The sequence below is a fragment of the Macaca fascicularis genome, chromosome 6, assembly GCF_037993035.2.
Source record: "Macaca fascicularis isolate 582-1 chromosome 6, T2T-MFA8v1.1".
NCBI lineage: Eukaryota > Metazoa > Chordata > Mammalia > Primates > Cercopithecidae > Macaca > Macaca fascicularis.
In genome coordinates, this window is record NC_088380.1 from 151543 (window position 1) to 295721 (window position 144179).

Here is a 144179-nt window from a genome sequence, read left to right on the forward strand (position 1 = left end):
TTGTTTGTTACAACCTATTTGAAATTTGGCAGGTTACTCTACCCTTCGCAACGATTTAGGAACAGTCACTTCATTGATGTGTGTGTTCCTGAAATCATAAACCGCTCTGTGAGGTGTGTCTCATCCCCAGACGAGAGAGGGAACCGAAACAACAATGACTCGGTCACTTAAGTGAGGTAGAACTAACATAGCAGCTGTCTAGCTTTCTGTATTGTAACTTTGTCAGCAGCTCAATGAGAAATCGGCACTCATCAGGAAATGTGTCCACTTTCTACTGTTCTTTATTCGTGCCGTATTAACTGCCTCGTGTTATTCCTCACGATGTAGCAAAATCCCTCCTAGAGTTGTGAATATAAACAGTTCATGACAAATGTAGTATCTTCTTTGTTAACACTGAAAACGATATGTAAGTTCATCTTTAGATATTGTTTGGAAGGATGAGAAGGAAGATGTTTAGGACAAAAGAATAGAGAGCTTTCAAGTAAACAGGGAAAATAAGGACTTTGTGCAAAATATTTCCAAATTTGAAATTTGAGAATACTAAATCTCACATCTAAGATCATAGGTAGTTTTTATTTTGGGGGGGGGGTGTTAAAATTAGTACTTGGTGTTCCATGCCTTTGGGAATTTCAGTCCTGATGGAGGATTGCAAGAATAATCTGATTTTTCAGAACAGAAGGACAGTCTGTCTCAAAGGTAAATTCCAGGTTCTACCATAGAGAAATAGAAATTGCTGTCAACTTTCTGTAAGGTTCTTCAGTTCTTTCCTCTTCTGTGGTTAAAAAACCATCTCTGGGTTTAGTCTCAGCCAAGTTCCTCTTATGAGTTTGCCTTACATTTCACACAGCTGTTGAGAGTCTTCATCATTCGTAGTTAACTTTTTAAAAGCAAAACCTTGTACTAGTTAGATCTGGGCACCTTGAAGGCAGGGGTTTGTTTTATATTTTTAATAAGCAGCAGGGTGATGGCAGGGCTAGGGCCCTTCATCCCATCATGCATTCCTCTGAGCTTTCAGAGCTCTCACTGCATGCTGAGTGGTGTTGGCTGTTTAGGGTTTAAATAGGAAGACGAGGCTCTGCGACTTGGGACGCTCTTACCACCTTCATAGAGAGCTTGGTGACAGTTTAGCATGACAGTTTGTGCCCGTGCTGTGTATACTTTGTTACAGCCTCACAAAAAGGGTATTGATTTAAACATGACTAATTTCTTCATGTTTATTTTTGCCTTTATTCCTAGTTACAGTCCTGATAATTTTTCTTCCTTTAAAATCTTGCTAATGGCTAGTGAATTAGTGATAAACTGTATTTACGTGTTCTCTAAATCTAGCGATTTAATTGGAGGTCATTCTTCTTGTACCATGTGTCAGTGCTATGTCAGGATGGCTCAGTTTTACATTGTCAAAGGATTAACTACAGCAGGATGCAGCCTTACTGGAAATTGCTCGTTTATGAAATACAGGCACTTTATTTTTTGTTATACTCGAGGTGTGTTCCAATGTAAACATTTTGAGCCGTGTTAGAAGGATATACAAGATTGTAATGAAGAAAGCAGCAACTTGATCAAGTACTAGCTAATGAATTTTATGTTTTAAGTATATGGACTGTGGACCTTGGCAATCAGTTCTCATCTTGACCTTTTATTGTTTTATTAGAATCTTGCTCTGTCACCCAGGCTGGAAGGGTGGAGCCCAGGAGTACGATCTCCATTCGCTGCATCCTCAACATCACAGGTTCAAGCGATTCTTATGCCTCAGCCTCCCTAGTAGCTGGGGTTACAGGGTGTGTGCCACCATGTCTGGATAAATTATTGTTAGTAGAGATGGGGTTTTGCCATGTTGGCCAGGCTGGTCTGCAACTCCTGACCTCAAGTGATCCACCCACCTCAGCTTCCCAAAGTGCTGGGATTACAGGTCTGAGCCACCATCGCTGGCCTGACCTTCTGTTCTAATATTGGTTATTCAGTCTCGATGATAGCACCCGGTTGTATTAACTTGGGGTAGAAAGCACAATTGCAATGAATCTGGTTGTGTATATATGTGCTGACTTAGCGTTCATGGCAGCACTGTGAGGTGGGCATTGTTCCTGAAGGAAGGCCGATGGGCAAGTCGGGGCTTAGATACGGGACTTGTGGGCACTCACTGCTGTCCCATGGCTGAGATCAGGCCTGTCTGTCGCCTGTACCCTGAACTCTGAACACACAAACGAGCAACTGTCAAGAGTCGGTGCTCGAGTGTGATGTGGCCTGTGGTGTTTGCCTCGCAGCGCTGCTTTGGCTCGGGGTAACAGGGCAACAGTTCCCTCCCTCGTGCGGCTGCCTGGGAGTCCCAGGAGAACCCACTGATACCGTTTATAAATGCCGGACATTGAGCGTTCTCCTTGGTACCAGCACATCTGGAATTGGACAGCTCGGTTAGATTCTCGGCCAGCAAACCTGTACAAGAGTGTGTGAACTCTGCGTTTGCTTCGCCCGGACAAAGGTGAATTCCCGGTCACTACTGGATGGCAACAGGTGTGGCCTCAGGAGCAGCACGGAGACAGGCACCCGGGTGCAGGAAGAGCATCTGCAAGAGGGGGTGGGGAAGGTGACAGACGCACGTGCGAGTTTAGCTGTTACCGTGGGTGGGGGGTGGTTGGGTAAGACCAGATTTTCTCATTGTTGCCCCTTTCTGAAAAGGACCCTGAATTGACTTCTCTGTGGCTCCTCGCGCCTCCTTGTCAGGTTGGAGGAGACTGCTCCCCTGGCTCAGGCCCTGCTTGCGGCATCACGGAAGCTGCTGTTGCTTGCCCTGCCCTCCCTGTGACGTCCTCTGTGCTGTTGTCCGGGAACAGTTCTACCGAGCAAGCTTGGACTCTGCTCCCTTCTGCTCTTGGATTTCGTGTCTGGAAGGCTTGTGTTCTTTCCTGATTTTTGATGATGCTGAGCTATGTTTTTGCAAGGATCACGCGTGCCTATAGCAGGGAGAATCCCCTTTGCAATTTTAACATCTTGACGCTCTCAAGCAGAGCTTGCTATCGAAGTTGACAGCCTCCTGTGTTTTTATTTTGGCAGAAACTGAATTTCAGTCCTAGGACAGCTTCAGCACACTTCATCCATCCTAGCTCTTCTCTCTCACTGCTCCCCTCGTGTGTGGCAGAAATCATATGCCCTGAAGTTTACCAGTCCCTTCATTTGAAAATCAGTTAATGTATGTGATCCTCATGAGAATTTTACTTTTTATAAAAGCAATCGCAAAGACTGGGTTTTGCGAAACCAGTGTTTTATGTGTATATTAATTGCACTCACAATAAGCTTTGTCTTCTAAATATTTCATGTTTCAGATTAGCCCTGGAATCATGCCCTGGAGTAGTTTTGCTTTTCCGCTTTTATTTTTCGCTAAGGTAAAGTTGAGAACATTGTGATATTAGATGTAGTGAGTCCTTTTAGTTTCTTCTATGTCTGTTTTCCTTTAAGCCAGAACCAGCAGACTGATACCAGTTTGTGAGCACCTGGCATCTCCCAGGCCTTTCCTGGGTCTTCCCTCCGCTGTCTTGTGGACAGAACAGTCATTGGTGGAAGATGAACTTGAGAATCTGTGTGTGGAATTAAGTAAATGTCATAGCTCTCTTCTGTGACAAACTGAATGACATTAAGCCCAGTAAATTGTAACAGCAGACTTTGCACATACAAAGCATTGAACACCAGGAAGGTAACCAGGCTGCGATGTTTCTGGTCCTGCACAAGACCTCCGGTATCACAGCGCATTTAACATACTGGCAGCATTGAGTGTTTGAAAATGTTGTGTACGTACCATGTCCGTGATTTTCGAGGGCCTGGATAAACACCTCTGGTTATCGCAATCTTTATCAATGGGAGCTTAAGGTTAGTACTGGGGCAGACTGTGTTTTAAAGAATTAAGGTGTCTCGAGTATGTTTCAGTTTTCCCATGAAGAAGAAACATGTCAGCTGTTCTTTCCTGGACTGTGGCTATCACAGTGCCCCACCACGGTCAGTCACATGTTTACTTCCCCTCCATTTAACCGGGCTGGGCTTGGGCCAGAGTACTTCGGTTGTCAAATGTCATATGAGGCTGAGGAACTGTCTTCTGCTTCATCATTAGCTTATGGAAACACTGTTTTCCAAAGCATACTCTCCTTTATCATTTGTGTTTATATAAAATAATGGAATGGTTATTTTAACTGTGCAGTTTCCTATGTTTGGTTATTTAATTGCGGAAAGATAATGGTTTTATTTTGCTAAAATCTGTGCTAGGAATTGTGCAAAATCTTTGTGAAATGCCCAGTTTACTAGCTTAAGTTATAGATCTTTGTATAGAAAAGAAAAAGCTTATTGCTACAAGGAGCATTGTCTTTATCGATGCAAAAAGCTTTAAACTTATTGGCCGTGTAGTAGGTAAAAATGCATCAGAATGTGACGAAAATTGAGAAAAGCATTGAAGTTTTAAAATCTGCTCTGCAGTTTTCTTCAACTCCCTTGCAAGATACTTAATTTGAATAAAAGACAGAATAAAGTGTTCCCACTGAGGAAAGTGGCAGGAGGACTGTTTAGAATGTGTTCTGAATCTGAGCAGTCCTGCCACACTCGTCTGTGATGTGGTGGTGTCCATGGTGTCACTTTTACAGAACTTTAAGAATGCCTCTGTGAATAAAATACATTTTATTCTTAGTATTTCTGTTTTGAGTTTTGAGGTGTGTAAAACATGTTAATGGTTTCTTTCCCTTACAGAATTTGCTTGTTCTTTTTTTTTTTAAATGCCTACAAGACTCTGAAGCACATTAATCGCTTAAAAAGGAAAGAAAAAAAAAAGGGCCAGGCGTGATGGCTCACGCCTGTAATCCCAGCGCTTTGGGAGGCCGAGGCGGGCGGATTGCTTGAGCCTCGGAACTCGAGACCCAGGGAACCAGCCTGGGCAACCTGGTGAAATCCCATCTCTACGGAAAACACACAAATTAGCTGGGCATGATGGCTGCACACCTGTAGTCCCGGCTACTCCAGAGGCTGAAGAGAATCGCTTGAGCCTGGGAGGCGGACCTTGCAGTGAGTGGAGATCACGCCCCTGCTGTCAAGCCTTGACAGAGTTGGGACCCTGTCTGAAAAACAGCAACGTTCATAACGTATGGGTGAACTGCCCGGCTGCTCTGTCTAGAGTAGAATAAATCTAATTATGTTTTTGCCTTTTATTAGCATTGAAATTTTCTTAATTATCCCTTTGTTTTCATTACATTGTAGCAATATATTGCCGCTTAGAGTCTGGAACAAGTAGGCTTCTCTGGATCAGGTTCTTACTGGATGGCTAAAACTTAGAATGATTTTTCCCTTCCTTGGATGTGACTTATAGAACTTTGCCTTTTGAGGTGATATGCTGCATTTGATAGCGGACACAGGAATGTCCGAAGAATTCACTTACAGGGCTAAAGTATACGTGTTTTGTAGTGTTTCCCTCCTAGAATGAAAACGGTACCTCTCATTTGTGGGTCGATGATGCTATTTGCTGAAAACTTTTAAAATTTTATTTATTTTATTTTATTTTTTTCAGACGGAGTCTTGCTCTGTCGCCGAGGCTGGAGTGCAGTGGTGTGATCTTAGCTCTCTGCAAACTCCGCCTCCTGGCTTCACGCCATTCTCCTGCCTCAGCCTCCTGAGTACGTGGGACTACAGGTGCCCGCCAGCACGCCTGGCTAATTTTTTGTATTTTTGGTAGAGACGGGGGTTTCATCGTGTTAGCCAGGATGGTCTCGATCGCCTGACCTTGTGATCTGCCTGCCTCCTCCTCCCAAAGTTCTGGGATTACAAGCATAAGCCGCCGCCCCCGGCCAAATACATGTTTGTTTACTGCCTCAGTCCTCCGTTGGGTAGCCCTGTTCTTCGTCGGATATTCAGGGAGCGGGGGCATCTTGAGTCTTGAAAGGTGTGCTCTGCGAGATGGGAATCTTCCGGCTGCTTATTTAGGGAATCCTGCCGGCTGTCATTTACTGGAGAGCGCAGTTTCCTGGCTGCCCTGGTCTTTGAGGGGAGGGAGACTGAGGGGTCATTTTCCCACCTGGACCAATGTGTTTATTAAACCTGGTTTGTGTATCATTTGGATCTTTTTATGAAGGAAAAGCTACATCTGTGACTTTCAGATGAGTGGAAGTCATGTTAAAAAAATATATATAAATATGAATATAAATATATATATATATATATATATATATATATATATATATATATATGCTACTATGGAGAAGTTTTGTCCTTGTGACCTGTGAATACAGTCACAGGAGAGCAGAATGTTCACGGTGTGGGTGCTTACAGTGTACATGCAGAGTCACATTCTTCACTAGTATTACGTTAAAAGGTGACAAATAAGAGAAAAATATTTTGCTCATTACAACGTCGGTAAGAAGCTGGCAGCACTCTTGTTTTTGGAGGGGTGTGAAGGGAATATTGAGAAAGTGTCATCAACATTAGACTCGCCCACTCTGCAAATCCTGTGCCAGCTGGAGTGAGGACCCCGTGATGGAAAGATGCACCCCTCTTCCCGGAAGGAGTTGAATCTTTGTAGCGCTCAGGACGCATGGTTCATCTCTATATAAAGGCAGAGTGTGAAACGCCGTGGAGGCTGAGAGAAGCGATGTGGTTAGCAAGTATGAGTGAGACGTTTGGGGCTTGTTAGCACCTGGCGTGTGTGCAGCAAGCTTTGCTATCTGCACATGTGTGATCCTTAGAACACTGGCGTCTGGAACCGTGGGGGCTGTCGAGGGCCCCAGCTCCCGGCGGGCTGAGGAGTTCCCTGTTACCACCAGGATAACCGTGATTTTGAAGGCTGTCACTCAATCCCAAGTCCTGGAAGGGGCTCCTTTCAGAGAGGAAAACACCCCTAGAGCCTCGGGCAGAATTCAGTGATTTTTCTTATAATGTTGCTTAGATTTCGCAAACATGAAACCAAGAACATATTTCAGAATGCTTATGGTTCTTCTGTAACCATGGAAACAAAGTAAGTTGCAGTCGATGGACAGTTTGCGGAAGCTGAACTGCCTACATCGTGAGCACGGCGCTCTCCCTACCGCCCTGGGCCTTGCTCCGGTTTGCTGGGGAGGCTTTGCAGGGCCTCTTGGCTGGGATACCTCTGTCATGTCCCATGTTGCTACCCCTGGTCACAGCCATACTGCTGGGCACCTGCGCCGTGAGGTCACTGAGTGGACACGGAGCCGCGGGGCAGCAGCTGGTCAGGAGGTGGCATCCACATGGTCCGAAACAGGTTTCTGTTCATTAAGAATGATCATTGCAATAGAAACAGAGTGAAAGAAAACTCTACTGACCTGAGAATGCGTCCGCTGAGTTGCATAGGGAAGTGCAGTGAGGAAGGTGAGGGCTGAAAGGAAATGAGGGAGGGAGAGGAAAGGAGAGAAGGGAAGCGAAAGGGGGAGGGCGGATGGGAGTGAAGAGGGAGATGGAGGAGGAAGAAGAGAGAGGGCGGTGGGCAGGAGCCTGGGAAATGTGTCCCAGAGCCGGTTCCTGACCGTCGTGGGTGCGTCAGAGCTGATCTTCCAGGAGAGGTGGCCTGGGAGGGTTGACCCTTAGGAAGTGAGGGCCAGGGGGAGCTGATTTTTTGGCCCTCAGCGGGGCTGTTGTTGACCTGAGATACAGTCGATAGTTTTCCTGAAGAGATCGTCTGCACAGCCACCATTTGCTGCCAGGTTGGAGACAGAAGTACTCCTCCCCATGGATTCTTTCTAGTTTGTGGATTTTTCCCAGTTTACCTGAGCAGCCTGTCAGTGGAAATGTCGGGGATTACTAACATGTCTCCATCCTACAGAGCAGTCGACCAGCTTCCGATCCTGTAGTTGTTGGGGGCACCATTCCGGTCCTGTCAGTGCCGGCCCAGCGTGGAAGCCGCAGCCCGAGGCGCTGGGAAACCTGCGGGGCTGTCACTGCCAGGATTCTGATGGGAATCGAGCGCTGGAAGAAAGATGTCCTTAGGGCAGAGCCTGGCGAGGAGGGGGTGCTGCTGTTGCAGCAGTACATGGAATTTCAAATGACAAATGAAACAAGCTTTTAATTATGACCAGAGCCCTATGCTCTGCGTTTCTTCAAATGGAAATGTTGTGCTGAAATGAATTTGCTGTTAATCGGTTGCCTCATGCAAGACGCAAGACGGAGGGCTGGGAGCAAAGTAGAACGTGGACTTATCTACAAAGCTTCCTCCTCCCAGACTATCATCAGTTGGATGGTGCTACACAGGAATATGTGAGAATTCGTGTGAGAAAGGTGATGGGTGCAGACCTGTGTGACCGGCAGGTGTGGGGGAGGTTTGAGAGAAGCTTTTGGCTGAAGTGATGTCAGATGCAGGTGCTGAAGTGTGATGTCTGTCTGGATGGAAGAGCACACACGCCTCTGGGCTGCGGGAAACAGATAAAGGAGGAGGTGGACAGACGTGAGTCGTGTCTTAGGAATGGTAGCAATTCAGGCAGACCCAGGATCAGGCTCCCACGGGGGAGGAGTGGATATCAGGACCCAGGGAGCGTGGGACGGGGGTCATGCCCAGGCCTCTGCGGGTCTTGCTCTTGTGTCAGCAGGGCCCTGTGCTTGCCCTCCTTAAAACTTTCCTGATCCATAAAACGGGCACGACAAAATCCACCTTGTGACACTGAAGCTTAAATGAGATGAGGTACATGGTGTCTTCCTTCCCTTCCTGACACATCCTAGACTCACAGCTATGGTAGCAGCGACAGGCTGGATGGAATGCTGGAGCCGCTTTGCGCCTGGTGAAGCCACATGGATTTGTGCAGTGCTGGCGACTGTCTCTGAAAGCCTTTGGTCATGGCAGTGGCAGCCTGGAGTGGCTCTTGGCATACTTGAGTCTGTGGAGTGCAAGGTTGACTGGAGCTCCGAGGCCATTGATACTATCCAGGGGTGAGCTGATGAGGCCCTAAAACATGGGGGGAAGGCCGAGAGGACTTGGCTGCCAGAAGCATTGTAGATTTCTGGCTTCGAGAACTTGCTGACTTATGGACATAGGAAGGTAAACCCAGATGGCTCCAAAATTGTAAGTCCAGAAGAAAGGTGAGAGGGTACAATTGCTGACTAGGTCATGGTTGCCCTGTCCCTTTGTTTCTGGCCATCGTTTCTCCTCCCTCCCCCTGCCTTTGTGGGCTGGAGGGCCTGAGCCTGCACAGCGGTCTATTTCATGATGACAATGGCCGATTATTACCCTGCAGTAAGAAGTCTCTCCATTTTATTTGGCAGCAGTAGTTAAATAAATTTAAGGAGTGATGGTGTAGTAGTATTTGTTTTGTTTGTGCTTTTTTTTTTTTTTTTTTTTTAGTGTCATTTAACTGAATGTTATTTCCAATTTCACTGATCACTTTGAGAGGCCAAAACATGCTTTGATTTGCTATTTTGTGTTTGAGCTAGTTTATTGCCTCACAGGAATGCCAAGTATTCTGTTGTCACACATCAGTAAGTATCTCAAATTGTGTTACTATAATACTTAGCTGAATTACCTCCCTTATTTTGGCTTTTAAAAATCTAAAATCTGTGTGAAACACAGGATGGTGCATCTCCATTGAGGGTTGTTGAGAAGTGTGACTTTTGCTGGCATGCTTGAGAATCAGTGACATTATTTTATAGAAACACTTTGTAACTGACAGCAAAGCTAGAAGCTCCTGTAAAGGGCAGAGTAGGCAACGTGTTATGCTTTGAGGGCCACAGAAGTCTCTGCATATATTTCTTTTGTGAAAACTTCAACGTGTAAAAATCCCTGGCCAAAGCTCGGTCGGGGATCATGGTTTGCAGACCCTTAACAGCAGCTTAGCTGAAAGCTGGTCTCCCATGCGGTGAGCAGGAGCCTACCTCATTGCTTCAGCCAGGAAGATGCTGCCCTGATGCTGGAATTTACTTCAAACAAACTTGAAAGCTCTGGCACCGCTGCTCATTTCCATACTGTTGCAGGCTATCTAAAATACGGAGGATGCCGTGGCGTTTTGATTTTGTTACTCCTCTTGAACGGCTCTGAGATGGCTCATCGCGAGTTAGACATTTGCAGAAATGATCAAGCAGAGCTGCAGTCATCTTGCAGATAAAGTGAAGTTTTTTCTGAAAACTCGTTACAGGCTTAAATTTCTGATCCCATTCCATCCACTGATCTTGTATGATTGGTTTCTTTTTGTACCCATTTGGGTCTATGAAGCGTCTCCCCACCGTGGTAGAAATTTAGCTCTGATTTTGTGCATGAGTCGGTATCCTCACTCCTCACTGCGAGGAGAAAGCGCTGCAGGTCCTGTGTGGTTTCCATCCCCTCCCTGCACGCGGATGGATTGGGAGGTATTTGTGGTGTGTGAACTTGTTACCCCCAGAGCCTTCTGCTTCATTTCCTGGACCGCTTTCCTCCCTCCTGCCTCCTGACTCACTCCCCTGGACCACACTTCTCCCTCCTGGTTCACTCCCTGGGCCGAACTCCACCCTCCTCCCTCCTGGTTCACTGCCCTGGGCCCCCACGCCTCCCTCCTTGTTCACTCCCCTGAGCCCCCACGCCTCCCTCATAGTTCACTCCCCAGGGCCCCCACTCCTCCCTCCTGGTTCACTCCCCTGGGTCCCCAATCCTCCCTCTTGGGGGCTTGGTAGTTTCTGCTGTGCTTGTACCAGCACGATAAGGCTGAGTGGCAGCTCCAGGGCGGTGGCTGCTCACGCAGCTGTGGCATGAGTGCAGAGAACTGCGGGGATGCAGCTGCCCTTGCTGTGATGCTTCGAGTGTCACAGTCGGTATGGGAAACTAGGTGGGATGTGGATGTCCCTGGAAGGGACAGGAGCCTCCCCTCAGCCTCTGTCAAACACTTCTCAGCCAGGCGTGGTGGCTCACGCCTGTAATCCCAGCACTTTGGGAGGCCGGGGCGGGCAGATCACCTGAGGTCAGGAGTTGGAGACCAGCTTGGCCAATGTGGTAATTTTTGACGCATTAAGGATTAAGGAAAATGACTCACCCTAGTTTACCTTGCTTTTTAATTGATGATTGGTGTACCCCAGTAGTCTGAACTTGTTAAGCAACCATTCTTACCGAAAGACTAATCTTTAAAAGTCTCTTCCTCTTGACACGTCTTTGGCTGCTGTAATCAAATGCAATGTAATCAGCACTGGTTAATGGCTTTCCTTGTTTGGCTAACAAATGCTCCTCAAAAACTTTGATTTCTTGTTATTTTCATTTATAATTATGTTTTAAGCCTTCTAAATTTTCTAGCTTTCCTGCGAGTTGGGAATAACTGTGATGGGGGCTTAGTTTGGGATGTTGACGTACACTCTATGCCCAGCTACTATGCCATTGTGTGAACACTGATTTCTCACTTTCTCATGAACACTGATTTCACCTAGTTTGGTAAATTCTATTAATTTTAAGGAAGGGGGTGGAATGCAACTGCTGTTAGGAGGCTTTTCTAAGGATCGAGGAAATGTTGCCATGATTATTACCATTACAGAAGGAACATAAAAATACGTGCTGCCTTCAGTCATGATGAATATGTAAGTCCGCATCTGTGACTGCAGAAAACGGCAGCCCCAAATCTTAAAATCGTGTGGATGCACCAAGCCCATCTGCAGGGCACTGTGGAGCAGCCTGCATTAGCCGAAGTTGGCCCACAAGCCCTGAGGGATGGTGTCTGAGTTATGATAAGGCTCTGACTTGGGATTAAACAGGCCTCCAAATAGTGTGATATTCTAAACAAAGACATGATACTGCCCAGGGAGCCCAGTGGGCACCTGTAGGCAGTGTAGGTGAGAAAAGGTTCCAAAGAAGATTCCTGCAGCTCAGCTAGGAGGATTCTGTAAGGCAGTAGACACATCAATGTTCACATAGGAGTGTTGAGCTATATTCATTCCTTTTAAGCAGCCAGGCTTGTGTGTGTTTTTAGGGGCACTCACATGGCGCCCTTTCCACCCTTACTGCTGGTTGTGCCTGTTTGATGTTGCGGACTTCTGTGTTAAGTGTGTCCACTCTCCAAATGTATCTCTGTCTCTAGAATATTTTAGAGTAGACCATTTATTGTTTAAACACTTGTTTTTAGTGAGGAAGAAATCTTTAAAACGGGCCATACAGACCCTGCTATAAATGTTGAACAATGGAATGTGTAATGTTTAACACGTAGTGTTTAAAGTAGAAGACAGTTTAATTTAGAAATCCTGTTGGAATGCCAACTTAAATTACGACCATCTGTACACATATGGAAAAGAATGAGAGTGAAGGTACAGAATTGGAATTTTGTCTATTTTGTAGAGATTCTGTAATGTATGAGGTACAAGTCTCACTTCATGATTTAAATGCATGAAGCTGAAATTAGAAAACTTGACAAAAACATGCCTTTGAATAGTGAGCCTTTATCCTCCTTGAAATAGTGATTCATTCACTAAAACGTCCACCTGCAACTTTGTCAAATATATTTGTTGCATTAGTCCTCAAGTGAGCTCAGTTTTCCAGACAGGCAGATTATTACTGTTTAAAGTTTGTCCTGATGATGTTGGTGAACAGGGAAAATCCTTTGACGTGGATCCTCTGTGTGTTACACTTCAGACGCGGCCTGCCCAACCCTCTGCCTGTAACTGGGAACCTTGACTGTCAGGATCATTGTAGAGAACCTTGAGGAAAGCAAAACAAGCCTCTGGAGTAGCAAAAGATGTAGCTGATTTCATGCAATAAAACTTACACATTTTTCTTTAAAATGCTTCCTTCGGAACGTCAGCTTGCTGACTATCTTAGAATCGCTGTAGTCCGCTGACAGCAGTCGTGGGAACAGGTGCATGGCCTGGCTGATGTAGGAGGGTCTCAGAGTGGAGCCACACTCCTGACACTGAAGGAGGGGCTGGAGCCATCACGCTCGTGACTCGTGCAGATGGCCTTGGCTGACCTCCGGAAGAGAAAACGTCAGTATCCAAGGAGGAAAAAGTCTATTAATTTCATGAGTGTTTGCCTTCGCAATGGCTAATACCCTGAGTTTGTGGCACCTGCTGTCTCTGGAATGAGGAGTCTTCCCTTCCTGGCAGACAAGCTCTAGATGGGAACAGGAGCTGTGGTTGCTGGATTGAAGAGGTTTCCTTCTTGGGGAGGTGGCCTTCGAGCCTGACATGAAGGAAGCTGTGACTGGCGGGAAAGGGCCTTGGAGACAGTGTATTTACCAGGAGGGTCGGTGACTGAGAACCATCCTGTTCCGAGTGTTGCCATTCTGGTTCTAGAGTAAACTTGGGGAGAAACAACAGCCAAAAGCCCCGAGGAATATTCTGTGATGTTGATCACGTTTGGTAGATTTGTTGCTGAGACTCTGAAATGAGAAGCCCGGGAGGTGCAGGTCTATCAGGCCGTGGGACGTGGGAGAGCTGCTGCTTCAGGGGTTGGAGTCCCCGTGCCAGAGGCTCAGTCCTGCAGAGACTTCTGCACAGTGGGCAACTGATGCCTCCGGTTGATTGTGAGTCCCCTCGATGAATACCCATGAAAGGTACCGTGTCAGCAAAGAGTCAAACTCTGTGAAGCATTTGGAGATTTATTCTGAGCCAAATGAGTTACCATGGCCCTTGATACTGCCCTCAGGAGATCCTAAGAACGTATTCCCAAGGTGGTCAGAGCCCAGCCTGGTTTTATAGCTTTTAGGGAGACATAAGACAATCAATCAAATAAATGTAAGATGTACATGGGTTTGGTCTGGAAAGGTGGGACAACTGGAAGCAGGGGTGTCCAGGTCATAGGTAGATTTGAAAATTTCCTGATTGACAGTTGGTTAAGAGAGTTGTCAGATAAGGGGTTGTGGAGACCAAGGCTTTGTCATGTGGAGGAAATCCTCCAGGTAGCTTCGGAGAGAATAGATTGTAAATGTTTCCCATCAGACTAAGCGTCTAAGTTCTGTCTAATTCCAGAAGGGAGGTGGGGTGATGAGGCAAGTCCGACCCCCCAGCGATCATGGCCTGGACTAGTTTTTCAGATTAGCTTTGGAATGCCCTTGTCAAAATCAGGGGCTGTTCTGATGGGCAAAGTGGCTTTGAATTCTAATGTTTTTAAAACCAGAAAGTGATTGTGTTTTTTTCTGTGGATGACAGCCAGTGTGGTAATTAATATTTTATTAGCAGATTAATTTGGAAGTCAATGTGTTTTCAAGTATGTTAATTATTAAGTCATCAACAAACAGAGAAGGGCTTACTTTGAAACCAGCCTGAGACTCAAGAGGCTCATCAAAGAAAACGATGGACTTGGGAGAACTGATTCACGTGTTTACTGCGCCAAGTTTCAGGCATTATGAGAAGTCTGTGCTGATACATTGTGACTTGAGAACTTAAATCTTGATGGACTCTTAAGAGTGAGGCTTTTTTTTTTCTTTTCTTTGTAAATGGTCAGTGTTTCTGTCTCCTGTGTTTTGTCTTCCAGCCGCTGAGCACTTTAGCTTTGTGTTCACGTGGCCTTGTTCTCCGAACCACCTGCTTTGTGGCTCCTCTGTCCTGCCCACCTTGATCGCGTCTTCCCTGCCCCGTGGGTTTTATCCCGAGGACTGTTCTCCGCTGTGGGGAGGGGAGGATCAGTGGACACTGGCTTTAATGACTCATTTTCTGTGTAGCTCCCAGTTTCTCAAAATCTTAATTGTCTTGGATTCCCTGTGAAACTGGGAGTCAGGCCTTGGGCGCAGTGCTGGGTGGCCTTGGGCGCAGTACTGGGGCAGGAGGGAGAGATGAGAACAGGAAGGATGGGTTTGTCAGGGGAAGGAACCCCTTGCCAAATTCCTGTGTCTGTTTTAGGTTAAAGATGAATGGCCGGGTGGTGGATGTCTCACCTGCTGTGGCTGGACCTCGCTGTGCTGAACCCTGAGCAGGGGCCCCAGCAGCTGCCTCCTGCCAGGCCGGGGCCACAGGGCTGGGCTTCTGCCTCTGGGAGGGCTCGTGCCAAGGTACAAGGGTCTGCACCGCTCGTGTGTGACCTGAGGGGCATGTGGGAAGCTTTTCTGTGCTCCTTACCTGGGAGAAGTTGAGCTCATCTGGGCTAGAGCCTCTGGGGAGGTAGGAAGGCAGAGGCCTGGAATTCCTGCTTTCCCCAGACAGCAAGAAAGCTCAGCGTTACACCTGCTCTGAGATGCCCTCAGCAGCCATATATAGTTGATTTTAACATGGCGGAAGGTGCCAATTAACCCGGCTCTGTGGAGAGCTTTGAGGAGTCCAGGCCCTGGACCCCGGGCTTTTTAATATGTTCCTTCCTGAACAAAAAAACAACAAAAGATCCCTGTGGCTGATGTCGACTGCGTGGGGTAGGACATGCCGAGCTTGGGTGGGGCTTGCCCCTGAGTTTCCTTGGTGCTCCTCCCAGCCCCCACGGACACCAGCCTCTCCAGGCCGAGGCTTGTCCTGTTTAGACCCTCGTTGGTAGGGTCTGTGGTCCTGGATCGAGGGCCCAAGCACTTCTTTCATATTATTATAAATGATTCACCAGAGATGCACGGCTGTGCCCAAACATCTCACGAGCATGAGATACAGCCAGTGTCGCCGCCGCAAGCTCATAATTCTAGTGGAAAGAGGAAATTTTACTTTTAATGTGCTCGTGTGACTCAGATGCAAATATTCAATTCCCATTAAACTTTCAAGACCTTGAGTTCCTCTGAGATTCCTTGGAAAGCCGTTCCTTGGCGCCACGACTAACTCTCCTGTGGAAGGAGGCTGGGGTGGTCCGCGGGGTCTGGGATCCTGCTGCGTTCTCCAGGATTCCTTAGGTTTCATCATTAGTCCCAGCTCTTCAGCAGATGGAGCTGATTGACTCTGACATTTCCATTATATTGTTCTTGTGTTGCCTCAGTTAACTTAGAATAACCAGTATTTACCAGAAATAATTGATGGCGAGATGGGAATTATTGGTGATTCCCTGACATAGGCAGCCTGTATAGATAAGCGTGTTACACGGTGTCTAATTTCTGAGATGTTGGTCCACACCTTCTCAGGAACACACTTTCAGGGGAAGATTCCTGTGCAGGAGAAGCTGCTTTTCCCCGAGACGCGGTGGCGGCTCCTGCACTGGCATGGCAGGGTGGCTGTGTGACTGGGCAGGGCTGGACATGCTCCTGTGCTGGGCGCCCACCTCCGCCCTACATCTGTGTCGAGGGTGCCTGCCTTTGTTCCCCCAGGTCGAACTCATAGAATTGTATACCTTCCTGACACATTCCTGCATAGAGATGATTAGATCTGGGGGCTGAATCTCAATCTGACATGCATGTAGGTAAATTATTGACGTGAATGACTTGGGTCCTCCACCTTCAGGGTCAGGAGGCACGAGGTGGGTTTGGAGACAGCTGCCTGGCCTCAGGAAGTTTCTCTCAGAGCCTGTTTCTTTCTCTAGCAAAGTAAATGATGCCTTCCTCACGGGGCTTAACACACGCTCAGTACTCAGATGCTGTCTGATCTTTGTTATAGTTAGTATTTGGGGAACAGCGTGGCTGGTAAGAAAATGTGTTATCTTTACAATTTATACAATGTCATACAAGGCAAGCGTGAAACCGGGACACTACCTTAATCTGAAGATGCTGGTGCTTAGTCTTCTCCTCAAGCATTTTGTTGTCATTCTGGTGTGTGTCAGCCAAATCATATGACGGTACCGCGTGCGTGATGCCAGCTCAGTTACCTTGGAATGGGGAACCTGAGGCTGCCAGGGAGCATCCCTCCTGCCTCCAGTCCTCCGGGGGTTTCTCTCTCTCTCCCTCCTTTCCTCTGTCCCTCCCTATCCCCCAATCCTCCTCACCACTCCTGTTCCCCTCCCTACCCTCCTCACTTACTCTACAACAGAGGTCCAGACTTTGACAAATCCCAGCTGGGCCTATTTATCGCTTGGCTGGGAAAGCAGAGGGAAAGGGGCCCAGTTACTACAAAAATAGAGAATTGAAATAGAATGTGAGCTACTTTTGCGTGTTGTTTTTTACTTTAATCTGAATATAAAAGGCAAGTGTCAAACAAAATCGGTGCTAACTGCGCCACTCAGCTCCGAGTCTGCTTTGTCGGGGCTCCGTGGGTTCCCACTCCCTGGCCTTCTCCATGAGCGTCTGGACACGCCGTGGCTGTGAAAGGAGCATTCAGTTATGGTCCTTTGAATGTTCCAGAGTCATGTTTAATAAAAATCTTCACGTTTACCCACAGCCAAGTCTTGATTTAATAACAGGTACTGCAGGTCTCTGGGTGGGGCTGAGCCTCTGTTTTAGAAGCAGCAGCACCATCTGAGGGGCAGGTCCGTATGGGCTGGCAGGCGGCCTGGTCCTTGGAGCACAGGGTGGACCTGACTCAGTCCTGGCAGTGGGGGGCCTTGCAGTTCTAGGATGTAGTGATGCAACCTGTGGCATAAATAAAAAGCCTCATGTGCCCCCATGAGAAGCTGGGGCTTCCCCCTCAGTACTGTGGTGTGCTGTGTTTGTGATCGTGCAGATGTAAAAGGGTGAGGGAGATGTCTAAAAACTAGGCTCCCAAAGACAGCCCTTCATGTCTGGTGCTTTCATGTGTATATGCACACGTGTTTGACGCGTGTACACCTTCACACGTTCACCTCTTTCATGCGTGTACACCTGTTCCTGTGTTCATACACCTGTTTCGCGCATGCGCCTGTTTCGCCTGTGTATGTGCCTGCGCGTTCACCCTGTATTGCGTCATACGTTGTATTTTACATATTGGGTATTTTCAGTTTGTATCGTGAGCTTGTAACGACGTCGTGAAGAAAAGAGGGGGCCCTGGCAGCCTTTGGCTCTGAGAAACGTGATGTCACGGGAACAGATGAGACAGCCCGGGTGAGGCCGGCAGAGGCCATCGTGGCCTTGGGAGTCCGTGCACATCCACTGTCTGTCGCTGTGTGACAAGTGACCCCAAAACCTAGGGGCTTAAGGCAACATACACGTACGACTGTACAGCTTTTTCAGGTTGGAAATTCAGGGCAGCCCTGCTGAGCGGCTCTGGCCCAGTCCCCCGGGTCACTGTGAAGATGCTGTCCAGGGCTGCAGCCATCTGTAGGCTCAGCTGGGCTGGAAGTTCTGCTCCAGGATGCTGTGCTGACGTGTCTGCGGGCAGAGGCCTGGTTGTCCATACCTGGCCACTCCCCGGGGCTGCCAAGTGCATTCCTGCCCAGGGCCGCTCCTTTCCCCAGAGACGTAGCAGTGCTGGTCTTTATGCCCAGCATCAAGGTGGCCGGGTCAGGAGCAAAGACTTGTTTCCCCTACTCGGCGGCTACTCCTGCAGGGCTGGGAGACAGTGGAGCTCGCGCAGGAAGGTGTTCGCTGAAGACCGTGCTCTGTGACTTGACGGGTGTTCCTCCCAGGAGAGTGAAATGGAGACTGGACGCCGGAAGCAGCATCCTGCGTGACCCCATGTGTAGTAGGGTCACAGCAGAGCTAAGTCCTTCCTTTACAGATACTTTTCAGAGTCTACCCGCCTTGAGATTCTCCGATTAACGTGTCTGAGGAGGGTCCCAGGAGTCTGCCACCTGCCAGGCCAAGGAGGTTCCCTGCATGTGGCTGTCCCCTGACACCTTGAGAAACGTGACTCGAGAGAATCACCGAAGTTTCCTAAATGAGTCACCTGCTTTCTCTTCTCTTTGCTTTCATGCCCCCCCAGGGTAGGTCAGTCCTGTCAGCCGCAGCGATACCTGCATGCTGGGGTTCCAAGGAGATTGGGGGTGTGTCGGGTCCCCCAGGGAGATTCGGTGACTGAGGATGCTGTCATAGCAGCCAACACGTCCTTATTGTTTTCACTTTTAATGAAGTTCAGTTACTAGGTTTTCTGAGGCACAATGATGTCCTTGTGAAAAATTGGTGATCAGGGAAGCAAGCAAGTGTGGGAAAATGATCCTGCCCTTAAATCTAAAAAACGATGAAACAGCAAAGAGCCCTGAAGAGCCCATGAACCTCCTCATGGGGCGGTGAGGAGACACCTCAGTAATGGCTTAAAAACAAAGTGATAATACTGAAGAAAAGGTAAACTAAATTTTGGGTCTCCTATGGGTAAAGAGATTGTGGTTTACATTTTGGAGGTATGCGTTTATATACTTATTTATTTTTCTTTGTTGGATTTAGAATTAGTTGAAATAATTGTGTTTTTTAAATTAAAAAAATTGGGGTATACGAAGTCTAATCCCTTTGTGACATTTCTGTACTGTGAGACTCCACATACAAAAGTGAAGCCCAGACTGTCTGTCTCTAATGAACCAGAGAGAGGTGGTCATCTCCTGCAGGCCGGTCTGGTCTCCAGGCATCTGGCCATCCTCCCAGTCTTGGGCACACCTGCATCACTGGTGCTTCCTGCCAGACTGTGACTCTGCCCAGGTTTCAGGAGCACCCGGAACTGTTTTCCTAGGGGCTCCTGCTTTGTCCTGGCTCCTGGAAGCACAGGCTTTTGACGAAGGACTCTCCCCACTGCCAGGTAAATTGGTGATTGCCCCATAGTCTGTATTTATCACATGGGGCACAGAGAGTCTGGGCGTGCTGTCCTGGCCCTGGAGCCAGCTCTAGGACTGCCCGGCGGCATTGCCTCCGCCCCTCATCTGGGAACAGGGCGGTGGGGAGGAGAAGGGAAGCAGGGTCTTGACCCTTCTGCGTCTCGAGAACACGGGGAACACATCGTCTCATTGCCTCACACCATTCACAGCCCAAGCTTGTGTGAAGTATTATTTTATAACCTCCCCTGACAATGATGTATTTTATATAAGCAGCACATAAAGTGGTAATTTAATACCCTATCGAGCAGGATTAAACAATAAGGAGCAGATATCACTGTAGAAAAGTTACTTTATCCGGGAAACATTTATCTACTGCAGGTGGATGTGAATCATGGCTTCCTCCTCGGTGGCTCCTGATGAGCCTGTGAAATTCTGTCCTGTTCACCACTGTTAGTTATAAGCTACACCTTTCCTTCTATGACGTTAGTTACAAGCTCTACCTTTCCTTCTATGATGTTTATTTCTTGCCTGTTCAGCACTGTTAGTTACAAGCTATACCTTTTCTTCTGTGATGTATATTTCTTGAAGGCATGGACTAAATCCTAATTCCACAGTATTCGATGCACATACTCAAGAGATACTTGTTTGAATGAATGGATTAATAGAAAATAGAAGTGGTGACTTCACTTTATTTCATTATGTCAAACTTTGTCTACACGGAAAATTATATGGTCCTTTGGAAAAACAGGGCCTCTGTGCAGGGTTGTTAGAGATTGTGAGAATGCCGCAAATGGCTCTGTGGCTCTAGGCTCACAAAGGGCTTGAGGGACTTGGTGGCGCACCTGTGTTGAAAACTGAGTTCTGCAAATCCATTCGAGTGACCTGCCAGCACACACAATCCTACTTCCCAGTTGATTTCTGCACAGAGGCTTCTCCTGAATGCCCCAGGTGAACGTGGGTTCAGCCAGCACTGCTGGGCTTCCACAGCAAGCCAGGGTGCTGCAGGGACGAGAGAGAAGAGGGGCAGGACCAGGATCTTCCTGGGCCCCAGTGCCCGTGTGGGGACGCTGCCTGGCCTGGCTTTTCTGGGGGAGGTCAGGGAAATGATGGCATGGAGGGACTGTTGGTATGAGTCGCTTGCTCAAACATAGATCCCAGGTCTGTGTGGGAGGCAAATAGAAATTTATGTGGGTATCATCAGTAACATAGCAAACATGGGCTTCTTCACTAGGGTGGCTGACCCTCTTGCTCATCTGCTGAGCAAAGGCCCGGCCCGGCCCGGCCTGGCCTGGCCTTCTACGCCTCCACAGTGAGCTTTTCTCAAGCTCTGTCCACTCCATGGAGATAGCCGGAGCCAGGGCAGATATGGGGTGTTTTCCACTTTTTATTTATTTTTTCTTTTTTGAGATGGAGTCTTGCTCTGTCGCCCAGGCTGGAGTGCAGTGGTGTGATCTCGGCTCAGTGCAAGCTCCACCTCCCAGGTTCACGCCATTCTCCTGCCTCAGTCTCTCGAGTAGCTGGGGCCACAGGTGTCCGCCAACACACCAGGCTAATTTTTTGCGTTTTTAGTAGAGTCAGGGCTTCACCGTGTTAGCCAGGATGGTCTCAATCTCCTGACCTCGTGATCCACCAGCCTCGGCCTCCCAAAGTGCTGGGATTACAGGCGTGAGCCACTGCACCCGGCCAGGTATTTGTCAGTTTTTGAAAGCTACATTTAAAGAATGAAATAGACCGAACAGAATTACTTCCTTTTGAATATTTAATACTCAGTCTACCAGAACACTTAAATATAGCTAATGTATTCAAATAATAAGAAAGAACTTTCCCTCTGTTCCAAAGAAAAAGTATAAACAACCTTTTACTTGTCAGGGATTTCACTATGTTTCTAAAAAGCCAGCAAGCACTTTTCCTGAAATAGACCCATCTCTTCCTCTGCATAGACGCTATGAACATTTTAGCTACATTTCTGCTGTATCTTAATGTGATAGATTGTAGAAAATTCCTTGCTACTGGAACTTCACGATGCTTTCCTTTGAAACATCAAATAGAAAGTATGGATAGTAAATCTCAGACTAGTTGCAATTATCAGTCTTGGTAGAGCTGCCACCCACAGCCTCTGTCAATTACAACAGAGTGTGTCTCCCCAGCAACCCGGATTAGATTGCGGACCAAGCCAGGCTCACCCAGGATTCAGTGCAACGTCTTTCAAAGCGGTAGTCACTGCCCCTGGAGGAGACTTGAGAAGTCCTCCCTTTGATGCCTGTGCAGGGCTGTTCTCAGATCACAGCAGCTGCAGCTGCAGCTGCAGCTGCAGCAGCATCTCAGAGGATGCCAGCAGGGGTGTCCTGGGTATTGACATCACGGTAGGGGCCTGCAGTGTCTGAATGAAATGGGCCGTGAAAGTGAGCACCCTAGAGGAGTCCACAGCCACGTTTCAAAGGTGCAGTGGCCCGAGGTGAACCCCAGAGCACTGAGGAGCCTGGAGTTGACCTGTCACGACTTCATTGAGAGAGCTGACGGAATTCCGTACCTGTGCGGGCAAAATATGGCTGTTTGCGCTTGGCCCCTTCTCAGTCCAGGGCCAGGGAGGTTGTCTGCACAGCTAGTGGGAGCTTAACTCTGTGCACACTCGGGGTTGGGTCCCACTCCTTTCTGTGATCCCAGGGAAGATAGACATGCCGAGCTCTCCTGGAAGAGGGCCCTGACGAGTGGAAGCTGAGCTTCAAGATGGTCGGCCTTGTGGTGTGCGTGGCGGGTTCGGAGTCGGTGTGTGCTGAGTGGGGGCCCGGCTGCTGCTGTCGCTATTGGGATCAGCAGACGCTGCGGGGGACGTGGCTCCCGTTGTACTTGGTGGTTTTCTCCTCACAGGAGTGGGTTTCCCTGCTGTGAAGGTGTCGGGGCTGTGACAGGCAGCCTGGCAGGAGGAAGACGCTCGTGGGGTTGTGCCCCGAAGCCCCCTTCCTCTTGAGGAGCATGAAGGGGGTTTGGGACCCTGCTTCCGGCTGCGCTCCCTTGCTAGGTTCTTGGCCTCGGGGGCCAGGAGAAGCTGAGTACAGGCCTGAAACCTGGACCCCTTCCACAGCCTCCGTGGCGTTTGTGGTGGTATGCGGGACGAGGCCCTTGGAACTCCAAGCCCTACGCTGGCATGCCCGCCCACTGGGGCATCTTGGGCACCTGCTGTGTGCTTGGCTCCGTGGTGGGGTGGGCGGTAGCAAGGGCTGTGGGGTAGAGTGGACACGGTACGCGGATGATGAGAAGCGTCAGGGAGGCAGTGAGAGCACAGCTGAGACCTGCAAGGAGGGGACTGGCTGTGGGTGTTGGGGCTCAGGGAGCTGCCTCTACCCAGAGCCACAGTGGCCAGTGAGGGCAGAGCAGGGGACCGAGGCCCAGGGAAGCCGTGTGTATGGTTCGCATCAGGTGTGCGGGTCTGCCGGGCTGTGCGGCCCTTCTCAGTCCTGGCTGGGCCTGGGGTCCCAGAGGGAACGGAGGGTCTTTGCATCTCCCTCCTCTTGCTTCCCTGCTGCTTCCTGGTCAAGGGATGCTTCTTTATTGCAACTCTGGCAGTTATTCTGCATATTAAGAGGAGTTTCACAAAATTGTAGGGGGGGAGGCGGACTAGGGATTCATTTTTTTTTTCTCCCCCTGATTTTACACGGAGCCTTCTACTACCCCTTAGTGTGGAGGCAGAGTGCAGATGCTCTACAGTTATCTATCCAGGAAGAGAAGAGCTGATGGGAAGTCACAGATCTGATCATTGCAATAGCACTGACATTTTTAAGTGGGAGAATGCTGATGTCTATAATAATCAGAGTAAAACTTCAGTAGCTTCAGCATAAAGATTCTGAGATGATCTTAGAGCCATTTCGTCCCTAGATCCTTCTGCAGTGTGGAGTGTGACATCTCTACCAGCCTCTGGTCAGTGGCCGCCTGTGGGTAACTGAATGCTTGAAGTGTAAATGAGAACTTCTAATTTTATTTAATTTTAGTCAAATTTAAATAGCTATATGGCCCGGGCACCGTGGCTCATTCGTGTATTCCCAGCAGTTTGGGAGGTCGAGGCGGGTGGATCATGTGAGGTCAGGTGTTCAAGACCAGCCTGGCCAACAAGGTGAAATCCCATCTGTACTTAAAAATACAAATAAAATAGTCTGGCGCGGTGACAGGCGCCTGTAATTCCAGCTACTCGGGAGGCCGAGGCAGAAGAATCACTTGAACTCGAGAGGCAGAGGTTGCAGCAAGCCGAGATCGAGCCACTGCACTCCAGCCTGGGTGACAGAGGGAGACTCTGTCTTAAGAAAAAAAAAGATTTTAAAAAACCCTACATGCCCCTAGTTGCCTCTGTAGGAGACGGCATGGTTCCAGAAGGTAGACTTTGTGTTGAGGACTCTGCAGCGTCAGGCTGGAGACAGTCTCCCTTCCTAGCAGCGTGGGCCCCTGGGCTGTTCTTCTACCAGAAGGGATGGTGGCGTCTCTGGGAGGTATCTGTAGACTCAGATCTGTGTGGATTAGTGGCTTGTGTTACTCACAGATACTTAATTTTATGGGTAAATGAATATCTGGACTGGCTGCAACTTCAGGGCGAGATTCGGGAGTAGGGAGTGAAAAGTGACGACGGAACCCTGGGCTTGTCCTGCTGCCCCCAGGACCCGGTCGGGGTGCCTTCTCGTCTGAAGTCCCAGCACGTGGTCAGGGTACCCCTTGCCTCTGAAGCCCCCAGGAAGTGATCGGGGCACCAATCCCCTCTGAAGCCCCAGCACCTGGTCGGGGCACCCCTCCCTTCTGAATCCCCCAGTACCTGGTCGGGGCGCCCCTCCCTTCTTAAGCCCCCAGACCCTCCTGGCCTGCGGTGCTGCTTCTCCAAATGCTGTCCTTGGCTGTTTTCCAGGAGTCACCTGCACCAGAGCAGGCTGCGTGTGTCATTTCTTGTCGGATCTGGGGTGTCAGTGAAGCTCATTTATCTTGTCTTCCTCCTCATGTGCCGTATCTCACCTGTTGTCTGTCTGAGTTTGTGTGAGTGCGTGTTGTGCGTTCTCAGGCTGTACTCGGTGCTTAGGTGACAAGAACGTCTTAGAGCAACGGACTGTCTGCTCCAAAGGACGCTGGGCATGAATCGAGACACAGTTTACTTGTGGGGTTTAAATTTCCTGGGTGTTGGAGGCAATTAAGGGGAAACAAGGTCTAAAAAAGCCCCTGCAGATGAGGAAGGCAATAATGAAAAAAATTACTCTATACACACTTAGCAGTTGATTTAATTTGTAGGTGAATTTTGCATTTCGGGCACTACTAAAGGTACTGTTTGTAGGGATTCCTTGATGAGCTTCTTGTTTTCTGTCTAGAAAGTAAAGTGGATCGGTTTTGCCTTTAATGCTGACTGACTAGAATCTACTTCCTTTTCCCCCCATTCACGTTAGGGTGGGGATTGGACTGGAAGAGCTGTAGGATCTCTTTATTTCTGATCTTAAATGAATTTTTTCTTCAATGCCCTGTTCTTTGGTTTGGGAAATGTGCTCAATTTGTACCGTGCTTTAAATGTACAGAAGGGTCGAAATTGCTACTTTTCTTTAAAGTTAGATATAACATCTTAAGTAAAATGTCATCTATAAATCAGGCACAGTCTGGGGCCTGGAGACCCCTCTTGTCGCTTCCTTCCAGCTGTGTCTTCTTCCCTGGCCACATTGCCCTGGCCACATCTCCTCCCCACACCACGCCGTGTCATCCGCCCACCACCTCACCTCTGGTCACAACACCTCCCTCCCGGCCACATCACCTGTGGCCTCACTGCCTGCCTCCCTCCTTCCTGGTGGCCTCCGTGGCTCCCACTGTCTGCCCTCCCGAGGGTCTGTTCAAGGCTCCTTCCCCGTTTTCCACTCCTGAGTGGGTCTCGGGGCCTAGATGTTTCACAGGATGCAAGTTTCTTCCCTTCCAGCCGTGGGTCTCTGAGCGACAACTCCAGAGAGGGCACTAAGCTCTCCTTACCTACCTGGGGGGCCCTGAGCCCTGACCACCGACCACCAGGGCTTTTCTGCAGTGTGTGGGGCAGACTCATGCATGAATTGGACTAAAAAGATGCTTCCAGGAATCCTTGTTTTAAGTGCACTGGAGCAGAGATGGGGAGAGGGGACCACCTGGTTTGCTCAGAATTTGGTCCTGATCACAGCCAATGAGGCAACATAAGCACCTCCTAAATGAAGCGTTCCACAGACTGATTTTACACATGACAGAAAGGCTTCACACAATGAGTGAGTTTGAGCTGCATTTGAAGGAAGAACAGGTCCCTGTAGGTGGAAATGAAAGGTAAGCGTGACCCAAGCCATCAGCAGCAGCGGGGGTGGGGTGGTGCAGACTCCCCATGGATGGTGGGCATGGCTGAAATGCAGGAGAGGGCAGGGGTGCGAAGGAACAGCAGGGCGGCAGTAAAATTCCCCTGCAGAGAGGGGACGTGACTGAGATATTATCACATGTATACAACTGAGAGATGATTTGAGGAGGATTTCTGGGAGCCTGTGGGAAGAGCACGTGGTCATCATCAGTTCTCGGGATCTCTTTTTATGAAGTGAAAATAGTCTTGCCTCTGCCTATCTTGTGAGCTGTTGTGACGATCAAATCGGATAATCTTCAGCGAGCCTTGTAAATGCTAAAGGTTATGACAGACTGTTCCAGCCCCCTTGTCTCTACCCTCCTTTCCTCCTGGGTAACGTGAACCCTGCTGGGTACCTCACTATCTGCCTGGTTTCCTCCTCCATAACGTGAGCCTTGAGTACTTGCTGGGTACCTCGCTGTGCACCTTCCTTAGTAACGTGAGCCCTGAGTATTTGCTGGGTACCTCGCTACCTGCCGTACAGCTGGCTGTAGAATTGTCAAACGCACTTGGCTGGCACATAAGCAGAAGTGCTCGCTGGGCCTTGGGAGGGCTTTGTGACATGTGGGTGCCTTCTGTTCCCTGTTAGGCTGGAGCTGCAGGAGCCCCCCTAGACCAGATAGAGGACCAAGGCTGTGGCCTCGGGGTGGGGGCTGGGGGAGCTCCCTGGGTTTATTGTGTGGGTGAGAGCAAACTTCAGTCCCGCTGTGGCATTGGGATTCAGGGTTCCTTCTGGAATGTTCTGAGTGAGAAACAGGAAGTGCGCACAGGTGCGTCTTCTGCGGATTTTATGGTTATCTCTTGGGAGAGCACTGGTGCCTCTGAACTATGAACCTGCAGAACCACTTGTTCCACTAACGGCCGCCTTTATATAAAGAATGACTTACAAAAGATGCCACTTCAGATGGAGGTATTTGCAGGTGTGGCCTGAAAAATGAACAAAATGACTTTCATCTCAAGGAAAGTACCTTACATTTTTCCCAATGATAGACATTTGAGCTTTCCAGTGAATATTAAAACATAAAAATCTTGTGTCCACCACTTTCTCATGTGATCAATGGTGATACTGATGTGGGGTTTTTTTTTTTTTTTTTTTTTTTTTTTTTTGGACATATAATGAAATGTGGAAGCTGCTCATAACTCTGAACCAGTATTTTCTAACCAATGTGTGATTACAAAATCGTGTGCTGGTAAAAGCCATTCAAGTGCAAGACGGACCAGTCGACTTAGAAGGAATTGGGGCAGAAAGGCCCGTCGACCAGAGCACAGACTCTGTGTTGCAGACAGCCTGTACGGAAGTGCCACTTGTTACATTTGGCAGCAGAGAATACCTAAAATGATCTGAAAACACAATGAAAATACTGCTTCCTAATTGTATATCAGTATGGGGTCGGACTTTCTTCATAAACTTCAGCCATGGCTCTGCAGCCCACTGAACGCAGATGCAGGCATGAGAATCCTGCTGTCTGAGGTGCAGAGATGTTAGGTGTTTTCACAGTAGCACAAACTGTTGCCACGCTGCTGCTTATTTTGGAAAATGGTTTCTTCTTTAAGACTGTGTTAAGATGTAATGACTTTATCCTTGTAAAAGAAACTAAATTATGTTCTTTTTTTTTTTTTTTTTTTTGAGACGGAGTCTTGCTCTGCCACGCAGGCCGGAGTGCGGTGGTGTGACCTCAGCTCACTTCAACCTCTGCCTCCTGAGTTCAAGCGATTCTCCTGCCTCAGCCTCCCTAGTAGCTGGTACTACAGGTGTTCAGCACCATGCCAGGCTAATTTTTGTATTTTAGTAGAGACGGTGTTTCACCATGTTGGCCAGGCTGGTCTCGAACTCCTGACCTCAAGTGATCCACCTGTCTCTGCCTCCCAAAGTGCTGGGATTACAGGCATGAGCAGCCACCACTCCCGGCCTGATGAGAAAACTTTTTTGTGCTCTTTAATAAAGTGCAAAGGGTTCCTGAGACCAAAAAGTTTGAAAACCACTGGCTTAAACCGACAAAATTGTCCTTGATTCTTCAGTGTATCTTCTAATCTGTTGATGGAGAGAGGACAGCAAGGGTTGCTTTACTTTTTTCCTTTCACAACTCAATGGTGCTGGGACAACTGGGGTATCCACATAGAAAAGGATGGACTGGACCCTTCCTCACCCTACATGCAAAGCTCAACATGGTTCCAATGTAAGGAGCTGACTGAGACCCATTCTGTCAGTCTGCTGGGTACCATAACGGACACCACAGACCGTGCGACTTAGACAATAGCATCTTATTTCCTTTTTTCTGGAGACTGGAAGCCTGGGATCAAGGTGAGGGCAGGGTTGGATTCTCTGGGGCCTCACCCCATGCTGTGTAGACAGCTTCTTCTCTGTGTCCTCACAGGTTTCTCTTACGTGTATGCAGCACTGAGGACTGTGTCTAAATTCTCTTAAAAGAACACCAGTCATACTGGATCAGGGCCTACTTTTAAGATCTTAGGGGACCTAAATTGCCAAGTTAAAGGCCCTGTATGTAAATACAGTGACATTTTGGGTTTCTGGGGTTGTGACTTTAACATGGAATCTTGGGGGAGGGGGACAGTTCAGCTCATAACACCTTTAGGGGAGAATCCTGGAGAAACTGTTAGGTTGGATTAGGCAATGTTTCCTTGGCTGAGACGTCTAGAGCTATAACAAGCAACTGAAGGGAAAAAGACGGTATCAAAATTAAAAATGTTCAATTCAGAGGATACTATTAAAGTAAAAAGACAACCCACAGAACAGGATACATTATCACGATAAGGACCTGATATCAAGAATATATTCAAAAACTCTTAATAAAAATCCAATTTAAAAATGGACAAAGGATTTGAATAGACATTCTCCAAAGAAAGACATACAAATGCCTTAAAAAGCACATGAGATGTTTAGCAGAATTCGTCATCTTAGAAATGGAAATCAAAACCACCGTGAAATAACACTTCACAACCACCGTGATGGGTGGGTAAAACCCCAGTATTGGACAGTGACATGTTGGTGAATTGGGGAAAACTGAAATCTTGATATATTGCTAGTGGGAGGGGAAGTAAAATGGTGCAGTTGATTTGGAAAAGTCTGACAGTTCCTCAGAAAAGCATGAAATCACCGTACGACCCAGCAATTTCACTCCTAGCCATATGCTCAAGAAAACTGAAAACATTTTTCCAAAAAGTATGTCATGCCTGAATCTTCACAGCAGCATTATTCATAGTAGTAGAAACAGTCCAGGTGTCTGTCAACCGGTCACTCACTGAGATTCCACTCACCTTAGACGTGAAAGATGTCAGCACCGAAGGTCACACCAAAGGTCATGCACTGTACGATTCTCCTCACAACAGGTGTCCAGAATGGGCAAATCCAGAGAAAAGGAAGTTGGCTGGTGATTGCCAGGGGCTGGTAGAAGGAAGGAGCCAGGTGCTGACTCTTAATGGGTTCAAGGTTTCTTTGGCCTGTGGTGAAAAAGTCCCGGAATTACATACTAGTGGTTGATGTGCAGCTTTTAGAATATGCTAAAAAGACTGAATTGTATTCTTTAATATTGGGGCTTTTGTGCTTTGTAAATTGCTTTTCAATTTAAAAAGGAATTCAAGAAGTTATTTGGTGTTGATATGATAGTATCCAAAACAAGTTACTATGTAACTCACGTCCCCAGAGTTAAACTTCATTTTCTGAGGATCTTGAAGTGTTTGAGGCTAGGAGACACAACGATCCTATACTGTATGTTACACCCCATCTTACTGATTTCTATCTCACATAACCATATTCAGGAAAAACCGACATGTAAATGTGAGCTGAATGCTATGCAGAGGCACATTCCTCTTACCCAGATGATCTTTAGTGGTACAGTAAGAGATGAGATCATAGCAACGTTAGTTTAGTTAGTTTTAATTTCCATGGCAACAGGAATTTGGCACATGGGATGAGTTAGATCTCCCTGCACAGCTCCTAACGGGGTTGCCCATTTCTGTGTGGTGTCTGTGTATATTCTCGCTGTGGAAATAAGTGATAGCACCTGCACAAACACTTGTCCGGAAGCGCACACGAAGCTGGTGAAGGCAGAGGACAGGCGAGAGGGAAGCATGGCTCAGCCCTGGCAAAGAAGACCGTTATTCCAAACGCAAAATATTCAGGAACACAATCCTTGGGAAGACTGGTGATGTCTTTAGACCTCACCACTATCGGGTTGTATCTGTGCAGCCAGTTACCAGAGCCGCAGAACGGCGTGTGTTGGTATTGGTGTCATCACTCAACGATTCTGACTTTTCCTGGTGCTGAGGATGACTGCATATGGCAGAAGCAAAGTGCTAATCTAGCACAGGTCATCATATCCAAGTTCTTTTCTATGAAGGCGGGCAGGGTTAGGAACCACCCCACCCCACCCCACCCCACTCCCCAATCCTATAAGAACTGGGATCTGATGATCTGTGCTGTCGAGAGAGGCAGGGTTAGAACACCTCATTCCTCAATCCCATTGTTGAAAATAATAGTTGGATTGGGAGGGTTTTTACTCCTAAGGTTGAAGCCGTGCATTTCTGGAGCCTGGGCTGTCAGTCATGGTGGCTGGGGAATGCTGGGGCTGCGGTTGTCTGGCTGCCGGTAGCCCTGCTGGTGGGTCCTCCCTCTTTGACACCGTTCATTTCTGAAGCTTGCTTTCCCCGGTGTTGGAAGTAGCAGCACTGGAGGAATGGCCGCCTTCCTACAGTGAAGCTCTGGCAGGAGAGGAGAAGATACGGAGCGTCTGTTCAAGGACGTGACGTTCTGGGCACTGCACCATGCGTTCTGCTTCTCAGCTGTGCCTCCTGGTTGATGTTACCATCACCTGGCATTTCCCAGGAGGTAACTCGCGAATGCCACACTGATGGAACAGTGCGGCTCGAGTCCAGGGCCGCTAGAGCACATCAACAAGGTCAGGCTGGACGCATGTGCTTGCTGACAGGAAAATGACAGGAAATGTCATGTCAGTTCAGGAAAATGACAGGAAATGTCATGTCAGTTCAGGAAAATGACAGGAAATGTCATGTCAGTTCAGGAAAATGACAGGAAATGTGTTTGCTGACAGAAAAATGACAGGAAGACGACAGGAAAGAGGCCCATGAGGAGAGGAACCAGTAGATTCAAGGCAGTTAACCGAAGGAGCGAGCCATCACAGGCTGGGAGGACACCCCAGCCACAGTGGATGTCAGCGGTGGTGGCTGGACTCGGGGTCCGTGAATGTTGCATGATCGAACGTGTTTGGTACATTCTCAGCTCCTGCCCAGGTGCCTCCCAAGCATCAGGTGTTGTGGCTCCCCACACCCTTCCCATCTGTGTGTAGCATGACCACCACCTTCCTACCGTGTGTTTGTCCTATCACGGCTGCTGTGCCTAACGGACGCTTTGCTTTCCAGCTACTTTCCTATAACCAAAGCCCTTGAACGACTTTGCGTTTCAGAGACGACAGGGTATTAGTTTTTCATGATTGCTCTGAGGATTGCCGAAAGCAAATGTAACTTACAGGATGGAAGATATTGGAGACAGTAATTATAGATGACTTTTCTCAGTTTTTTGATTGTGGTAAAGTTACACAGCACTCTATTTTTAAGTGTATGGTTTTGTGGCATTAAGTGTGTTCACACTGTCGTGCTGCGATCACCGCCATCCATCTCCAGAACTTTCTGGTCTCCCCACGCTTGAAACTCGGTCTACCAAACACTAGCTCTCCTCCCGCCCCAGCTCTGGTAAGCACTACAGGTTGCTTACAAAATAAGCTTTTTCAGTAAGAGAAGGGGCAAGGAAAAGAGCTCTAAAGACTGTCTTGAGATTTGAGGAAGTGTTTTAGGTTTTGTTGTGTGGTTCCCGGTGTAAAGGAACTATTGAAGACGTGGGAAGGCGAAGGTCTGTGATCTCAGGAAGTGCTGGGCTGGGCAGCTTTCCCACTGTGACGGGGGCACTTGCCCTCAAACCTGCCTGAGATAATCGCGTGAGGATGGTGCTGCATTGTGACAGCTCTGAACTTGGTCTCCTTGAACGTTGCCAGGTACATAAGCTTTGGCGGTTACCGTCTAGTGTCTGTGGGAGACCTAGAATTTGAACATTGTTGACTTTAGGACACACTCATTTTATAACACTCTACCTGTTCTCATCAATAGGAAATATGCTGTGTCCTTTTTTTTTTTTTTTTTTTGAGAGGGAGTCTCGCTCTGTCGCCCAGGCTGGGGTGCAGTGGCCGGATCTCAGCTCACTGCAAGCTCCGCCTCCTGGGTTTACGCCATTCTCCTGCCTCAGCCTCCCGAGTAGCTGGGACTACAGGCGCCCGCCACCTCGCCCGGTTAGGTTTTTTTGGGTTTTTTTTTTGTATTTTTTAGTAGAGATGGGGTTTCACCGTGTTAGCCAGGATGGTCTCGATCTCCTGACCTCGTGATCCGCCCGTCTTGGCCTCCCAAAGTGCTGGGATTACAGGCTTGAGCCACCGCGCCCGGCCTTTTTTTTTTTTTTTTTTTCCCCCTTAATATTCTGTGTTGCCGTAACAGTAGTTGCAGCGGACGCTACTTCTGGTTCATGGTCATCACCAAACACAAGCTTCAGGAAACCGTGTGAAAAATGAAGGGGAAAGTGCTGTTCTGCAAAGGGCTTTTTTGAACATCTTGTTTTTTTCTGGAATATCTGTTTTGGTGTAAAACGTTTTCATATTTAGGGGTTTGTAACGTGTTTTATACTGGTTAGCTTTGAAACCCCATGTTTTTGCATGCCATGGGGCTGCTTTATCCTGTTATTCTATGATATAGCAGGTTGGCAAAACTATTGGTTATTTCACTTTAAAAACCAAAGCAGCTTACAGATTGAGTGTGATTCTTGTAAGAATTTAATTGTAAAATTGATTTGTGTTCAACAAGCTTACTGGAATGGCTAGATCCGTGGACAAAAAGATAAGAACATGTCAAGTCTCTGGGCCAGGAAGGACTTCCAAATAATACAAGTGATACACATTAATTTCTTAACAAAAGATTAGATTTAGTACATAACTGTTTAAAACCTCCATATTTTCTATTATAGCCATTCCACAGTGCCCATGGGGGTGGGCTGCAGGACTGCCTATGGAATCCAAGGTCTTTGGGCGTTGAGGTCCCTGCAATAAAATGGCATCGTGTTTGCATATGACATATGCACATCCTCCTGCAGATAGTCATGTCAGGGTTGCTCGTAACAGCTATACCATGGACATTCCATGCGAGTAGTTGTTTAATGAATAATAAAGTCTGAATGCTTAGTACAAACACATTAAAAAATATGTTGATCTATGGTTGGTTGAATCCACAGGCCTGGTACCCCGGGAGAGAATACAAACTCTAGAAGCAAAACGAACAAAGCACTTGAGGTCAGCAGTGACGGGTGTGGGATCACACTGAATCTCATGTGCTTTGCTGTCTGTGTCACTGTGTCCCGTGTAAACGGGAATCATTTGTAGCTTAAGGTAAAATAGGTAACAGGAAACACTACAGAGTGGGCACGAAGGCGCGCCCCTCATTACCCCGTGTTACAGCCAAGCGTCTGCCTCCTAGGGAAGGATTTGTTCTGTGGGGAGACTAGATGTTGATGATTTCCGGATGTGTGAAGGGAAACTCCCTCCGAGAAGCGTGGCTTTGGCCGGAGCACATCAGACGAGAGTTACCGTGGCATGGAGTTTCCACAGTGGCCCTCAGGCCTGCTGCTTCTCTCCTCTCCCCACCCCTGGCCCTGACTCTTACCAAGGGAGGCAAGTTCAGCTCCAGCTGAGCCCCGCACAGGGCTGTGGGTCTCTAGGGCAGGTGCCCACCTTCGCCTGAACAGGCTGTGTCAGAGGAGGGTCTGGCTGTACTTGAGCTGTGAGAGATGCTCTCAGAGATCCAGCATCCTGAAAACCCAGGTGCTGAAGGTTCCTTCTCTTCCACCATCCTGCGGGGAAGGGGGTCTTATCCTGCTTCCCCTCAACCCAAGCTGACTTCTTGTCTGTTCTGTACACCTAGGTTTTCAGAACAGTTTTGTTAATCATCTAGCAGACAAACAACCATAAGGTGACAGCCTGGGAGGGTAGACGGCGCTGGAAGGTAGTTTCCTGAATAACAGCGTTCAGTTTCCTGTTTTGCCATCATTTGACCCAAGGCCCCAAGATAATTGAAATATTGTCAGCCAAACACCGATTTTTTAATCTGAGTTTTTTTTTTCTTTTTAAGTTATGGGTGCAAACTTATAACCAGGGACCTGACAAAAGAGAAGGATTTATTTGCAAAGTGAATGTCGGGGATGGTTGGCATTTGCCAACTCTGACTAGCAGGGACCCAGGCTGCTTCCGTTCTGCCGCCCGACTCCTGATCCTCCAGCTCCTGCCCCTGTTCCCACCAGCAGGAAGAGGAGCGGGAAGGTGCCTTTTCCCCTTTAAGGGGGTGAGGTGAGAGTTGCACCTGCCACTTAGCTAGTCCCTGGGGTGATTCTCCAGCATGGGTGGGAGTTGGGTTTGGAGGCCTGAGCCCCGTGAAGCTGGGGTTGCTGTTCCCTGAGCAGCAGGAAACTGGACTCTGGGAAGTGGGGTCAGAGGGTAGCATCCTCAGGAGGGGCCTCTCATCCCATTTGACATCTTCACTGCAAAAGGGGGTGTGGGCTTCATGGTCCATTGACAAATAGAACGTTACTTTTTTTTTTTTTGAAGCACATAGAACCCTAATTCCTTTGGCTTTTACTAAAGTGGCATTTTGTAATTCCACATGATTTCATTGATATACTCGCAGGAGAGAATGCTTCCTGTAAACCAGAAGGATCTCTGCGACAGTCCTCGATCCATAGAGAGTTCATTTTCCCAAGGTTATAGACACAGCCTTAGGAGGGGTTGAGGACACACTGCGGCAGCCTCAGGAGGTCCTGGACATGTGTCCAAGGTGTTTGGGGCACAACTTGGTCTTACACATTTTAGGGAGACGTGAGACATCAATACATGTGAGACGTACGTTGGTTCAGTCTAGGAAGGATGGACGGCTCGAAGCGGGGAGGGATTTCCAGGTCACAGGTAGATCAGACAAATGCATTTCTGGTGCATCTTTCCAGAGGAAGCAGTCAGATCCGCATTTATCTCCGTGTGCAGATGGTGACTTTGAGTTCTGTCCTCTGTCCATGAGGAATTTCCTTGTGGATCGGTTGTGAGGGAGGTACGTGGCTTTTCCCCCCACCCCCAGTAGCTGTCTCTGTTAGGAAGAGCATGGGAGGCAGGTTTGGTCTAAGCTCTTCCTCACCTTGACGTCCCTTTACCTTAGTGATTTTGGGGTCCTGAGATGTATTTTCAACTTCATGTTTCTGAATACACTGGCACTCTAAACAGTGTTGTAGGAGGCATCTAACTTACTTAGAAGAAGAAGAATATCTGGAAACACTTGAGCACCTTCGTCCTTGAGAGAACCAAGCCTTTGTTTAGTTTGCTTTGCCCTGAGGCTGTTACGCTGTCCCGGGCTGTGCGGCCTTAGAAAGCTGTGCCCCTGTGAGCTACTGCCTGTGGAATCTGGTGACTTTGAAGTTAATCCAGCAGCTACATATTTTGGAAAGCAGATTCCCTCTTAAAGTGTTGGTGATTATGATTCTAGCACTAGAATTTCAGTGTGTATTTTCCACCCTTCTTACTTTGTCTCCTCATACACTGAGATGCTGCTGCATTTGCTCTTAGGCTTCACGGAGGGAGGGTCAGTTCTGACTCTTTCTTAGATATTGACCTTGAACGGACAGAATCGAGATTCAGGAAAACTCTCGAGCTGTGAGAGTGTGCTGATATCTATGTAAGTGGGGTTCATGTGTCAAACTCAGGTTTAAGAAAAACCAATTCTAGGCTGGGCATAGTGGCTCACACCTGTCATCCCAGCACCTTGGGAGGCTGAGTTGGGCAGTTCACTTTTGAGCCCAGGAATTCCAGACCAGCCTGGGCAACATAGCAAGACCCTGACTCTACAAAAAATTAAATAGGACAGGTGATGTACACCTGTGGTCCCAGCTACTCGGGAAGCTAAGGCTGGAGGATGACCCAAGCCTGGCAGGTTGAGGCTGCAGTGAACCATGATAGCACCACTGTACTTATGGTGCACTGTGCCTGAGTGGCAGAAGAACAACCACCCCCCCACACACAAAATATCAATTAATGCAGTGGCCAGTTCTGCTGGGACCACCTGTTAAGACTACTCTGGGTCTCATGGTTTGAGAAGCGTCTGTCTGGGGTCGAGAGGGAGTAGCTTGAGGGCTTAGAAGCCAGTTCTTGTGGTTGAGCGTGATTGCGGGTGTGGAGTTGGGGGCAGGGCTCTCCACGGCATGAGTGGGTAAATGGATAGGCTTCCAGGACGAGCCCCTGTGACTTTGCCTGGTTTACATCCGTCCAATACAAATCCACAGGCTCTTACTCTAGAAGCTTCTGCAGGGCCTGATGGACTGGCCTGGGGACAGAGGGTGCCCTCAGAGCCTCATGGTGCCGTCTGGTTTAGGAAGAGCACTTAGTCACCTAGATCTAGGATTTATGGCACTACAAGGGGACTCCTCACACTCGGAGCAGCATCCATCTGCATTCTAGACTTGGTTCTAGGCAAAGTATTTTGGAGCCTGTTGGTACCCTGTGTTCTGTTTATGTGTAAAACAAGTTAGAGTTATAACTAGTTAAAACCTATTTTTAACATTTTGTCACAGAATATGGCAGTTGTGGTGGAGCCTGGCCAGAGACCCCCACACTCAGACGCTGTTGCTTGCTGGAGTTGCAGGCGTTGCCTGCATCGGCTGCCCCTCCCGGCGTGTCTGTGTTCTTGACACGGGCGCCCATCGAGGCTCGGCCTGTGAGAATCGTGCCACCGTTTGTCTCCGTGTTCCTCTGAGGTTCCGCAGACTTCACGGTCCCGTGGCAGAGCGTACGGTATCTGCTTGCATCCTGATTTCCCCAAACCCCAGGACAGACCAAGAGTTCCTTACACACAACTGCAGAGGGCCCCGTGGCGTGGATTTGCAGAGACACAGCCTTTCCCCAGCTTGGCCTTCGTCTCCAGAGTTGGCTTTAGGGTGATAGAAGCTTCCTTCAGACTGGGGGGCCTTGAAGCTTTGGTGCTAGGAATTCGGTGACCAGCACGGATGATACCCCGTTTCTCTGCATTTGTAGCAATAGTTGTTAACACGACCACGAGATGTACAGAGGAAGGAAAAAGGAGGTTTTATTTTCAGAGTAACACTCTGTGCTTTGGGAAATGTGGTCTTGGGGGAGCTGTAAGCACACGCCCCTCAGGAGGGGAGGAGGCCGCGGCATTACACGTTCCGGGGTTTGTTGGCTGTGTGTGTTCATCGGGCTCAAGGAATGTCTGAACGTTTACAGGGAAAGTGGGGTTTGTTCATCCGGTTCGTACAATGTCTGAACACTTACAGGGAAAGTCTAGCACACATGCAGTGAGTTAACCTGTAACATCCATGTTCGCCTTGGGGCAAGTGTAACATTTGAAATGAGGTGGACTGGGCGTGTCATGTACAAAGGTGAGCTGTTGGGCGCAGACGTTTATGCGCAGCCTCAGTCACAGCCAGGACTGGCTCAGGGTCTGCAGCCTGTGGCAGGAAAGGACACTCATGAGGCCATTCTGTCCAGTCGGGGCTGCCGGCAGGGTCCCAGGGTGGGGCTGTCTGGTCGACCGGCATCTGGAGTCCACCCAGGTCCAGTGGGCAGCGTTCCTCTACACCAGGCTTCTGATTGTGGAGGAGACTTCATGCTGGTTAACACACTGTACAGGAGTAATGTTGTGGGGCTTTGGGGTCCACCTTCCCTATGATGCCGGTTACATTTCTCTCCGGACCTCACAGCCACAGAGATTGCACCTCGTCTGACAGCAGGGGGTGCCATGTTGACATAGTAATTTATTGTATTAACCTTTTTATTACTATTTTAATAACTTTTTTTTTTTCTTTTTAAAGAGATAGGGTATTGCTGTGTTACTCAAGCCAGTCTTGAACTCCTGGCCTCAAGCAATCCTCCCACCTCGGCCTCCCAAAGTGCTGGGCTTATAGACGTGAGCCAGTGCGCCCAGCCTACAGCCACGTTTTTAAAACTCAGCAGTTTAAAAATCCTATTCCTTTTACCCCCTCAAGCAGGCTGGTTGGCCTTGTGCAAACTGGGGTGTCACGATCTTAGCCTCCCCCTTTTATTTTTCGCTTTGGCCTCAAGTTCTGATGAGAACAGCAGTTACAAAATGGGCTTTAGGTGATCCTTCCGTTACTAAAGCCAGAATTCTCACCAGTTAGAGATGTTTGTCCCCAGGATCCCAGAAAGCTGCTTTGAATCAAGCCCGTAGCAAATAAGTAAGGAACTAAACTCTTGGTCCTCTGCTTAGTACCAGGGGAATGGGTTAGTTGCTGATACCCTTTGATCTGTGCTCACGTGCTGCATCTCATCACGGGAAGCAGAGTCGCCCTGTGGAATAAAGCCCGGCTCAAGGTGGCGCGTCGAGACGCTTGGGGCTGTCAGTCCCTTATACAGCGGCAGACTTGGAGACTCAGTATCGCGTGCAGAGCCCAGGCAACCGGAGTGCATCCACCTTAGAGACCACATGGACGGTCGGCAAGGTGGATGTCCGGGCATATGGCCTTGACAGGCCCACTGCGAGGTGAATTAGGAATTCGTTAGCAAAGAAATCAAACTCGCCTTTGGGTCCCAACTACTTGGAAGGTTGAGGCGGGAGGATTGCTTGAGGCAGAAGGTCAAGGCCGCGATGAGCCGTGATTGTAATACTGCACTCTGGACTGGGTGACATAGCGAGACTCCAAGTCAAAAAAAACAAAAACAAAAACAAAAACAACAAACCTTACTCTTCATAGCAAGAGGGAGAATTTATCAAAGTAACTGAAACAAAATCTTAGATGATGTAATTTCAGTGGCTAAGTGAGCTGTCCAGCCCACGTGGCTGGCTCACAACGCAACAGAGCCAGGTGCTGCTGCAACTGCCCCCCAACCCCGATCGCTTGTGGACATTTTCTGTTTTCCCATATCTCCCTTTTGGATACGTAGCTCGCCACTTTATAGCTAAGCATCAGTAAAACAGGTTGTCTATTTTGAAAAGTAACTATTTTGTCTTTTAAGGACAGAAAATGAAGCAGGTGACAATAGCATGGCAACCTGGTGAATAGATTTAGAGGAATATTTAATACTTGGCACCACTCTGATCCCTTCTTCTCTCATGCTTAGTTACAGCTACCGCCTCCTAGGACAGAACACTTTCAGCTCTGTGAGTAGGAATTAAACATATTCTAAATCAGAAGTTTTAGTTAAGCAGTATTTTATGTGAATGCCCAGATCCTAAGTGTTCACTGTACTGGTGTGTGGTGTTGAAGAAGGAACGAGGGCTTGGGGCCACGTCTGTGGTGCAGCGTCCGGGTTCCCATATGTGAGATGAGGGCCATGAGACACGGCCTGGAAGGTTCAGACTGTGGGATTGAAGGGATCTATCCACTCCTGGAAAGCCTCAAGTCTAACTTGACTTGGGCTGGTTTTAGGGAGATGCTGGCAGCGCTGTCCACACAGGTCACTGGGAGGGGCTCCGGCACCGTCCCCGTCAGGTGTCTCATGATCAGCCCAGCTTGCTCATCTCAGAAGCTGTTGGTCGTGTTCTCGTTCCTGTTGTTTGTTGCGTGTTATTTAGGTTCTGTTCATGTGGGGACCTAGGGAGTTCCACAGTGAGAGGAGAGCCGCTGAGCCGCCTTCCTGCCTGGACGCCAGCCCCACGGAGGACCGTAACTGCTTGAGGTTGGCTTCTGCCCCCGGCCTCACCTGTGGAGGCATTGATGCAGTGGTACTTTCTAAGCTCCTGGGGCACACAGTGCTGTTGTGTGGATCCACAGGCCACTGTGGCGTCCAAGCACGTGCTCCCGGAGGAGAGGACTCTGCGGGCACTGATAGTGGGCGCTGGCTGAGAGTCCAGCAAGTGAGACTCCCTGTGACGTGCACAGCTGCCATCTGCACAGCTCCTCCTGAGGTCAAGATGGTCGTGCGATAAATGCACAAAGCGCGTCTCCAGCAAAAAGCCGCCGAGTGTCCACATCCAGGATATCCACCAAGGTGGCCTTTTGGTGTTAATACGATGAATGTGAGTAGCAGGTGGTCTGTGTCGAGTGTGACTGTGCCACTGCAGTTTTGTTCTCATGTCTTGATGAGCATGAACGGTTCCTGACGAGGGTAGATAAGGATGCTGTGACCTGAGACTCTGCAGTATTGTAGCTTGAGGAACCAAGGAGTTCTTCTCTCTTGCAAAGCCGTCAGGGAGGATGTTCCAGGCTGGTGACTGCTCCATGAGGTATTCAGAGATCCAGATTTCTTCCCGACCCCTGCTCTGCATTCCCAGGGATATGGCTGTCCTTGCTGTGGTTGGGACTGGGCGATTGCCATGCTGGCAGGGGAGGCTTAAGGTGAGAGTGGCCCTGATTTACCTAATCTACATAATGACAGGGAGCCTGGGAGTAAAGTGTAGCCATGGCCTGGAGGATGGATGATGGATGTTGGTGAACGACTGGCTGCACTCACCGCAGCTGGCCCAGGAATAGGGAAGGATGGCTGAGTATGCCATTCAATGGTACCTGGTTCTTTCAGATTTGACTTCCTTATGGATTTTCTGCTGTAAAGAGGAGAGAGCCTGTGGTTCTAGGCCAAGCATCTCACTCATCTCATAGCATCTTGTATCCCTCAGCCAACATTTATGTCAAGTTTTAGAAGTCCTATCAAACTGGCAAGCATTTCTCAATTTGGTTTAACCATTGGATTTTATATCTGTGTCTGCATGTCTATTTTACATCTATGTGGTTATTTGACACCCTGTAGTACCTTTGTAATAGGTTCTATTTGGTGGAAGTTACTTTCAACAAACCCTTGCTGCTACTTGAATTTTCAAGGTTGCAAGTAGAAAGGAGAGAATAAAAACCACATCTTCTCTAATTTTAAAATTTGTTGTTTCTCAAATCACACCAGAAGTACAGATATTACAAATTACAAAAGCAGCCAGAATCAAGGTTAAGAGATTTCTGTGTGATTCTGGCTAATCAGCAGTATTTGCTGAAGTGTGTGCAGCAGAGCAACATGCCAAAAAGCCCGGGACGGGGGAGAGATGGGAGGCCAGGCTGTGACTTCGGAGGTGCTGTTGCCTCAGGGAGAGGAGCTAGATGTAGAGAGGATAAATGGACACAGGTGTGACCACCGCCATCCTTGCGGTGGCACGGAGGTCTTTGTACAGGGGCCTTTGTGAGCTGAGTTAAAAATTGAAACAGAGAGTGCAATGCATTCTTAGTTTTTAAAATAAAATGCTAATAGAGAACGTTTTGTTTGTAAGAATGTAAAATGTTACATCTTTGTTAAAGAATAATAATTTGCTTCTGAGATCTTTGTGAGTGAGATTTGAAATCTTAAGTATGGTTTTTTCTTCCATGTTTTATACATATGCACGTATACACATATATGTAAGGTATATAAAAGGAAAATAAGCATATCTGTATTCACATTTATATACACTTCCATAATGTGTATACTTCTAGTCACACATAGGTCTAAGAGACTATGACTTGACTTGATAACCATGAGAGGGTAATTAAATAATTTATCTGCTCTTAGCCTTGCTTTTGTATGTGAGCAGGGACCCTGCGAAACGCGCCTCCCGCGTTCCAGGCCTCACACAGCCCGTGCCAGGTTTTGGAAGCAGGAGTTTGTCTGCAGCCACTTCGGGAAACATGTGGTTGCCAGGATTGCCTAGAGCTCCAGGCTGTCTCCAGTCCCAGCCTCCCTGGGGTAGAAGCTGCCCTACCAGGGGCCTGGACATGGACGTTAGGGCCTGGAGCCAGGGACCGCTCCTGAAGCGGGGGGCTCCCCTCACGGTTGGGCATGAGAACCGAGGATAGGAGGCGGAACCAGCCTCGGGCCAGTGCACGGCCTCCCTGAAGTGCTTGCGGGAAGCCCCAGCTGTACTTTGCTGACCCCATAGACAGCACCACACTCTGTGAGATCCCCCTGGCCCACCCCTCAGGTTCCTAAAATGATGAAGGTTTCCTGAGCTCTGAATTTTTAGGTCTAGGCTAAAAAGTCCTGGGACAGGCTCACAGGGTTCTTTATGTAGAAATGATGAGTGTGCTGGTGACTCAGAGCAGGCACTGCACCCTCACTCCAGGGTCCTTCGTGCCAGGTGGAAACGAGCGTGTGGGTCACCCAGAGTCCCTGCATCCTCACTCCAGTCACTGCTCTTTGGTTTCTTAATTAAAAGTCTAAAAGCCTTGATAATGAAAATGCATTCTCCCCAGAGAGTCGAGTTTCCGGTTATGGAGGCTCACCTGTAAATGCCGTGCCAGGTCAAATATGCTGAGATCTGGGCCAGGTCCTGCTTCCTGCTCGCGGCCAAAGCAGGTACTTCATTTGGGAGGTGACCCAGGGGGATATTTGAGAGGCCTGCCGGTCCCCGAGAGATGAATCCGCTGGCCTTCACATTCTGCTCCGGCCTCCATCAGCTCCTTCCTACCTGCAAACTGCCGGCTTTGACGTTGCAGTCATTGGAGATATGTTAGGGACTTGGTATGGGTTGATGCCCATAGGACCAGCAGATCGTGAAAAGGTGGGAACCATGGCTGGGAGGGTGGTGACCACAGCCAAACTGAGAACCGTGGTGGGCTGGGAGGTCCATCTTCTGTCAGAAGTGTTTTTTAAAATAAAAAACAGTGTCTCAGGAGCATGAGAGGGGAGGCCACAGACGGGGAGAACGCATCTGTAAAAGACTCATCTGAGAAAGGCTGTTATCCAAACCGTGCAAGGAACTCTCAAAACTCAACAAGAAAATGAACAACCTGATTAAAAATGGACCAAAGACCTGGACAGATACCCCAACAAAGAAGATACACAGATGGCAAATCTACACGTGGAAAGATGGCCCGCGTCTTATGTCATAGGGTGAGGCGTCACTGTGCACCCATCGGCCTGGCCAAAACACGAACTCCGACACTGCCGCGTGCTGGTGGGTGTGTGGGCATCAGGACCCTCACTCATCGCTGGGGGAAGTGGGGCAGCTCCTGTGGGAGGCAGCATGGCGGTTTTCCTTGGAACTAAGCTCTCCGACCACAGGAGCAATCACAGTCCTGGACGTTTACTCGGAGGAGCTGAAAGTTTACTTCCATGCGGAAATGTGCACACAGACATTGACAGCAGCTTTATAATTGCCAAAACTAGAAAGCAACCGAGATGCCCTTCAGTAGGTGAATGGATAAACTGTGGTATGTCAGATACTGGGATATTATTCAGCACTAAAAAGAACTGGACCCCTAAGCCATGAAAAGACACAGAAGGATCATAAACGCATGTTGCTAAGTGAGACTCCAATCTGGAAAGGCTGCCTGCTGTCTGAGTCCAACCACAGCACAGTCTGGAAAAGGCAAAGCTGTGGAAACTAAAACAATCAGCGGCTGTCAGGGGGTTGGGGAGGGGAGAGATGAATGAGAGGAGCATAGGGGGTGTGAAGGGTGGGGCAGCAACTCCAGGTGGGGCTTTCATGGGGGATCCATGCCGTTCCACGTCTGTGAAACCCACAGAGTGAGCAGCAGCAGGCCGAGTCCTCGTGTGAGCTGTGGACTGTGGGTGGTGGTGCCGTGTTGATGCGGGTCTGGTGAGGGCAGGAGAATGATGGAGGCTGTGCCTGTGCTGGGAAAGGATATGTGAGGACTCTCTGTACTTTCCTCTTGATTTTGCTATGAACCGAAAACTGCTTTTAAAAACGTCTATTGAAAAGGCAAACAAAAAAGTGCTGGCCAGACAACATCAGTGTGAGGGTGTGGCCTGTGTTCTACGTTCAGAATTTCCCTTTTAGAATACACGTATCTAAATTTTTCAAAGTTAAACCTTTGCATTAAGTAACTCACTACCAAGTTACAGTATCAGCTAGAGCACTGCCAGGATGGCCAGGATCCTGTATCCTGACCAGCTTCTCGCCTTACAGGTGCAGTTGACGTCCATGGCCACATCCCAGTAAGCGGCAGGGCTGGAATCAGGAGTCAGGCTTTGCGGGACAGAGAGGAAGTGAGATCTTGTAAGCACGTGGCTGAGGGCGGGCAGGGAGGAGCCCGTGGTACAGGGAGCCGGCAGGGATGACTTTTTGACCAGTTTTCCTTATCGCTGAGGCCTTCTTAGACTTGGGGAGTTGGGAGTCCCCACTCTCGGGTGCCTCAGAAACCAAAGGCTGCTTGTAATGCTCAAGTTCCAGATGCCTCAGGGGAGGTACCTGGGTTGTTGGGTACAGTTCCGTTATTTGCTGCTTGGTGGGATTTGCCCGCAACATTTCTGATTGTTTTTAAGAGCTGATGTTGGAGCTGCTTAAAATCACATATGGATGTCGATTTATCTATAAAAGTTAAGAATGGAATTTGAGTGCAAAGAGTTGTGAAAATGCTCAAGGTTATGTACTAATGTATACATTACATTTGTGGAAATATTTGAAAGTGCAAGATTTACATTAAACACTTCTCTTGATTTTTGTAATATCTACCTGTCATTTTCCCATTTGATTAATAGATGTCAGAGGGCTTAAATTTTGAGTGCCTGAATTCACTGAAATTAAAACTTCTTACATCAAATGTAATTGAACTGAATGTAGCAACAGTGCATGCTTTTATAAGTACTGATTAAAAAATATATAAAAACACATATCCATGAACATGCAGATGGGGGCAACATATTAAACCATGGAAGTAGAATTAGTATTGTTTTCTGAGAAGACAAATTTTTAAAAAGCTAAGGGGTCTTATAACTTTCTAGTTTCCAACTTATTTACCCTAAAGTGGAAGATTGACAGCAGCAGAAGAGGAGATCCTGGGCCAGTGCAGGCTCTGGGAGCAGCGGGGTGAGTGCTGGAAGGAGCTGGCTGGAGGCAGAGCCAGGGAGGGGCTCAGACAGGCCAGGACGGCCTCAGGGCACGCGGCTTAGTGAGTGAGAAAAGGTTCACATTTCTTGGAGAGCCCTTGACTCTGCCCACGGAAAACCCAAACTCCTTCCAACGGGGATGTGCATCTCATGTAAAAGTTGTTACTCCCAGAAAGAAAGCCAGTGGATGTAGAAATTTTACGTATGCAGAAATTACTTCAAATTTGTTTCTAACCTTATCCTTTTCTTCCCCCATCTTAATGTGTGGTGACTTTCTGCAGGTGACGCACACATCTTAGGAGAGCGCTGTATTTCAGTTGCTGTTGGCTCTGATGTGACTTTGTGGTGTCCGATGTTCTTGTTCTGAGGTTCTGCCCAGAACGTGGCTCCTCCCTGCTGAGCGTTGCTTGTTGAAGGCCCGTGTGGAAACTTTCCCTGTAAGCTCGTTGCCCGCAGCAGTCTTGGTTAAGAAACCTTTGGACCTCCTGAGACTTCACACAACCTTCTAAACTTTCTAGTGTGTCCTTTTCATTTTACTGTTCCCCATTAACCCAGATGTTTTCCAGAATGTAAGTAATCTGCTGAATGCAGGGTGGGGGGTGCCCTCCGTTGGCTCTGGGGAGAAGCATCGCTGTTTCTCCGGGTGGAGCTTCCCGCCCACCATGGTGTGCTCCAAGACGCAGCAGGGTTCTTTGGCAGAAATAATCGTCGAAGGCCTGTGTCTCCGTGGCATGGTGGCTGTGGGTATGGGACCTCGCGGCCATACCGGCCCCTCCCCATCAATGGCACCACGGAGAGGAGCAGGGGGAGGCCTGGGATCTGTCTCCAGAGTCACAGCTGTGCTTCCGAGACTGCGTCGTCCATATGTAACTAGACATGCAGAGAAAGTGTTGGAGATCAGCAGGAGACGGTGTCTGTCCCTAATGAGCTCAGGCGTGCCCTTGAGAGGGTCAGGTTTCTGTGCGGCTGATCTGGACTCAGCCTGGCTGTGGCAGTGCAGGTGACTGCTGGGCTTTGGCAAGGCTGCACCCACTATCTGTCTGAAATGGCCCCCTTCCTTGGCTCGCGGTGCCAACTGGGCCCCCAGGCCTGAATTCCCGCCAGGACGGAGGCCCTGTGTATGTGTCGGGGAAGGGGGAGGTGGGGGTCCTACTTTATTGCCGTATCCAATGGCACGCGGGGTCAGCACTCAGGAAACATGTGCTGTGTGGGTCAGCGATTGAGTTCAGAAACCTGGAAAATTCAGCAGTGTAGGCTTTGGGCATGACCCGTCCAGCCTTGGGGCTCTTTCTTTCTCTGAATTTCCTTCCATGGCATCCTCCTCATCCCAGGGGCCCCTGTTCCCATATGGCTGTTGGCAACTTCACAGGTTCCTCTGCCTCCCCTCCCGGGCCCTGGTGTGGCTGGGGCAGCGAGTAGCTGTGTAGACCCCACAGCCAGTAGATCATTGGTGCCAACGCCTTGGGCCTGGGTTACTTGAGTCAAGGACTGCAGTACATGGCTGAGCCCACCCCGAATGCCTGGATCGGAAGGCCTTGGGTTGCAGAGGGGTGGGCGTTGGATATTGAAGGATAACCTGCAAAGCAGAAGGGGAAATGGCAGTGCTGATGGGCAGCTAGAGGAGTCTGTGCAGAGCCTGGGACCCAGTGCAGACACAGAGCTGACATGGGCAATGCAGTGACACGGCCACCGTGGAATTGGGCAAAGTTACAGGCTTCAGACCGATATGGAGGGGCTGGTCTAAAAGGATCCTCATTTTCCTTTAATCCTAACAATTGCTGGCTTACAGGGTGGGGGAGTGAGATCTGTGGTGGCCGCGAGGAGAGACAGGGATTTTAATTAAACCCCTCTTTCTGGGAGAGGGGAGTAGCCGTTTCTGTAGGGCGGTGAGCATCGTCATCTCAGGCAGCTCAGGCTGCTGTAACGAAACACCATTGACTGAGCGGCTTATGAACAACAGGAATTTGTTTCTCACAGTTCTAGCGGCTGGAAGGCAGGATCAGGGTGCCGCACGGGTGAATTCTGGTGTGGGCTCTTTCCTGGTTGGCACACACCTTCTCTCTGGCCCTGACACAATGGGAGGGTGAGGGATTTGCTGGGCCCCTTTCTGAGGCACAAATCCCATTCAAGGGTCTCCAGCCTCGGGAACTCATTACCTCCCAAAGACCACCTGACAGCATCACATTGAGGCTGAGGATTTCAACCTGTGTTTTGAGGGGCAGGCAGGCAGTTTGTAACCTTCACCCTCTTTGTGTATTTCTGACTCAACATTGAGTCTGCCTTTGGCTCTCCAGTGGACAGAGCCTGTGTGGACACTGAGCAAGGTCAGAGCTGCAAGCATGTACACATCGGGGGCAAGGGAGCTGCCAGGGGTGTGAGAAGGGGTTTCAGCGTCAATCGGAGCTGCTTTCCTGGCAAATGTACTCATAAGCTATCCTGGCAACATTTGCTTTTCACGAAGAGTCGATGAGGCAGTGGGGGCAGCAGGCGGTGTTGCCAGAAGCTTGGAGCTGATGAGCAGCAGAGAAGGGGCAGAGGCCACGACCTTGGGGTAGTCAGCAGTGCCAGGTGTCTGCCCTCCAGGCCTCACGTCTGTGACTGTGTAGAGACCGAGCCGACCGGGGCTTGCCGGCCAGTGTGGCTCTCATACAGGTGATTATCGCGTTGTGCTTTCTATGTAATGTTCCCTCAACCCCATGCCCACCCCACCAATTTCTGTGCCTAGCAGAAATGATGCTGCGTTTCCTTGATGAAGCCTTGAGTTTCCTGTGGAGATGTAGGAATAGCATGATTTGGCTCACGTCAAAATACTTTGCAGTGAAGCTGCACGGAAGAGGATTCTAGGCTTCCATTTGACGTTTTCAACAATGCCTGAGTGTTACAGGACCGTCTTGCTTGTTAATAAAGCACCAGATGAAAAAGGCTACTGGTTAATAAAGGAGACTTTTTACATTAGCACAGAGAGGGTGGCTTGAGATAAATTCAGCGTAACGTAGGTGTGTTTGTAAGCCATCAAAAGGACCATCTCTCTGCTGGCGACACATGTTTTCCGGTATTGGTTTTGTTCTGTAAAAGGATGACTGGCATTCGGCAGAGTCATTCCAGAATTCACCTGGAAGGCGTCCACATGGTGCCTTGTTTTCTCCTGACATTCTGGGCACCACGAGGGATTATTCCTGTCTTCAGCACTAGCAGGAGACTTTTCCTGAACACCTGCTCCTCTTTGGCGTTGTGGGTGTGAAGGGGTCAGAGTGACCCTGTCTTCATGGAGTTTTCAGACACCATGGGGAGAGTGTGGCTCGAGTGTCGGGCTCGGGTGGGAGGGGGACTTTCCCCAGAAAACAGCTGCCGATTCCAGGACGGCCCTCGACCCCTCCTCGCTCTGTTCCTCTGCGTCATGTCTGAATTAAGGCTGTTCTATCGTAGCGGGGGTGTCATGTTAACTGGAAGTGTGCTTTTTTACTGGGCAGTAAGTAAATTAATGGTACATTTTCCAAGGACAGCGAGGTTTGATTTGATGAATCCAGTGGGGGAAAGGAGAAGGGGCTTGGCTGTGTGGGGATGTGTGTGATGGGAGCAGAATGGAGTAGCCATGCAGGCTTTTGGGATGGAGGGGCCACGCCCACATTTCCATGGGATCCTTCGCTGTTTGTGCCACTAGACCTGAACCTCTGTCTCTACTTCTAACACCCGTATAGTGAGGAAGCCCCTGATGGGCCTGAGTTGTTACTTCCCATGGCCATCGCTGGGAAATGCCCCAGACGCCTCTCCAGGCTGGTGACGGCCCTGGGGCTGGACACTGGCTTTGTCCTGAGTTGTTTCTTCTTGTGGCCATCGCTGGGAAGTGCCCCGGACACCTCTCCTGGCTGGTGACGGCCCCAGGCCTGGACACTGGGTTCGTCCTGAGCTCTGCGAGGGGCTTGGGCTCCACGTGCAGCAGGCATCTGTGCATCCCTTTGGATGTGAGATGTTGGCGCTCGGCTTGGAGGCCAGCGCAATCTGGGTGTGGTCAGGATCCAGTTCATCCTTTGGAGAGAGAGCACCTGCCCGGGGACCCCTCTGAGGTACATAGTCATGCAGTGCCCTCACAGGATGCCCGGTCCCCCGAGAACTTCCCGCCATTCCCCTGGACCCTCAGGTATGGGAGTCAAGTGTGGTGTGTGTGTCACAGGCGGGGGTACTGAGGACACCACGTGCCTGCTCGTGCGAAGACCTGAAGTGCTGCGTGAGCTCGTTCCCAAGGGGCCGTTGGCATCTGGGGGCCTGTGGGTGTCTTTCCACTGGCAGGAAATAATGGGTGGCCCATGTTACCTTTTGTGTCTTTTTTTTTTTTTTTTCTTTGCCGAAAAGCCCTAATGCCAACGTCGCTGTCCTGCTATTGGAACCGCCCACCTCAGGCTCAGTGGCCCTCCTGTTTCTGGGCTGCTGCAGTGTTGTGTTGGGGTAACTGTATTAACTTCGTTTGAATTTTCTTCCTGTTCTTTTGGAATAAGTGTTGATAGTTTGTGCTGCTTGTTCACCCCAGAGGCGAGGATGTCCTTTAGGCCTGGAGGAACACAGCCCCTGGAGGGAGGTGCCGGGCCTCTACCTCTCATGTCATCAGCAGCCCTCTCCACACGTCTCCTCTTCGCTCCTCGTGCCCACGGCTGGGGTCACGGGCCGCTCGCTCTGCTGTTTGAGATCCTCGGAAAAGATGTTTGCCCTGAAGAGAGGTTGGGGGTGTGTGGCTGATTTTAAATAGGAGGAAATGATTGTAACAGAATGAGCAATGCCTAGCACTTAGTCTCAGGCTTGAGAAATTGTGTTTTAGAAGCAAGGTATCCCCAACTCCGGTTTCCTTCAAATTAAATCTTTTAAAGAGTCCACAAATATAAATAGTTAAAGCCTAAAACTATGCAACAGAGGGCCTAGAGCCCAAGCCACTGCCACCTCTGACTCCAAGACACCTCAAAAACTTGGCCCTCCTCCTCAGAGAACTCCCCTTCTGCTCCTCCTTCCACACTGCTCCCTCCACAGTGCTCCCTCCACACTCCTCCCTCCACACCTCTTCCGCCCCCTCCCCTTCTTCCTTCCCCTTCCCTTCTTCCTTCCTTCCTCTCCCCTTCTTCCTTCCTTCCTCCCCTTCTTCCTTCCTTCCTCCCCTTCTTCCTTCCTTCCTCCCCTTCTTCCTTCCTTCCTCCCTTTCCTCCTCCCTCCTCTTCCTCCTCTTCCCCCTCTTCCCCCTCCCTGTCCTTGGGCAACCTCCATGGAACTCTGGTTCAAAGTCACTGGTCTGTGGGGCCGCCCATTTGATAGACGAGCACGCTGGGGACCAGACACAAGTGACTGACTCAGACCAGCTCGCATGTCGTCTCCTGCCTCCCATAACACCGGGTTGTCCCTAATGGAAGAGAATCAATGATGCTGCTTCACTGATCTCCAGGGAAAACAGGTTGATAACAGGTTATAAACATGGGAATGTTTTGGAAAAAGCGTCGTCCACTTGTCAGCTCCATCTCTCCTGCCCGGAAGATGTAGGGGAAACCTGCCTTCAGCCCACCCTCATCCCATAACAGGACAGAGGACAAAGGGGCAGAGACCCAGGTCCTGTCAGTGCCCTCAGGAAACCCCCCATTTCCTCCTCATGGTGGAAGTGGGAACCATCCCACTGGACTAGATTTTCCCGGGAAGCCTCTTCACCCCGAAAGCAAGGAATCTGGTTTGAGCACACACCATTCTCGGTGCCATGACTTTCTGCTGCTGAACCCTGCATACGTGGCCCATTGATCTTGCTAGTCCAGTGTTACTGGGTCCTGGGAGTTTCTGTGGGCTGATGGCAGGTGTTTACCATTGTGTTCAGAGGGGAGAACAGAACTTTATTTGTCGAAATCAGATGATAACCATTGCCATGTGATTCCTTGGGTTGGTTTGGGTGGGGGGTGCTCAATGCTTTTCCTGAGGGCTAAGTTCTAGTTTGAGACCGTCTCTCTTTGTCGCCCAAGCTGGAGTGCAGTGGTGCGATCTTGGCTCACTGCAACCTCTGCCTCCTGGTTTCAAGCAGTTCTCCCTGCCTCAGCCTCCCAAGTAGCTGGGATTATAGGTGTGTGCCACCACGCTTGGCTAATTACAAAAATATTTAATATAGGCTGGGTTTTGCCATATTGGTCAGGCTGGTCTCGAACTCCTTGCCTCAAATGATCGGCCCACCTTGCCCTCCTAAAATACTGGGATTACAGGCTTGAGCCACTGTGCCCGGCCTGATCCTGACATCTTTTAAAGCTGCCTTCATGTACCAAAAGCCAGTCTATGTTTGAAAATCAGTCTTGAAGAGCCTAGGAGGAGAGGGATAAGCTTCAACTAGGTGAATAACTATGCATATGTTAAAAATATGGGCCAAAATCTACCCCAAATGTTAACTCTTCTGCTTTGCGTATTATATCCATTTATAGTTATTTCAGCACTAAGATTTTTAAAGACTCTTTTGATAATTATGGAGAAATTACTATTAAAACTCAGCTGCATTTGTAACACTTCAAAGAACTAATTGGATGACATCATTTTTCCCAGAGGCATTTTGGATTGTTACATAATTAATGTTTATCTCTTTGCCAGAAATCTTTTTTTTTTTCTTTTCCAGAACAGATACCTGAAAAGAAAATTTCCTTTGCATTAAGTGTTATTTCACTGTGTGACAATCAATTTTTGAACGTGAGAACAAGATCATCATGTATTTTTGGGATACTTCTTGCTTAATAGTGATAATGCTAAGTGTTAAAATTATGCAACAATTTGTTTCTTTGAAAATTACTATTTGCCTGCTCACCAGGTGGGAGCTGATGAGAATGTGGATGTAAAAATTAAATTGTATTTAGCTTGTATAAAAGAAGTTTAAAAAAAAAAGCTTTTTTTTTGTTTGTTTGTTTGTTTTGTGCTACTACTGAAGTTGCTTCGTTGTGGAAATGAGGTTATTGCAGGCACCTAGAATTTTATCTCCTTCACTTGTACAATGGGAAGAAATTCTCCAACAAGCACAGGAATCTGACTTTCTGATATTGAGACTCCTAGGCATCAAGCCCCGTGGAAAGGTTGGTGATTACGTGAGCGTTGGCGTTGATGTGGGTACCCTCCAAGCCGGACGCAGGGAGCAGGGAAGGGCAGAACAGGCCCCTCAGGAGCCATGAGAAAATCAAGTGTTGGCAGCAGTGGTGAGGGTTGATGTCAGGGGCCAGGAGGAGGTGGTGAAGGGAGCATGTGCCTCAAGGCAGCCCTGGAACCCGTGGTCCCTGCAGTGAGGTCTGATCTGCAGGGGACGTGGACGGCCACGTGGCAAGGCCCACGGACAGCCTGGACTTGGCTGCCTCAGAACTCTGGTGGACGTTGCAAACGGCCCCACAGGGTTGCAGTGCACATTCCTCGGACAGAGAGAAGACGCTTGTAACTGTTCTCGGCACGAAGCCAGCGCCCTGTGAACAGTGGCCACTGCTGTTGTGACTGAGTGCCGTCCAACTGGAGGCATTTGCTCTGCTCAGTTCACTTAATTGGGCCAGGAATGGGGTTGCCCTGCCTTCAACAAGCTTGACGCATTGAATGAGGACTCAGTAAAGTACTCTGTAAATATGCTCTCCTGGCTAGAGTGAGCAAAGCCCAGGGAGAGAGTGGTTCCTCAGTATTAGACAGGTGTTTGGCGGGGCCAGCTGTGTGGCTGCCAGAGCGAATGTGACCAGGAAGCCTCTGTCCCCCCGGAGGTGGCCAGCGTAACTGTTACACGTGCCGTAGGTAGAAAGTGGGCACTGCTGGGAAACTTGCTCATGTTGCTGTTTCCTGATTGGAAATTCAAGGTTTCTGAGCATCCTACATCGAATTTGTACATTGCTGAGACTGTACACCTTTCAACACTTGTTTTTTCCTGCTTTTCGGATCTATACAACCTGATATTTGGCCGTGGCTTCCAGAACAGGCTGGATGCAGAGTGAAGTCCTCTCCTCACTGTCAATCTTTGCAGATGTCTTTCTTGAGAGTCTCAATTAGGTTTTTACTTAACTAGACTTTTTAAATTGCCATGCACATAACTCTACCAGTTACAATTGTGAGCTAACATGGGATTTTGGTTTTACTTTGATGAATGTTTAACATTTGCATGCTGGATGTAGGGGTGGAGGTCATTTATCTGCTTTTCATTTCCTTCTTGGTTATACTTAGTGACTTTCAGGTACGGTGTGGAAAGCCTGGTACAGGGTGAATTGCAGGCTGCAGTGTGGCGCGGTGGACGAGAGGCGTGGGCTGCAGTGTGCACAGTGGATGAGAGTGAAGCTATTTCCATCCTGGAGGGAAACACACAGGAAACAATTTAAAAAACTGATCATCTAGCTTGAATGAGGTCCAACAAATTCAGTTTGCAAAGTTTAACTTCCAAGTTAACTTAGTAACTTTTCCCCTAAGTCATTAATTTAGTAGCTTATGTTTATTGCCTAAAGCATAATAGTCATAAATTCTAAAATGAATGACTAAACATGTAATAATTTAGGCATACAGCACCTGAAGGGAAAACTGCCAGTATGCTAAAATATTGGATACAGATGCTCAAAAAATATAATGTAGCATTCTTACAATGCATGTGCTTTTAGCATGTAACTTGGTGAGTAGTTTTGAGCTATATTTGTAGGAATGTGTATCTTGAATACTTTAGGACACCACTGGAGATGTGTGCTTGAGAGGTATAAATACTGAATGTTCTTCTCCCTTCCTTTAAATGAAAAACATTAGCTCCCTTGATTTTTATTTTTATGTTTTGAAGTGGACTCTCACTCTTGTTGCCCAGGCTGGAGTGCAGTGACGCAGTCTCGGCCCACTGCAACTTCCGCCTCCAGGGTTGAAGTGCTTCTCCTGCCTCAGCCTCCCCAGTAGTTGGGATTACAGGTACCCACCACCATGCCCCGCTAATTTTTGTATTTTTATTAGAGATGGGGTTTTGCCATAGTGTCCAGGCTGGTCTCAAACTCCTGACCTCAGGTGATCTGCCCACCTCGACCTCCCAAATTGCTGGGATTACAGGCGTGAGCCACTGCGCCTGGCCAGCTCCCTTCTATAATGATTTATACAGTTGTTTTTGCTTTTTGTTTTTTCGAGACGGTGTCTCACTCTGTCGCCCAAGCTGGAGTGCAGTGATGCAAATCTGGGCTGACTGCAGCCTTCACCTCCTGGGCTCAGGTGATCTTCCCACCTCAGCTTCCTGAGTTGCTGTGACTAGACACACGTCACCATGCCCAGCTTTATTATTATTATTATTGGTATTTTTAGTAGAGACAGGGTTTTGCCATGTTTTCCAGGCTGGTCTCGAGCTCCTGGGCTCAAGCAATCTCCTGGCCTCAACCTCCGAAACTGCTGGGATTACAGGCGTGAGCACCACCTTTGGCCCATTTTTTTTTTTTCTTCCAGGATTAGGAGTCGACTTTCAGAAAATCCTTCAACCTTGCAAGCTTAATTTTCCATAAAAGTATTCCTCTAGGATAAAAACAAGACACAAAGAAGTATGTGTGGACTGCAGTTAAAAATTTTCAAGAAAACTTAGCTTAGGAAAGTTGACATTTACAAAGAGCAGGAGGCCCGTTCAGTGCCTTCTAGGCACTGGGAATGGCGGTCTGTGGGCGACCCTAACATGTGCGGCGTCCTGAGACGTGATCGTGGTGTTCACGCTTTTACCGAGGGCTTCCCGGGAGTACCAGAGGCTGTTCTTCTGCAGTCGGCCAGCCAGGCAGCAGCTGCTGGAGAAGGAACAAATAGCAAAAGACAGATGTACACGGTGTTATTGTGGCAGAGAGGTTAAAACCAGGGTCACTTTGTTCTTACAGTTTTAAAAAACTAATAATGAAGTCCTTAAATATGTTTAGGATTTCAAAGTAGTTGTGGGTGTGTCTGTGTCTCTAGCTCCCGTTCGGGTGCTTCCTGCGAAGAGAGCTCAGAGACGCCACCTTTCCTTGATGAGGTGACAGTGTCTGGAGAGGTGTGAACCCCGTGGTGGGGGGATGACTGACCTGGGGTGAGGCTGGGTCAGTGTGGGGATCCAACCCCACTCCACATTCCTGTAGGGAATCCACAGTTCTAAGTCTTTATGATAGGGGTAAAAATAACCTGGAAGAGGTGTTATTTTTTAAGAAGTAAGTGCCATGCTCTTTTTTCCTCATACTTTTCCGTGTTTAAGCAGCATTGAAGGATAAGGCACTAGTAGCATGTTGTTTTGGAAACAATGTTGTTGGTTATTTTACGTTGAATATGGTACTAAGGTTGCCTGGTAACAGAAGTTTTCCTTAAACAACATGGAACTCTGTTGAATCTGTTGCCCCATTGGCTGAGCCGTCTGAAATCAGTGCAGTAGCAGCTGAAGAGGCCTCTTCCCCTTGGAGGAAGCCACTGGGTTGGCAGGAGGCACCGCGCTTGACTGAGGGAGTGAGGCGCCTTTGCAGGGACCCCACGTGGCCCCTGCAGCTCTCTCCTGCCCCCTGCTGGTTGGCCAAGCAGCCTTGCGACAGTGTGCTCAGTGTGAATGTTCACTGGGGCAGGCCGAGGCTTTTGTTCCAGAAACACTGACTTCAGAAACGGCCGGCTGTGTGTGTTGAGCATGGCAAGAAAGACTTACGTGTGTCTTAAACCTCTTGAACAAAGCAAGTTGATGTTTCAAATGCATCTCAAAGGCTAATGACTTTGCTATGGTCAATATTCAGGAGAAAAGAGGGTTTGATGAAACAGAAAGACAGGAGTGGCAAGTGACATGCTTGTGCCCCGTATGACTAAGCGATGTCCTGGCCGTTCCACACCACGGCCTCTGAGCAGCCAGCCTGCAGATACTGGGTCAATTTAGATATCCCTGATCTCTGCAGAGGTTTGATCAGGTAGCCCAAGAGCAGATAAACACAAACGCTGACTGGAAACCCTGGCACACGGAGACACTGGAAACAGCAAGCTGCTATTAACATCATAGTAAGAGACAGTCGCCTGCTCTCAGGGGTGTCAGTTTCTTTTGCTTCTAGACGTTCATCTGCGTTACAATACAGTTTTGCTCAGTTTATCCCCATTACTCCACTGTCTTCGCCGTTAAAGTCTCAGCCAGCACTTAGCTCTGACACTGCAGGAGTTTCACTGTGCGGCTGACCAGGCCTACCTGGCTTGGCTGTAAAGCAGGTGAGATTTTCCGGAAGGCAGTGACGAGAACCCGAGGCAGGAAAGAGCATTGCTGGTCTACATACGGCAGTGCCCCTGCAGCAGAGCATGTACGTGCACGTTCAGGCTAAACAGGTGTAGGAGAGAAGAAAACCACCTACAATTAGTCACTTAAAATGCCACACACCCAACCCTTGAGACCCTAGCACATAGAGTAGTAGTGGTCTTGGAGATGGCAGGTGTGCTGAAGTCTGATTTTCTCACTTAGCTTTTCCAGCAGCGTGTTCCTCATCTCTAAGCTGGGGCTAACAACTGCCACGCGTAGATTTGTGCATGGAACCGTGCGTGTAAAGTGGGGTAGCCCCCAGGACCTAGGAAGGACTCGTGGTCAGTGTCGGTGGTCATGCGTGCTGTACGGGTCCCCCAGGAAGATGATTGCTACATATAACTCCCTCCGTTCAATGTCACTGAATGTAAAAGGTGGGACATTGGCTTCTGATGTGTCTGGTTTGCTGCAGGCCACGCTGCACCCCGTGGTTCCTGAGCCCTGAGCTGAAGTACATCCTGCTGCATCGCCTGTGTCGCTTTTGCTGTGTCACTTAGAGCTCCTGCCCTGGGAAACTTCCTCGCGCCTGACGAGCACCACAGTTTGCAGCAAGACCTGTCCAAAGCGTGGACTGCGAGAGCCCCGCTGTGGTCCTGTCCTCTCCATGTTGGGAGCGACTTTGTGGGGTTTGTCGGCCCTTCTCTCAGGTGTCCTGTGTCTCATGGATCAGCCGACGAGCCCCGTCTGGAGGAGCACTCTGCAAAACGTTGCCGGCCACCCAGATCTCCTAGCGCAGAGTGAGGCCACATCTGCAGACTTGACCGCACAGAGTCCCGAGGCATTCGGCAAGAAGGGGAGTGGGATGTGTGTGAGATCCCACTGCGGAAGCCGGCTCTGCTCCGTACTCTGCGTGCGGGGTGCCTGATGTTCAGACCTGCTGTGTCTATCGGGGGCCATGGCGGGGTGGTGGGAGTGGGGGCAGGGAGCAGCGCGGATGGATCCAGGAAAGGACTTAGTTGAATCCCAGCTGCCCACATACCTGTTGCTGGTCTTGGACAAGGTCCCTAGTTTCTCTGGGCTTTCGGTTTGATTGTAAGACTAGGACGCCGCCCCAGTCTGAAGATGTCGGTGTGTGCGGGAATGCCTGGCGCAGTCACCATGGGTTTTCCTTCAGCCTCCTCCGTGCCCCTCCCTGGGTCAATCAGTATCCATGCGTGCCACAAGTAAATTACAGTCCCTCCGAAAAACCAGTTGACCCGAGTTTTATGGTCGAGCATGGTGAGTGTCCTTGCCAGGAAATGCCACTAGATGTCTTGGGCCTGCTCCTCTACCTCCACAGCAATCCCCGGAACAGGCTGGTTCAGGACGTGGGAGGTGGGAGTCGGTGTTGTACCTAGGACAGGCTGAAGTCAAAGGCTCATTTGCTCTGTGAGGGGTGATCAGGATGACACATCAAGTGGAGCCCCATGGCTGACCCCGGAGGTGGACGGTCGGGTCGGATTGGCTGCCCTCCAGCACGTGTTTCGAGTGATGCCTTCCCTGGGTTACGCAGCCCTGATCTGTAGCGCACAACTTCCCAGCTCCAGCCAGTCTGGTCTTGCCGTCTCCTTCCAAGAAGGTAGGTGCGGCGCAGTTGCCTTTAAGCGGCTCCTTCTGGACACCGCAGGGCAGCAGCAAGCAAGCATGGGCGACTTTTTTCTTACGTTGACCACAATACGCGGGGCCAGCTTTGCACGATCCCATTCAGCATCACACGTGTGCATCGGCCACTCACCTGTCCATCTGCCACAGACAGGCTTGGACAGGACCATTGAGTGGCCTTTACGGCAAAGAGCCTAAAGGGCTCACAGGAAACCTGGACCCAGCGCAATGGTAACAGCGCAGCAATACCTGTCATTGACCAAGGGGTATTCTGGGCCCGACATGGTGTTAAGTGATCCAGTTCGGTTAGCACTCTTAGAATTAACCCCCTTTTGCCTATCAGGAAATCGAAGACGGAGGGCATTAACGCCAGGGAGCAGGGAGTAAGGGGACACACAGAGGGGCTGAGGGGCTGGGCATTCTGAGCCCACGGATCTGCCCACAGGCCCCGGCTGCACGGGCACCAGGGCTGCTGCTCTGGAGGGGATGAGGAGCTCTGGGGAAAAGATGGAGCCTGACGTGGGTAAGATTTGGATATTTTCAGAAGAGATTTTCAGCCTGGAATGAGGGTGTAAGTGACTGAATCGGAGTGATGAGCCAGATAGCCCGGCTGCGGGAGCTCCCCTGTGGGGTGAGGGAGGAAGGCCTTGGGGGCGTGTGGCTGAGCAGAGGCGCTGGGTCGCCAGGAGCCGCCGCGGGTTTGGAAAGGGGGAGAAACGCAGCGCCCTGCACTGCAAGGGCACCGAGACGTGGTTGTGGTTCTTCCTGACCGTGACAGGCACAAATGGTGCTGATGGTGGAATGCACGGAGTTTGCCTTCAGAGAACTCCTGCTGTCTTTTAAAACCTGGGCCTCTCATTTAAACTTGGTGGCCTCAGGTGAATGGTCAGAAACAGTTTCTGATGAGGTTGCAGAGACTGTGCATGGCCTCTGATTGTGCACATCCTGTGATTGTGTATAGTCTCTGATTGTGGCCTCTGATTGTGTGGGTCTCTGTGTGTGGTCTCTGTGCAGCCTCTGATTGTGTGTGGTCTCTGATTGTGCTCAGTCTCGGATTGTGCGCGGCCTCTGATTGTGTGCGGCCTCTGATTGTGGGTTGTGTGAGTTTCCCGGGATTAAGTAGATGAGCCTCGTGCTGGGGCAGGTGTGCCTTGTGTTGGGCATGTGGATAAAGAAGTTTAACCCGTCTCCTCTTTGAGAATGGCAGGGCAGTAACAAAGGCGGTTGATTTATACATGGCCATCCTCGTGAGGTGAGAACCTGAAAGGTTTACTGCTTTCCCGGAAAGCTGCTCTGGGCGTCACCATCACTGATCATGGACAGCAGCTCAGAAGCCCCCTTAAGGTGCAGGGAGGGACCGGCGCTGGTCCTGTCTGTGCCCAGGCTGCTGGTCACCCTGACGGCCAGGCGATGGCTGCCTGTGCACGAAGCTGGGGTTGGAGTGCATTTGGGCAGTGTCGGCTTTGATTTAGGTCAAGACTGATCAGTCTTCCTAAAATACTAGCCATGAAAGCTTTCATAGATTGTAGTTCTTTGGGAGATTTATATGTGGTTTTTAAAGCACAGGGCCCATGGCCAGTGTTGAATTACATTTTGTTCAGTGTAACTGACAGGACACTGGACCTGAGTCTCAGGCCTGCCACAGGGTTCAGGGAGCTTCAGAGAGGGAGATGTTTGTGCTCAAGTTTTCGCAGATGGGATGGGACATGGGCATGGGGCTGGAATGCTCTAACCTTCAATCTTCAGTCATCGGTATCACCTGTGCACACGCATATCGTTTTCAAAGATGGACAAGCTTTTGGGAAATATCTGAAGACTTTTCCAGTTTTGAAAGAAGCCGGGATGACACTGGAAACGGCAGGTGTCTTGGCTGCTGATCAGGTCCATCACCACGCACATGGTCCCTAACCTGGCCCACCTCTGATCATGCACAGCGGGTGACGAGGTCCATAACCTCACACTTCTGTGCACAGCAGGTGACCAGGTCCCTAACCTCAAAAGCTTCTGATTGGGTGCAGCTGGTGACCAGGTCTGCAACTTCGCATGGCTCTGATTGTGCAGAGCTGGTGACCAGGTCACTAACCACCCACACCTCTATTCATACCCAGCGGGTGACCGGGTCCATCACCTCACACCTCTGATTGTGCATAGTGGGTGACCAGGTCTGGAACCTTGCACACCTCTGATCGTGCACAACGGGTGACTAGGTCCATGACCTCACGCCTCTCTGCACAGTGGGTGACCAGGTCCATAACCTCACACCTCTGATCGTGCACAGCTGGTGGGCGCAGGACCCACTTCAGTGAGGGGCTGACTTCCCAGGTGTGAAGGGGGAATGCTGTGTGGCTCGCTAAGCCCCTCCATGCTTTGGGGGCTCCAGGCTGTGGCCGGCAAGTAGGACGTTGTCCCAGGAGGCTGCTGTGTGTTGGGGATGGGAGGCAGCTGCAGGGTGGAAGTACGATGTTGTCGTAGGGGGGCCACTGTGGGGGGGTGGGACGGGAGGCAACTGCAAGTTGGAAGTAGGATGTTGTCCCAGGAGGCTGCTGTGTGTGGGGGAGGGAGGAGGCAACTGCAGGGTGGTGTGGTGGTCCCCGTGCCACTGATTTCAGGTTAAAATAGAATGTGGACCTCTTTTTACCATAGTTTTTAATGACTCCGCTAGTTTGTGTTGCTGTCTCTTGCTATGAAGTCCACAGTCTGATGTCTCTGTGGTCCCCATGTTTCCCTTCTGCTTGTGTTACCCGATCCTGTGGGTCAGCTGTGAGGAAACCACTCTCCACTCCTCATCTGGAGTGGCCTCGAGCTGGGTGTGCTGGTCTCCTTGTGGGCTAAAGTGTTCCTCTGTTACTGTTTTCTCTGTTTTTTGACCAAATTTAGCAGACTTGTGTATGATGCAAACACTTCAAAAAATGTCTTTTGCCTTTATGAAAAAAACACTTGCATTGCTTTAAAATGAACCTTTCCTGTGTCTCCATCCTTCCTCACAGATTGCTCTGTGTTAGAAACTCGGTGGTGTGTGTGCTTCATGGCCTCATTCCATCAAGCACTGTAACCTCTGAATGCAAAAGTGACTACACTCGAGGCAAAAAACTTTGCAAATGTTGAAAAGAATGAACAAAAACAACATATTGTTCTCTTGTCTACTCTTAAGATTTTGCTGTAGTTCAAACTACATCAAACTCTCACCTACTCCTGTGCCAATATTCATCCTTCAGCTCTGCCTCCGTTCTTCCTTTCTTTTTTCATGCTATGGGGTCTGCTTTGGAGATGTTATCTACTTTCATTCTTCCAAAGTCAAGCTTCTAGCTTTGGTTGGAACTGCAGACCCATTGACTCATTCAGCAAATACTTTCTAAGCACATGGATAGTCACTGAGAATACCGTGGTTCACCAACATGACTGTGGCCCCTGCTCACACGAACTTGCGGCCTGATGGGGAGAATGGGCACTAATATGATAATCAGTCTAATGGGTTTCTGATGAAGAATTGAGGAAAGCGCACCAAAGAAAGGGAAGCGGGGTTCTCTAAATTTATGCTGTAAAAGAATCTGGCGTATCTTGGGATGAGAGGTAGAAAACCGATGCATTCTGGAAGGTATGATCCCCTTGCAGTCTGGAGAGAAGTAGAGGTTGCTTGTTGAGGGGGGTGGAGTGTAGGGACACCACGGTCTAAACAGAGATGGGGGTGCGTGCAGAATGCCTCTTGCAGCAGGAAACAGGCACGTGCAAGGAAGTAAACACGGGAGAAAGTGGCACAAGACAAGAATGAAGGCAGGCAGGCAGGGGCTGGGAGATGATGGTAGATGCTTTATTCTCTTAATAACAGCAACAGGATGCTGTTGAAAGCACTTGAGGGAGGTGGGGAAGTGGGTATGACATGTTTTGTGTTTGTAAAATTATCACATTGTCTTACCAAACTATACTCCCTATTTTTTATTTTTACATTTTACTTTAAGTTCTTAGATACATATGCAGGTGTGTTACATAGGTATACATGTGCCATGGGGGTTTGCTGCACCTGTCAACCCATCATCTAGGTTTTAAGCCCTGCATGCATGAAGTATTTGTCCTAATGCCCTCCCTCCTCTTGCCCCCACCCCCCAACAGGCCCCCGTGTGTGTCGTTCCCCTCCCCGTGTCCATGTGATCTCATTGTTCCACTGCCACTTATGAGTGAGCGCATGTGGTGTTTGGTTTTCTGTTCCTCTTTTAGTTTGCTGAGAATGATGGCTTCCAGCTTCATCCATGTCCCTGTAAAGGACAGGAACCCATTCTTTTTTATGGTTGCATAGTATTCCGTGGTATATACGTGCCACATTTTGTGTATCCAGTGTATCATTGATGGGCACGAGATATCCTCTTAACATGTGCTCCAGCAATTGCACTCTTAGGTATTTATCCAAAGGAGTTGAAAACTTGTGTTCACAGAAAAACCTGCACATGGACATTTATAGAAGCTTTAATCATAATTGCTAATTTTATTCCAGCTTTATTCATAATTGCTCAAACTTGGAGGCAACGAAGAAACCAAAATGTTCTTCACTAGGTGAGTGGATAAATAACCTGTGATATATCCAAACAATGGAATATTCTTTAGCACTGAAGGGAAGTGAGCTGTCAAGCCATGAAAAGACACGTAGGAACTTTAAACATGCACGGCTACCCAAAAGAGGCCCCTCGGAAAAGACTAAATACTGTAAGCTTCCAACTAAAGGACATCCCGAAAAAGGCCAGACTATGGAGTGAAAATGTCCGTGCTTCCCAGGTGTTGGGAAGAGGGAGAGATGAGGAGGTGAAACACGGAGATTTTTAGGATTTTAGTGCAACTGCTCTGTACGATGCTATCATGGTGGATACATGTCATGACATATTTGTTCAAACCCATAGAACAAGCACCAAGACGGAGCCCTCATGTAAACTGTGGACTCTGGGTGACAATATGTCAGCGTAGGTTCTTCAATTATTACAAATGCTCCTTCTGGGCAGGAGTGTTGTTACTTGGGGAGGCTGTGCACGTGGGGGAAGGGAAGGCATATAGAAGGTCTCTCTGCACCTTTCCCTCAATTTTTCTGTGAACGTGAAACTGCCTAAAAGATAAAGTGTATTTTTAAAAAAAATAAAGGAAAAAAAGGAAACAAAAAGTCCTCACAAAAATCAAATGAGAAAATGATCACACTGGGTGCTTCAGGTCAAAATGGAAGAACAAGGGCTGTATTTACCATCCCACCTGATGACTTTTTTCTCACTGCTTTTCAGCATTTTTTTGGAGTCTAGTCAGTGCAATAAGGCAAGTTAAAGCACATAAAATGCACCCTTATTAGAAAATAAGATTTAAAACTATCTGTATCTGCAGGTGACGTGATCACCCGTGTGGAAAATCTCCTGAAATCACAAAAAGCCACTAAAACTAATAATAATAAATTACTTACTAATAAGTGAGTTTGGGTTTAGCTTGTATCTTGCAAACTTTCCATAAGCAGTATTTATCTCTTTATACACTGGCAAAGAAATAATTGGAAATGGAAATTTACAAAGTAATATTAAGACTAAATCTGACAAAAGATGTGTAAGATCTATGCACTGTAAAGCAGGCAGTGATGCTGAGATAAATTAAAGAACTAAATAAATGAAGTGATATACTGCGTTCATGGATCAGCAGGCTCAATATTGTTAAGATGTCAGTTCTGCCCTTGTGGATCAGAGGTTTAATGCAATTCCAATCAAAATCCCAGCATTTTATTTTATTTTATTTTATTTTTTTTCAGTAGAAATGAACTAGCAGATTCCAAAATGTGTCTGGAAATTTAAAGAACCCAAAAGAGCTAAGACAACTTGGAAAAAAAATGGTGGAGGACTTACCTGAACTATCAAAACTGGGTTAATGAAACCTCCTAGAGGGTCTAGTAATAATCTCACAAACGTGTTACCTATACATAGTGGATTTTTGAAGAAAGGTTCAAAGATATTAAATTAGAGAAAGGACGATAATGATGATAGAAGGATTAAATACTACAGGCCAAAAAGGCAAAAAAGAGCTCCTGTTAAATATCTTCACATTGTTGGTGTCACTCATGCAATTCAATTCACATTTTGTATATCTAAAAGTTGAACAGACTTCTTCATTCTCTTTCCCCAATTCACTCCACAGAGATGCTGATGTCTTTCAGTGGAACTTGGAAGTTTGCTATTCTTTTTAAAATGACTCTCTTAGATACTTACTGTTTATGCAAGAAGTTGTGGGACTGTAACTTACAAATACTGTTCTAAACCTTGGAATCACACGTTTCCCTTTTTCTCTACTTATCGTTTCTAGTCAGTTTCCCATTTCCTCTTCTTCGTATTTACACTGCATTCCTTCTAGTTCAGGCTCTTGTTACCCCACTTGATCTCTTGATGTGGTCACCTGAATGTCCTTCATGTTCCAGCCTCCTGGAATCCTTCCTTCATGACCCTGAAGAACTGCCCTCCAGACCCGCAGGTGTGACCCGGAATCAAGGATCTCAAAGCCGAGTGGGATCTGAGAGGCTATCTAGACCAATCCTCCATTACAGACGTAAACCTTTTGATGACTTCACTTCAGAGCCCAAAATATTTGCACTGCAGGCAGAATCACCTAAATCACTTAATGTGATGTTCAGTCTTCCCGTGGTATCTTCCTCTCTGCATCTCCCTACTTTCGGTCAGCCATTTCTCACTCATGACACCGAACCCTTCATTCACATCACATTATTGTTCTTCTCCACACACACTTGTTTGTTTTCTGCCTGGGTTTTTTGTTACATTCTTCCCTCTACTGGCAATATCATTTTCCAAGATCTGAGTACAGAATTTTAACGTATTCCTCAGAATGACTCACATATCACATATTCGACCAAATGGCTGCAGATTCTGTCACTTCCTCTCTTGTCCTATGGCAACCTGGAGAATCTTCTTCTCTTAGCCAATAGGATTTATCATGGTCCTTCTTTATCTTAACAATAGTTTAGCAGGACTGAGAACTGGGAAGTAGATTTTTCTCCCAGGGGTGAGAACTGTCTTAGTTTAGCAGATCTCCCTGGGTCTCCATTCTGGTTGTAGAAAAGCAGCCCATAGGGCATGGTGGGGAGGAGAAGAAGGGGAACTAAGCTGTGTTGCATGAAGATGGACAGTTGTGACCCTTACTCCAGGGTTGGGAGTTGAGGCCCCTAGGAAGGAGAAGCTGTAAGGATGAAGACGAGGCATAAAAAGTGATGCAGGCCGGGTGCGGTGACTCACGCCTGTAATCCTAGCACTTTGGGAAGCCAACGTGGATGGATCACGAAGTCAAGAGTTCAAGACCAGTCTGACCAATATTGTGAAACCCTGTCTCTACCAAAAATACAAAAATTAGCTGGGTGTGGTGGCACATACCTGTAGTCCAGCTACTCGGAAGGCTGAGGCAGGAGAATCACTTGAACCCAGGAGATGGAGGTTGCAGTGAGACAAGATCATGACACTGCACTCCAGCCTGAGTGACAGAGACTTCATCTCAGGAAAAAAAAAAAAAAAAAGTGATGCATAGTAACAAGACTGCCCGAGGAGAAGAGGCAATCAGCAACCACCTCCAGGGTGGGATGGCTGAAGACCCTTTAAGAACAAAGGTGTCTACTTTCCTTCTTTAGGATGCTCTATCGTGATTTAATGAACCCTCCCAATCTACTGTATTCAGTATTTGGCATGAGTCAATTTAGGGGAATTCTAGAAAACATAGCTGGCTGTTATCAGGTTAATGTAGATTGGGAGGTAGGGAAAAACCCCAGGAGACACGTAGGAAGGACAATACGTGAAAACAGAAGAAACTTGGAGTCAGTTCACCCTTCAAACAAAATCCAGTTTCCAGAAGACATTGTGAGGGCTGCTGGGTCTTCCTCGCCTGCAGATGGGGGATTCCAGATAATTATTATACTTGAATCTCACAGGATGGGGTGATCACCACCTGCTCTCAAATGGGATGAGTTACAATATCTTCTATCGGGAGGCGGTAAATAAGAGGTTAGGTACACGTCTGTAGTCATCACAATTTTGTCAAGATTGCTATTTTTACTTCCATGTCATAGATGGGGAGCCTGATGCTTGTGGAAATGATTTGCTCAGGGTCTCACCATTAAAAGTGGCAGAGGAAAGATTCCAACATGTTTTAAAAGCTGCAAACTGAGCTGACTCCCATCCATGCTGTCATACCGACTTTGAGATTTCAATCCTCCTGAAGGCAGGAAACTTATTCCATTTGCTTTTATACCCTCCATAACACTAGTGAGCAAGTTTTGCTCAAAGTAACATGGAATATTTTGCTGACTCAAGGGGAAAAAGTAAGAGACTTAAATGACACCATCACAAGTCAACCTTCAAGGAACAGAGACATATTTAGCATTAGCTGTCTCAGTCAAATCAACATAGACATGCACGTTTATCCTTTACATGGCAGTAAGACAGCAAACACAATTGAAAAAATGAGCCAAGTGTAAAAAATGTGTCACAAAGGGATGGATTTAGACAGGAGAGCAGTGAAGTAGGTTATAAAATGGTCAGCATAATCCATTTTCATGAATTATTAGCTGAAACATGCAAAGCATTTAGGATTTCTGGGAGAAGTGTACAAACACACCAAATGTTTGTCCGACATTTTCTTCACTGCTGCTGTCTTTCCACAGGGCTGGAGATGATGTTAACCAACGGCCTTGGGAGGAGAGATTGCAGCTGAGCCCACACCCTCTCAAACTCCTTCAGACTGTTTCTGTTTTTGTAGACTTTACCATTAACAACAAATCCTAAGATTTACTCAATCAGTACAGCAGTCGTTGGCCCGAGTTCAAATTTCTGATTCGAAGGAATCTGCACTCTGCCTGCCAGGATCGACTATTAATGGCTTCGTCCATAGAGGAGCTGTGTCTTTGCTCACTATGGAACAGTATTGAGGCTTCGAAAGGGGTATTTTGCTGGTCACCTCCTTGGTCAGCCTTCTGCTCACCAAGAGCAGATACTGTTCTCAGCCCCTTACATTTACAAGGTCGTTTAATTCTCACATAGCCCTTTCAGATAGATGCGACTATTACCCCCCTTTTACAGAGGAGGAAACCGAGAGGCAGAGGACATAGGTGAATTGTCCCAGATCACAGAGCTGGCTATGGAGCTGGGACTTGCACCCGGCCAGCCTGGCTCCAGAGTTCACTGCCCTCCTCCTGTACAGCACGTGTGACCTGCAGTAATCACCGCCCAAACAGGCAGGCACTGCGGAGAGCCAAGCACACCTCTTCCGACTTCAGCACGGAGGACGGTTCGTTTTCATCCTGGTTTTCAGCTCAGGACTGTTTTTATCACAAAGACGCACCACCCAGAAAGCTCAGTCATGTGCCGTTACCTTCTACGGTCATGGTTTTCTACTTTTTGGCCCCATTTTCCTGAGGACTTGGCCTGCTGGGACGTGAATGATGCGTTACTACTGTAGAGACAGAGGTTCAGGTCTAGTGGCACAAACAGCGACGGACCCCATGGAAATGCGGGCGTGGCCCCTCCATCCCAACAGCCTGCATGGCTGCTCCATTCTGCTCCCATCACACACATCCCCACACAGCCAAGCCCCTTCTCCTTTCCCCCACTGGATTCATCAAATCAAACCTCGCTGTCCTTGGAAAATGTACCATTAATTTACTTACTGCCCAGTAAAAAAGCACACTTCCAGTTAACATGACACCCCCGCAACGATAGAACAGCCTTAATTCAAACATGACGCAGAGGAACAGAGGGAGGAGGGGTCGAGGACCATCCTGGAATCGGCAGCTGTTTTCTGGGGGAAAACCTCCGTCCCCCCTGAGCCCGACACTTGTGCCACACTATCCCCATGATGTCTGAAAGCTCCATGAAGACAGGCTCACTCTGACCCCTTCACACCCACAACGCCAAAGAGGAGCAGGTGTTCAGGAAAAGTCTCCTGCTAGTGCTGAAGACAGGAATGATTCCTCGTGGTGCCCAGAATGTCAGGAGAAAAGGCACCATGTGGACACCTTCCAGGTGAATTCTGGAATGACTCTGCCGAATGCCAGTCATCCTTTTTCAGAACAAAACCAATACCGGAAAACATGTGTCGCCAGCAGAGAGATGGTCCTTTTGACGGCTTACAAACACACCTATGTTACGCTGAATTTATCTCAAGCCACCCTCTCTGTGCTAATGTAAAAAGTCTCCTTTATTAACCAGTAGCCTTTTTCATCTGGTGCTTTTTAACAAGCAAGACGGTCCTGTAACACTCAGGCATTGTTGAAAACGTCAAATGGAAGCCTAGAATCCTCTTCCGTGCAGCTTCACTGCAAAGTATTTTGACGTGAGCCAAATCGTGCTATTCCTACATCTCCATGGGAAACTCAAGGCTTCATCAAACGCAGCAGCATTTCTGCTAGTTACAGAAATTGGTGGGGGGGGGATGGGGTTGAGGGAACATTACATAGAAGGCAACCCCGATAATCACCTGCATGAGAGCCACACCGGCCGGCAAGCCCCGGTCTGCTCAGTCTCTGCACAATCACAGACTTGAGACCTGGAGGGCAGACACCTGGCACTGCTGACCACCCCAAGGTCATGGCCTCTGCCCCTTCTCTGCTGCCCATCAGTTCCAAGCTTCTGGCAACACCGCCTGCTGCCCCCACTGCCTCATCGACTCTTCGTGAAAAGCAAATGTTGCCAGGATAGCTTATGAGTACATTTGCCAGGAAAGCAGCTCCGATTGACGCTGAAACCCCCTTCTCACACCCCTGGCAGCTCCCTTGCCCCCGATGTGCACATGCTTGCAGCTCTGACCTTGCTCAGTGTCCACACAGGCTCTGTCCCCTGGAGAGCCAAAGGCAGACTCAATGTTGAGTCAGAAATACACAAAGAGGGTGAAGATTACGAACTGCCTGCCCCCCAAAACACAGGTTGAAATCCTCACCCTCAATGTGATGCTGTCAGGAGGTCTTTGGGAGGTGATGAGTTCCCGAGGCTGGAGACCCTTGAATGGGATTTGTGCCTCAGAAAGGGGCCCAGCAAATCCCTCACCCTCCCATTGTGTCAGGGCCAGAGAGAAGGTGTGTGCCAACCGGGAAGGAGCCCACACCAGAATCCACCCGTGCGGCACCCTGATCCTGCCATCCAGCCGCTAGAACTGTGAGAAACAAATTCCTGTTGTTCATAAGCCGCTCAGTCAATGATGTTTCGTTACAGCAGCCTGAGCTGCCTGAGATGACGATGCTCACTGCCCTACAGAAACGGCTACTCCCCTCTCCCAGAAAGAGGGGTTTAATTAAAATCCCTGTCTCTCCTCGCGGCCACCACAGATCTCACTCCCCCACCCCAAAAGCCAGCAGTTGCTAGGATTAAAGGAAACAGAGGATTGTTTTAGACCAGCCCCTCCATATCGATCTGAAGCCTATAACTTTGCCCACTTCCATGGTGGCCGTGTCACTGCAGTGCCCATGTCAGCTCTGTGTCTGCACTGGGTCCCAGGCTGTGCACAGACTCTTCTAGCTGCCCATCCAGCACAGCCATTTCCCCTTCTGCTTTGGAGGCTGTCCTTCGATATCGAACTCCCACCTTTCTGCAACCCAAGGCCTTCTGATCCAGACATTCGGGGTGAGCTCAGCCATGTACTGGAGTCCTTGACTCAGGTAACCCAGGCCCAAGGCGTTGGCACCAACGATCTACTGGCTGTGGGGTCTGCACAGCCACTAGCTGTCCCAGCCACTCCAGGGCCTGGGAGGGGAGGCAGAGGAACCTGTGAAGCTGCCAACAGCCATACGGGGACAGGGGCCCCTGGGATGAGGAGGATGCCATGGAAGGAAATTCAGAGAAAGAGCCCCAAGGCTGGACGGGTCATGCCCAAAGCCTACACTGCTGAATTTTCCAGGTTTCTGAACTCAATCGCTGACCCACACAGCACATGTTTCCTGAGTGCTGACCCCGCGTGCCATTGGATACGGCAATAAAGTAGGACCCCCACCCACCCCTTCCCCGACACATACACAGGCCTGGGCACCCAGTTGGCACCGTGAGCCAGGGAAGGGGGCCATTTCAGACGGACAGTGGGTGCAGCCTTGCCAAAGCCCAGCAGTCACCTGCACTGCCACAGCCAGGCTGAGTCCAGATCAGCCGCACAGAAACCTGACCCTCTCAAGGGCATGCCTGAGCTCATTAGGGACAGATACCGTCTCCTGCTGATCTCCAACACTTTCTCTGCATGTCTAGTTACAAACGGACGACGCAGTCTCGGAAGCACAGCTGTGACTCTGGAGACAGATCCCAGGCCTCCCCCTGCTCCTCTCCGTGGTGCCATTGATGGGGAGGGGCCGGTATGGCCGCGAGGCCGCATACCCACAGCCACCATGCCACGGAGACACGGGCCTTCGACGGTTACTTCTGCCAAGGAACCCTGCTGCGTCTTGGAGCACACCATGGTGGGCGGGAAGCTCCACCCGGAGAAACAGCGATGCTTCTCCCCAGAGCCAACGGAGGGCACTCCCCGCCCTGCATGCAGCAGATTACTTACATTCTGGAAAACATCTGAGTTAGTGGGGAACAGTAAAATGAAAAGGTCACGCTAGAAAGTTTAGAAGGTTGTGTGGAGTCTCAGGAGGTCTAAAGATTTCTGAACCAAGACTGCTGAGGGCAACGAGCTTACAGGGAAAGTTTCCACACGGGCCTTCAACAAGCAACGCTCAGCAGGGAGGAGCCACGTTCTGGGCAGAACCTCAGAACAAGAACATCGGACACCACAAAGTCACAACAGAGCCAACAGGAACTGAAATACAGCGCTCTCCTAAGATGTGTGCAGAAAGTCACCACACATTAAGATGGGGGAAGAAAAGGATAAGGTTAGAAACAAATTTGAAATTATTTCTGCATACATAAAATTTCTACATCCACTGGCTTTCTTTCTGGGAGTAACAACTTTTACATGAGATGCACATCCCCGTTGGAAGGAGTTTGGGTTTTCCGTGGGCAGAGTCAAGGGCTCTCCAAGAAATGTGAACCTTTTCTCACTCACTGAGCCGCGTGCCCTGAGGCCGTCCTGGCCTGTCTGAGCCCCTCCCTGGCTCTGCCTCCAGCCAGCTCCTTCCAGCACTCACCCCGCTGCTCCCAGAGCCTGCACTGGCCCAGGATCTCCTCTTCTGCTGCTGTCAATCTTCCACTTTAGGGTAAATAAGTTGGAAACTAGAAAGTTATAAGACCCCTTAGCTTTTTAAAAATTTGTCTTCTCAGAAAACAAAGAATACTAATTCTACTTCCACGGTTTAACATGTTGCCCCCATCTGCATGTTCATGGATATGTGTTTTTCTATATATTTTAGTCAGTACTTATAAAAGCATGCACTGTTGGCTACGTTCAGTTCAATTACATTTGATGTAAGAAGTTTTAGTTTCAGTGAATTCAGGCACTCAAAATTTAAGCTCTCTGACATCTATTAATCAAATGGAAAAATGACAGGTAGATATCACAAAAATCAAGAGAAGTGTTTAATATAAATCCTGGACTTTTAGATATTTCCACAAATGTAATGTATACATTAGTACACGACCTTGAGCATTTTCACAACTCTTTGAACTAAAATTCTGCTCTTAACTTTTATTGGTAGATCGACATCCATATGTGATTATAAGCAGCTCAAACATCAGCTCTTAGAAACAACCAGAAATGCTGTGGGCAAATCCCACCGAGCAGCAAATAACGGAACTGCACCCAACAACCCAGGTACCTCCCCTGAGGCATCTGGAACTTGAGGATTACGAGCAGCCTTTGGTTTCTGAGGCACCCGAGAGTGGGGACTCCAACTCCCCAAGTCTAGGAAGGCCTCAGCGATAAGGAAAACTGATCAAAAAGTCATCCCTGCCGGCCCCCTGCCATGGGTTCCCCCCTGCCGGCCCTCAGCCACGTGCTTACAGATCTCACTTCCTCTCTGTCCCGCAAAGCCTGACTCCTGATTCCAGCCCTGCTGCTTACTGGGATGTGGCCATGGACGTCAACTGCACCTGCAAGGGGAGAAGCCTGTCAGGATACAGGATCCTGGCCATCCTGGCAGCGCTCAAGCTGATACTGTAACTTGGTAGCGAGTTACTTAATGCAAAGGTTTAACTTTGAAAAATTTAGATGTGTGTATTCTAACGGAAATTCTGAATGTAGAACACAGGCCACACCCTCACACAGATGTTGTCTGGCCAGCACTCTTTTGTTTGTCTTTTCAATAGACATTTTTAAAAGCAGTTTTTGGTTCATAGCAAAATCAAGAGGAAAGTACAGAGAGTCCTCACCTATCTCCTTTCCCAGCACAGGCACAGCCTCCATCATTCTCCTGCCCTCACCAGACCAGCATGTCTCTACGACCGACAGACCCGCATCAACACGGCACCACCACCCACAGTCCACAGCTCACACGAGGACTCGGCCTGCTGCTGCTCACTCTGTGGGTTTCACAGACGTGGAACGGCATGCATCCCCCATGAAAGCCCCACCTGGAGTTGTTTCCCACCTTCCATATCCCCTATGCTCCTCCCATTCATCTCTCCCTTCCCCAGCCCCTGGCAGCCACTGACTGTTTGACTGTCTCCACAGCTTTGCCTTTTCCAGACTGTGCTGTGGTTGGACTCAGACAGCAGGCAGCCTTTCCAGATTGGAGTCTCACTTAGCAACATGCATTTAAGATCCTTCCTTGTCTTCATGGCTTAGGGGTCCAGTTCTTTTTAGTGCTGAATAATATCCCAGTATCTGACATACCACAGTTTATCCATTCACCTGCTGAAGGGCATCTTGGTTGCTTTCTAGTTTTGGCAATTATAAAGCTGCTGTCAACGTCTGTGTGCACATTTCCGCATGGAAGTAAACTTTCAGCTCCTCCGAGTAAACGTCCAGGACTGTGATTGCTCCTGTGGTCGGAGAGCTTAGTTCCACGGAAAACCGCCACGCTGCCTCCTACAGCAGCTGCCCCACTTCCCCCAGCGATGAGTGAGGGTCCTGATGCCCACACACCCACCAGCACGCGGCAGTGTCGGAGTTCGTGTTTTGGCCAGGCCGATGGGTGCACAGTGACGCCTCACCCTATGACATAAGACGCGGGTCATGTTTCCACGTGTAGATTTGCCATCTGTGTATCTTCTTTGTTGGGGTATCTGTCCAGGTCTTTGGTCCATTTTTAATCAGGTTGTTCATTTTCTTGTTGAGTTTTGAGAGTTCCTTGCACGGTTTGGATAACAGCCTTTCTCAGATGAGTCTTTTACAGATGCGTTCTCCCCGTCTGTGGCCTGCCCTCTCATGCTCCTGAGACACTATGTTTTATATTTTGAAAAACACTTCAGACAGAAGATGGACCTCCCAGCCCACCACGGTTCTCAGTTTGGCCGTGGTCACCACCCTCCCAGCCCTGGTTCCCACCTTTCCACGATCTGCTGGTCCTATGGGTGTCAACCCATACTAAGTCCCTAACATATCTCCAATGATGGCAACGTCAAAGCCGGCAGTTTGCAGGTAGAAAGGAGCTGATGGAGGCCGGAGCAGAATGTGAAGGCCAGCGGATTCATCCCTCGGGGACCGGCAGGCCTCTCAGATATCCCCCTGGGTCACCTCCCAAATGAAGTACCTGCTTTGGCCGTGGGCAGGAAGCAGGACCTGGCCCAGATCTCAGCATATTTGACCTGGCACGGCATTTACAGGTGAGCCTCCATAACCGGAAACTCGACTCTCTGGGGAGAATGCATTTTCATTATCAAGGCTTTTAGGCTTTTAATTAAGAAACCAAAGAGCAGTGACTGGAGTGACGATGCAGGGACTCTGGGTGACCCACACGCTCGTTTCCACCTGGCATGAAGGACCCTGGAGTGAGGGTGCAGTGCCTGCTCTGAGTCACCAGCACACTCATCATTTCTACATAAAGAACCCTGTGAGCCTGTCCCAGGACTTTTTAGCCTAGACCTAAAAATTCACAGCTCAGGAAACCTTCATCATTTTAGGAACCTGAGGGGTGGGCCAGGGGGATCTCACAGAGTGAGGTGCTGTCTATGGGGTCAGCAAAGTGCAGCTGGGGCTTCCCGCAAGCACTTCAGGGAGGCCGTGCACTGGCCCGAGGCTGGTTCCGCCTCCTATCCTCGGTTCTCATGCCCAGCCGTGAGGGGAGCCCCCCGCTTCAGGAGCGGTCCCTGGCTCCAGGCCCTAACATCCATGTCCAGGCCCCTGGTAGGGCAGCTTCTACCCCAGGGAGGCTGGGACTGGAGACAGCCTGGAGCTCTAGGCAATCCTGGCAACCACATGCTTCCCGAAGTGGCTGCAGACAAATTCCTGCTTCCAAAACCTGGCACGGGCTGTGTGAGGCCTGGAACACGGGAGGCGCGATTACCCTCTCATGGTTATCAAGTCAAGTCATAGTCTCTTAGACCTAAGTGTGACTGGAAGTATACACATTATGGAAGTGTATATAAATGTGAATACAGACACGCTTATTTTCCTTTTATATACCTTACATATATGTGTATACGTGCATATGTATAAAACATGGAAGAAAAAACCATACTTAAGATTTCAAATCTCAGTCACAAAGATCTCAGAAGCAAATTATTATTCTTAAATTCTAAACAAAGATGTAACACTTTACATTCTTACAAACAAAACGTTCTCTATTAGCATTTTATTTTAAAAACTAAGAATGCATTGCACTCTCTCAATTTCGATTTTTAATTCAGCTCACAAAGGCCCCTGTAGAAAGGCCTCCGTACCGCGGCAAGGATGGCGGTGGTCACACCTGTGGCCATTTATCCTCTCTACATCTAGCTCCTCTCCCTGAGGCAACAGCACCTCCGAAGTCACAGCCTGGCCTCCCAACTCTCCCCCGTCCCGGGCGTTTTGGCATGTTGCTCTGCTGCACACACCTCAGCAAATACTGCTGATTAGCCAGAATCGCCCAGAAATCTCTTAACCTTGATTCTGGCTGCTTTTGTAATTTGTAATATCTTTACTTCTGGTGTGATTTGAGAAACAACACATTTTAAAATTAGAGAAGATGTGGTTTTTATTCTCTCCTTTCTACTTGCAACCTTGAAAATTCAAGTAGCAGCAAGGGTTTGTTGAAAGTAACTTCCACCAAATAGAACCTATTACAAAGGTACTACAGAGTGTCAAATAACCACATAGATGTAAAATAGACATGCAGACACAGATACAAAATCCAATGGTTAAACCAAATTGAGAAATGCTTGCCAGTTTGATAGGACTTCTAAAACTTGACATAAATGTTGGCTGAGGGATACAAGATGCTATGAGATGAGTGAGATGCTTGGCCTAGAACCACAGGCTCTCTCCTCTTTACAGCAGAAAATCCATAAGGAAGTCAAATCTGAAAGAACCAGGTACCGTTGAACGGCATACTCAGCCATCCTTCCCCATTCCTGGGCCAGCTGCGGTGAGTGCAGCCAGTCGTTCACCAACATCCATCATCCATCCTCCAGGCCATGGCTACACTTTACTCCCAGGCTCCCTGTCATTATGTAGATTAGGTAAATCAGGGCCACTCTCACCTTAAGCCTCCCCTGCCAGCATGGCAATCACCCATTCCCAACCACGGCAAGGACAGCCGTGTCCCTGGGAACGCAGAGCAGGGGTCGGGAAGAAACCTGGATCTCTGAATACCTCATGGAGCAGTCACCAGCCTGGAACATCCTCCCTGACAGGTTTGCAAGACAGAAAAACTCCTTGGTTCCTCAAGCTACAATACTGCAGAGTCTCAGGTCACAGCATCCTTATCTACCCTCGTCAGGAACCGTTCATGCTCATCAAGACATGAGAACAAAACTGCAGTGGCACAGTCACACTCAATGCAGACCACCTGCTGCTCACATTCATCGTATTAACACCAAAAAGCCACCGTGGTGGATATCCTGGATGTGGACACTCGGCGGCTTTTTGCTGGAGATGTGCTTTGTGCATTTGTCGCACAACCATCTTGGCGTCAGGAGGGGCTGTGCAGATGGCAGCTGTGCACGTCACAGGGAGTCTCAACTCGCTGGACTCTCAGCCAGCTCCCACTATCAGTGCCCGCAGAGTCCTCTCCTCCGGGAGCACGTGCTTGGACGCCACAGTGGCCTGTGGATCCACACAACAGCACTGTGTGCCCCAGGAGCTTAGAAAGTACCACTGCATCAATGCCTCCACAGGTGAGGCCGGGGGCAGAAGCCAACCTCAAGCAGTTACGGTCCTCCGTGGGGCTGGCGTCCAGGCAGGAAGGCGGCTCAGCGGCTCTCCGCCCACTGTGGAACTTCCTAGGTCCCCACATGAACAGAACCTAAATAACACGCAACGAACAACAGGAACGAGAACACGACCAACAGCTTCTGAGATGAGCAAGCTGGGCTGATCATGAGACACCTGACGGGGACGGTGCCGGAGCCCCTCCCAGTGACCTGTGTGGACAGCGCTGCCAGCATCTCCCTAAAACCAGCCCAAGTCAAGTTAGACTTGAGGCTTTCCAGGAGTGGGTAGATCCCTTCAATCCCACAGTCTGAACCTTCCAGGCCGTGTCTCATGGCCCTCATCTCACATATGGGAACCCGGACGCTGCACCACAGACGTGGCCCCAAGCCCTCGTTCCTTCTTCAACACCACACACCAGTACAGTGAACACTTAGGATCTGGGCATTCACATAAAATACTGCTTAACTAAAACTTCTGATTTAGAACATGTTTAATTCCTACTCACAGAGCTCAAAGTGTTCTGTCCTAGGAGGCGGTAGCTGTAACTAAGCATGAGAGAAGAAGGGATCAGAGTGGTGCCAAGTATTAAATATTCCTCTAAATCTATTCACCAGGTTGCCATGCTATTGTCACCTGCTTCATTTTCTGTCCTTAAAAGACAAAATAGTTACTTTTCAAAATAGACAACCTGTTTTGCTGATGCTTAGCTATAAAGTGGCGAGCTACGTATCCAAAAGGGAGATATGGGAAAACAGAAAATGTCCACAAGCGATCGGGGTTGGGGGGCAGTTGCAGCAGCACCTGGCTCTGTTGCGTTGTGAGCCAGCCACGTGGGCTGGACAGCTCACTTAGCCACTGAAATTACATCATCTAAGATTTTGTTTCAGTTACTTTGATAAATTCTCCCTCTTGCTATGAAGAGTAAGGTTTGTTGTTTTTGTTTTTGTTTTTGTTTTTTTTGACTTGGAGTCTCGCTATGTCACCCAGTCCAGAGTGCAGTATTACAATCACGGCTCATCGCGGCCTTGACCTTCTGCCTCAAGCAATCCTCCCGCCTCAACCTTCCAAGTAGTTGGGACCCAAAGGCGAGTTTGATTTCTTTGCTAACGAATTCCTAATTCACCTCGCAGTGGGCCTGTCAAGGCCATATGCCCGGACATCCACCTTGCCGACCGTCCATGTGGTCTCTAAGGTGGATGCACTCCGGTTGCCTGGGCTCTGCACGCGATACTGAGTCTCCAAGTCTGCCGCTGTATAAGGGACTGACAGCCCCAAGCGTCTCGACGCGCCACCTTGAGCCGGGCTTTATTCCACAGGGCGACTCTGCTTCCCGTGATGAGATGCAGCACGTGAGCACAGATCAAAGGGTATCAGCAACTAACCCATTCCCCTGGTACTAAGCAGAGGACCAAGAGTTTAGTTCCTTACTTATTTGCTACGGGCTTGATTCAAAACAGCTTTCTGGAATCCTGGGGACAGACACCTCTAACTGGTGAGAATTCTGGCTTTAGTAACGGAAGGATCACCTAAAGCCCATTTTGTAACTGCTGTTCTCATCAGAATTTGAGGCCAAAGGGAAAAATAAAAGGGGGGCTAAGATCGTGACACCCCAGTTTGCACAAGGCCAACCAGCCTGCTTGAGGGGGTAAAAGGAATAGGATTTTTAAACTGCTGAGTTTTAAAAACGTGGCTGTAGGCTGGGCGCACTGGCTCACGTCTATAAGCCCAGCACTTTGGGAGGCCGAGGTGGGAGGATTGCTTGAGGCCAGGAGTTCAAGACTGGCTTGAGTAACACAGCAATACCCTATCTCTTTAAAAAGAAAAAAAAAAGTTATTAAAATAGTAATAAAAAGGTTAATACAATAAATTACTATGTCAACATGGCACCCCCTGCTGTCAGACGAGGTGCAATCTCTGTGGCTGTGAGGTCCGGAGAGAAATGTAACCGGCATCATAGGGAAGGTGGACCCCAAAGCCCCACAACATTACTCCTGTACAGTGTGTTAACCAGCATGAAGTCTCCTCCACAATCAGAAGCCTGGTGTAGAGGAACGCTGCCCACTGGACCTGGGTGGACTCCAGATGCCGGTCGACCAGACAGCCCCACCCTGGGACCCTGCCGGCAGCCCCGACTGGACAGAATGGCCTCATGAGTGTCCTTTCCTGCCACAGGCTGCAGACCCTGAGCCAGTCCTGGCTGTGACTGAGGCTGCGCATAAACGTCTGCGCCCAACAGCTCACCTTTGTACATGACACGCCCAGTCCACCTCATTTCAAATGTTACACTTGCCCCAAGGCGAACATGGATGTTACAGGTTAACTCACTGCATGTGTGCTAGACTTTCCCTGTAAGTGTTCAGACATTGTACGAACCGGATGAACAAACCCCACTTTCCCTGTAAACGTTCAGACATTCCTTGAGCCCGATGAACACACACAGCCAACAAACCCCGGAACGTGTAATGCCGCGGCCTCCTCCCCTCCTGAGGGGCGTGTGCTTACAGCTCCCCCAAGACCACATTTCCCAAAGCACAGAGTGTTACTCTGAAAATAAAACCTCCTTTTTCCTTCCTCTGTACATCTCGTGGTCGTGTTAACAACTATTGCTACAAATGCAGAGAAACGGGGTATCATCCGTGCTGGTCACCGAATTCCTAGCACCAAAGCTTCAAGGCCCCCCAGTCTGAAGGAAGCTTCTATCACCCTAAAGCCAACTCTGGAGACGAAGGCCAAGCTGGGGAAAGGCTGTGTCTCTGCAAATCCACGCCACGGGGCCCTCTGCAGTTGTGTGTAAGGAACTCTTGGTCTGTCCTGGGGTTTGGGGAAATCAGGATGCAAGCAGATACCGTACGCTCTGCCACGGGACCGTGAAGTCTGCGGAACCTCAGAGGAACACGGAGACAAACGGTGGCACGATTCTCACAGGCCGAGCCTCGATGGGCGCCCGTGTCAAGAACACAGACACGCCGGGAGGGGCAGCCGATGCAGGCAACGCCTGCAACTCCAGCAAGCAACAGCGTCTGAGTGTGGGGGTCTCTGGCCAGGCTCCACCACAACTGCCATATTCTGTGACAAAATGTTAAAAATAGGTTTTAACTAGTTATAACTCTAACTTGTTTTACACATAAACAGAACACAGGGTACCAACAGGCTCCAAAATACTTTGCCTAGAACCAAGTCTAGAATGCAGATGGATGCTGCTCCGAGTGTGAGGAGTCCCCTTGTAGTGCCATAAATCCTAGATCTAGGTGACTAAGTGCTCTTCCTAAACCAGACGGCACCATGAGGCTCTGAGGGCACCCTCTGTCCCCAGGCCAGTCCATCAGGCCCTGCAGAAGCTTCTAGAGTAAGAGCCTGTGGATTTGTATTGGACGGATGTAAACCAGGCAAAGTCACAGGGGCTCGTCCTGGAAGCCTATCCATTTACCCACTCATGCCGTGGAGAGCCCTGCCCCCAACTCCACACCCGCAATCACGCTCAACCACAAGAACTGGCTTCTAAGCCCTCAAGCTACTCCCTCTCGACCCCAGACAGACGCTTCTCAAACCATGAGACCCAGAGTAGTCTTAACAGGTGGTCCCAGCAGAACTGGCCACTGCATTAATTGATATTTTGTGTGTGGGGGGGTGGTTGTTCTTCTGCCACTCAGGCACAGTGCACCATAAGTACAGTGGTGCTATCATGGTTCACTGCAGCCTCAACCTGCCAGGCTTGGGTCATCCTCCAGCCTTAGCTTCCCGAGTAGCTGGGACCACAGGTGTACATCACCTGTCCTATTTAATTTTTTGTAGAGTCAGGGTCTTGCTATGTTGCCCAGGCTGGTCTGGAATTCCTGGGCTCAAAAGTGAACTGCCCAACTCAGCCTCCCAAGGTGCTGGGATGACAGGTGTGAGCCACTATGCCCAGCCTAGAATTGGTTTTTCTTAAACCTGAGTTTGACACATGAACCCCACTTACATAGATATCAGCACACTCTCACAGCTCGAGAGTTTTCCTGAATCTCGATTCTGTCCGTTCAAGGTCAATATCTAAGAAAGAGTCAGAACTGACCCTCCCTCCGTGAAGCCTAAGAGCAAATGCAGCAGCATCTCAGTGTATGAGGAGACAAAGTAAGAAGGGTGGAAAATACACACTGAAATTCTAGTGCTAGAATCATAATCACCAACACTTTAAGAGGGAATCTGCTTTCCAAAATATGTAGCTGCTGGATTAACTTCAAAGTCACCAGATTCCACAGGCAGTAGCTCACAGGGGCACAGCTTTCTAAGGCCGCACAGCCCGGGACAGCGTAACAGCCTCAGGGCAAAGCAAACTAAACAAAGGCTTGGTTCTCTCAAGGACGAAGGTGCTCAAGTGTTTCCAGATATTCTTCTTCTTCTAAGTAAGTTAGATGCCTCCTACAACACTGTTTAGAGTGCCAGTGTATTCAGAAACATGAAGTTGAAAATACATCTCAGGACCCCAAAATCACTAAGGTAAAGGGACGTCAAGGTGAGGAAGAGCTTAGACCAAACCTGCCTCCCATGCTCTTCCTAACAGAGACAGCTACTGGGGGTGGGGGGAAAAGCCACGTACCTCCCTCACAACCGATCCACAAGGAAATTCCTCATGGACAGAGGACAGAACTCAAAGTCACCATCTGCACACGGAGATAAATGCGGATCTGACTGCTTCCTCTGGAAAGATGCACCAGAAATGCATTTGTCTGATCTACCTGTGACCTGGAAATCCCTCCCCGCTTCGAGCCGTCCATCCTTCCTAGACTGAACCAACGTACGTCTCACATGTATTGATGTCTCACGTCTCCCTAAAATGTGTAAGACCAAGTTGTGCCCCAAACACCTTGGACACATGTCCAGGACCTCCTGAGGCTGCCGCAGTGTGTCCTCAACCCCTCCTAAGGCTGTGTCTATAACCTTGGGAAAATGAACTCTCTATGGATCGAGGACTGTCGCAGAGATCCTTCTGGTTTACAGGAAGCATTCTCTCCTGCGAGTATATCAATGAAATCATGTGGAATTACAAAATGCCACTTTAGTAAAAGCCAAAGGAATTAGGGTTCTATGTGCTTCAAAAAAAAAAAAAAGTAACGTTCTATTTGTCAATGGACCATGAAGCCCACACCCCCTTTTGCAGTGAAGATGTCAAATGGGATGAGAGGCCCCTCCTGAGGATGCTACCCTCTGACCCCACTTCCCAGAGTCCAGTTTCCTGCTGCTCAGGGAACAGCAACCCCAGCTTCACGGGGCTCAGGCCTCCAAACCCAACTCCCACCCATGCTGGAGAATCACCCCAGGGACTAGCTAAGTGGCAGGTGCAACTCTCACCTCACCCCCTTAAAGGGGAAAAGGCACCTTCCCGCTCCTCTTCCTGCTGGTGGGAACAGGGGCAGGAGCTGGAGGATCAGGAGTCGGGCGGCAGAACGGAAGCAGCCTGGGTCCCTGCTAGTCAGAGTTGGCAAATGCCAACCATCCCCGACATTCACTTTGCAAATAAATCCTTCTCTTTTGTCAGGTCCCTGGTTATAAGTTTGCACCCATAACTTAAAAAGAAAAAAAAAACTCAGATTAAAAAATCGGTGTTTGGCTGACAATATTTCAATTATCTTGGGGCCTTGGGTCAAATGATGGCAAAACAGGAAACTGAACGCTGTTATTCAGGAAACTACCTTCCAGCGCCGTCTACCCTCCCAGGCTGTCACCTTATGGTTGTTTGTCTGCTAGATGATTAACAAAACTGTTCTGAAAACCTAGGTGTACAGAACAGACAAGAAGTCAGCTTGGGTTGAGGGGAAGCAGGATAAGACCCCCTTCCCCGCAGGATGGTGGAAGAGAAGGAACCTTCAGCACCTGGGTTTTCAGGATGCTGGATCTCTGAGAGCATCTCTCACAGCTCAAGTACAGCCAGACCCTCCTCTGACACAGCCTGTTCAGGCGAAGGTGGGCACCTGCCCTAGAGACCCACAGCCCTGTGCGGGGCTCAGCTGGAGCTGAACTTGCCTCCCTTGGTAAGAGTCAGGGCCAGGGGTGGGGAGAGGAGAGAAGCAGCAGGCCTGAGGGCCACTGTGGAAACTCCATGCCACGGTAACTCTCGTCTGATGTGCTCCGGCCAAAGCCACGCTTCTCGGAGGGAGTTTCCCTTCACACATCCGGAAATCATCAACATCTAGTCTCCCCACAGAACAAATCCTTCCCTAGGAGGCAGACGCTTGGCTGTAACACGGGGTAATGAGGGGCGCGCCTTCGTGCCCACTCTGTAGTGTTTCCTGTTACCTATTTTACCTTAAGCTACAAATGATTCCCGTTTACACGGGACACAGTGACACAGACAGCAAAGCACATGAGATTCAGTGTGATCCCACACCCGTCACTGCTGACCTCAAGTGCTTTGTTCGTTTTGCTTCTAGAGTTTGTATTCTCTCCCGGGGTACCAGGCCTGTGGATTCAACCAACCATAGATCAACATATTTTTTAATGTGTTTGTACTAAGCATTCAGACTTTATTATTCATTAAACAACTACTCGCATGGAATGTCCATGGTATAGCTGTTACGAGCAACCCTGACATGACTATCTGCAGGAGGATGTGCATATGTCATATGCAAACACGATGCCATTTTATTGCAGGGACCTCAACGCCCAAAGACCTTGGATTCCATAGGCAGTCCTGCAGCCCACCCCCATGGGCACTGTGGAATGGCTATAATAGAAAATATGGAGGTTTTAAACAGTTATGTACTAAATCTAATCTTTTGTTAAGAAATTAATGTGTATCACTTGTATTATTTGGAAGTCCTTCCTGGCCCAGAGACTTGACATGTTCTTATCTTTTTGTCCACGGATCTAGCCATTCCAGTAAGCTTGTTGAACACAAATCAATTTTACAATTAAATTCTTACAAGAATCACACTCAATCTGTAAGCTGCTTTGGTTTTTAAAGTGAAATAACCAATAGTTTTGCCAACCTGCTATATCATAGAATAACAGGATAAAGCAGCCCCATGGCATGCAAAAACATGGGGTTTCAAAGCTAACCAGTATAAAACACGTTACAAACCCCTAAATATGAAAACGTTTTACACCAAAACAGATATTCCAGAAAAAAACAAGATGTTCAAAAAAGCCCTTTGCAGAACAGCACTTTCCCCTTCATTTTTCACACGGTTTCCTGAAGCTTGTGTTTGGTGATGACCATGAACCAGAAGTAGCGTCCGCTGCAACTACTGTTACGGCAACACAGAATATTAAGGGGGAAAAAAAAAAAAAAAAAAAGGCCGGGCGCGGTGGCTCAAGCCTGTAATCCCAGCACTTTGGGAGGCCAAGACGGGCGGATCACGAGGTCAGGAGATCGAGACCATCCTGGCTAACACGGTGAAACCCCATCTCTACTAAAAAATACAAAAAAAAAAACCAAAAAAACCTAACCGGGCGAGGTGGCGGGCGCCTGTAGTCCCAGCTACTCGGGAGGCTGAGGCAGGAGAATGGCGTAAACCCAGGAGGCGGAGCTTGCAGTGAGCTGAGATCCGGCCACTGCACCCCAGCCTGGGCGACAGAGCGAGACTCCCTCTCAAAAAAAAAAAAAAAAAGGACACAGCATATTTCCTATTGATGAGAACAGGTAGAGTGTTATAAAATGAGTGTGTCCTAAAGTCAACAATGTTCAAATTCTAGGTCTCCCACAGACACTAGACGGTAACCGCCAAAGCTTATGTACCTGGCAACGTTCAAGGAGACCAAGTTCAGAGCTGTCACAATGCAGCACCATCCTCACGCGATTATCTCAGGCAGGTTTGAGGGCAAGTGCCCCCGTCACAGTGGGAAAGCTGCCCAGCCCAGCACTTCCTGAGATCACAGACCTTCGCCTTCCCACGTCTTCAATAGTTCCTTTACACCGGGAACCACACAACAAAACCTAAAACACTTCCTCAAATCTCAAGACAGTCTTTAGAGCTCTTTTCCTTGCCCCTTCTCTTACTGAAAAAGCTTATTTTGTAAGCAACCTGTAGTGCTTACCAGAGCTGGGGCGGGAGGAGAGCTAGTGTTTGGTAGACCGAGTTTCAAGCGTGGGGAGACCAGAAAGTTCTGGAGATGGATGGCGGTGATCGCAGCACGACAGTGTGAACACACTTAATGCCACAAAACCATACACTTAAAAATAGAGTGCTGTGTAACTTTACCACAATCAAAAAACTGAGAAAAGTCATCTATAATTACTGTCTCCAATATCTTCCATCCTGTAAGTTACATTTGCTTTCGGCAATCCTCAGAGCAATCATGAAAAACTAATACCCTGTCGTCTCTGAAACGCAAAGTCGTTCAAGGGCTTTGGTTATAGGAAAGTAGCTGGAAAGCAAAGCGTCCGTTAGGCACAGCAGCCGTGATAGGACAAACACACGGTAGGAAGGTGGTGGTCATGCTACACACAGATGGGAAGGGTGTGGGGAGCCACAACACCTGATGCTTGGGAGGCACCTGGGCAGGAGCTGAGAATGTACCAAACACGTTCGATCATGCAACATTCACGGACCCCGAGTCCAGCCACCACCGCTGACATCCACTGTGGCTGGGGTGTCCTCCCAGCCTGTGATGGCTCGCTCCTTCGGTTAACTGCCTTGAATCTACTGGTTCCTCTCCTCATGGGCCTCTTTCCTGTCGTCTTCCTGTCATTTTTCTGTCAGCAAACACATTTCCTGTCATTTTCCTGAACTGACATGACATTTCCTGTCATTTTCCTGAACTGACATGACATTTCCTGTCATTTTCCTGAACTGACATGTCATTTCCTGTCATTTTCCTGTCAGCAAGCACATGCGTCCAGCCTGACCTTGTTGATGTGCTCTAGCGGCCCTGGACTCGAGCCGCACTGTTCCATCAGTGTGGCATTCGCGAGTTACCTCCTGGGAAATGCCAGGTGATGGTAACATCAACCAGGAGGCACAGCTGAGAAGCAGAACGCATGGTGCAGTGCCCAGAACGTCACGTCCTTGAACAGACGCTCCGTATCTTCTCCTCTCCTGCCAGAGCTTCACTGTAGGAAGGCGGCCATTCCTCCAGTGCTGCTACTTCCAACACCGGGGAAAGCAAGCTTCAGAAATGAACGGTGTCAAAGAGGGAGGACCCACCAGCAGGGCTACCGGCAGCCAGACAACCGCAGCCCCAGCATTCCCCAGCCACCATGACTGACAGCCCAGGCTCCAGAAATGCACGGCTTCAACCTTAGGAGTAAAAACCCTCCCAATCCAACTATTATTTTCAACAATGGGATTGAGGAATGAGGTGTTCTAACCCTGCCTCTCTCGACAGCACAGATCATCAGATCCCAGTTCTTATAGGATTGGGGAGTGGGGTGGGGTGGGGTGGGGTGGTTCCTAACCCTGCCCGCCTTCATAGAAAAGAACTTGGATATGATGACCTGTGCTAGATTAGCACTTTGCTTCTGCCATATGCAGTCATCCTCAGCACCAGGAAAAGTCAGAATCGTTGAGTGATGACACCAATACCAACACACGCCGTTCTGCGGCTCTGGTAACTGGCTGCACAGATACAACCCGATAGTGGTGAGGTCTAAAGACATCACCAGTCTTCCCAAGGATTGTGTTCCTGAATATTTTGCGTTTGGAATAACGGTCTTCTTTGCCAGGGCTGAGCCATGCTTCCCTCTCGCCTGTCCTCTGCCTTCACCAGCTTCGTGTGCGCTTCCGGACAAGTGTTTGTGCAGGTGCTATCACTTATTTCCACAGCGAGAATATACACAGACACCACACAGAAATGGGCAACCCCGTTAGGAGCTGTGCAGGGAGATCTAACTCATCCCATGTGCCAAATTCCTGTTGCCATGGAAATTAAAACTAACTAAACTAACGTTGCTATGATCTCATCTCTTACTGTACCACTAAAGATCATCTGGGTAAGAGGAATGTGCCTCTGCATAGCATTCAGCTCACATTTACATGTCGGTTTTTCCTGAATATGGTTATGTGAGATAGAAATCAGTAAGATGGGGTGTAACATACAGTATAGGATCGTTGTGTCTCCTAGCCTCAAACACTTCAAGATCCTCAGAAAATGAAGTTTAACTCTGGGGACGTGAGTTACATAGTAACTTGTTTTGGATACTATCATATCAACACCAAATAACTTCTTGAATTCCTTTTTAAATTGAAAAGCAATTTACAAAGCACAAAAGCCCCAATATTAAAGAATACAATTCAGTCTTTTTAGCATATTCTAAAAGCTGCACATCAACCACTAGTATGTAATTCCGGGACTTTTTCACCACAGGCCAAAGAAACCTTGAACCCATTAAGAGTCAGCACCTGGCTCCTTCCTTCTACCAGCCCCTGGCAATCACCAGCCAACTTCCTTTTCTCTGGATTTGCCCATTCTGGACACCTGTTGTGAGGAGAATCGTACAGTGCATGACCTTTGGTGTGACCTTCGGTGCTGACATCTTTCACGTCTAAGGTGAGTGGAATCTCAGTGAGTGACCGGTTGACAGACACCTGGACTGTTTCTACTACTATGAATAATGCTGCTGTGAAGATTCAGGCATGACATACTTTTTGGAAAAATGTTTTCAGTTTTCTTGAGCATATGGCTAGGAGTGAAATTGCTGGGTCGTACGGTGATTTCATGCTTTTCTGAGGAACTGTCAGACTTTTCCAAATCAACTGCACCATTTTACTTCCCCTCCCACTAGCAATATATCAAGATTTCAGTTTTCCCCAATTCACCAACATGTCACTGTCCAATACTGGGGTTTTACCCACCCATCACGGTGGTTGTGAAGTGTTATTTCACGGTGGTTTTGATTTCCATATCTAAGATGACGAATTCTGCTAAACATCTCATGTGCTTTTTAAGGCATTTGTATGTCTTTCTTTGGAGAATGTCTATTCAAATCCTTTGTCCATTTTTAAATTGGATTTTTATTAAGAGTTTTTGAATATATTCTTGATATCAGGTCCTTATCGTGATAATGTATCCTGTTCTGTGGGTTGTCTTTTTACTTTAATAGTATCCTCTGAATTGAACATTTTTAATTTTGATACCGTCTTTTTCCCTTCAGTTGCTTGTTATAGCTCTAGACGTCTCAGCCAAGGAAACATTGCCTAATCCAACCTAACAGTTTCTCCAGGATTCTCCCCTAAAGGTGTTATGAGCTGAACTGTCCCCCTCCCCCAAGATTCCATGTTAAAGTCACAACCCCAGAAACCCAAAATGTCACTGTATTTACATACAGGGCCTTTAACTTGGCAATTTAGGTCCCCTAAGATCTTAAAAGTAGGCCCTGATCCAGTATGACTGGTGTTCTTTTAAGAGAATTTAGACACAGTCCTCAGTGCTGCATACACGTAAGAGAAACCTGTGAGGACACAGAGAAGAAGCTGTCTACACAGCATGGGGTGAGGCCCCAGAGAATCCAACCCTGCCCTCACCTTGATCCCAGGCTTCCAGTCTCCAGAAAAAAGGAAATAAGATGCTATTGTCTAAGTCGCACGGTCTGTGGTGTCCGTTATGGTACCCAGCAGACTGACAGAATGGGTCTCAGTCAGCTCCTTACATTGGAACCATGTTGAGCTTTGCATGTAGGGTGAGGAAGGGTCCAGTCCATCTTTTTCTATGTGGATACCCCAGTTGTCCCAGCACCATTGAGTTGTGAAAGGAAAAAAGTAAAGCAACCCTTGCTGTCCTCTCTCCATCAACAGATTAGAAGATACACTGAAGAATCATGGACAATTTTGTCGGTTTAAGCCAGTGGTTTTCAAACTTTTTGGTCTCAGGAACCCTTTGCACTTTATTAAAGAGCACAAAAAAGTTTTCTCATCAGGCCGGGAGTGGTGGCTGCTCATGCCTGTAATCCCAGCACTTTGGGAGGCAGAGACAGGTGGATCACTTGAGGTCAGGAGTTCGAGACCAGCCTGGCCAACATGGTGAAACACCGTCTCTACTAAAATACAAAAATTAGCCTGGCATGGTGCTGAACACCTGTAGTACCAGCTACTAGGGAGGCTGAGGCAGGAGAATCGCTTGAACTCAGGAGGCAGAGGTTGAAGTGAGCTGAGGTCACACCACCGCACTCCGGCCTGCGTGGCAGAGCAAGACTCCGTCTCAAAAAAAAAAAAAAAAAAAAAGAACATAATTTAGTTTCTTTTACAAGGATAAAGTCATTACATCTTAACACAGTCTTAAAGAAGAAACCATTTTCCAAAATAAGCAGCAGCGTGGCAACAGTTTGTGCTACTGTGAAAACACCTAACATCTCTGCACCTCAGACAGCAGGATTCTCATGCCTGCATCTGCGTTCAGTGGGCTGCAGAGCCATGGCTGAAGTTTATGAAGAAAGTCCGACCCCATACTGATATACAATTAGGAAGCAGTATTTTCATTGTGTTTTCAGATCATTTTAGGTATTCTCTGCTGCCAAATGTAACAAGTGGCACTTCCGTACAGGCTGTCTGCAACACAGAGTCTGTGCTCTGGTCGACGGGCCTTTCTGCCCCAATTCCTTTTAAGTCGACTGGTCCGTCTTGCACTTGAATGGCTTTTACCAGCACACGATTTTGTAATCACACATTGGTTAGAAAATACTGGTTCAGAGTTATGAGCGGCTTCCACATTTCATTATATGTCCAAAAAAAAAAAAAAAAAAAAAAAAACCCACATCAGTATCACCATTGATCACATGAGAAAGTGGTGGACACAAGATTTTTATGTTTTAATATTCGCTGGAAAGCTCAAATGTCTATCATTGGGAAAAATGTAAGGTACTTTCCTTGAGATGAAAGTCATTTTGTTCATTTTTCAGGCCACACCTGCAAATACCTCCATCTGAAGTGGCATCTTTTGTAAGTCATTCTTTATATAAAGGCGGCCGTTAGTGGAACAAGTGGTTCTGCAGGTTCATAGTTCAGAGGCACCAGTGCTCTCCCAAGAGATAACCATAAAATCCGCAGAAGACGCACCTGTGCGCACTTCCTGTTTCTCACTCAGAACATTCCAGAAGGAACCCTGAATCCCAATGCCACAGCGGGACTGAAGTTTGCTCTCACCCACACAATAAACCCAGGGAGCTCCCCCAGCCCCCACCCCGAGGCCACAGCCTTGGTCCTCTATCTGGTCTAGGGGGGCTCCTGCAGCTCCAGCCTAACAGGGAACAGAAGGCACCCACATGTCACAAAGCCCTCCCAAGGCCCAGCGAGCACTTCTGCTTATGTGCCAGCCAAGTGCGTTTGACAATTCTACAGCCAGCTGTACGGCAGGTAGCGAGGTACCCAGCAAATACTCAGGGCTCACGTTACTAAGGAAGGTGCACAGCGAGGTACCCAGCAAGTACTCAAGGCTCACGTTATGGAGGAGGAAACCAGGCAGATAGTGAGGTACCCAGCAGGGTTCACGTTACCCAGGAGGAAAGGAGGGTAGAGACAAGGGGGCTGGAACAGTCTGTCATAACCTTTAGCATTTACAAGGCTCGCTGAAGATTATCCGATTTGATCGTCACAACAGCTCACAAGATAGGCAGAGGCAAGACTATTTTCACTTCATAAAAAGAGATCCCGAGAACTGATGATGACCACGTGCTCTTCCCACAGGCTCCCAGAAATCCTCCTCAAATCATCTCTCAGTTGTATACATGTGATAATATCTCAGTCACGTCCCCTCTCTGCAGGGGAATTTTACTGCCGCCCTGCTGTTCCTTCGCACCCCTGCCCTCTCCTGCATTTCAGCCATGCCCACCATCCATGGGGAGTCTGCACCACCCCACCCCCGCTGCTGCTGATGGCTTGGGTCACGCTTACCTTTCATTTCCACCTACAGGGACCTGTTCTTCCTTCAAATGCAGCTCAAACTCACTCATTGTGTGAAGCCTTTCTGTCATGTGTAAAATCAGTCTGTGGAACGCTTCATTTAGGAGGTGCTTATGTTGCCTCATTGGCTGTGATCAGGACCAAATTCTGAGCAAACCAGGTGGTCCCCTCTCCCCATCTCTGCTCCAGTGCACTTAAAACAAGGATTCCTGGAAGCATCTTTTTAGTCCAATTCATGCATGAGTCTGCCCCACACACTGCAGAAAAGCCCTGGTGGTCGGTGGTCAGGGCTCAGGGCCCCCCAGGTAGGTAAGGAGAGCTTAGTGCCCTCTCTGGAGTTGTCGCTCAGAGACCCACGGCTGGAAGGGAAGAAACTTGCATCCTGTGAAACATCTAGGCCCCGAGACCCACTCAGGAGTGGAAAACGGGGAAGGAGCCTTGAACAGACCCTCGGGAGGGCAGACAGTGGGAGCCACGGAGGCCACCAGGAAGGAGGGAGGCAGGCAGTGAGGCCACAGGTGATGTGGCCGGGAGGGAGGTGTTGTGACCAGAGGTGAGGTGGTGGGCGGATGACACGGCGTGGTGTGGGGAGGAGATGTGGCCAGGGCAATGTGGCCAGGGAAGAAGACACAGCTGGAAGGAAGCGACAAGAGGGGTCTCCAGGCCCCAGACTGTGCCTGATTTATAGATGACATTTTACTTAAGATGTTATATCTAACTTTAAAGAAAAGTAGCAATTTCGACCCTTCTGTACATTTAAAGCACGGTACAAATTGAGCACATTTCCCAAACCAAAGAACAGGGCATTGAAGAAAAAATTCATTTAAGATCAGAAATAAAGAGATCCTACAGCTCTTCCAGTCCAATCCCCACCCTAACGTGAATGGGGGGAAAAGGAAGTAGATTCTAGTCAGTCAGCATTAAAGGCAAAACCGATCCACTTTACTTTCTAGACAGAAAACAAGAAGCTCATCAAGGAATCCCTACAAACAGTACCTTTAGTAGTTCCCGAAATGCAAAATTCACCTACAAATTAAATCAACTGCTAAGTGTGTATAGAGTAATTTTTTTCATTATTGCCTTCCTCATCTGCAGGGGCTTTTTTAGACCTTGTTTCCCCTTAATTGCCTCCAACACCCAGGAAATTTAAACCCCACAAGTAAACTGTGTCTCGATTCATGCCCAGCGTCCTTTGGAGCAGACAGTCCGTTGCTCTAAGACGTTCTTGTCACCTAAGCACCGAGTACAGCCTGAGAACGCACAACACGCACTCACACAAACTCAGACAGACAACAGGTGAGATACGGCACATGAGGAGGAAGACAAGATAAATGAGCTTCACTGACACCCCAGATCCGACAAGAAATGACACACGCAGCCTGCTCTGGTGCAGGTGACTCCTGGAAAACAGCCAAGGACAGCATTTGGAGAAGCAGCACCGCAGGCCAGGAGGGTCTGGGGGCTTAAGAAGGGAGGGGCGCCCCGACCAGGTACTGGGGGATTCAGAAGGGAGGGGTGCCCCGACCAGGTGCTGGGGCTTCAGAGGGGATTGGTGCCCCGATCACTTCCTGGGGGCTTCAGAGGCAAGGGGTACCCTGACCACGTGCTGGGACTTCAGACGAGAAGGCACCCCGACCGGGTCCTGGGGGCAGCAGGACAAGCCCAGGGTTCCGTCGTCACTTTTCACTCCCTACTCCCGAATCTCGCCCTGAAGTTGCAGCCAGTCCAGATATTCATTTACCCATAAAATTAAGTATCTGTGAGTAACACAAGCCACTAATCCACACAGATCTGAGTCTACAGATACCTCCCAGAGACGCCACCATCCCTTCTGGTAGAAGAACAGCCCAGGGGCCCACGCTGCTAGGAAGGGAGACTGTCTCCAGCCTGACGCTGCAGAGTCCTCAACACAAAGTCTACCTTCTGGAACCATGCCGTCTCCTACAGAGGCAACTAGGGGCATGTAGGGTTTTTTAAAATCTTTTTTTTTCTTAAGACAGAGTCTCCCTCTGTCACCCAGGCTGGAGTGCAGTGGCTCGATCTCGGCTTGCTGCAACCTCTGCCTCTCGAGTTCAAGTGATTCTTCTGCCTCGGCCTCCCGAGTAGCTGGAATTACAGGCGCCTGTCACCGCGCCAGACTATTTTATTTGTATTTTTAAGTACAGATGGGATTTCACCTTGTTGGCCAGGCTGGTCTTGAACACCTGACCTCACATGATCCACCCGCCTCGACCTCCCAAACTGCTGGGAATACACGAATGAGCCACGGTGCCCGGGCCATATAGCTATTTAAATTTGACTAAAATTAAATAAAATTAGAAGTTCTCATTTACACTTCAAGCATTCAGTTACCCACAGGCGGCCACTGACCAGAGGCTGGTAGAGATGTCACACTCCACACTGCAGAAGGATCTAGGGACGAAATGGCTCTAAGATCATCTCAGAATCTTTATGCTGAAGCTACTGAAGTTTTACTCTGATTATTATAGACATCAGCATTCTCCCACTTAAAAATGTCAGTGCTATTGCAATGATCAGATCTGTGACTTCCCATCAGCTCTTCTCTTCCTGGATAGGTAACTGTAGAGCATCTGCACTCTGCCTCCACACTAAGGGGTAGTAGAAGGCTCCGTGTAAAATCAGGGGGAGAAAAAAAAAATGAATCCCTAGTCCGCCTCCCCCCCTACAATTTTGTGAAACTCCTCTTAATATGCAGAATAACTGCCAGAGTTGCAATAAAGAAGCATCCCTTGACCAGGAAGCAGCAGGGAAGCAAGAGGAGGGAGATGCAAAGACCCTCCGTTCCCTCTGGGACCCCAGGCCCAGCCAGGACTGAGAAGGGCCGCACAGCCCGGCAGACCCGCACACCTGATGCGAACCATACACACGGCTTCCCTGGGCCTCGGTCCCCTGCTCTGCCCTCACTGGCCACTGTGGCTCTGGGTAGAGGCAGCTCCCTGAGCCCCAACACCCACAGCCAGTCCCCTCCTTGCAGGTCTCAGCTGTGCTCTCACTGCCTCCCTGACGCTTCTCATCATCCGCGTACCGTGTCCACTCTACCCCACAGCCCTTGCTACCGTCCACCCCACCACGGAGCCAAGCACACAGCAGGTGCCCAAGATGCCCCAGTGGGCGGGCATGCCAGCGTAGGGCTTGGAGTTCCAAGGGCCTCGTCCCGCATACCACCACAAACGCCACGGAGGCTGTGGAAGGGGTCCAGGTTTCAGGCCTGTACTCAGCTTCTCCTGGCCCCCGAGGCCAAGAACCTAGCAAGGGAGCACAGCCGGAAGCAGGGTCCCAAACCCCCTTCATGCTCCTCAAGAGGAAGGGGGCTTCGGGGCACAACCCCACGAGCGTCTTCCTCCTGCCAGGCTGCCTGTCACAGCCCCGACACCTTCACAGCAGGGAAACCCACTCCTGTGAGGAGAAAACCACCAAGTACAACAGGAGCCACGTCCCCCGCAGCGTCTGCTGAGCCCAATAGCGACAGCAGCAGCCGGGCCCCCACTCAGCACACACCGACTCCGAACCCGCCACGCACACCACAAGGCCGACCATCTTGAAGCTCAGCTTCCACTCGTCAGGGCCCTCTTCCAGGAGAGCTCGGCATGTCTATCTTCCCTGGGATCACAGAAAGGAGTGGGACCCAACCCCGAGTGTGCACAAAGTTAAGCTCCCACTAGCTGTGCAGACAACCTCCCTGGCCCTGGACTGAGAAGGGGCCAAGCGCAAACAGCCATATTTTGCCCGCACAGGTACGGAATTCCGTCAGCTCTCTCAATGAAGTCGTGACAGGTCAACTCCAGGCTCCTCAGTGCTCTGGGGTTCACCTCGGGCCACTGCACCTTTGAAACGTGGCTGTGGACTCCTCTAGGGTGCTCACTTTCACGGCCCATTTCATTCAGACACTGCAGGCCCCTACTGTGATGTCAATACCCAGGACACCCCTGCTGGCATCCTCTGAGATGCTGCTGCAGCTGCAGCTGCAGCTGCAGCTGCTGTGATCTGAGAACAGCCCTGCACAGGCATCAAAGGGAGGACTTCTCAAGTCTCCTCCAGGGGCAGTGACTACCGCTTTGAAAGACGTTGCACTGAATCCTGGGTGAGCCTGGCTTGGTCCGCAATCTAATCCGGGTTGCTGGGGAGACACACTCTGTTGTAATTGACAGAGGCTGTGGGTGGCAGCTCTACCAAGACTGATAATTGCAACTAGTCTGAGATTTACTATCCATACTTTCTATTTGATGTTTCAAAGGAAAGCATCGTGAAGTTCCAGTAGCAAGGAATTTTCTACAATCTATCACATTAAGATACAGCAGAAATGTAGCTAAAATGTTCATAGGGTCTATGCAGAGGAAGAGATGGGTCTATTTCAGGAAAAGTGCTTGCTGGCTTTTTAGAAACATAGTGAAATCCCTGACAAGTAAAAGGTTGTTTATACTTTTTCTTTGGAACAGAGGGAAAGTTCTTTCTTATTATTTGAATACATTAGCTATATTTAAGTGTTCTGGTAGACTGAGTATTAAATATTCAAAAGGAAGTAATTCTGTTCGGTCTATTTCATTCTTTAAATGTAGCTTTCAAAAACTGACAAATACCTGGCCGGGTGCAGTGGCTCACGCCTGTAATCCCAGCACTTTGGGAGGCCGAGGCTGGTGGATCACGAGGTCAGGAGATTGAGACCATCCTGGCTAACACGGTGAAGCCCTGACTCTACTAAAAACGCAAAAAATTAGCCTGGTGTGTTGGCGGACACCTGTGGCCCCAGCTACTCGAGAGACTGAGGCAGGAGAATGGCGTGAACCTGGGAGGTGGAGCTTGCACTGAGCCGAGATCACACCACTGCACTCCAGCCTGGGCGACAGAGCAAGACTCCATCTCAAAAAAGAAAAAATAAATAAAAAGTGGAAAACACCCCATATCTGCCCTGGCTCCGGCTATCTCCATGGAGTGGACAGAGCTTGAGAAAAGCTCACTGTGGAGGCGTAGAAGGCCAGGCCAGGCCGGGCCGGGCCGGGCCTTTGCTCAGCAGATGAGCAAGAGGGTCAGCCACCCTAGTGAAGAAGCCCATGTTTGCTATGTTACTGATGATACCCACATAAATTTCTATTTGCCTCCCACACAGACCTGGGATCTATGTTTGAGCAAGCGACTCATACCAACAGTCCCTCCATGCCATCATTTCCCTGACCTCCCCCAGAAAAGCCAGGCCAGGCAGCGTCCCCACACGGGCACTGGGGCCCAGGAAGATCCTGGTCCTGCCCCTCTTCTCTCTCGTCCCTGCAGCACCCTGGCTTGCTGTGGAAGCCCAGCAGTGCTGGCTGAACCCACGTTCACCTGGGGCATTCAGGAGAAGCCTCTGTGCAGAAATCAACTGGGAAGTAGGATTGTGTGTGCTGGCAGGTCACTCGAATGGATTTGCAGAACTCAGTTTTCAACACAGGTGCGCCACCAAGTCCCTCAAGCCCTTTGTGAGCCTAGAGCCACAGAGCCATTTGCGGCATTCTCACAATCTCTAACAACCCTGCACAGAGGCCCTGTTTTTCCAAAGGACCATATAATTTTCCGTGTAGACAAAGTTTGACATAATGAAATAAAGTGAAGTCACCACTTCTATTTTCTATTAATCCATTCATTCAAACAAGTATCTCTTGAGTATGTGCATCGAATACTGTGGAATTAGGATTTAGTCCATGCCTTCAAGAAATATACATCACAGAAGAAAAGGTATAGCTTGTAACTAACAGTGCTGAACAGGCAAGAAATAAACATCATAGAAGGAAAGGTAGAGCTTGTAACTAACGTCATAGAAGGAAAGGTGTAGCTTATAACTAACAGTGGTGAACAGGACAGAATTTCACAGGCTCATCAGGAGCCACCGAGGAGGAAGCCATGATTCACATCCACCTGCAGTAGATAAATGTTTCCCGGATAAAGTAACTTTTCTACAGTGATATCTGCTCCTTATTGTTTAATCCTGCTCGATAGGGTATTAAATTACCACTTTATGTGCTGCTTATATAAAATACATCATTGTCAGGGGAGGTTATAAAATAATACTTCACACAAGCTTGGGCTGTGAATGGTGTGAGGCAATGAGACGATGTGTTCCCCGTGTTCTCGAGACGCAGAAGGGTCAAGACCCTGCTTCCCTTCTCCTCCCCACCGCCCTGTTCCCAGATGAGGGGTGGAGGCAATGCCGCCGGGCAGTCCTAGAGCTGGCTCCAGGGCCAGGACAGCACGCCCAGACTCTCTGTGCCCCATGTGATAAATACAGACTATGGGGCAATCACCAATTTACCTGGCAGTGGGGAGAGTCCTTCGTCAAAAGCCTGTGCTTCCAGGAGCCAGGACAAAGCAGGAGCCCCTAGGAAAACAGTTCCGGGTGCTCCTGAAACCTGGGCAGAGTCACAGTCTGGCAGGAAGCACCAGTGATGCAGGTGTGCCCAAGACTGGGAGGATGGCCAGATGCCTGGAGACCAGACCGGCCTGCAGGAGATGACCACCTCTCTCTGGTTCATTAGAGACAGACAGTCTGGGCTTCACTTTTGTATGTGGAGTCTCACAGTACAGAAATGTCACAAAGGGATTAGACTTCGTATACCCCAATTTTTTTAATTTAAAAAACACAATTATTTCAACTAATTCTAAATCCAACAAAGAAAAATAAATAAGTATATAAACGCATACCTCCAAAATGTAAACCACAATCTCTTTACCCATAGGAGACCCAAAATTTTGTTTACCTTTTCTTCAGTATTATCACTTTTTTTTTAAGCCATTACTGAGGTGTCTCCTCACCGCCCCATGAGGAGGTTCATGGGCTCTTCAGGGCTCTTTGCTGTTTCATCGTTTTTTAGATTTAAGGGCAGGATCATTTTCCCACACTTGCTTGCTTCCCTGATCACCAATTTTTCACAAGGACATCATTGTGCCTCAGAAAACCTAGTAACTGAACTTCATTAAAAGTGAAAACAATAAGGACGTGTTGGCTGCTATGACAGCATCCTCAGTCACCGAATCTCCCTGGGGGACCCGACACACCCCCAATCTCCTTGGAACCCCAGCATGCAGGTATCGCTGCGGCTGACAGGACTGACCTACCCTGGGGGGGCATGAAAGCAAAGAGAAGAGAAAGCAGGTGACTCATTTAGGAAACTTCGGTGATTCTCTCGAGTCACGTTTCTCAAGGTGTCAGGGGACAGCCACATGCAGGGAACCTCCTTGGCCTGGCAGGTGGCAGACTCCTGGGACCCTCCTCAGACACGTTAATCGGAGAATCTCAAGGCGGGTAGACTCTGAAAAGTATCTGTAAAGGAAGGACTTAGCTCTGCTGTGACCCTACTACACATGGGGTCACGCAGGATGCTGCTTCCGGCGTCCAGTCTCCATTTCACTCTCCTGGGAGGAACACCCGTCAAGTCACAGAGCACGGTCTTCAGCGAACACCTTCCTGCGCGAGCTCCACTGTCTCCCAGCCCTGCAGGAGTAGCCGCCGAGTAGGGGAAACAAGTCTTTGCTCCTGACCCGGCCACCTTGATGCTGGGCATAAAGACCAGCACTGCTACGTCTCTGGGGAAAGGAGCGGCCCTGGGCAGGAATGCACTTGGCAGCCCCGGGGAGTGGCCAGGTGTGGACAACCAGGCCTCTGCCCGCAGACACGTCAGCACAGCATCCTGGAGCAGAACTTCCAGCCCAGCTGAGCCTACAGATGGCTGCAGCCCTGGACAGCATCTTCACAGTGACCCGGGGGACTGGGCCAGAGCCGCTCAGCAGGGCTGCCCTGAATTTCCAACCTGAAAAAGCTGTACAGTCGTACGTGTATGTTGCCTTAAGCCCCTAGGTTTTGGGGTCACTTGTCACACAGCAACAGACAGTGGATGTGCACGGACTCCCAAGGCCACGATGGCCTCTGCCGGCCTCACCCGGGCTGTCTCATCTGTTCCCGTGACATCACGTTTCTCAGAGCCAAAGGCTGCCAGGGCCCCCTCTTTTCTTCACGACGTCGTTACAAGCTCACGATACAAACTGAAAATACCCAATATGTAAAATACAACGTATGACGCAATACAGGGTGAACGCGCAGGCACATACACAGGCGAAACAGGCGCATGCGCGAAACAGGTGTATGAACACAGGAACAGGTGTACACGCATGAAAGAGGTGAACGTGTGAAGGTGTACACGCGTCAAACACGTGTGCATATACACATGAAAGCACCAGACATGAAGGGCTGTCTTTGGGAGCCTAGTTTTTAGACATCTCCCTCACCCTTTTACATCTGCACGATCACAAACACAGCACACCACAGTACTGAGGGGGAAGCCCCAGCTTCTCATGGGGGCACATGAGGCTTTTTATTTATGCCACAGGTTGCATCACTACATCCTAGAACTGCAAGGCCCCCCACTGCCAGGACTGAGTCAGGTCCACCCTGTGCTCCAAGGACCAGGCCGCCTGCCAGCCCATACGGACCTGCCCCTCAGATGGTGCTGCTGCTTCTAAAACAGAGGCTCAGCCCCACCCAGAGACCTGCAGTACCTGTTATTAAATCAAGACTTGGCTGTGGGTAAACGTGAAGATTTTTATTAAACATGACTCTGGAACATTCAAAGGACCATAACTGAATGCTCCTTTCACAGCCACGGCGTGTCCAGACGCTCATGGAGAAGGCCAGGGAGTGGGAACCCACGGAGCCCCGACAAAGCAGACTCGGAGCTGAGTGGCGCAGTTAGCACCGATTTTGTTTGACACTTGCCTTTTATATTCAGATTAAAGTAAAAAACAACACGCAAAAGTAGCTCACATTCTATTTCAATTCTCTATTTTTGTAGTAACTGGGCCCCTTTCCCTCTGCTTTCCCAGCCAAGCGATAAATAGGCCCAGCTGGGATTTGTCAAAGTCTGGACCTCTGTTGTAGAGTAAGTGAGGAGGGTAGGGAGGGGAACAGGAGTGGTGAGGAGGATTGGGGGATAGGGAGGGACAGAGGAAAGGAGGGAGAGAGAGAGAAACCCCCGGAGGACTGGAGGCAGGAGGGATGCTCCCTGGCAGCCTCAGGTTCCCCATTCCAAGGTAACTGAGCTGGCATCACGCACGCGGTACCGTCATATGATTTGGCTGACACACACCAGAATGACAACAAAATGCTTGAGGAGAAGACTAAGCACCAGCATCTTCAGATTAAGGTAGTGTCCCGGTTTCACGCTTGCCTTGTATGACATTGTATAAATTGTAAAGATAACACATTTTCTTACCAGCCACGCTGTTCCCCAAATACTAACTATAACAAAGATCAGACAGCATCTGAGTACTGAGCGTGTGTTAAGCCCCGTGAGGAAGGCATCATTTACTTTGCTAGAGAAAGAAACAGGCTCTGAGAGAAACTTCCTGAGGCCAGGCAGCTGTCTCCAAACCCACCTCGTGCCTCCTGACCCTGAAGGTGGAGGACCCAAGTCATTCACGTCAATAATTTACCTACATGCATGTCAGATTGAGATTCAGCCCCCAGATCTAATCATCTCTATGCAGGAATGTGTCAGGAAGGTATACAATTCTATGAGTTCGACCTGGGGGAACAAAGGCAGGCACCCTCGACACAGATGTAGGGCGGAGGTGGGCGCCCAGCACAGGAGCATGTCCAGCCCTGCCCAGTCACACAGCCACCCTGCCATGCCAGTGCAGGAGCCGCCACCGCGTCTCGGGGAAAAGCAGCTTCTCCTGCACAGGAATCTTCCCCTGAAAGTGTGTTCCTGAGAAGGTGTGGACCAACATCTCAGAAATTAGACACCGTGTAACACGCTTATCTATACAGGCTGCCTATGTCAGGGAATCACCAATAATTCCCATCTCGCCATCAATTATTTCTGGTAAATACTGGTTATTCTAAGTTAACTGAGGCAACACAAGAACAATATAATGGAAATGTCAGAGTCAATCAGCTCCATCTGCTGAAGAGCTGGGACTAATGATGAAACCTAAGGAATCCTGGAGAACGCAGCAGGATCCCAGACCCCGCGGACCACCCCAGCCTCCTTCCACAGGAGAGTTAGTCGTGGCGCCAAGGAACGGCTTTCCAAGGAATCTCAGAGGAACTCAAGGTCTTGAAAGTTTAATGGGAATTGAATATTTGCATCTGAGTCACACGAGCACATTAAAAGTAAAATTTCCTCTTTCCACTAGAATTATGAGCTTGCGGCGGCGACACTGGCTGTATCTCATGCTCGTGAGATGTTTGGGCACAGCCGTGCATCTCTGGTGAATCATTTATAATAATATGAAAGAAGTGCTTGGGCCCTCGATCCAGGACCACAGACCCTACCAACGAGGGTCTAAACAGGACAAGCCTCGGCCTGGAGAGGCTGGTGTCCGTGGGGGCTGGGAGGAGCACCAAGGAAACTCAGGGGCAAGCCCCACCCAAGCTCGGCATGTCCTACCCCACGCAGTCGACATCAGCCACAGGGATCTTTTGTTGTTTTTTTTGTTCAGGAAGGAACATATTAAAAAGCCCGGGGTCCAGGGCCTGGACTCCTCAAAGCTCTCCACAGAGCCGGGTTAATTGGCACCTTCCGCCATGTTAAAATCAACTATATATGGCTGCTGAGGGCATCTCAGAGCAGGTGTAACGCTGAGCTTTCTTGCTGTCTGGGGAAAGCAGGAATTCCAGGCCTCTGCCTTCCTACCTCCCCAGAGGCTCTAGCCCAGATGAGCTCAACTTCTCCCAGGTAAGGAGCACAGAAAAGCTTCCCACATGCCCCTCAGGTCACACACGAGCGGTGCAGACCCTTGTACCTTGGCACGAGCCCTCCCAGAGGCAGAAGCCCAGCCCTGTGGCCCCGGCCTGGCAGGAGGCAGCTGCTGGGGCCCCTGCTCAGGGTTCAGCACAGCGAGGTCCAGCCACAGCAGGTGAGACATCCACCACCCGGCCATTCATCTTTAACCTAAAACAGACACAGGAATTTGGCAAGGGGTTCCTTCCCCTGACAAACCCATCCTTCCTGTTCTCATCTCTCCCTCCTGCCCCAGTACTGCGCCCAAGGCCACCCAGCACTGCGCCCAAGGCCTGACTCCCAGTTTCACAGGGAATCCAAGACAATTAAGATTTTGAGAAACTGGGAGCTACACAGAAAATGAGTCATTAAAGCCAGTGTCCACTGATCCTCCCCTCCCCACAGCGGAGAACAGTCCTCGGGATAAAACCCACGGGGCAGGGAAGACGCGATCAAGGTGGGCAGGACAGAGGAGCCACAAAGCAGGTGGTTCGGAGAACAAGGCCACGTGAACACAAAGCTAAAGTGCTCAGCGGCTGGAAGACAAAACACAGGAGACAGAAACACTGACCATTTACAAAGAAAAGAAAAAAAAAAGCCTCACTCTTAAGAGTCCATCAAGATTTAAGTTCTCAAGTCACAATGTATCAGCACAGACTTCTCATAATGCCTGAAACTTGGCGCAGTAAACACGTGAATCAGTTCTCCCAAGTCCATCGTTTTCTTTGATGAGCCTCTTGAGTCTCAGGCTGGTTTCAAAGTAAGCCCTTCTCTGTTTGTTGATGACTTAATAATTAACATACTTGAAAACACATTGACTTCCAAATTAATCTGCTAATAAAATATTAATTACCACACTGGCTGTCATCCACAGAAAAAAACACAATCACTTTCTGGTTTTAAAAACATTAGAATTCAAAGCCACTTTGCCCATCAGAACAGCCCCTGATTTTGACAAGGGCATTCCAAAGCTAATCTGAAAAACTAGTCCAGGCCATGATCGCTGGGGGGTCGGACTTGCCTCATCACCCCACCTCCCTTCTGGAATTAGACAGAACTTAGACGCTTAGTCTGATGGGAAACATTTACAATCTATTCTCTCCGAAGCTACCTGGAGGATTTCCTCCACATGACAAAGCCTTGGTCTCCACAACCCCTTATCTGACAACTCTCTTAACCAACTGTCAATCAGGAAATTTTCAAATCTACCTATGACCTGGACACCCCTGCTTCCAGTTGTCCCACCTTTCCAGACCAAACCCATGTACATCTTACATTTATTTGATTGATTGTCTTATGTCTCCCTAAAAGCTATAAAACCAGGCTGGGCTCTGACCACCTTGGGAATACGTTCTTAGGATCTCCTGAGGGCAGTATCAAGGGCCATGGTAACTCATTTGGCTCAGAATAAATCTCCAAATGCTTCACAGAGTTTGACTCTTTGCTGACACGGTACCTTTCATGGGTATTCATCGAGGGGACTCACAATCAACCGGAGGCATCAGTTGCCCACTGTGCAGAAGTCTCTGCAGGACTGAGCCTCTGGCACGGGGACTCCAACCCCTGAAGCAGCAGCTCTCCCACGTCCCACGGCCTGATAGACCTGCACCTCCCGGGCTTCTCATTTCAGAGTCTCAGCAACAAATCTACCAAACGTGATCAACATCACAGAATATTCCTCGGGGCTTTTGGCTGTTGTTTCTCCCCAAGTTTACTCTAGAACCAGAATGGCAACACTCGGAACAGGATGGTTCTCAGTCACCGACCCTCCTGGTAAATACACTGTCTCCAAGGCCCTTTCCCGCCAGTCACAGCTTCCTTCATGTCAGGCTCGAAGGCCACCTCCCCAAGAAGGAAACCTCTTCAATCCAGCAACCACAGCTCCTGTTCCCATCTAGAGCTTGTCTGCCAGGAAGGGAAGACTCCTCATTCCAGAGACAGCAGGTGCCACAAACTCAGGGTATTAGCCATTGCGAAGGCAAACACTCATGAAATTAATAGACTTTTTCCTCCTTGGATACTGACGTTTTCTCTTCCGGAGGTCAGCCAAGGCCATCTGCACGAGTCACGAGCGTGATGGCTCCAGCCCCTCCTTCAGTGTCAGGAGTGTGGCTCCACTCTGAGACCCTCCTACATCAGCCAGGCCATGCACCTGTTCCCACGACTGCTGTCAGCGGACTACAGCGATTCTAAGATAGTCAGCAAGCTGACGTTCCGAAGGAAGCATTTTAAAGAAAAATGTGTAAGTTTTATTGCATGAAATCAGCTACATCTTTTGCTACTCCAGAGGCTTGTTTTGCTTTCCTCAAGGTTCTCTACAATGATCCTGACAGTCAAGGTTCCCAGTTACAGGCAGAGGGTTGGGCAGGCCGCGTCTGAAGTGTAACACACAGAGGATCCACGTCAAAGGATTTTCCCTGTTCACCAACATCATCAGGACAAACTTTAAACAGTAATAATCTGCCTGTCTGGAAAACTGAGCTCACTTGAGGACTAATGCAACAAATATATTTGACAAAGTTGCAGGTGGACGTTTTAGTGAATGAATCACTATTTCAAGGAGGATAAAGGCTCACTATTCAAAGGCATGTTTTTGTCAAGTTTTCTAATTTCAGCTTCATGCATTTAAATCATGAAGTGAGACTTGTACCTCATACATTACAGAATCTCTACAAAATAGACAAAATTCCAATTCTGTACCTTCACTCTCATTCTTTTCCATATGTGTACAGATGGTCGTAATTTAAGTTGGCATTCCAACAGGATTTCTAAATTAAACTGTCTTCTACTTTAAACACTACGTGTTAAACATTACACATTCCATTGTTCAACATTTATAGCAGGGTCTGTATGGCCCGTTTTAAAGATTTCTTCCTCACTAAAAACAAGTGTTTAAACAATAAATGGTCTACTCTAAAATATTCTAGAGACAGAGATACATTTGGAGAGTGGACACACTTAACACAGAAGTCCGCAACATCAAACAGGCACAACCAGCAGTAAGGGTGGAAAGGGCGCCATGTGAGTGCCCCTAAAAACACACACAAGCCTGGCTGCTTAAAAGGAATGAATATAGCTCAACACTCCTATGTGAACATTGATGTGTCTACTGCCTTACAGAATCCTCCTAGCTGAGCTGCAGGAATCTTCTTTGGAACCTTTTCTCACCTACACTGCCTACAGGTGCCCACTGGGCTCCCTGGGCAGTATCATGTCTTTGTTTAGAATATCACACTATTTGGAGGCCTGTTTAATCCCAAGTCAGAGCCTTATCATAACTCAGACACCATCCCTCAGGGCTTGTGGGCCAACTTCGGCTAATGCAGGCTGCTCCACAGTGCCCTGCAGATGGGCTTGGTGCATCCACACGATTTTAAGATTTGGGGCTGCCGTTTTCTGCAGTCACAGATGCGGACTTACATATTCATCATGACTGAAGGCAGCACGTATTTTTATGTTCCTTCTGTAATGGTAATAATCATGGCAACATTTCCTCGATCCTTAGAAAAGCCTCCTAACAGCAGTTGCATTCCACCCCCTTCCTTAAAATTAATAGAATTTACCAAACTAGGTGAAATCAGTGTTCATGAGAAAGTGAGAAATCAGTGTTCACACAATGGCATAGTAGCTGGGCATAGAGTGTACGTCAACATCCCAAACTAAGCCCCCATCACAGTTATTCCCAACTCGCAGGAAAGCTAGAAAATTTAGAAGGCTTAAAACATAATTATAAATGAAAATAACAAGAAATCAAAGTTTTTGAGGAGCATTTGTTAGCCAAACAAGGAAAGCCATTAACCAGTGCTGATTACATTGCATTTGATTACAGCAGCCAAAGACGTGTCAAGAGGAAGAGACTTTTAAAGATTAGTCTTTCGGTAAGAATGGTTGCTTAACAAGTTCAGACTACTGGGGTACACCAATCATCAATTAAAAAGCAAGGTAAACTAGGGTGAGTCATTTTCCTTAATCCTTAATGCGTCAAAAATTACCACATTGGCCAAGCTGGTCTCCAACTCCTGACCTCAGGTGATCTGCCCGCCCCGGCCTCCCAAAGTGCTGGGATTACAGGCGTGAGCCACCACGCCTGGCTGAGAAGTGTTTGACAGAGGCTGAGGGGAGGCTCCTGTCCCTTCCAGGGACATCCACATCCCACCTAGTTTCCCATACCGACTGTGACACTCGAAGCATCACAGCAAGGGCAGCTGCATCCCCGCAGTTCTCTGCACTCATGCCACAGCTGCGTGAGCAGCCACCGCCCTGGAGCTGCCACTCAGCCTTATCGTGCTGGTACAAGCACAGCAGAAACTACCAAGCCCCCAAGAGGGAGGATTGGGGACCCAGGGGAGTGAACCAGGAGGGAGGAGTGGGGGCCCTGGGGAGTGAACTATGAGGGAGGCGTGGGGGCTCAGGGGAGTGAACAAGGAGGGAGGCGTGGGGGCCCAGGGCAGTGAACCAGGAGGGAGGAGGGTGGAGTTCGGCCCAGGGAGTGAACCAGGAGGGAGAAGTGTGGTCCAGGGGAGTGAGTCAGGAGGCAGGAGGGAGGAAAGCGGTCCAGGAAATGAAGCAGAAGGCTCTGGGGGTAACAAGTTCACACACCACAAATACCTCCCAATCCATCCGCGTGCAGGGAGGGGATGGAAACCACACAGGACCTGCAGCGCTTTCTCCTCGCAGTGAGGAGTGAGGATACCGACTCATGCACAAAATCAGAGCTAAATTTCTACCACGGTGGGGAGACGCTTCATAGACCCAAATGGGTACAAAAAGAAACCAATCATACAAGATCAGTGGATGGAATGGGATCAGAAATTTAAGCCTGTAACGAGTTTTCAGAAAAAACTTCACTTTATCTGCAAGATGACTGCAGCTCTGCTTGATCATTTCTGCAAATGTCTAACTCGCGATGAGCCATCTCAGAGCCGTTCAAGAGGAGTAACAAAATCAAAACGCCACGGCATCCTCCGTATTTTAGATAGCCTGCAACAGTATGGAAATGAGCAGCGGTGCCAGAGCTTTCAAGTTTGTTTGAAGTAAATTCCAGCATCAGGGCAGCATCTTCCTGGCTGAAGCAATGAGGTAGGCTCCTGCTCACCGCATGGGAGACCAGCTTTCAGCTAAGCTGCTGTTAAGGGTCTGCAAACCATGATCCCCGACCGAGCTTTGGCCAGGGATTTTTACACGTTGAAGTTTTCACAAAAGAAATATATGCAGAGACTTCTGTGGCCCTCAAAGCATAACACGTTGCCTACTCTGCCCTTTACAGGAGCTTCTAGCTTTGCTGTCAGTTACAAAGTGTTTCTATAAAATAATGTCACTGATTCTCAAGCATGCCAGCAAAAGTCACACTTCTCAACAACCCTCAATGGAGATGCACCATCCTGTGTTTCACACAGATTTTAGATTTTTAAAAGCCAAAATAAGGGAGGTAATTCAGCTAAGTATTATAGTAACACAATTTGAGATACTTACTGATGTGTGACAACAGAATACTTGGCATTCCTGTGAGGCAATAAACTAGCTCAAACACAAAATAGCAAATCAAAGCATGTTTTGGCCTCTCAAAGTGATCAGTGAAATTGGAAATAACATTCAGTTAAATGACACTAAAAAAAAAAAAAAAAAAAAAGCACAAACAAAACAAATACTACTACACCATCACTCCTTAAATTTATTTAACTACTGCTGCCAAATAAAATGGAGAGACTTCTTACTGCAGGGTAATACTCGGCCATTGTCATCATGAAATAGACCGCTGTGCAGGCTCAGGCCCTCCAGCCCACAAAGGCAGGGGGAGGGAGGAGAAACGATGGCCAGAAACAAAGGGACAGGGCAACCATGACCTAGTCAGCAATTGTACCCTCTCACCTTTCTTCTGGACTTACAATTTTGGAGCCATCTGGGTTTACCTTCCTATGTCCATAAGTCAGCAAGTTCTCGAAGCCAGAAATCTACAATGCTTCTGGCAGCCAAGTCCTCTCGGCCTTCCCCCCATGTTTTAGGGCCTCATCAGCTCACCCCTGGATAGTATCAATGGCCTCGGAGCTCCAGTCAACCTTGCACTCCACAGACTCAAGTATGCCAAGAGCCACTCCAGGCTGCCACTGCCATGACCAAAGGCTTTCAGAGACAGTCGCCAGCACTGCACAAATCCATGTGGCTTCACCAGGCGCAAAGCGGCTCCAGCATTCCATCCAGCCTGTCGCTGCTACCATAGCTGTGAGTCTAGGATGTGTCAGGAAGGGAAGGAAGACACCATGTACCTCATCTCATTTAAGCTTCAGTGTCACAAGGTGGATTTTGTCGTGCCCGTTTTATGGATCAGGAAAGTTTTAAGGAGGGCAAGCACAGGGCCCTGCTGACACAAGAGCAAGACCCGCAGAGGCCTGGGCATGACCCCCGCCCCACGCTCCCTGGGTCCTGATATCCACTCCTCCCCCGTGGGAGCCTGATCCTGGGTCTGCCTGAATTGCTACCATTCCTAAGACACGACTCACGTCTGTCCACCTCCTCCTTTATCTGTTTCCCGCAGCCCAGAGGCGTGTGTGCTCTTCCATCCAGACAGACATCACACTTCAGCACCTGCATCTGACATCACTTCAGCCAAAAGCTTCTCTCAAACCTCCCCCACACCTGCCGGTCACACAGGTCTGCACCCATCACCTTTCTCACACGAATTCTCACATATTCCTGTGTAGCACCATCCAACTGATGATAGTCTGGGAGGAGGAAGCTTTGTAGATAAGTCCACGTTCTACTTTGCTCCCAGCCCTCCGTCTTGCGTCTTGCATGAGGCAACCGATTAACAGCAAATTCATTTCAGCACAACATTTCCATTTGAAGAAACGCAGAGCATAGGGCTCTGGTCATAATTAAAAGCTTGTTTCATTTGTCATTTGAAATTCCATGTACTGCTGCAACAGCAGCACCCCCTCCTCGCCAGGCTCTGCCCTAAGGACATCTTTCTTCCAGCGCTCGATTCCCATCAGAATCCTGGCAGTGACAGCCCCGCAGGTTTCCCAGCGCCTCGGGCTGCGGCTTCCACGCTGGGCCGGCACTGACAGGACCGGAATGGTGCCCCCAACAACTACAGGATCGGAAGCTGGTCGACTGCTCTGTAGGATGGAGACATGTTAGTAATCCCCGACATTTCCACTGACAGGCTGCTCAGGTAAACTGGGAAAAATCCACAAACTAGAAAGAATCCATGGGGAGGAGTACTTCTGTCTCCAACCTGGCAGCAAATGGTGGCTGTGCAGACGATCTCTTCAGGAAAACTATCGACTGTATCTCAGGTCAACAACAGCCCCGCTGAGGGCCAAAAAATCAGCTCCCCCTGGCCCTCACTTCCTAAGGGTCAACCCTCCCAGGCCACCTCTCCTGGAAGATCAGCTCTGACGCACCCACGACGGTCAGGAACCGGCTCTGGGACACATTTCCCAGGCTCCTGCCCACCGCCCTCTCTCTTCTTCCTCCTCCATCTCCCTCTTCACTCCCATCCGCCCTCCCCCTTTCGCTTCCCTTCTCTCCTTTCCTCTCCCTCCCTCATTTCCTTTCAGCCCTCACCTTCCTCACTGCACTTCCCTATGCAACTCAGCGGACGCATTCTCAGGTCAGTAGAGTTTTCTTTCACTCTGTTTCTATTGCAATGATCATTCTTAATGAACAGAAACCTGTTTCGGACCATGTGGATGCCACCTCCTGACCAGCTGCTGCCCCGCGGCTCCGTGTCCACTCAGTGACCTCACGGCGCAGGTGCCCAGCAGTATGGCTGTGACCAGGGGTAGCAACATGGGACATGACAGAGGTATCCCAGCCAAGAGGCCCTGCAAAGCCTCCCCAGCAAACCGGAGCAAGGCCCAGGGCGGTAGGGAGAGCGCCGTGCTCACGATGTAGGCAGTTCAGCTTCCGCAAACTGTCCATCGACTGCAACTTACTTTGTTTCCATGGTTACAGAAGAACCATAAGCATTCTGAAATATGTTCTTGGTTTCATGTTTGCGAAATCTAAGCAACATTATAAGAAAAATCACTGAATTCTGCCCGAGGCTCTAGGGGTGTTTTCCTCTCTGAAAGGAGCCCCTTCCAGGACTTGGGATTGAGTGACAGCCTTCAAAATCACGGTTATCCTGGTGGTAACAGGGAACTCCTCAGCCCGCCGGGAGCTGGGGCCCTCGACAGCCCCCACGGTTCCAGACGCCAGTGTTCTAAGGATCACACATGTGCAGATAGCAAAGCTTGCTGCACACACGCCAGGTGCTAACAAGCCCCAAACGTCTCACTCATACTTGCTAACCACATCGCTTCTCTCAGCCTCCACGGCGTTTCACACTCTGCCTTTATATAGAGATGAACCATGCGTCCTGAGCGCTACAAAGATTCAACTCCTTCCGGGAAGAGGGGTGCATCTTTCCATCACGGGGTCCTCACTCCAGCTGGCACAGGATTTGCAGAGTGGGCGAGTCTAATGTTGATGACACTTTCTCAATATTCCCTTCACACCCCTCCAAAAACAAGAGTGCTGCCAGCTTCTTACCGACGTTGTAATGAGCAAAATATTTTTCTCTTATTTGTCACCTTTTAACGTAATACTAGTGAAGAATGTGACTCTGCATGTACACTGTAAGCACCCACACCGTGAACATTCTGCTCTCCTGTGACTGTATTCACAGGTCACAAGGACAAAACTTCTCCATAGTAGCATATATATATATATATATATATATATATATATTTATATTCATATTTATATATATTTTTTTAACATGACTTCCACTCATCTGAAAGTCACAGATGTAGCTTTTCCTTCATAAAAAGATCCAAATGATACACAAACCAGGTTTAATAAACACATTGGTCCAGGTGGGAAAATGACCCCTCAGTCTCCCTCCCCTCAAAGACCAGGGCAGCCAGGAAACTGCGCTCTCCAGTAAATGACAGCCGGCAGGATTCCCTAAATAAGCAGCCGGAAGATTCCCATCTCGCAGAGCACACCTTTCAAGACTCAAGATGCCCCCGCTCCCTGAATATCCGACGAAGAACAGGGCTACCCAACGGAGGACTGAGGCAGTAAACAAACATGTATTTGGCCGGGGGCGGCGGCTTATGCTTGTAATCCCAGAACTTTGGGAGGAGGAGGCAGGCAGATCACAAGGTCAGGCGATCGAGACCATCCTGGCTAACACGATGAAACCCCCGTCTCTACCAAAAATACAAAAAATTAGCCAGGCGTGCTGGCGGGCACCTGTAGTCCCACGTACTCAGGAGGCTGAGGCAGGAGAATGGCGTGAAGCCAGGAGGCGGAGTTTGCAGAGAGCTAAGATCACACCACTGCACTCCAGCCTCGGCGACAGAGCAAGACTCCGTCTGAAAAAAATAAAATAAAATAAATAAAATTTTAAAAGTTTTCAGCAAATAGCATCATCGACCCACAAATGAGAGGTACCGTTTTCATTCTAGGAGGGAAACACTACAAAACACGTATACTTTAGCCCTGTAAGTGAATTCTTCGGACATTCCTGTGTCCGCTATCAAATGCAGCATATCACCTCAAAAGGCAAAGTTCTATAAGTCACATCCAAGGAAGGGAAAAATCATTCTAAGTTTTAGCCATCCAGTAAGAACCTGATCCAGAGAAGCCTACTTGTTCCAGACTCTAAGCGGCAATATATTGCTACAATGTAATGAAAACAAAGGGATAATTAAGAAAATTTCAATGCTAATAAAAGGCAAAAACATAATTAGATTTATTCTACTCTAGACAGAGCAGCCGGGCAGTTCACCCATACGTTATGAACGTTGCTGTTTTTCAGACAGGGTCCCAACTCTGTCAAGGCTTGACAGCAGGGGCGTGATCTCCACTCACTGCAAGGTCCGCCTCCCAGGCTCAAGCGATTCTCTTCAGCCTCTGGAGTAGCCGGGACTACAGGTGTGCAGCCATCATGCCCAGCTAATTTGTGTGTTTTCCGTAGAGATGGGATTTCACCAGGTTGCCCAGGCTGGTTCCCTGGGTCTCGAGTTCCGAGGCTCAAGCAATCCGCCCGCCTCGGCCTCCCAAAGCGCTGGGATTACAGGCGTGAGCCATCACGCCTGGCCCTTTTTTTTTTCTTTCCTTTTTAAGCGATTAATGTGCTTCAGAGTCTTGTAGGCATTTAAAAAAAAAAAGAACAAGCAAATTCTGTAAGGGAAAGAAACCATTAACATGTTTTACACACCTCAAAACTCAAAACAGAAATACTAAGAATAAAATGTATTTTATTCACAGAGGCATTCTTAAAGTTCTGTAAAAGTGACACCATGGACACCACCACATCACAGACGAGTGTGGCAGGACTGCTCAGATTCAGAACACATTCTAAACAGTCCTCCTGCCACTTTCCTCAGTGGGAACACTTTATTCTGTCTTTTATTCAAATTAAGTATCTTGCAAGGGAGTTGAAGAAAACTGCAGAGCAGATTTTAAAACTTCAATGCTTTTCTCAATTTTCGTCACATTCTGATGCATTTTTACCTACTACACGGCCAATAAGTTTAAAGCTTTTTGCATCGATAAAGACAATGCTCCTTGTAGCAATAAGCTTTTTCTTTTCTATACAAAGATCTATAACTTAAGCTAGTAAACTGGGCATTTCACAAAGATTTTGCACAATTCCTAGCACAGATTTTAGCAAAATAAAACCATTATCTTTCCGCAATTAAATAACCAAACATAGGAAACTGCACAGTTAAAATAACCATTCCATTATTTTATATAAACACAAATGATAAAGGAGAGTATGCTTTGGAAAACAGTGTTTCCATAAGCTAATGATGAAGCAGAAGACAGTTCCTCAGCCTCATATGACATTTGACAACCGAAGTACTCTGGCCCAAGCCCAGCCCGGTTAAATGGAGGGGAAGTAAACATGTGACTGACCGTGGTGGGGCACTGTGATAGCCACAGTCCAGGAAAGAACAGCTGACATGTTTCTTCTTCATGGGAAAACTGAAACATACTCGAGACACCTTAATTCTTTAAAACACAGTCTGCCCCAGTACTAACCTTAAGCTCCCATTGATAAAGATTGCGATAACCAGAGGTGTTTATCCAGGCCCTCGAAAATCACGGACATGGTACGTACACAACATTTTCAAACACTCAATGCTGCCAGTATGTTAAATGCGCTGTGATACCGGAGGTCTTGTGCAGGACCAGAAACATCGCAGCCTGGTTACCTTCCTGGTGTTCAATGCTTTGTATGTGCAAAGTCTGCTGTTACAATTTACTGGGCTTAATGTCATTCAGTTTGTCACAGAAGAGAGCTATGACATTTACTTAATTCCACACACAGATTCTCAAGTTCATCTTCCACCAATGACTGTTCTGTCCACAAGACAGCGGAGGGAAGACCCAGGAAAGGCCTGGGAGATGCCAGGTGCTCACAAACTGGTATCAGTCTGCTGGTTCTGGCTTAAAGGAAAACAGACATAGAAGAAACTAAAAGGACTCACTACATCTAATATCACAATGTTCTCAACTTTACCTTAGCGAAAAATAAAAGCGGAAAAGCAAAACTACTCCAGGGCATGATTCCAGGGCTAATCTGAAACATGAAATATTTAGAAGACAAAGCTTATTGTGAGTGCAATTAATATACACATAAAACACTGGTTTCGCAAAACCCAGTCTTTGCGATTGCTTTTATAAAAAGTAAAATTCTCATGAGGATCACATACATTAACTGATTTTCAAATGAAGGGACTGGTAAACTTCAGGGCATATGATTTCTGCCACACACGAGGGGAGCAGTGAGAGAGAAGAGCTAGGATGGATGAAGTGTGCTGAAGCTGTCCTAGGACTGAAATTCAGTTTCTGCCAAAATAAAAACACAGGAGGCTGTCAACTTCGATAGCAAGCTCTGCTTGAGAGCGTCAAGATGTTAAAATTGCAAAGGGGATTCTCCCTGCTATAGGCACGCGTGATCCTTGCAAAAACATAGCTCAGCATCATCAAAAATCAGGAAAGAACACAAGCCTTCCAGACACGAAATCCAAGAGCAGAAGGGAGCAGAGTCCAAGCTTGCTCGGTAGAACTGTTCCCGGACAACAGCACAGAGGACGTCACAGGGAGGGCAGGGCAAGCAACAGCAGCTTCCGTGATGCCGCAAGCAGGGCCTGAGCCAGGGGAGCAGTCTCCTCCAACCTGACAAGGAGGCGCGAGGAGCCACAGAGAAGTCAATTCAGGGTCCTTTTCAGAAAGGGGCAACAATGAGAAAATCTGGTCTTACCCAACCACCCCCCACCCACGGTAACAGCTAAACTCGCACGTGCGTCTGTCACCTTCCCCACCCCCTCTTGCAGATGCTCTTCCTGCACCCGGGTGCCTGTCTCCGTGCTGCTCCTGAGGCCACACCTGTTGCCATCCAGTAGTGACCGGGAATTCACCTTTGTCCGGGCGAAGCAAACGCAGAGTTCACACACTCTTGTACAGGTTTGCTGGCCGAGAATCTAACCGAGCTGTCCAATTCCAGATGTGCTGGTACCAAGGAGAACGCTCAATGTCCGGCATTTATAAACGGTATCAGTGGGTTCTCCTGGGACTCCCAGGCAGCCGCACGAGGGAGGGAGCTGTTGCCCTGTTACCCCGAGCCAAAGCAGCGCTGCGAGGCAAACACCACAGGCCACATCACACTCGAGCACCGACTCTTGACAGTTGCTCGTTTGTGTGTTTAGAGTTCAGGGTACAGGCGACAGACAGGCCTGATCTCAGCCATGGGACAGCAGTGAGTGCCCACAAGTCCCGTATCTAAGCCCCGACTTGCCCATCGGCCTTCCTTCAGGAACAATGCCCACCTCACAGTGCTGCCATGAACGCTAAGTCAGCACGTATATACACAACCAGATTCATTGCAATTGTGCTTTCTACCCCAAGTTAATACAACCGGGTGCTATCATCGAGACTGAATAACCAATATTAGAACAGAAGGTCAGGCCAGCGATGGTGGCTCAGACCTGTAATCCCAGCACTTTGGGAAGCTGAGGTGGGTGGATCACTTGAGGTCAGGAGTTGCAGACCAGCCTGGCCAACATGGCAAAACCCCATCTCTACTAACAATAATTTATCCAGACATGGTGGCACACACCCTGTAACCCCAGCTACTAGGGAGGCTGAGGCATAAGAATCGCTTGAACCTGTGATGTAGAGGATGCAGCGAATGGAGATTGTACTCCTGGGCTCCACCCTTCCAGCCTGGGTGACAGAGCAAGATTCTAATAAAACAATAAAAGGTCAAGATGAGAACTGATTGCCAAGGTCCACAGTCCATATACTTAAAACATAAAATTCATTAGCTAGTACTTGATCAAGTTGCTGCTTTCTTCATTACAATCTTGTATATCCTTCTAACACGGCTCAAAATGTTTACATTGGAACACACCTCGAGTATAACAAAAAATAAAGTGCCTGTATTTCATAAACGAGCAATTTCCAGTAAGGCTGCATCCTGCTGTAGTTAATCCTTTGACAATGTAAAACTGAGCCATCCTGACATAGCACTGACACATGGTACAAGAAGAATGACCTCCAATTAAATCGCTAGATTTAGAGAACACGTAAATATAGTTTATCACTAATTCACTAGCCATTATCAAGATTTTAAAGGAAGAAAAATTATCAGGACTGTAACTAGGAATAAAGGCAAAAATAAACATGAAGAAATTAGTCATGTTTAAATCAATACCCTTTTTGTGAGGCTGTAACAAAGTATACACAGCACGGGCACAAACTGTCATGCTAAACTGTCACCAAGCTCTCTATGAAGGTGGTAAGAGCGTCCCAAGTCGCAGAGCCTCGTCTTCCTATTTAAACCCTAAACAGCCAACACCACTCAGCATGCAGTGAGAGCTCTGAAAGCTCAGAGGAATGCATGATGGGATGAAGGGCCCTAGCCCTGCCATCACCCTGCTGCTTATTAAAAATATAAAACAAACCCCTGCCTTCAAGGTGCCCAGATCTAACTAGTACAAGGTTTTGCTTTTAAAAAGTTAACTACGAATGATGAAGACTCTCAACAGCTGTGTGAAATGTAAGGCAAACTCATAAGAGGAACTTGGCTGAGACTAAACCCAGAGATGGTTTTTTAACCACAGAAGAGGAAAGAACTGAAGAACCTTACAGAAAGTTGACAGCAATTTCTATTTCTCTATGGTAGAACCTGGAATTTACCTTTGAGACAGACTGTCCTTCTGTTCTGAAAAATCAGATTATTCTTGCAATCCTCCATCAGGACTGAAATTCCCAAAGGCATGGAACACCAAGTACTAATTTTAACCCCCCCCCCAAAAATAAAAACTACCTATGATCTTAGATGTGAGATTTAGTATTCTCAAATTTCAAATTTGGAAATATTTTGCACAAAGTCCTTATTTTCCCTGTTTACTTGAAAGCTCTCTATTCTTTTGTCCTAAACATCTTCCTTCTCATCCTTCCAAACAATATCTAAAGATGAACTTACATATCGTTTTCAGTGTTAACAAAGAAGATACTACATTTGTCATGAACTGTTTATATTCACAACTCTAGGAGGGATTTTGCTACATCGTGAGGAATAACACGAGGCAGTTAATACGCCACGAATAAAGAACAGTAGAAAGTGGACACATTTCCTGATGAGTGCCGATTTCTCATTGAGCTGCTGACAAAGTTACAATACAGAAAGCTAGACAGCTGCTATGTTAGTTCTACCTCACTTAAGTGACCGAGTCATTGTTGTTTCGGTTCCCTCTCTCGTCTGAGGATGAGACACACCTCACAGAGCTGTTTATGATTTCAGGAACACACACATCAATGAAGTGACTGTTCCTAAATCGTTGCGAAGGGTAGAGTAACCTGCCAAATTTCAAATAGGTTGTAACAAACAACTGTTTTCATCCTACACGCTCCGGTGCCAGCGAGATGGTGCGTTCTTGGATCCCTGCGGGAGCCCTATTCCTGGTGCCATAGAGCACACACACATTTACATCCACATAGTGTACGTATATGGCACACTGTAACACGTGTACCTGCATAGAGCGTACACACATTCGAATACGTAGAGTGTACATAAGTGCACTATGTGCGTACAGAGTGCACACACATCCAGATCCATGTAGGGTACATGCATAGAGTGTACACACATCCAAATATATATAGTGTACAAACAAGTTCACTACGTGTGTACAAGCATAGAGCATACACACATCCATATAGCAAATGTACATAGGTATGCTAACATGTATGTACATGCAGAGCATGTACACACGTCTATATGCATACAGTGTACACAGGTATACTATAACCTGTATGTACATGCATATGGCATACACATGCACATCCGTATGTACACAGGTATGCTATTTGCTATATGTATACACATGCATATAACATACATTCTTATCCAATGTACGTAAGTGCACTACAGCATGCATACACATGCGCAGTGTACACATATGCACATGTATACAATGTACATCAGTACACTAACATATAAAACGTATACACATATGCAATAGTGTACATACATATGCAGCATGTATACGTATTATTGTGTACATATCCAGAAGTTTATTCAGTGTGCATAGTGTACATGCATGCTTGTGTGCACATATGTATATATACATCTGCAGAAATAATGTGCACATACCCACATGGTGCACGTACACAGGTATGTATATGGCATTAAATACATGCATGTATGTACACATGTAGAACAGATAGGTGTCCAACTAGTGTGCATATAATCATCCCCATACACACATATACACATGTACATGCATGCCTACAGCATGCACGTGTGTAGGACACAAATGTAGTGTACATACCTATACACTGTAAATACATGCACAGTGGAAATACACGTAGTATGTGTACACCACATACACACATGTACATTTATACAGTACACATATACCGAGACCAAGAACGGGTCATGAGTATTAACACGGCGCAAACGCTTCCAGTTCTACCTAAGTGAATTTTTTTCAAACTATAATAGAACTCATATAAAAAGGGTTTTAAGGAAATCAATACAGCTAGTGACAAAAACAGTGGGAAGGGCACAACCACTTTCCCTCAGAGTTCTGGGCCTGACCGTGGAAGTTCAGAGGTTTCCTAATGCAGTACACGTCAGAACTGACTCACAAGGAAGCACTCCTTAAAAATTAAAAATGTGTCCTCATGTTTTGGCCTTTGAGACAAAGCCTCTTAGTTAATCGATTTCTGACTGAATTTGACTCACAGTACTCTGGCAGATTCTTCATTTTCTGGTGAGACAGACGAATGTCCCAGGGTGAGGACAATGCCAGCCGTTTCAGGGTCAGCTTTTCGAGGAGCGATAACTGGCAGAACACAATCCAACACCATAGGAGGATCCCCCACCCAGCCACTTAGACGCTTTCTGGTACTTACTCTGTCTGCTTGTTTCCCTTTCTTGAATTCAGCTGGGGGGAGAAAAAAAACCAAAAAAATCAAAACCAAAAACAAACAGCCCATGTGTTTGTGTGTCTGAAAAGTTAATACATCCACATCTAACTTTCTAAATGATACACGGCAGGTGTGATGGTCACCAACCAGTGGCCACTGTTGACAAAATACAAAGTCATCTGCAAACATGAACGAGTTTCTAGGAATACAAAAGTCAAGGGAATTTACTTCACATATTAAAGCTCTCAAGGGTGCTCATCAAAAATATATTTAGAGGTTTTCCTTTAAAGATATTTTTGAAGATTTTTAAGTTGCAATACTTAAAAGCCTCTGGGAAAAGAAAGGATACAGGTATCTGGAAGATTTATACTAAATGATTTTCATGTCTTTTTGATAAATAAGGTCAGCCTTGAAGTAATGGCTTCCACTACTCTGAGGCTGTGAATGGAATCCACACCACCACCAGACAATTGAATAAACAGCAAGGCTGCACACACAGGACACAGGCAGTGAGCCAGCCTGACTAGTTGTCAGCTTCTGGGTCAGTTCTACCCAGTTCTGGCCAGGCCCCACTGGAGATGAAAACCTGCCCTTTAGAAGCCTTCAAACCCCACCTTTCAAAATCTAATCCTCTTCAACTGAGGCCCAAGTCCAAAAATCTACTGACATCTTAGCCCGCGTTAGGCCAGCTGTCCCCCAGCCTTTTTGGCACCAGGGATGGGTTTCATGGAAGACAGTTTTTCTGGGGGGTGGTTTTGAATTGCAACTGTTCCACCTCAGGTCAGGCAGCGGATCCTCATAAGGAGCACCTCCGAGATCTCTCACAAGCAGTTTACGATAGGGTCCCAGCGCCTAGCAGAACACACAGCTAATGAAAGGGTCACAACACCTAGGAGAACATGCAGCTTATGATAGGGCTCCAGCACCTAGGAGAACAGACGGCTTAGGAGAGGGTCCCAGCACCTAGGAGAACAGGTATTAAAGGAGTTGGCAAAGCCAAAATCCACCGGATCTACCACTCCAAAGCAAACATACACCACTGCCCAATATTGATGTGAGCCCAAAACAGGGAAGTCCTGAGGGCCCACACTGACCACAGCCTGACACCACTTCTGCAAGAAGCAAGCACGCACCTAGAGATCACCAGTGATGACCCAGGAGAGCAGCTTTGAGCAGAGACAAAGGTGAAGGAGAGGCACATGGGCCAGGGTGCTGGGTGTGCCCGTCTTTGTGACCTCACTGAGATTGCTGACCTCTGGCCCTTGGTGTCCTTCCTGTGGAGGAGGTAGCCCCCGAATCCCTGCCTCCCTTCAGCACTGACTGAGGCGGCCATGAAATCTCCCCAGAGCTGAGACTGCTTCTAATTCCTGTTAACTGCACACCCACATGAAAAACAAAAAACAAAATATCAAGTATGCAGACAGGAAAATAAAAATACGTGAATCCTCCCTTATTCAACAGGCATTTAAAAAGTAACAGGAAAATTGTGATAGTCTTTAAACAACCACCAGCTATCACGTCCTCTTGAAATGTTTTAGCTAATCAGGAACATCTTTACCAAGCACTTGTGTGTTCAGGAAATCAGTTGACAGGTCCCAAATAACCTCGGAGCCTGCGACCTGACCCCCACTCACGCGCATCACCTATCCAGAGAAACGTGTCCTGGACACCTGTCAAATGGTGAGGAACAGGAACAAGGGTAGCTTTCCCTCAACACCACAAAACAAGCTCGACCCCGAGGAGCCCGGAGAACAGCGACGTTTGTTTAGATGCTTTCCCACTGTCCTTGTCAGAGCAAACATTCCCATCCCACACCGCCCAGTGTTTAACTCTCCCTGGGATACCAGCAGCCGTCAACCCTCAACAAGCTGGAAACAGAGGCCAAGCTGACAGGAGGCCTCTCTCCATTCCTTACTGAATTCGCTCAGGACACGGATGTTCCCAAACACATATGGCCCCGAGTATTCCACACCTGGGGAACATTCAAACAGCAGACTCTGCAAAGACGTTCCCCTCAAGAGAAACTCAGTTTCTAACTTCCCTTAGGGAAAAACAGGAGACCCAGAACTTTCCAGAAAATCAAGTGTGAGAGGAAGCCACTCACCTCTGGCACTTCCTAAACCTGCCTTCCCGCGGGTGCTCAGGGATGTCCCCGCGACAGCCCCGTCCACCCAGGACGGCAGCAGGGCTCAGGCAGCCAGCACCTGGGCAGCTGGCGAAGCAACCCCAGGGTGAAAACGCCATCCCAGGCACCACTTCCCGGAGCCCCTCAGCAAGAAAAACAGAGGTGGGACAGAACCGAGGGCTGACTCGAGGCTGGGGAGCCACAGACCCGCACAGCTCAATCATCGGACATGCTCTTCTGTGGACAGAGCCCAGGGAGAGGCCAGCACAGAGACCCTCGTGCCGGCTCCACGAGCCAGCGTCCTCCAGGGCTGCAAGTTTGTGATCACAGCTTCAGAATTTGGTTCCAGAATCTTCCAGAATCAAAGACGCACCAAACTGTAAAGCTGCCAGGACAGCAGGGCCCAGGAGCAGGCTCAGGGGAGGACCACTTAGAAACCCCACACACAGCATACACGTGTGCATGCTTACTCCACACATGCCACCGCTTCACCCAATAGTATACACGCAAACGCATGTATGTACTCCATACACACCCTCAAATACACTCACCAAATATGATGCGTGTACACACTCCACACACACCCTCAAATACATACGACACACATGAACATGCTCACTCCACCCACACCTGCTAAATACACTCAACCACACATGCACAAACGTGACACACGTGCACACTCATTCCGGACGTCACACCCCTCACCAAGTACACAGGTGCACACACCTCCAAGTTCAGAACCTGTAGACTCCACAAGCTTTGGTTTCCCCCACTGTTTCTCTCATCACATGAGATCCACACACAGGTGTCATTTACTGACATCTAACACCCGGGGAGGCCCTTAGACAGAACTGCAGTCACAAGTCGGCTTCATTCAGGCATTCATCACCAGCCTCCTGAAGCCACCTCCTATCCCCACGGGGAGTGGGGGCCGAGACCGGAGACGTCACTGGGCTTACAGATCCCCAGGCTGGCAACCCAGCGAAATGAGGAGGGATGGGCCACGGCCCTGGAGGGAGACGGGTACTGGCTCAAGGATGCGGAACATGAGTCCTCATTTCCAGACAGTGTCACCTACGACAGCGTCAGGTGAAAGCCAGTGGTTTGGTATTCCTGGGATAGACAGTTCTGGAAATACAAGGGAAGCTTTTTACTCCTCCCCTCTGAACACATGAGGTCCATGGTCCCCTCACATCTAACACTGGGAATCAGAATCGGTGACTCCTTGTCCACCTGAGGACCACCCAAGAGGATCCACACACCTGCTACAACAGCAGCACAGCACCTGGTCTGCCGGGGAGCAAAGCAAATCCCACCTTTATGACTAAAACTGGATTACCCTGACACTGGCAGCCTGCAGTGTGTGTATCGTCAAGCCCCCACGTCTGTGCCACCTGCAAGAGGAACACAAGCCCTTAGTCCCAGGTTCTCAGGACGGCCTGTGAGGTAGATGCTGGCACCTTCCCATCTCCCAGGGGAGAGGAGAGAAGGCCACGGTCAGGGCTTGCATATCAGGAGGGTCGGGATTCAAACCCCATCTGCCTCACAAAGCAGCCCTTACCATTCAAGTGACTTCTATCGTCAGCCTTAAAATGTACCACAGTTACCAGCAATTCTGAGTGCTGTTCCTTGGGACATCATAAGCAAACATTTTGTTAGAAAGGTTTTGCCAAATCTGCTTTCAAAATCCTATGGTATGAAATGACTAATGAAAATTTGAGCTATGAAATAAAGCACATAGTTAAATGAATCCCAAAATGACTAACGCGAAGGAAGTTTTAACTTGAAGTGAAAAATATCCTCCAAATGACATCAGCCAGAATTATCTTCAATCATTACTGATCCCATATGCTTCAGGAATTATACAGCATCATCTCAGATATGAACTTAAAACCATTAGCTGAATGCACATTTCAGCACAACCAAAGTTCTGCTATAATAAGCAGCACAGGCGTCTCTGGAGAGGATTTTAATTGGGACTACAAACGATGTGCACGATCGTGGTAAGAGGTTTCATGCTGGCTGTTCTCCAAGGTGCGACACAGAGAAACACCACTAACCTCAAAGACACCTGCTGCTTTGTAATGAGATGAGAGACGATGTGGACGGACTACTGTAAATATTCGAAAAGGAGAAACAATGCAAGGAAAGAATCGTATCAGTTACCCTTTACATTCTTAGAAAAAAACGATTTTTCTTTTGGGATGATTTTAAAAGAAAATGACATTTCTGGATTTTTTTTAACTTTTCTTTCTGAGACAGGGTCTTGGCTCTGTCGCCAAGATTGGAGTACAGTGGAGCAATAGCAGCTCACTGTAGCCTTAAGTGATCTTCCCACCTCAGCCTCCAGAGTACCAGGGACCACAGGCACGCACCACCACACTCAGCTAACTTCTGTTATACAGATGGGGTCTTGCTATGATGTCCAGGCTGGTCTTCAACCCCTTGGCCTCAAGTGATCCTCCTGTCTTGACCTCACAAAGATTTAGCCTAAGCGACCATGTCTTATTGGAAAACAGACATTAGAGCAAATGCATTTCTGTAAGATTTTCTACCTCTTTTCACTGGAGAAAAAGGTAACTTGCCTCCAAGGGTCAGAGACAAAGACGTTACTGCAGACAAGAGCGCTGTGCATCCCGGGAACCGCTACACCACGAGGCACGGCCGTGCACACTGGACGCAGGAGTAACAAACGAGGCTAGCACAGGCCGATGCTGGCCCTCTCCAGAAGCAGGCCTATCCTTCCTCCTCTCCTCAGCCCCCTCTCCCTTCAGGCCTCAGTGGCTGCTGACAGCGGAGAGGTCACAACTAGAGGAGGCTCTCAACTCCACCAGGGACAGGAGTCCCGGATGCTGGGGACTCAACTGCTGTCCTCCGCATCCACCTCCTTCTGGTCCAGCCTTCTCAGGAGCCAGGCGTGGCCACTTTGACCCTCTTTTCCCTTCTGTGGCTCCTACAAAAAACCAGTTCAGAGAGCCCAGGCTGCCTTGCACTCCAGGGATACCTGGCACAGGCCCCCTCCATGTCCTTATCCAAGCTCCTGGGGCCAGAAGGGTCTTGCAATATTTCACTTTCCAGTTGACCATCCCCAGCCTGAAATCCAGAGTGCTCTAAAGAGCATTTCCTTCCAGTGTCATGAGGAAGCTCAGAATGTTTCAGGTTTTGGAGCATTTTGGAGTGGGGACTCTCAGCCTTAATTTGAACCTCTTCAAGGAAGCCACACACTGAAGCCCCCGATGTCCACCCTACACAATCCCAGCACACCATCTGAAGTCCTCAACAACAGATTTTCTTTCTTCAAAAATAACCACAAGTCACAAACTCACACGCAATCACAGAAGGGGGTTGTGGACACCCACACAGATGATGAAATTTAACTGTCACATTTTTACCTAGGTAATTTAAAGTCATTCCTCAAAACACACCTGTTTTACTGAGTTGCATTTTAAGGTGAACACACACAAATCATTTCAGGGAAACAAACGTCACTTTGGGCTGCGTGTGGTTTCTTGACTCCCGTGAATAACTCAGCGTTCACCCTCACTTCTGGATAAGGGAGACGATGCAAAGAAAACTGTTAAAACAAAGACATGAAAACAAGTTTAAGAAGGGTTTGAAAGGTTCCTCCTGTCCTCCTGGAGGGGAGACGAGGATGCCTGGAAAGCTCACGGGGGACAGGAGCACAGCCTCCTCGGTGTGTCATGGACGCTGCCTCACCAAGGGGAGAGGATGATGCCTGGAAGGCTCACAGGGGTGGGAGCACAGCCTCCTCAGTGCTTTCTACAGTCAGCAGCTTCAGAAATTCCTGCAGAAGCAGAACACATCATGAGAACTGAGACTGGAACACCCCAAAGAAAGGGATGAGGGGTCAAAAAAAGCATTCGATCATTACCAAGGAGCGCGGGCATGAAGCCGCTTCAAAGACCGTGTGAGAAGTCACTCATAGGCGTTTCAGAAAATAAGGGTAGTGCGAGATTGCTCGATCAGCTCAAACAGGCTGCCGTCCCTCAGGCCATGAAGTCCCTGAGATGAGCCTGTCACTGAGCAGAAGTCACTCGTATCTCTGCCAGAGAAAGTACTACAAGCTGACACATAACCTCATGAAACCTGGGCTTCAGCCGGTCAACAGTGAGTCTGACATGGTACATCCCTCCAGATAGTCAAAGACCCCAGGGGTTCATCAGACAACCTCGAAGGGCTGTGTCTGTCCAGCTCCTTTTCCGAGTTCTGGATGATTTTTCCTAATGCACTATAAGCAGCATGTTCCAATAGAGATGTAATTAACTGGATGGGTGTCCTCTTAATTTTGAAATTAGAAACACACTTGGCCAGGCACGGTGGCTCATGCCTGTGATCTCAGTACTTTGGGTGGCTGAGACAGCTGGACTGCTTAAGTCCAGGAGTTCAAGTCCAGCCTGGGCAACATTGCAAAACTCCATCTCTACAAAAAATACAAAACTAAGTCAGGCATGGGGACACGTGGAACATGTGCCTGTGGGTCCTGGCTACTCAGGAGACTGAGGCAGGAAGATCACTTGAGCCTGGGAGGTTGAGGCTGTAGTAAGCTGTGCTCACACCACTGCCTGGGAAACAAAAAGGTTTTTTTGCCTGTCTCAAAAAAACCAAAGAGAAAAAGAATTATATACCTGACTAGGCCAAAATAAAAGAGGCCTTCGCTGCCTACATAAAGGGCTTTCAGAATTCACTTCCATCCTTAGGAAAGGGGGCCAACACCAGGCTGTGTCCCTTAAGATGCCCTGTCTCATATGGGAAAAAAAGTCAAGAGAAATCAAATAAAGGCCATAAAATACATCAGTTTCAACACTAAAATTTGATAGTATGCTTTAAATTGAAGATGAGTTAAGTCACATTTCCAAACCTCTGAAAGCACGGTTACTGGGAGGGAATGGTTTGCAACACACAAACGCAGCTCTGTAAAAGTGCCCAGGCTGGATGAAGGCTCAAACGTCAGTGCAAGGAGAAAGTCTGAACAAACTCTCTCCTGCCCTGCTGCTGTCCTCTTCCAAAACACACTGTTTATCTGTCAGTTTAGAACAAGGCCTAGGGAGGTGGGAGGCAGGCCTGGGAGGGTCACCTAGCATCCAAGCTCCTCACCCACACAACTGCACGAGGCTGAGCTGAGCAGTACACACAAACACAACTGATTCTCCCCAAAAAGAAGACGGAAGGCAGCACACTGCCATGCCAGGCACCCTGCAGATGAGAAGATTGAGGGGAGCCAGAGGTACCTTTAATCTTGCTTGCATGGTGGAGGGAGAGGAATAATGCCACTCACTTGAGTGTTGCACAATTCTTTCTAGCACTGAGTGGCAGAAAACAAAAATTATAGATGCTTCCTCAGATAAATGTTTCTGAAGAACTGAACATAAATTACGTTCAGGAAATAGCATTATGAATGCCTCAAGTGCTTCTGTTTTCAATAATCCCAGAGTAATTCTATAAACCCGGGAATCAGTCTCACCCAACTCCAGGATCACGGCCCAGGTGACGTGGGCACACACATATCCTGAAGCTCCAATGCTCAACTAAAGTGGCGCGAGTGAAAATGATCCTGGGTATAATTTACACGGACACAGGAAGGTGGCTGAGCCCCAAACCCCTAAACCAGGAAGACCAGTGTCCTTCAGGGGCCTCACCTCTGTCCTTTCGCAGCCTCTGGGAACCACCACTCTGCTCTCTACTGACAGAAACGCCCCTCCAAGGTACAACCAGGAAGATCATCATTCAAAACTGAGGAACGTGGCAGAACAAAGCTGTCAGGAGATTTTAATCACCAACACCACTTGTTACATGACCCAAAGATGATTAAAATCCCAGGCCCTTCAAGACTGAATGTTATCTATACTTAAATGCATTTCATCACCATATTGGGGGGTTATTCCTTTGTTTTGCTGCAAATATATCCAACTGCTGTAAAAGGAAAAGGCAATTTGTTAACGAAGCTTCTTGGAGTGTCTCAACAGGCCTCGAGGTAGCATAAAAGGCAGGACTTCCTGGCAGAAACGCTCAGCTCTGAGGTCAGGTGGAGTTCTTGAGCACCAACCAAGGCAAAATAAGGTCGAAGACCACACCACACTTTCCTCAATCACATCTTCATTCCACCTTTCCTTCTATTTCTCACGACTTCACTGGGAGAAATTGTGCTGAAAGAAAATGGAAACACACACAAACACAGGAGACCCTACGGATGCTGAGAATGGGTGCAGCCATCACAGTCCGAATGTCCTTTCAGGACCATCTGACCTGGCCGGGATCCAAGTATCCAAGTGCAGGATTGTATGTCAGACCCGTGAAGCCAGGATTACAGCCACTGAACGGCAGTTTTCCATCCCACGGAAACCAGCCTTGCTAGGGGCTTCCTCGGGGACCACTGACCTCACGCCACCACCCGTCAACTACTTCAACTAACCTACATCATGGCAGAGGCCTCCCTAGGCAGACCAGCCCTGCCCAAGTCTGCTTCATGGCAAACCCTCCAGACAAACGTCCTTGGCCTCCTCCGGGAGGCTGTGCTCGGAAGGTGCCCTCATTTACTTCTGTGGCTCTGAGACATTTAACTAGAGCCCAACACATTTCTTCCTGTTCACATAGTATTGAGTTAAAAGATTATTATGAGTAAACTTTCACTAGGAAAAATACCATTTCAGGAGCCCCAGTGACCACAATGAAAATGTTTTTACCTTCCCTTACGTGACATCGGCAACGCCAGGTCCAGGAAACGTTCTGGATCTCAGATAATGGCGTATCCACTCATAGTAAGTCTTGGTCTTGTTTCACAAGCTATCAAATGCTGCCCAGAAGCAGGAAAAACCTCACAACGTGGCAGGGAGGGGCGACCAGCGTGAGTTCTAAGGCCAGACCACCTGGGTCTGCTGACAGCGTGGTGAGGGGCAAACAGTGCAGGGTCTGAGGCCAGACCGCCCGGGTCCCACTGACAGTGTGGCTTTAGGAGTTTCCTAAACCCTCTGCTCTTCAAGTTTCATGTCAGAAAAATGCAGTGATAACCGTGTCCACCTCGTTTAAATATATATATACACACACACACACATATATATATATACATACATATACACACACGCACATATATATACTCCAAAACTACAGCCCTATAAAGGTCATTAATCCTAGTTATCCTCAAGGCATTGAGCGACCAATAATGAGCCATCCCCCTGCTGCTGACCTGCCTCAGCCCCACCCTCTGGAAACCCCGCATCCACACCAGCCACACAGGATGAGGCCGAGGAAGGAGCAGGACTGTGTCTTGGGAACTTAAACTCTGGAAGCTGAGTTAAATCAGTGCCGCTCAAATCTTGTCACCAACTATCTTGTTAAATTGGGAGATTCCATCTCTGGGGATCTTGAAGGAACCTGAGGCTCTACATTGAGTGAGGTGAGCACTCGTGCTGCAATGAGACGGCAGGGAAAGCAACCGAATCTGGGGTCGCAGCTGCCTGAGGCTTGGGTCCCACCGGGAAAGTGGCACCAGGGCCCTCAGGACAGTGGCGGAGGTCCCAGGAGGCAAGTCCCGGCACAGAGACTCATGGACCCAAAGATTGCTCCAGGGCCAGAAGGGGCTGCTGCGCTGACAGCCACCAGGCAGGCAGCCTTCGAGCTCCTCCAGTTGCCATCCTGCAGGCAGGGAGGACAGTGCCCAGACCACCCCGGGGCTCCCCCCAGCCTGCCAGGCTGGTACTCTTACTCTGACAAGAGTCCCCATGTTCCAAGCTAGGTTGAAACAGTGCCTCAGGCCTCGGGGCACATGCACCCCCCTGCAGGGCGACTCCTACCCAACACCTGGGGATGGCTATTCCCACACATCCCCAACTCACAGCAAAACTTAAAAATGAAAGTCGGAAGATACAGCCAGGAAACCAATGCTCAAGAAGGAACTCCAGGGTGACTCTTCCTAGAGCCATTGCTACTGAACATCTTTAAAAACATTTCCAGGATGACTTCCTAGAGCAATTGCTGTTGAAAATCTTTAAAATTCTTCATTTCAAAATTAGCTTTTATTACACTGTCTTCCCTATTCTACCAAGACTCTAGAAAACAAAACCATTACAATTTCCAATTCTATCTTATAGCAAGTTAGAAATACACATGTTTCCTCAAAGGATTCTACGTGTTTTCTTGGCAATATCCTTTCCATGCCCCATGCTACTGCCCCCAACAGGGAAGGCTTTTCCAACCCAACCCAACCCAACCGCTCTGAGACAGGCCCCTAACGAATCGTCTACAAACTCTTGAGACAGGCTTGCCCTGACAAATCATCTGCAAACTCCATCTTCCACTAAAAACAGTACCGAAAATGAGCATATTACCACTTTTAAAAAATTACTGTAAAGTGGACAGTGTTCAGTTCTGTGAATTTCGGCACAAATATTCCCATAATCGTCATCACACAAGCAGAACAGTCCAACAGCCCCAAACCCACTCACGGGGCCTCATAACCATACCCTCCCATTCTCAGCAACCACCCTCTCCGTGTCCTCCCATCCCCCAGGTCTATCTTTTGCGAGTGTTGTCGCAAAACACTCGCAAAATCACGATTTCCTGGGCATTGTGCTTGGAGGTGCACCCGGGGTGTCCTGTGATCAACAGCCAGGCCTCGGGGCTGCTGGGTATTTATTATTCCACATATGGCTGTGGCACATTGTAACCTGTTTTGGACAACTATAGACAGTGCTATTAACATCTGGGCACAGTTTTTCTTAAACATCAGATTCTGTTTCTCTAGGGTAAATACCTAGGATTGGGGTCACCGGGCCCCACGTTTGTGTGAGTTCAGTTTTGTAAGAAACCGCCAAGCTGTCTGCACCGTGCTGAACCCCAGCATCGCACAGGAGTCCCGACTGCCTGTCCTCACCAGCACCTGGGGCTGTCGGAAGACCTTAGTCAGGCGCTCCAGCAGGGGTGTGAACAAATTCACTGCGGCTTCGGTGCACATCTCGGTGCAACCAGTCATGCTGAAGGTCATTTCAGATGCTTTCGGGCCATCCTCCCGTCCTTCTCAGCGAAGCATCTGTTCAGGTCTCTTCCGCTTTTAAGTCAGGTGGTTTGTTCTCTGTCATGAGCCGTGGGAGTCCTGTGCATTCTGGATACGAGTCCTTGGCCGGCTGCATGGTTCGTAGACATCTTCTCCCCATCTATCGAAAATGTGTCTCTTCAATTCCCTAGGGGTGTCTTTTATATTAGAAGTTTAATTTTGATGAGTCTTACCTACTTTTTTCTTCCTTGATTATGGATCATGGTATGGCTAAGAGCTCTCACCCTAGGTCTCCACAATTTCCCTTTCTTCTGCAGGTTTTGTAGTTTGGTATTTTACATTCAGGGCTATGGTCCACCTTAATTTTCATACAGAAATTTCTCCCTGTTTTCACTCTTTTGCATACGGCTGTCCCATAATTCCAGCACCATTTGTTGAAAAGACTCAAATTCCACTGAACTGCTTTTGCATCTTTGGATCTGTTCTGGACTCCACTCTGTCAGCTGACCCGTGTGTGTGCACATCCTGAGCATAATTTATGACTTTAGTGGCTGTCTCTGTGAAAAAAAGTAACTCTGTCTGGAAGCAAAAACTACATTAGAAGCGCTCTAAATAAGATTCTTCCTGTTGTCAGGAGAGCAAAGCCACTGCCCTAAGCAGAGGTGAGGCCTCAACAGCTCCCAGGCACAACCTTAACACACAATGGGGAAGGGAATTCATTTCAAGGGCCACAACATGAGACCAGCATAGCCATGAAAACTGCAATAATTTCACAACAGAATGAAATTCATAAAGAATTGCTGAGAAGCGTGTGATAAGTTACATAAATCACTGTTCCTTAAATTCTGACGGTTGACTAGAACAGATATAGCTTCACGGTACAGTTCAAACAGGAGAAAGGTAGGTAAGGGTGGTTTCCACACCACACAGGGCCTGCAGGAAAGGGACACTCTTCCTCTAAACGGGAGATCCCGGGAGTGATGTGATAAGCCATGGTGAGAGTCACAGAACTGTGCAAGCCGGAGTCGCGGCCTTTGCCCCACCACGGAGCCTGTGTCCATGAACGATGAGGCTCAAATGTCAGGCGGGGGCAACCGAGGCAGTTATCAGGGGACAAGAAAACGAGCGCACGGTGGAGGCAAAGGTCTGAAATCGCGCGGCAACTTCGAGTCAAGTGGGACAAACTGACTCAAAATACAGGTTCCAAAAACCACCACAGAGAGCTGTTCCTCGGCTCTGGAAAGGCTAAGTGACTAATGCCCACACTGAGCATCTGCTCCCAGAGACGACCCTGGTGACCTAAGGCCCAGCTCCTCCGAACCCGCGCCGAACCTCAGTGAGGAACTTTGTTGGTATCTTACAGCACATTGACATGTTCCCTTAAAATCTGGTATTTCATCAACAATGCAGGCGCCAGCTTTGACTCATACACATTTCGATTAAACAAGATAATTTACACCCTGACCATGCCAGGTAAGAGGTTTACTACAATCTTTAAACAGAGCCAGAGGCTACAGTCTGCTCCTACACAACACCATGTCTCTACAAGTTCCATGGGTTTTTACTTTCCATGTCTTCACTTGCCTAGTGCTAGAAAGCAGATTAAAAACAGAAGGAACCCAGAAACACTATTGAATGAGACTCAAATATCTTGCAGTCATCATCGTGATGAGATGTTTATTAAACGGAAATGTTCTCCCCTACAGAAAGCAGCACACAGCACACATCAACACGCACTGATAACTGTCGCCAGCATTCCAGATCATCTTCCCTTCCATGGCCACAGTGCAGGGCAATAGACCACGCACACCTGCAGACCCACGGAAAGCGGGGTGACACGGCCGATTCTTGTAGCAAGCAGGCCAGGGTGCACTCAAAGTGCATCTCTTTCCAGAGGGCCGCCATGGAAAGTTACACATTTATTCTACGAGTTAATGGCACTGCACCGAACATTTCTGTAAGATTCTCTAAGCAAGCATTTCCTTCTGCCTAAAATGGCCCGACACAAACTGAAAAAGCTCTTGGAGCTGCCAAAGACTTCAATATCCCCTTAACTATTGTCATGCACATCCATGTGAAGAGACCACCAAACAGGGTTTGTGAGCGCAACATGGCTGTTTATTTCACCTGGGTGCAGGCGGGCTGAGTCCAAAGAGTCAGCGAAGGGAGCTAAGTGTGGGGCCGTTTTATAGGATTTGGATAGGTAAAGGAATATTACAGTCAAATGGGGGTTGTTCTCTGGCGGGCAGGAGTGGGGGTCACAAGGTGCTCAGTGGGGGAGCTTTTTGAGCCAGGATGAGCCAGGAAAAGGAATTTCACACACACACACAAAATCATCGCTTAAGGCAAGGACCGGCCATTTTCACTTATTTCTGGTAGAATGTTATCAGTTAAGTCCAGGCAGGGCATTTGCACTTTTGTGATTCTTCAGTTACTTCAGGCCATCTGGGCGTATATACGTGCAAGTCACAGGCGACGCAATGGCTTGGCTTGGGCTCAGAGGCCTGACAACGATAGTCTTTACTTTTAAGGTGTGGGGTAAGATCATATAATCCCCAACTAAGCTCCTGATGCTGTGTGTGGCATCTAGCAACAGCACGTTCCATTCCTGGATTACATTTGACTCAAGAGTCCACAGTGAGAACGATTTCTGGTGAATGAAACACCAGGCAGGAGGGTGATTCCGCTGGGCAGCTCTTCACACACAGCCCAGGAGCTGAGGGGAGAGGAAGAGGCCCACGCGCGTCCACCGTGCTCACGACCCCTTGGAATGCGCCCCACTCCTAGAGACCCGGACCCAAGGGAAATCTGACCTGAAAATGGGCAAACCCTCACTTTGGCAGAGGGACAGGGACTCGGCCCACAACTTGACCTCAGAGCAACACAAGTGCAGACATAGCACCCCAGGACACCCTCTCCACCCAAATTCAAGGAGGAAAACCAACGCCCCGCCCCCTTGCGGAAACCCCCGGCTGCTGGAGCAGACACCTGCCGGCGTGTGCAGCCTCTCCTGTCCCACGTTCCGGGCTCAGCACCTGTGCCTCAGCCCTGGCACTGCTCGCCACACCCACCAGGTGTTCCAGGAGGGGCAGGTCCTAAGGTCTCCACTGCACCAAAGCCTGCAAGGCAAAGGGACAGCTCCCTCCAGCAGGAGTCCAGAAGCACACACTGCACCAGCGTCACAGCGTGAGAATTCTCCCCTCGGTCTCCGAGTCTCCAGTCTGTTGCCCGCCACGGTCTTCTGCCAACGGTGAGGCCCAAGCTGGGCGGCACATTTGGTTCTCACCATTTCCCTTGTCAAATCAATACTGCAAACATATCCAATTCATCCTGTCACTAAAAATGAAATAATCCGCCATCTCCATCACAGATGATGCAATCAGGTTTTCATTACCGGGTTTTTGTTTTGTTTAGTTTTTTGTTTTTTTTCTATTTTGAGATGGAGTTTCTGCTCTGTCGCCCAGGGTGGAGTGCAATGGTGCGATCTTGGCTCCCTGCAACCTCTGCCTCCTGGGTACAAGTGATTCTCCTGCCTCAGCCTCCCAAGTAGCTGGGATTACAGGTGCCTGCCACCATGCCCGGCTAATTTTCATATTTTCAGTACAGACGGGGTTTCACCATGTTCACCAGGCTGGTCTCGAACTCCTAACCTCAGGGGATCCACCTGCCTCCTTCTCTCAAAGTGCTGGAATTACAGGCATAAGCCACCACTCCCGACCATTACTGGTGTAATTTCTAAGCCACTCTCTCTCACACCCACTCCTTTTTTTTTTTTTTTTTTTTTTTTTTTTTTTTTAAAGAACCAGCTTTATGCCTATATTTTTTCCAAGAGAACCAGTTACCCCATTTCAAGTACAAATAAGACATGGTGTTTAAAAACCAAAAATGCCCATTTGCACAGAAGTCTCCAAATACCCAGTCGATTGAGAATAAGATCAAGCTGTTGGCTGAATACAACTTCCCTTTCCATCTGTCTGCCTGTGAGTTAGACACAAGGACGAAGCCACGAGCTGGGGACATAAAGGCAGGAACCACCAAGGTAGCCGAGACTCCAAATAAAAGCTGGAAGGACCAACACAAATGCACCACACCCTGCACACCCTCCTCTCCTTCCTTTTCAGAATTTCCAGAGGATGAAACAGGGACCTTCTCAGACGTCCCACGGTGCAGGCGGCCAGAGGGGAAGGCGGCGGCAGCCTGAATGAGGCGACCGGGAAATCACATTCCACAAACAGAAATTCTCCATGTGCTTTACATCCTCTGTCTCTGAAGAACTATGCCAGTCTAACAGTCGCTAGAAAACGACATTCAAGTGTCATTTCCCATTTCAAGCAAAGAAAACAGTGGTGGGGCATGAGGGAAAAACATAGCCATGTGTTCTGGGCTATTAAATAAGGTTTTTTCTGTTATAAACGTATAATTTTACATTCTCAGATTTCTGTATAATTGATATGCTTCCTAATTAGCAGACATAGTAATAAAAAGTGAATTCCAAGTGTAAGATCGGAGGAACCGTTCACATGGCTTCAGGTTCTGCTACTGGGTTTCAACTTAAGAAAATGGTTCTGTGTGTTGGTAACAAGGCCTGAGAGTCTGTGTGAGAGTCAGTGTGGCTGTAATCAGGGTTCGTGTTGGTTCCCTAGCAGAGGATGTTACACTGTTACATTATCTTCTACAAAAAATCCTGAAAAAAATGAAGGCTGAATAGACATACACACCCTCCCAAAATAATCCAAATGTCCACCGATATGAAAAACAGATGAATTACGGCTTCCATCGTGGAATATTCTTCAGCAGTGAAAACAAACTATAGCCACAGGTGCCAACTAGGATAAAGAAAACCTTTTAAACACGCTTAAAGTGAACTGACTAGGCAGAATTCCTTGATTACAGGCATCTGCTCCAAAAGGGTACTGTTATTAATCCTGTGATGTAGAATGATAGTTAGCAACCCTGTTTCGGGGCACATCTAGAAAAAAGCAAAATAATGACTACACAATTTTAAATTCTTTGTAAATTATAACTATTACTATGAAAATTCTAAAAATGTGAAAATCTTCCCAACTGTTATTGGACACGCTTCAAAATAAATACCCTGGCATTGCTTGCCACACCCACAGTTGTGCCAAAATAAATGAAAATATAGCCCAAGGTAGTAGAATTGAAACCTGAAGATGTACGAGCCGTCCCTGCCTCGCTATCTATACATCGTGTAGAAATTTAAGAGCAGGTAGTGACACTGCAATGCAAGGCTCAAACCAACTGGGTATTTGGAAACTTCTATGCAAAGTGGCATTTTCGGTTTTTAAACACGGTGTTATTTGTACTTCAAACAGGTAACTGTTTGGTTCCCTTGGAAAAAATATAGCCATAAACCTGGTTTTTTTAAAAAAATACGGGAGTGGGTATGAGAGAGAGTAGCTTAGAAATTTTAAAAGTATCAGCAGGGAGCAGTGGCTCATGCCTGTCATCCCAGCACTTTGAGAGGCAGGCCCAAGGGGCCTTTGAGGACACCGGTCTCCTCTGCTGCCTGCCTGCTGGACTGGCCCCCCAGGACATTCACTGGGTTTCCACCCCGTCTCATTCAACATCCCAAGGGTGGTCTTCATCCTCGTCTGGGGCTCAGCTCTGCCCCAATTTCCTAAATCTCTGCCTTCAGAGCCTGAAAACACCCACGCCCAGGGTCACCCTAAGTCCACGTTTACCCCAGAGAGTCCCCATTTTATGTTTTCCAGGCATCGCCTTAGTGATAATTTATCCTGTAAATTCCAACTGCCTTCACACCTCACCCTTGCTGTCTTCCAGCAGACCCCACTCAGATGCACATGCCCCAGACCCACACCCAGGTCTGTACATGCTGCCCTGCTCTACCCATGTGGGGACCACCTCTCTTTCTTGAGGAATCAGCTGGAGATCATCTCCTTGTGGAGGGCTGCCCTGACTTCCAACTCTCTCCAGCAAAGGCAGAAGCCGTCCTCGGTAACTTCCTCAAAACTCAGGCCAAGTATGAAGATGGCGCAGATGCTAGCTGTGCCTGGGATGCCAAGGGCAGGGTCCACAGATGCTCTGCACATGGCCCGGGGCACCGCCTGAACACAGCAAGTGCTGAAGAAATAAAACTGACATGCGATGACCTCTGATAGGGCCTCCTTCACCATCCACATCTGTCTCCCCACTGGACAGTAAAATCCACAAGACACGGAGGGCTTGTCTCACTCATCTTCAAACTCCCAGGGTCACCCTGGTAGGTAAAGGGGACTCAAATGTCTTCTGAAGGAAGCAGCTGGTTAGCTGCCGAGTTGAAGGGCCTCTGAAATTCAGAGCTCTGCATAGGAGTCCAGCACACTTTATTATGAATTACTCCAACCACGGCAGAAGTGGCCGTGGAACCAGTGCTAACCAATTCAGGGTTTGTTCACTGTTTCTCAGTTCATTATCACAACTCATTCTCACAGAGCAGCTGCGCACAGATCCTCAGACATCTACACAGAGTGGGACGATGGCGCCAAGTCACGTCAACGTCCTGTTGCAGACTGGGAGACACCAGTCAGACACGGACCCAGGTAGAGCACAGACCTCGCGTTAAATCGGCTCCGTGTAAACAGCACTCCCTGCCAGGCCCTTTCCTATCTGCACAGCTTCTACAAATTCAACTCTCGCACCTGACACCTAAGAATACTGCACACCCCCAAGTGAATCCCCTACTCACCTCCCAAAATGACCCGGCATGGCCGAGTACAAAAAATTTCAACATAAGGGAACTGGAGGGCATGTGGGGCTTTCTCGAGTCCCTGCTGCCTCCTGATGGGAGGGCCCAATGCTTCACACCCCTAGTGAAGGGCAGGTCTCTTCGGCCCCCAGGCTTTGACCTGGAGCTTAAATTAGCATTAACTAATTTCACTTTCCAGGACCAACTTCAAAGGTCTGCAAAGCTAGAGAAGGGAGAGGAGATGGAACACGCCCTCACCTCAGATCTGCTGCAAGCACACACTTCTCAGATGCGTCCCAAGGTGCACAGCGTGTCCGATGCCTGTTTCACATCCACCGACCTGCAGGTCTTCTATGTGGCATCAGCCTCCTGGGCACTGGGAACAAGAGGTATAATGGCAAGTCCCCTATGCAGCAAAGCTGAGGCAAAGGGACCCAACACGTTGGAACTGACCTTTTTCTGACAGTCTCAAAACAGAAGGAAAATACTGTACAGCCAACTTCCCCTCACGCAGGTTTATTTACCTGTGACTCAGAGGCCATGACAGACAACTTCAGGTTCTCACCGATTCCTATTTTCCCCATCCAGGAAGCCTTTGTTTTTAATATCGTACGAACTTGCCATTTTGTAGGCCAAAAACAGCAAATATCGGCAGTTTCCTACAGTTCAACTGAATAAAATATGATCATGGCCTTTTGTGAAACCATGAAGAAAAGGTGGATATCTCAATATGTGTTTCCAGACTGGTTTTGTTCCTGAAGCGGTAACTCTGTTCACTCAGGATATTAGACACTGAAGAATAAACATCAATATCCCACCAAGAAAACCAAAGGAATGAAATAATTTTGCATCCACCTTGGAGCCTTTTTAGGACAAGGCAGGACACAAACTTCTAAAAAGCTGCAATTGTCCCTCTGTATACACAGGGACATGGATTCCAGAACATGCCCCGAGTTTACCCAAATCTACGTATCCACAGGACCCCACGGCCACCCTATGGAACCACATGTAGGAAACGTCGGCCCTCCACAAAGCCAGGCTTTTTCAGTAAGGGTTTGGTTGGAAAAAAAATTAACACAAGTGATCCTTCGAAGCTCAAAACCCATGTTGTTCAGGGTCAGCTGCATTTATTACTTGTGTCATATCTGAGGCCTGAAAGCCATCATTCTCGATACCTTAATGTGACAGTTAACAAACTAACTGTTCCGATTAGAAAGAGGAAAAAGCTTATTTTTAAGCTGACAATGAGAGTGGATGCGGCTACAGTGAACGGAGAACAGACCTAAGCAAGCACCAAGGCTGGGGTGACTGCCTGTGCTCAGACCCACCAGGGCCTGTTCCTCCATCTCCCTCTGCTGAAAGGGATAACCGCTTCTCCCCCACGGCTAAAGGGCCTTTTTAAAATATTCACACGAGAAGTGCTATGAAAAGCTGAAAGGTCACAGATAACATTTTTAAAAATAAACATTAACATAAGCATTTAACAAGCCAATTACGATTTAAAGGAAAAAAAAAAACGGTATTAAGTTCCTGGGTGCAGGGGCTCATGGCCGTAATCCCAGCACTTTGGGTGGCCGAGGTGGGTGCATCACCTGAGGTCAAGAGTTTAAGACCAGCCTGGCCAACATGGTGAAATCCCTTCTCTAACGAAAATACGAAAATTAGCCAGGCATGGTGGCGGAAGCCTGTAGCCCCAGTTACTTGGGAGGCTGAGGGAGGAGAATCACTTGAACCCGGGAGGGAGAGTTTGCAATGAGCCAAGATCGTGCCATTGCACGTCAGCCTGGGCGTTGAGTGTGAAACTCCATCCCAAAAAGAAAAAAAAATATTAAGTTTTCCTTCCAATGAACCTATCATTCAGCCACCGAGGTATCCTATAGCTACTTATTCAGCCATGAGATACACCACAGGCGATATAGGCGAACAGGACACAGTTCTTCCCTGAAAGAAGGCTGCACCCTCAACAGAAGGGAGGCACATACTCCGAATGGAATCGGCATAGGGAACAGATGCTGCTGCAGGTGAAACTGGCTGCACAGAGCACCCACTCAAGTGTCTGAGAAACAAGGAGCCTGTGGTGCCATCACCTTCCATACTTGAGCTGGGGCAGTGGGGAGCCTGTCATCACCAAGGACAAAAAGCCCCAGAACCACACAACGAGCTTACAAACTCACCGAGGCGATGACTGAGCAATGTGTGTGGAGTGATGCGAACACGCAGATGTCAGGGCCACGCGCGGTGTTGGTTTTGTGCATCAACCTGAGCGTGCCCGGGGTGCCCAGATGGCTGGTTCTGCATTATTTCTGTGTGAGATGCATGTTTGCCTCTGGACTGAGTGGAGACCCATCCTCGCCGGTGTGGGGGGCACCACCCTATACCCCCAGGGCCCGAGTAAAACAGCAAGGCGGGGAAAACTGGGTTCACTCCACCTGTCTGGCTGATGGGCCAGTGACATCTGTCTTCTGCAGCCCGTGCTTCTGGGTCTCAGCTCCTCAGACCCCGGTGGGATCTGCACCCTCCGCTTCTCAAGTCTTCAAGCCACACCCTCCCAGGACTCTAGCTTGCAGCCTGTGGGTCCTGGGGCTTCTTGGACTCTGTAGCCCCTGCAGCAAGCCTCGCCCTGGAGACACACGCACACCCGGCTGGCTGTCTCTCTGGAAGCCCTGACTAAAAGCCGCCCCTAAAAGTGGTCTTCAGAATTTCTTTCTAGCCCTAAGATCCCAGCGCCCCTCCTACAATTCTAGGCGGAAAGGTGAACGGAGACCAATGGACAGAGGTGTGTGCGAGGACACGCCAGGCAGCAGCACTGGGCAGGAGGGCACTAACGCTCACTAAGCAAAGAATCAATGTTGCTTGCCACAAAAATGAGAGCAGTAAAGATTTCTTCAAACAGAAATGAGTTTGTTTCATGATTTGCTCTTAATACATAAGAAAGCATAAAATTAGGCCTATTAACAATTACGTAAGTCTTTAGAGGCCCTTGAACTACTTCTGCCCCGAGTCCTTCCCTTGCTATTGATGGAAATATGGGAGAAACCAGGAGGTCTGAGCGTGGACCTGGCCGTGCTCCCAGGGGCCGAGGAAAGCACCCATCTGTCCAGTCTTTCCTCCAGCCCGCGGTTCCCTCTTACCCAGACTCTTGGGCTGACGCGGCTCATGCACTCAACAGCGCCATCATTAAACGTTTAGCTTCGCATCACGAGGGCCTCCTCTGGCCTCTTCTGACCACTCCTGAACCTCCAGTCAGCATTAGTCTGCAGGACACACGTGGACAAAGTTGATGGATCACGGCCTCCAACGAGGAAGGTGCCAGGCAAGGAGTCGGAGAGCCGGGGATGGAGCAGCCCTCACCCAGAGAGGCGAAGGCCAACAGCGGCCACCACCGAGGACCTCCCTTCCCACCCTGAGGGCAGCTCACCCAGGGAAGCAAAGGCCAACACCGGCCACCACTGAGGGCCTCGAGGGCTCTCCCCATCCCGAAGGCGGCTGCGATCACATTTCCCATCGCACCAAGAGACCCCTGTATTGAGCACAAACCTTTCCAACCTTTGAATCAATAAGGAATCACAACACAGACATTCCCTCAATCCAAATGGCCAGCCCACAAAACAGACACGCAATCATACACATTTCCTGTGGGAAAATCAGTCAGTCTCTGGGGCCTCGCGCCAGGGGTGGGGGAGCATCATGGGGAGACGCCCCAGCCCCAGCCTGGCTCCTCCCTCTATAGCTCCTTTTCCCTCCTCTTCCCCCCGACCCCTTCCCAGCCCCTTCTAGCCTCAGAGGCTCCTTCCTCAAATTCTTTCCCCTTGATGAAGTCATTCATGCCCAAAATACAAGGCAAAGTCATGGGGGCTCAAGAGAAAATCCATACCGTGGCTCGCGTTTTAGATTCTCATAAGTTTGAGAATAACCAAGCAAGAATCTTTGGCATCTGAATGTGGTCTGAAGGATTCTGAGCACAATGCCCGGCACTGGCCCGGAGTGGATCATGGGTGTCTCGGACATCTTCACAACTCTACATCAGTTATTTTGAAACACACCAGCTGAATAGAACCATGTGAATAGCTGCTTCTCAGTTAAAAGTAGGAAAAGACTCCAAAAGCTGCCCTCAAGGAACATCCTTCCCATGAAGAGTTTTCTGCATCGGGCCCTTCAGGCAGAGGCAAGGCCCCTGGGCCCAACTCCCTCATCCCTGCGTCATAAAGCAGCAAAGACGGTGGGGAATAAAGCAAGTGAAGGAGTCAGTCCCGCACAAAACGGGCTCCAGAAGCCACAGCTACTCTCCCAGTGTGGGAGCCAAGTTCAGAGACCTGGAAACACCAGCATTCCCAGGGAGGAGGACAGAACAATGCCATTTCCCCCTAGTTTAGGGAGACACCACCCCACGTCCTCTGGCCTTAAAAGAGGAGAGACTTCACATACATGATTTCAATGACTCCACCACACACAGAAAGTGGGCTGAGGGCTAACACAACCATATAAATGCCTGGCAAAAACACATTAAATGAACACACAGATAAGCAAGGTTCTCCTGTTATCCACGAAATATTCAGAAACAAATCCAGTAAGCAATCTCTTTGCAATCAAAAGACCAATTCAGAGGTGCAGATTAAAAATCAACATACAACTGAACCCTTAATACACCGAGAACCAAATTCCACGGAAGTGTTATCACATCACCACCTCCCAGCTGAAGGAAGTAGCACTGGCCACTGACCAGCTGTTCACTCGTGGATCAGTGAACGAAAGGCAGTGCTGTCCAGGACAATGATGAGATGTTAACCTGAAAAGGGCAAAATTGCAGAGGCTGGAGGGACCTTCCAGGTAACCCGGCCCCCTCAGTGGACAGAGGACCCCCGTGGGACCACAGAGCCCAGAGCTCCAGTGTGTTCGGGGCAAGGACTCAACTGCAACCCTGATGATGTCTGAACGCCTTCTGCCCTTCTGTGTCTCGGCCCCACTAACAGGGAATCCGTGAATGCTAAGGAAATGTAACGCATTTTACAATACATGTAGATTTTTAGCAAATTAAAGATAAACAGTGACAAACTTTGAGAATTAACTAAAATATAGTTCAGTGAATGCCCAAACTCAAAGCTAGTCTCCAAGAGGTGATAAGCTGTGTGTGGTGGTTAACGCCTGTAAATCCCAGCAGTTGGGGAGGCTGACACAGGAGAATCACTTGAGCCTAGAAAGTTGGGGTTGCAGTGAGCTGTCATTGCACTACTGCACCCAGCCTGAGAAACAGAGTGAGACTGTCAAAAACAAACAAACAAAAACAAATTAAAGGAGTTCAAATGAACTCGCCCATACCCTTTAAATTTTCATTTGGGTACATGGGGTGATCTAGTTCCTTTTTCCCTTGCAATACATGAATAATCTAATAATTAAATATAATCTAACAATTACATGGGAAAATTTAATTATTTTCCCATTTCATTATTCCCTATCTCAGGGAAAAAGTTAAAAGTATTCCCTATTTCAGGGAAAAAGCTAAAAATCATTTTAAACCTTCCTTCCACAAAACAGTATACTCAGTCATCTCTATCTGCTTGATCATGTGGAATTCAGCTTCACATGTCTACAATACGGTTTTTGTTAAACAGCGTTTATGTAGACAGGCGAGAGAAAGAAACACTTGGTCTATGTAGAAGCAGCAGAAGACACGTTTTAACAGAAAAGGGAGAAGATACCACCGTGTGAATCTGGAAATTCTGTCCTCATCTTGTCCACACACACAGAAAACACCCAAGCACGTGCCTAGTGTCCAACAGGAGCACAGAAAGGACAGAGATCCCTCCAGTTGTTTAATGACCAGCCCCACTTGTCACCGCCACATAACAAAATCCGCACGGCAACTTCAGCACGTTTCATTCACGATTCCACGGAAATCAGGCTAAAGAACATATAGATGTTTTGCCCACATTTAAAAATCCAAGTGTGGGACTCAAAGAAATAAAACACATTATGGGTTCACTTAACTTTTCCAAATTTTTACTTGGAGAAACCTATAAAGTTCTTGTCAGTTACATCCTTAATTTTTTCAATAATTTTTAAATGCAAAGGTCGGGCAAGACTTGTAAAGAGGTACACACATACGGCCCGGCGTGGTGGCTCACACCTATAATCCCAGCACTTTGGGAGGCCGAGGTGGGCAGATCACGAGGTCAGGAAACCGAGACCATCCTGGCTAACACGGTGAAACCCCGTCTTTACTAAAAATACAAACAATTAGCCAGGCGTGGTGGCGGGTGCCTGTAGTCCCAGCTACTTGGGAGGCTGAGGCTGGAGAATTGCATGATCCCGGGAGGCAGAGCTTGCAGTGAGCTGAGATCTCACCACCGCACTCCAGCCTGGGTGACAGAGGGAAACTGTCTCAAAAAAAAAAAAAAAAAAAAAAAAGGAGGTACACACATACATGCCACATTCTTCTCTCAAAGAGACGGGCCCTTTTTTAAGATTTCAGAAGTAAATGTGGTTGTCACCCTGCTTTTGAGAGGATGGGCTGTGTTTTAAGCATGAACAGACTTTCCTCCATGCACCAAGGATGCACCATGGGGGCAGTGCTGCCGCCGCCTCCCCAGTCTCTACTCAGGGTGGGGCAAGGGGAGCTCCGTTGTCTCCCGTATACACCGTCAACAGGCCAGGTGCTCAGAAGGAGGCTTCCAGGACTCGCTGTAGGCATTCGTCAGCAGGGCAGGCAGTGCCTCGTGCTGGTGGGCATGCAGCAGTAAGGGGGTCTTGCACTTCACTCCCTGGGCCCAGCCCCAGACAGAGGGGAAAGAGACACCTGTATCATAACTCATGTGTATTTATAGATACACAGAGACTCTGAAGTGCAAGGTGCAGAACTAGAAGGAATCATGGAAATAAGAGGGAAGACATTTGGTTACGACTGGCAGAGTCACCTCAAGCCTCAGCACTTCCTGCCGGAGCCCTCACTGACCAGACTCCTCCAGGGTCACTGCCACTGCCTTGCCCAGCTCATGACAGTGCAGACAGTGACAGAGCCTCAGAACAACCTCCCACTCCTTCCTCACCAGCCCAGGGGATGAGCTGTTCATGAGTGTCCCAAAGCCTGAATGCGGGAACACAGAGGTGACTGAGCAGAAAGGGGGACAGCCACAATGGCCGCGCGTGTGCAGATATTGCGGGGCACCCCAGCAGCCCTTTCCGTCTTAAAGAGGACGGCCACGGGTGTGCTGATGCTCCCGCGTGACCCAGCCGTCCTCTCCACCTTATAGGGGAATGGCCACGGGTGTGCGGATATTCCCGGGTGCCCCAGAGCCCTTTTCACCTTAAGGAGATTTTCACAGTCTCATATCAGTCTCCAAACTATTCAGTGAGGTTGGAGGAGTATCACTGTGGACCAACACTGATTGGCACCAAGTAAGGGCAATTTTATAACCATGTCTCAACCATGAAACAATCAGGTCTTTGGCCATCTGGTCTAAGCTTTTTCTGTAACAAAGTTGGATAATTAAGTTGAACTTTGGTTTTCCAAAGCTTGTTACAGAAACCACATCTTCCTAGGTGTGGCTCTGTGGTGTCACGTGCACACATCAGTAGCCAGGCTTGCCAAGACTCACGGCACGTTACACGTTCACCTGAGAAGGCTGCTGAATCATTGAGGGCTCTGGCGTGCTCTGAAATGAATTTGCCACTTCAGCCTACACTCTACTCCCTTGTTTGGTTAAAGAAACCCAAAAAGCAGAATTTGTTTTGGCCAATCGCCTGCTGACCCAACTGCAGAGGTTTTAATTAGAGTACTTTCATTGCATCATAGAAAGCAAAGTCATATAGATCAACTCATTATTACCACTCCAAAGGTTTAGTAAATCTCCAGATAATCAGGCAAACATTTTAAGAAGCTACATTAAGGTTTACGATACTCAAAATTTAAAACTACATCCATGCTTCAAAAAACCACCATTCTCATTTTAGATGGCCAAATGCATATGAGAAAGAAAGAAACGTGCTGAGCGCATTTTTTGGGTAATCTTATGGAGAAACTGCCACTTTAAAAATGGCTCTAGTTCCTGGCTCCAGATGGGTGTGGTGGGTTGCCTCACTCAATTTCAACTCCACCTGAAGCTGGGACACTAGAAATCCATTCGCAGACTCCACGGCACCAGAATTCCCACTTCTGGAAACAGCCAGGAATGCAGACGTGTAGCAGAGAATTCTTTCCTGCCCACCCTAACCGTTCTCTGTGGAAGGCAACAGTCAAAGACAAGTCCACCCCCTTAGGCACAACTGCACCACGAAGAACCATTTCAAGGTGGGAAGTGATTGATCAGTGGGAACAGGCAGTTTAGCTAATCAGTTATAAGGCAGAGAAGGGGGGTTTGAAGGCCTGTATCTGGTCTTGTCCTCGGTAAATGGTCATCCGCCAGTCAGTCTAAGCCACATGGGAAGGGGCTTCTTGCAGTAAAAGTGGGGGCGCAGTTGTGGGGAGGGGGAATGTCTTAACCATCACTGTTTTACAGGATCACAGGGCTCAGGCAATGTTCAGTATTGTCACACACCAAGGTTTTTACAGTCTGAAGAAAACTACAGTCCTAAGGTGTCTGTTCTCAAAGCCCTTAAGTTCCTCCTGCTAAGATTCCCAGAGAGTCTCCACTTCTTGCACCGAACCCCAACTTACACAGGCACCTGCGTCTTCCTCCTGCAGCAAATGCAGATAAGAAGCTGTGGCTCTGCTGCAGTAATGATGCCATGCAGCCCTAACACCACAGCAGAGCAATGGCTCTGGCCTGAATGTCCCCAAAACCTCATGCTGAAACCATCTCCAAAGAGATACATTAAGAGGTGGGGCCTTCGGGAGGTCCTGCTCTCAGGACTGGGGTTGGTGTCCTTGTTGGGAGGCCTAGAGGAGCCCTCCTGCTCCTCCACCACGTGAGTTCTGACGAGACGACCGCTGCCATGCAAGACCTGTTGAGATGCTGCTGTCTGTGAGCCACAGGCCCTGGGGCACCAGATGTGCAGGTGCCTTGACCTTGGACTGCCCTGACCTTGGACTTTCCAGCTTCCAGAGCTGTGAGCAATAAATGTCTCTTTACAAATCACCTAATCGACAGCAGCTGGACAGAGGCAGTAATGTCACAACATGAGTAATGTCACAACTTTCTCAGTGGGCCAGAGGACTCCCCATGAGCCACCACTGTAAAGCAAGAACTCCCTGGAGGATGGAAAGGGGTTCACAAGGAATTCTACCCAGCACCAGGGTGTCTGTCCTTTCTTGCAGGAAGACAGCTGAGCCATGGCAGGAAACTACAGGGTGGGTGGGGCTGGACAGTAATGTGTCACCTGCTCATCTAAGCCTCAGTCTCCTGCCTCTCATCACGACAGTGGGGGTAACACCCCCCTCACCTGAGCTGTTGGGGGAGGTAAGAGTGCTGGGTGATTAACAATTGTTAGTTCCACAGAAATAAGGCAAAGAATCTGCCCCATGACTTATAAAACCAAATCAGCCCAGGAATTCCACATCACTACTAATTTGCATGGGAAAATACCAGATTCTCCTAAGTTCTGGCATGCCATTTGTATTAATAAAGTTTGCAGAGTTTTCACATACTAAGTATATAAAACAGGAAAATAAATCATGCAATTTGGAGGCTGAAGCAGGAGAATCACTTGAGCACAGGCGGCAGAGG

At 48.6% G+C, this 144179-nt stretch overlaps 3 long non-coding RNA genes across 12 annotated transcripts; 1 reads left to right on the forward strand and 2 right to left on the reverse strand.

The window, feature by feature from the left end:
* Positions 1-16875: 16875 nt before the first annotated feature.
* LOC123571572 (uncharacterized) lies at positions 16876-67111 on the reverse strand. 10 transcript variants are annotated; one of them, XR_012413530.1, is made up of 5 exons: positions 55770-67111; positions 54204-54375; positions 42067-52935; positions 29025-29207; positions 16876-21098 (listed from the first exon to the last, which is right to left on the reverse strand). It is a non-coding gene; the product is annotated as an uncharacterized lncRNA (long non-coding RNA). The 10 variants fall into 10 exon arrangements; XR_012413529.1 differs by having other exon boundaries at positions 42067-54372; XR_012413528.1 differs by having other exon boundaries at positions 42067-54375.
* On the forward strand, positions 61462-98276 carry LOC135971212 (uncharacterized). The gene is made up of 4 exons (XR_012413527.1): positions 61462-62000; positions 66124-73141; positions 85950-86132; positions 94054-98276. It is a non-coding gene; the product is annotated as an uncharacterized lncRNA (long non-coding RNA).
* Positions 98277-110475: 12199 nt separating this feature from the next.
* On the reverse strand, positions 110476-134919 carry LOC141406953 (uncharacterized). Its single transcript, XR_012413535.1, has 2 exons — positions 134779-134919; positions 110476-124968 (listed from the first exon to the last, which is right to left on the reverse strand). It is a non-coding gene; the product is annotated as an uncharacterized lncRNA (long non-coding RNA).
* Between the last annotated feature and the right edge of the window lie 9260 nt (positions 134920-144179).